The sequence below is a fragment of the Haemaphysalis longicornis genome, unplaced genomic scaffold (assembly GCF_048455015.1).
Source record: "Haemaphysalis longicornis isolate Haplotype H1 unplaced genomic scaffold, Haemaphysalis longicornis Haplotype H1 scaffold_18, whole genome shotgun sequence".
Lineage (NCBI taxonomy): Eukaryota > Metazoa > Arthropoda > Arachnida > Ixodida > Ixodidae > Haemaphysalis > Haemaphysalis longicornis.
This window is the reverse complement of record NW_027526282.1, coordinates 4,392,687-4,536,865: the sequence shown is the minus strand read 5'-3', so window position 1 is coordinate 4,536,865 and position 144,179 is coordinate 4,392,687. Positions and strand designations below refer to the sequence as shown.

The following is a 144,179-nucleotide window of genomic DNA, read 5'->3' as shown; positions in this document are numbered from 1 at the left end:
TAGCCTAAATAGCCTTCCTGAACTTGAAATCAGACCCAGAAATATTTTTATCATTATATACTAATACTGATCCGCATTATAGTCTCAGGCACATTGCCTTTAAAAAAAATTCGGACTCGGACAGGGTACGGCATGCAACTGCTTCAATGGCAGATACCAAATCTTTTAAATGTGTATCCTTCTTTACTTGATGTGATGCAAAGCTGCTCTTCTCTGTTAGCCTTCCGAAAAAAGTTAAACGGCTTCTACTCGAGCAATAATGTCTTGTTGTTCCGTCTGCCCTTTTGTAGTTTGTTTTTCTATTATTGTGTGCGCGTGCTTTGTATAAAAATGCTTTTGTGTTGTAATCACTGGAAAAAAACAGTATTTCTGGGTATGTAACAAGAGTTATTTTATTACGCATATTTATACTTACAAATTTGGATTGCGAACACTGTGCAGACTCCAAAAATGAATACAAACTGTGTATGGTTAGTCTGATGTTGTTCTATAGTTGTATATAGAACTGTATAAGGTTTGAATTACAATTTGTAAGCCGACTGTGTTTCGTAACAAACTGCTGTTTGTGTGTTTGCGCTGCCTGGGGCTAGGGGCCTAGTCAGGGGACTTTAAATGTCGCCTTTTTCCATAGCCCCAGGACAACCTCTTGTTGCCGAAATAAACAATTCAGTTCAATAAAGATCATGAAGTTTTATTTCATAGCATTTATGTTCAGTGTGTTATTTATTACACCATGTCCCTAAATTAGCTGCATCTTTGTTATATTAGGGCTTTAATTTGAAATAACAATCGTTGTGTCATCAGCATAAACTATGACACTAGAATAATTAAGACGAAGAGGGAAATTACTGCAAATTACAAACAATAATAATGGGTGAAGAATTGACCCCTGCGGGACACCAATATTTGTTACCTTAGGCCGAGAGTAACAATTTGACACACAACTTGTTCTCTATCAAGCCGGTAATTTTGGATTAAATTGAGTTCAGTTTGTTAAACAATATTGTATGATTAATAGAATCAAACGCCTTTTAAAAGTCAATAAGCAATGCTCCAGAAAATTCTCCGGTATTTACAGCCGCTTATGTTTTACGGTTAAAGAAATTAGGGTAAGATCCGTTGAGAAACCGACCCCGAAACCGAACTGATGCGGCGACAGGTCCCCCAAGCCGGGATCGCGTAGCTCCCTGCATTTGCACAAAAATGCATAATTGGTACAAGTAAGGCATTTAATCGCTATAACAGCGTAACTGGAGAGAACTGGTCGAACGGAACTTCAACAAACAGAAAAATAAGAAAAATAGAAAAAAAATGACAATTTTAGGAAAATAAACTAACGAAAACAAATATTGCGTTTTAAACATTCTCAAGTAAATTTGAAGGCTAAAATAAAGAAAAGCCTGATAAGGAACGGCATGAATATGAATACAAAATAGCAAAAACAGGCCAACGCTGTACCTCCTGCAGTTCCACAAAAATGCATAATTGGCGAAGTAACGCACTTATTCGCTATAATAGCCAGAATGGAGACAACTAATCGAATTGAACCTAAAAGACCAAAGAATGCCAAATATTGCATAATACTGAGATATTAAAGGTAAACTTGTCAGATCAAAAGAATGGCTGTTGTATACCTTAAAAAGATATACACTGAAATCAAAAGGCCAGCACAGAACTAACGATCGACGAATAAAAAGTCGCGAAAACGAACCAACCATGCACTACGCCTTGCATCTGCGGAAGAATGCATAATTGGTGAAATTAATACATTCAATGGCTGTGATGATTTAAATGTGTGTCATCGGCGGAAGAAAAAAAGGAAACATTTAAAAAGTAGCTAGAATAACCCAACGTATTTGGCTACTCATAGCCAAATCTGGATATAAGGAAAAAACTCGCAATGAAAACAAGCGGGGTGAGAATGTTACATTACTGACAATTCTCTGAATTTCTGCAGATTTTTCTCAGCATGCACTTGGTTGATGGCCTGTTTCCTCATGCCGCTGTCACTCATGAAAGACGATACGAGTTTTGTTGTTGTTGCTTCGCTACGAGGAGGTAAGGGGGCGTGACAAAAATCCAGGGCCATGTCCACTAACGTTTAACCTGGTGAGGGGCGAAGCATGCGGTGTATAAGTGTATTCTTGGCGCCTTGACGTTTTTGCCAACGGAGATGAAACCGTTAAGGGTACAGGTATACAGCTTTGCAGTAAAAGTCTCTTCTCTTTGAAGCACGAAACTCTCTACCGCGAGGCGCAAACGAGTGCCCCGTTGTTTTTTTAGTACGCGTTACGAAGTGCTCCAGCGCGAGGCGTAAACGAGTGTCCCGGTGTCTTTTTAGTACGCGTTACGTTCTAGTACGAAGCGTGAGCGAGTTTCCCGGTGTTTTTGTACCGTGACTACGTGAGACGAACGACGATTACGACGACGACGACAGTAGACGCTAACAGCCCCAGCCCCTAAGGGAATTCACACCTAAAAGTTTTATCATTGTGAACAGCAGGGCCGTAGGCAGAATTTTTTTAGGAAGAGAGAAATTTTGCCAAATTAAGTACCGTAATTACCCGATTCTAACGCGCACTTTTTTTCCGGACAAATAGGCCGAAAAATCGCATGCGCGTTAGAATGGGATACGAAACCGAAGCTGCCGAAACAACGAAAATTTCGTCCCGCCCATCGCCATCGCCATCTCTAGATGGCGCCAAAGGTTTTAGCAACGATTTTTCGGACGCAGGAAGCATAGGCTCCAAGGCTTTTCTATCGGCGTTCACACAAACCGTCAAATCGTTCCACTTGCGTGCTTGATAACAGCAGTGGCAGCAGCGGCTCTCACGCGTTCAAAACGAGCGGTCGGCTGAAGCGTGCGCCTCTGGAGAAGCTCGCAGGATGGGCGTGCGAGGCGTGGGCCACGATCCCATCGACCATGGTTGAACGTCCGTTATGAAGTGTGGCATTGCGAACGCGCTTGACGCCACCAAGGACGAGATGTTGTGGTCAGCGGAGAGCGACGAGGAGTGAGATGAGTGACATAACATCGAGAAACAAATCGCCTGTTTCCCTCGCATTCGTTTTTCTTGCTCACAAAGTTCCGTGCGCGTTACAATCGGAGGTGCAAGTTTTTTCGGTTTTTTTGCCGGGAAAATCGGGTGCGCGTTAGAATCGGGGGCGCGTTAGAATCGGGTAATTACGGTACTAACATTCGCATATAGGTTGCCTGGGGAAAAAAAAAACGTTGGAGGGGGGGAGAGGTTCGAACCCCAACCACCCTACTGGCTACGTTCCTGAAGGGCAGAGTTTTTTTACCTTTAATTATGTACTCAATAAATAATGTGTACAATTTTAGAGCTATACAAAATACGGTCACTAAAACTAACGGCTTCATTCGACTTTAAAATGTTTCCCGTCGTGTGTCCTTGACATAGCGGATTGTTCTAACCGCAGGGCACACGCCCCAAACATATTTAGAAGGACTATGTATGTATTGGTAAACCCCAGCGCTACATGCGTCTTGTGCATTTAAGAAGAAGCGCGCTTTAAAATAGCCCCGTTGTTTACCGCGAACGCTGGCAGCTTCACGCCTGTACGCGATACTTGCGTTGACCGTGGTTGCTGCGTATGACCGGAGTCCTTCAATATAAAAGCATTAAAGGACTCTTGTATGACTCACGCGCGGGGCTTTTTAGTGGTCCTCCGCTAGTGTTCTGGCGACATGCAACGCACCTTCGTGCCCGCCGCGTCTGGGTAGTACAGAAGCAGACGACCCGCACCGTCCTCCATGTGTTTTCAATTACGAGCCAGAGAAAACTTGGTTATACCTAATTTAATCGCGTTTCGGCGCGTTTAAATGACAGCATTCTGAATAAAAAGGTTAAACAAAATAATATCCACTACAGTATGCCATCTGTACTGGAATTGGCCTTTCTACCACTGAGCACAATAGATGCCCTTAGGTTTATTCCGTCTGGCTTTAACAGACGCAAAACTGCAAGTGTCGTTGGCATATCTGTTGATGTGCTTTGCAGGACTTTTGATAGTCTCAATGACGTTATTAGCTTCATAATAGAAACTCAGCTATTTCCAAAAGGTTTTATGGTCTGGTTATCCCCCTACATAAGAATGGAACGAAAAATAGCATAGAGAATTATTGGGGCATTTCTATCCTCCCTGTTATTGCTCTCATCTTGGAAAGGTATATTTCCACCATAACCAAGAGCTTCCTTTAAGTTCGTAGCGTGTTCTCGTCGAACCAGTACGGCTTCATACCAGGTCGTGGTGCCCAGAAAGCTTTGGAGGAACTCTGTGGCGTTCTCAATTCTGCAATTGATCAAAATGAATTTGTCTGTGCCTTATTTTTGGATGTATCAAAAGCGTTTGATTCTGTCAATCATCAAGTACTATTCGACAAACTATTTCATTACGGATTTAGAGGGCCGTTTTTGTCCCTATTAACTAATTATCTATCTAATCGTTTGCAGGTTGTTGTTATCGATAAAGTCAAAAGCAATCCGAGGCATTTAACTACTGGTGTCCCTCAGGGTTTCATTTTGGCTCAAATTCTTTTTAATATTTATGTGAACGATTCGTGTAACGTATCCTTTCACTGTTGCGTATTTCAATACGCAGATGATATGTTGTTACTGGCTCGACACCTTGATTTTAAAAAGGCAGTCGCATACCTATACAGCATGACACTTTAAACAAAATTGCGCCCACCTCCCCGCGAGGCGAACCCTGTGTAGATGCGACGCATCGTGGGGTTCACTTGGTGTTTCCGTTGGATTGATTCTGAAATCGCGTGAAACGTGTCGGAAACGCGTATGATTATTATGTTTTATGATTATTATTATGATTATTATTATTATTATTATTTATGATTATGAATATGATTATTATATTATTATTATTATTATTGATCGCTTCCAGTTGCATTGTCTCCCATCATCACACCCAGCCAGATTCTGAATTATTGTCAAATATTACTGGTGATTCGCAGAATTTTTCCTCTTTGCCTTCAAAGCCCCCTTCTCCCTCCCACCCGATTTGCCGTCCGGCCCTCTGCCGTGTCTGCTTCATGCAACTCGGTCCTGCTAAGCTAAACGTTGTCGACTCTTATTCTAGTCTATTAAGCGCAAACTGGGAATATATGACGCAAGAGCGTAATTAAATAAAGTGAGGGCAAACAAGGTGACACAACGGCCACTCGACCGACTCGTAGAGCCCGACCACTTAGCTCTACGGCACCTACTTTCGGAATCACAGAACAGATTTCACGCTTCTGACGATCGCTGTATTTCGTCACTGAGTCACAATACAATAAACAGGCAAGCCAGCGCTGCACCACGTACTCGTAACGGCCACGCAAACCAGCAGTGTTTGATGACAGTGCACGCATATGTGCATAGGTGCGCGAAAGGGCGGTGCACTGCAGTGGACGCGCCTGCATGCGATGCCGCGTACGCACGATCGCCGCCGAGTGCGTCACTCTTTTTTTTTTTAATTGGTGAAAAGTCCTTTTCACTAAGTGCATTAGTTTAAACCAAAGCTCTCACTTCAGTTTATACGACTATCAGTGAACCTGCGAATGGCAGAGCGGCGTCACTGTACCAGCTGTTTCCCCGACGCGAGTTGTAAACGTATTTGGCGCTGCAAAACTTCTTTCCCTTGTGCCAGGTCGATCGCCGGAAGAGATCGGACGCTCCGGGAATGAGCTGGAGAACATAGCGCAAAACAGTCGGGTTTACCGAGCTTATTATGGTAATGTAAACACGGGATACTATGGCACTCCCCCAGCTTTATACTATCCAGAAGTACTAACCGGAAGTCGGTTTGGCCTCCTGCCTTACAGCGCCGCCTGGGGAAGCACAGAAGCCCTTTTGGCAGCTGAAGCCGCAAGTACAGTGTACTATAATCGATTGATTGTGGGGTTTAACGCGCCGACGCAACGCAGGCGATGAGGCGCGCCGTAATGGAGGGCTCCGGATTAATTTTGACCACCTGTGGATCTCTAACGTTAGTCTCGTACACACGGGCGTTCTTGCTTTTCGCCTCCATCAGAAAAGCGGCAGCTGCGGCCGGGAATCGAACCCGCGACCTCGTGCTCGGCAGAGCAACGCCTTAGCCACTGAGCCGCCGCGGCGGGTCAGTGTACTAGAAGCGATCGTTCGCACCCTGTACGTTCGCTGGCGCCGCCGGGAAGCGAAACGCTGGCAAAATATAGCCGAGGTCGCCCTGAGCGTTGCTGAACGTATGCGAAGAATACATGGGCTAAGTCGCGGAAAGCGTGTTCGCTGCTCGCCAGGAGTAACCATTCCCGTTCATTTCAAGAAAAGCGAGCAGTACCTCACCCGAAATTCAAATTCTCAGGGTGTAACGCACCGAAGCTACACCTGAGGTATGCTATGGTGGATTCTCAGAACGCGCGTCACACGCTCCCTCGGGGCCCGTGCAGTTGGTTGAACCTGTTCCCTGAGCAGCCGATGACTTCATCCCTTTAGCCACGCGCTCAAATCATGCGCCTCTTCGTAAGCCCGTTTTTCCGTCCGTGACGCAGAAATCCTGCTCGCCCTCGTCGCCTCGAAGCGCGCAGAACAAGCGGGGATTAGAGGATTGTTTGTTCGGGAAGCGCTGGAGTGAGGCGTGTGCGGGAATGCGGGTCGGGCCAGTGGGGTGAGAGTTGAATGGGGGCGCGAGCTGACAGGACTCCTGCCGAAGTGACGGGCAATGCTGTCGGTTGAAGAGCGAAGAGACAGCTGGTATCCGCTCAACAGTTGCGGCACAAAAGGCCTCGGCGTCGACTTCATACCTGACTTCTCAAGCCGAGTTTGTCAGGCCTTTTGTTGCACACAGAGTGGACGCGGTTCTCTGATGACGTGTCGGTTAGAAAACGGAAAGTGGGGAGGAGAGATACACAACTAACAATGGGAAGAGTGGGGACTAGCGTTTGAAAAACGAGGGGACGCGTCAAGCCCGCTTATTTTAACGGCATTCCGCCGGGTTGCTCCACTCGCGGAAAAGATGCGCCGAGGAGATGGAGGGAAGAATCGCTAAGCCCGTCTAACGTAAGGATCTAACAAAGCACCCAGGAGTTGAAAAACGCAACATAAGCCGCGGAGGGGGAGGGAGGGGGGGGGGGGTTTGGAGTTTTGTTCTTTTTTTTTTCTCTGCGCTTGCCTTGGATTAGTGGCACCCCGTGACGACATCGGCGGCCGGTTAAGCACTGGACAGCGTTTAGACGCGTATAACCACCGTATCCTAAAAAAAACAGCTCCTACCACGTTTATATGTGTGTCGGTGTCAATTCTCCTGATATCTGCCGATCAATATCAAGAGAGAAGCGTCGATTACGTTTTCTGTTTATACCGAAGAATGAGGAATGAAGGAGTGTTGATTTCAAAAGGGCGCCTCTGACATATGAGTTGGCTCTATATCCGCAGTATAGTTTTCGTTTTGTTGTTTATGTTTCCGTGTTTGCTTCTGGTCGTTTGCACCTATCTTCTTACACTACGTGAATCAATTTGGTTATGACGCACCGTGTACCGCGTACCACTCTTCCGTCCAGTTCGTGTTGTTTTCATACAACGTATATACGCCATAAAAAAGAACCTACACCGACAAGTAGAAGAACAGGGAGAAAACGACGCATATCTTGCGTGGTTATGTCGATAATGCCTCGAGCATTCCTCCATTTTATCGATAAGGCAGTCTACGCACTGCTAAATTTCTGAAATTTTTGTAGCATACACTTAAACCGCTCTCTTAAGTGTATGCTGCAATAAATTCAGGGGTGTAGTAGTGCGCATACTACCATTTTACGGTGGCCGATACATACATGTTTCAAACGGCGTGTTTACGCGTATACCGCGAATCGTCTTCATTCTAACAAACATAGACCTCACTCAGGCTTGAGCAGAATACGGCTGCTTTAGAAATCAAAACGATTATTTTGTGCACAATCAGGAAATGAGAGGAAAAAAACGCCCAGAAATCGCCGAAGCGACAAATGAAAAAAAAAAAAAATGACCGCGTATCCGCTCACTTTGCTGCAAATGTCCTCGAAATACGATCTGGCACTTGTGCCGCGTCAATGCCTCGCTTCTCTTTGCCGCCCACCTCTCACGCCCTCCCTGCCGCCTCGCCACTCCCAGGGGATAAACACCGTGGACGTTTGCTCAAGCATTTTCAATTGTACCGCGCGCCATCTGGTGGAACCTTTCGTTACTCTTGAACTTCTTGGAATCCCGCCACGAGGCTTAGGGTCGGCGCGGGAGTTTTTTGTACTTTAAGGTCAAAACTGTTTTCAACGCGTTTTTTTTTCTTTCCGCTGCCGCAAAAATCCAGCAGGCTCGTATTTTTAATTCAAAGAACACTGCAAAACCATGTATGTTTGATGTTTTGCCTCCAAAATAATGTTGTTTTTTGCTGAACAATGTTGAGAAGTATGAAGTGTTTTTCCAGATTGAGTGGTTTGGAAAAGTTTTGCGTATATAAACTTCCCGCTCAAGAATTACTTAAAACTTTTGACCGGGCGTCTGAATTGACGGACACAAAGACAGGGCAAAATCTTCTCCTTTAAATACCCCAAGAAAGACTATCGTCTCTAAAAAAACATTTACAGTTCAGAGCCAAGTACTGCTGGAAGTGCAACAACCTTGTGCTTAGCATGGGGAGGCGTGCTACACCCAAAGCATACCTTTAAGCACTGTTTTTTTTTTTTTTTCAAACCTCTTTTTCCCCCGGCGAGACCTGTGCCCTCTGTCGAGAGGCAAAAATTCGCCTTGTAAATATTTTCATTTTAATAAACACTTTCTTCTTCTTCTTTCGGCAACGTTGTAGCATGCGTACCAAGGTCAAGCAACGAGCATTGCGTTTTACTCGGGGTTTTCGAATATCCTAAATTTCCAACAAGCATCGATTATTTCTTGTTCTTTACATTATCTTCCATTCCAGACAATGATGTTCGATGTTTGCTACCCAATATTGGGTTCCAGTCGAACGTTCGGATGTCACAAATTCTCTGACGTGCTTCCAGACGTGTAATCGTGCGAAACCCGTAGGTAGCCAGCTGCTAAAAAGATAAAGACCTACACTTCAGCGGGTCGAAATAAATAGTCCCAGGTGTCATGTACTTGCTAACGTGGAAACAATACTTAGCGTTGCAGTTCGTTTATTTTCGTACATATTTATTTATTTATTTATTTATTTATTTATTTATTTCAGTACCCTAAAGGCCCGTCATAACATTACATAGGGGGATGTAATTATATAACCCAATTGCCAGGTATAAAAAAGGAACACATGTGTACATACAAATTTGTACATATAAATATGTGCAAATAAGAGTACAAAAACAGTAAACAAGGCGAACAACATAGTAAGACAAACTTTTTTTGAAAGAACCATCCCAAAAAAAGAAGAAATTATGCAACACTTTCGCGTGAAGGTATCTAAGTAAATCGACCTCAAATAAAGATGGATCTCGTACAGATACAATACTGCCTGGTAACTGGTTTCAATCATTCATTGACAAGACAAGGGGAGATGATGTGAATTTTTCGGTACGGGCAAAAATTGAAGATACCTTGTGCGCATGCTCAGTTCGTAAGGAAATGTGATGCGCTGGAAAAATATGTTCCGAGGAAAACTGCGAGTGGTTATACTATAGTGAATGGAAACGAACAAGGCGAAACAATTTGCGACGGAGATTAAGGTTATGTTGATTAAGGGAATTTTTTAAAAAAGATACGCTTTGGGTTCGGGAGTATGAACGCAAAATAAACCTTGCAGCCTTGTTCTGTACTGCCTCGAGTTAATCGCGGCCGTACAGTATAACTACTCCTCTACACGGCTTTTGGGCATTCCAAACAATGCGATTTTATATCGAGAGCATATCAGGTATTCGATTCACTATTTCAAGCCAATCTTTGTTTCTCCTCTTGTTTTGGAGAGGGGGGGGGGGGCGAGGGAGTTTCACTGCATCACGAATGCGACGCAACCAGGCATCAACTTCGCTTGGGCATGTTTATTTTCTCAAACCTTCTGTCTCGCTATATTTAATCCAGAAAAACATTCCTAAACCCAAGTTTAGGCTAAAAGTCGCTTTCAGGAAACATCAACATACTGAAAATTGCAAACATATCGCCTGTTGTAAATCCGGGATCTGCACAGCGTGACAACAGACTATCTCTACTAAAACACTACACATACTCGCTGTCCAGGCAGGCAGGCAGGCAGGCAGGCAGGCAGGCACTTCCTTTTTATGTGAGCAAAAAGCAAACACGGCTGACATTTCTCTGCTGGGGACTAAGTTATTCCGTGGCCTTGCACTACGGGGCGTCTCACAGCATGCATGCTCGCCTGCTATTTACGTGCTATCCTCAACAGTGACATCAAGGCGACCAAAAAAAGCTGGCTACCATCAAGGTGAAGGCGTTTAAGGAGTGCAAAACAAAAAACAACGTGTACGTGTATACGACACAGCATACGCAGAGCATCCGGCCAAGGAGGAGTCTCCCGTGCAGTCACGTCTTCAAATGTCATCTCCGTTCCCGGAAATTCGTTACCAGCACAGCACCGCCCTTCCATTGAATTTTTCGGTACGGGAAAGAAAATGAAGATACCTTGTGCGCATGGTCAGTCCGTAAGTAAATGTGATGCGCTGGAAAAATATGTTCCGAGGAAAACCGAGTGGTTATAATGTAGTGAATGGAAATGCGCAGTTTGTTACTCAAAGTTGTCTGATGCGGTGCTTCTTCGGTATAGTTCTCGTCTATAGAGCGAGTTGCACAGAAGTGTGCCTGGTACGCTTTCCCGAAGCCGTCGACGCTGCTCCGGCGGCTCCGGAGCTAGCTGTTTACAAAGCTTTTTCAGAGCAGCTTAGCACTTTGAACAGCTGTTTACGACCACCTGGGGTGAGACAAACAACGCCCCACTCGGATTGGGGAAAGTCGCGCCATGAAGATTTTCCCGCGCGCCATTCACGTTGACGAATGGAGCTTTCCGCGCACAAAAACTTTTCTTTTCCTCTTTTTTTATTTTTTTTTCGGCAGTCTGCTGAGCTCTGGAACAAATTTGTGGCGAGCACTGGACAGCCGTGACCTCTAACGCCCGAAAGAAAGTAGTCTGTCATTATGAGCACAAGGGAATTTCTATGATGTGAAAGCTAATGTTCGGCGTGGCTCTCAGACGGGCAAAGGCCGATCTGCCTCAGGCGTTGAAGTTGTGTTGAATGACCCACTGAAAGTGCGCATCAACGAAGCGTTTCTTTAGGTTCACCACGCCCGTACCTGGCGTCCTTTTTAGACTGCCTCGAAGTCACCAGCTCTTGGAAGAAAGACACTGCAGTCGTCATGCGATATTTCACAGAAACTGCAAGGCCAGACATGGGTACCCCTCACTCAGATATTCCGAATGGCTGCTTATATCGGGCAGCCGAAGGTTCCCGGGAGAAAATTCTGCATTTCGTACACCGAATTATCAGTTATATCGTAATATTTCCCCTATCGTAATTTTCACCTTGCATACACGATTAAAGAAATATATGTGAAACGGGCATCATTTTCAATTGACGTTAGAAGTTTTAAAATAGCCAAAATCGCTGAGATATTGTAGACCCGATAGCGAATGAGGATTTTACCTTCGTTTTTCCAATTCCGAAAGCATTACTTCAATGTGGTAGTTAACGCTTCCCCCCCTCTCCCCCCCCCCCCCTACTCTTCCGCTCCGTTCACGACCTGCTCCAAGTTACCCAAGAGTTGGGTAGGCTGGCGAGGCGTCCCCGCGGTTGGAAGCTACTGGAAGTAGAGTTTCTTGTCCAGTGAATGATGAGGGTGGGATGGTAGCGGTGGTAATTAATATCCATAGGAGTTATGATTTTGGCGACGGTGGTAGCGATCTGATTGATAGTGACGGCGGATAATTATGGCGACGACTATCGTCACACATTATGGAGGCGGTTATACGTAGCTGTAGCCCATGGTTTTAATAAACATGCTTGCTTCCTTTAGCATCCGTACATGTTAAACCGATTAACTGGATTGAAAAAAACTAATCGCGATGAACGAATTAATCTATTAATCCGGAAGTTAATCGGTCACTCACCCAGCCATAACTCACTACAAAGCGTGCAAAATAGAGCAGATCTTATAACCCTGCGAGCACACACTCCCCTTATTTCAAACCCCTGGAGCTTCCACTACTTCGTGAAGTGACTCACTGGCAGGTCCGGAGGATGAAGACGAGCGGGAACTATGTGCAGGTCAAACTACTGCCCATGCAAGAGTTGCGGAGTAAGGATGCATCGCCTCAGTCAATCTTCTTTCATTTATTCGAACAGCCAAGTCGTGCTTGTCGGGCAAGTTGCCCGGCAAGTTGCGGGTTACGTCCGGCCATTAACTGGCCTTCGTATTTCACAATCAAGTACAAACTCCTGTGGTGTGACCAAGTAATCTTGTAATTGTTCCTCAGCCCCAAAATTGTTAATCTCATCGTTAATGGAACAGGTCCCCAGCAGCCGTATTAATGTGCATCCAATGCCGCATTCGTAGGCTCGTCTTTTGCCGCATCTTTTGATCGCACGTGTTTCCGCTGCCAGCCTGCCTAAAAAAATCTTCAAGCAGCTGAGAGTTGCATCGCACTGCGTCGTTAGACGCAGAGAGAACAAACCCTATTTAGCCACTCAAGTCCGAGCCGCGACGTTATAATGCGGCCTCGGAGAAAAGGGGAGTTCCACGATCCTCCGACGTATCGGGCTTGGCAGGGTAAACATAGTGTTTCAACGTGGGCGTGGGCCAAGGGCGTTTTCTGGTGCAGGCACGCCTGTTTACGGTAGATCGGGGTCAACTGGGGCATAGCACTGGCGATAGCCACGGGGAAATCGCCGACGACCATTCCTCAAGGACACTCCAGCCTTGAAACACCGTCTTACACGCTGGTCTACCTCAAACAGGCGTGCTTGCAAAAAGCAGAAATCCCCCAGTGAAGGGACCCAAAAACAGCTTGAATCTATGTCACCCGTAGTTTCCCCTGCGTTTACACAACCGCCCCAATCAACACGAAGAGCTCGACACCCTTGCGGCTTCGAATTGCGAGAGGGATGGCGGAAGGGGGGAACCCGCCGTACAGACGACGTCAAACTGCATGCACGGCCACGTGCATTTGTTTACAAGCTCGCCTCACACGAATCACTCCCGCGCCGCGAGTCGCTTAACCACGCGTGTTTCTGCAAAGCCGTTCGACGAGACCTAGGTTTCTATATCGCCGGCGGCGTTGTGGCTATTCCGAGCAGAAATGGAGAGAGGCGCATACAGGTGAGGAGACCCCGTTAGCTCAGACATCCTCTCTCCCGGCAGTAGTGGCGCAAGGTGGCCGCCGAAAGGAAATGCGAGCGCGCTAATAATAGGCGCCCCTCCAATACGTATCGAGACTATCGACGCGCGCTTCGGGCAAAACGAACGGCGGCGTTTCGCCCTCTTCTAAGAATCGACGAGCGCGTTTTATTCGCATTCGGAAGTCAAACTGTCCGCCGGGTCTGGTAAGTACAACACGTGTGAGGTGGTATCGCAGTCAGGGCGAACGGGAGGTTATATTGATACGGCATATGGGGAAATGCAGCACCCTTTCCAAAAGGATACAGCAAATATCTCGACGAACGTTTCGCGCACGTACAACGCTCATACTTTGAAGCACTTAGCTCTAATCGTATGCATTGAAGACGCATGTCTTCTTATTGAACTGTAATTTCTTTAATACCCACTGCGGTGGCTCAGAGGCTAAGGCGTTGTGCTGCCGAGCCCAGAAACGCGAGGGTCGATCCCTCCGCGGTGGCTGCTTTTCAGATGGAAGTGAAAAGCGAAAACGCTCGCGTGCCGACATTTCGACGCACGTGAGGGATCCCGAAGTGGTGGAAATTAATCCAGAGGATCCCTCCACTACGGTGCGCCTCATAGCCCAGGTGTCGCTTCAGCGCGTTAAACCACAAAATTCTTTATTCTCAAGAACGGGAAATTCGCCAGGTGTAGGCACTATCGGTCGATCCATGGCTGTCTCTTCCTCTCGACTATGCATCGACGATCGCGCCGCTTGTCTTCGGATTTTAAGACCAGAGCTGTTTAGGCCGACGCAAATCCGTCCGGCGTAGACAGAAGAATCCCGAGCGCGGGGTAGCGCGTGCCTCGCAGCGACCGCCCGGCGTCGTTCAGGCTTGCGCGTGGGCTTACGCCCCATGAGGAGCTCCCGCGCTCATCGTCGTCCGTCGCGTAGCGACCGGCGCGAAACGGGTTCGCCGCGCCGAAGACGATGACGTCGAATCTGTCAGGCCATCCCTGCGCAATCCACGCGTAGAGATGGCCACCGGACCAGCTGTCGAAGAAGTGGAGGTCTATGGCGCGCTACAAGAGGATTTGCCCTAGGCGGCTGCTGTGCCGTTGGAAGACGGCGACGAAAGGGACGAAGACGATTGCTACCGAATAAAACACTACACATACTTCAATGGTATTTGATATACAGTGCCGTTCAAAACGGCGTTGGACTGCTGGGTCAGGTCTCTCTCCTGGGATCCGCTGTCAGTGTGGGACGAAGGTACGTCGACCCCAGCTTTGCTGTTTCCCAGCCCAGCACCACAAGTGCAAACTGCGCCATTTTTGTGTGTGCTGTCTCAGTTCCGCAGTGGTCCACGGTGTAAGAATTAACGTTTTTATTTTCGACATACTTCACATAGGAAGGAAGAGCGTGCATGGTTTTGAAAATGTCAATAAGTCCGCTTTGAGAATCTTCAGGATCAGTCATCTTGAAAACAGCGTCCTATTTTATTTTATTTTATTTTATTTTATTTGCGGCTCCACGAAAAGCAATAAAGGCCGTATCCACCATCGGTTGACAAAACGTCACAGCGCGAGAATGGGTTTGGGCGGATGTGTTATCCAAATAAAAGAATACGCGAAGGGGTTCCCCAACACAACCCGGCCATACACCAGTCGTAGTGGGGGACCGTGAAACATCTTCAATGGAAACGTTTAAGTATTACCAGAGTCCTTCAATGCTTTACTGGTCATGAAACTGCTCCGTAACTCAATGGGAGAGCTTCATATGCTGCATTTGGCCGCCGCGCGGTGGCGCCACCCTCTCACTGAGGTCACTCCTCGGGCGGCGTTGCGCTGGCTCGAACGGCGGAGCCGCGGCGAGTTGTGTTTGTTTTGTGCGGGAAAAAAATGTAACGTGCATATCGCGCTCTTGTGATGCGACTTAAGTAGTGCAACGACGATGCCGAACATGTGTTGCGTCCCGGGATGTCGTTCCTTGTACAATGATACCACAGAAAATGTTTCCTTGTTCTGTTGACCGAGCGAGGGGCAGCTGTGTGAGAAATGGAGGGGTGCCATTCCAAGGCAAGCAACGGGAGATTTCAGCTTCGATTATAAGTGTGCGACAGTGTGTGGAAATGCACTGTGTGTGAGAATGGAAAAGGCAATGTACCCTTTTGAGAGCATCGTGGGCCTAGAATTGTACAAGGCTAACTTAGAGCCGGATTTTTGTCATATCAGTCAGGTTGTAGCGGTGCTTCATTACCTGTTTGCAAACTTGTATTACCTTGCGCTCAGGCTCGCGTGTAAAAAAGCTTTGGGACATCCTTGTGCTTTTACTTTTCATATTTCCGTGAATTATCCCTTAGGGTTCGTTTTGTTTGTTTTGTAACCGCGCGTGGCCGATTCCGGTTTATCTGGCGGTTCAACCGGAGCGCCCGTTTGCTCTTTTTGTCGTACGTCCCACCGGGCAATATTGTTTGATATGGAAAGGGTGCCAGCTTGTCGCTAACTTGATTGATTGTAGGGTTTAACGCGCCGACGCAACGCAGGCGATGAGGCGCGCCGTAGTGGAGGGCTCCGGATTAATTTTGACCACCTGGGGATCTCGTACACACGGGTGTTTTTACTTTTCGCCTCCATCAGAAAAGCGGCCGCCGCGGCCGGGAATCGAACCCGCGACCTCGTGCTCAGCAGCGCAACGCCTTAGCCACTGAGCCACCGCGGCGGGTACCTTGTCGCTAACTTGATTTTTTGTTTCTTCGACAATGTTCTCGATCCTATTTCCATTGATCTGAAATTAATAACGTTCCAAGAGTAATGCATGCATAGCAAACGCCGCGCAACTCACTTTATCGACGTTCATCTGTTCACATCACACTGCGGACTGCTTCTTAGACGTTTGTGTTTCATTCTAGTCTTTTGTAGTGCAGGAGATCGCTAGCTCGCTGCGTTCAGAAAAGCTTTGCGTCGTTCTTGGCTACGTGGCAATATTCAGTTTCCTCCGTGTGCTGGACATCGCAGCGCGAAAAAATACATTTTTGTACGCTGGACCACGCTCTTTTGTCTCCCTTCGTAACATAAATTTTTTGTTGCGTGTGATCAAATCAGTTTCATTGTTCTTTTTTCGCTTCCTGTTTTTGCAAGGATTGCAAAGCGTGGAAGCAGAAAGACACGTGGAGTAACATATATCTCTTCGTGTTTTGATCCTTCGCGTTTCTGCAGCGTTTTTAGATGTTCTCAAGTATGTACCCACTCATCGAAACGACAATACTATTGGGCTATCTTTTAGCGTTCTGTGCATTACAGAGCAATCAACGGATTCATTAAGCGTAGTCTGAACGACGCGTACTTGGTTTCTTTCAGTTTTTTGTTGTATTATCGATAGGCCCGCAGCAGTCCGTTACTACACAGCTACCGTATGTGTGGTATTTACAACTTTGCTTTAAGAAAAGAAGCAATATAGATTTAAAAATCCGTAAACACGACGGCGCAGCGCTTGTGCCAGAGCACACAGAAGCCGTTGCCATTCGCGGCCGAAGTCTACGGTAACTTACTTCGAAAAATAAAACCCCATTGAAGGCAGGTGATAAACACAATTACTGGACTATTCATCGCTAACTACTACGAAAAAAAAAACACACTTAATCAGCGCGCAGACACCAAAAGCAGCGAGCGTTTGCATGCCAAGAGCTGGCAAATACGCCGCACGCGCGGCGGCTGGATGACCTTCGTGCGGCGGTGGCGCCTGTAGTGGCGCGCGCGGTCCCTATATGAAGCGAGCGCCGAAGTTTCGTGACCAGTAAAGCATTGAAGGACTCTGGTATTACTGAGCTTTTAATGTTGTTGGCCTATATGCAACGTTTTCAAATTGTAAGAATAACGTCGCTGAAGCTTCACACAGGTGGCCGTGTGATTACCAATGTAAATATAGAATATCTCGAATTTATCAGGAAGCTTAATCGCGCCCAGTACCACTGGACAAGAACATAGAGCATCCCAGAATGCCCTGAACTGCAGAGTTTATTGGCCAGACTCGGTATTTAGGTAATGAAACACAATACAAACATTACAACATGGAACTAGTTTGGGCACGTTTCCTTTCGCGCAAATACGCGACACAAGCGCACTAACTCTCAACAGTAGGGTTTATTGAAATCCTCGGTATTTACAAATCCAACAAGAAAACTTAGAAAACATGTATTACGCAAACATAAAACTGATTGGGGCCCGTTCGTTGAAGAGATTTATGATCGCATTGCATAAATAGGACCGTGCCCTATCAGTTTCATGTTTTTGGAATCTGCAAGTACGAAGCTTCAGTAGACCCTACTTTTGAAGGGCGAATGAACACATGAAAGTTGAGCGAAACGTATAAAAAAGGAGTAATCAGAAACTTGTGTTCCTCGGCGATGGGTTTGTTTGCACTGAAGCGTTACGCCTTGAGAAAGGGGAAAAAATTATTCATTTGAGAAATTTGCGAAGGCAACAAAACTAAGTTGAAATTGCTCTAAATTCAATTTCTCTGTGGAATGAGCAGATCAGCAGCCACCACTTAGTTTTATTTTATATTTTCGTTTATGCCGGCTTCAATAAACGTTTCTCTCCCGCCTCCCCGTATCTCCAGTGCTCGTCAGATCCACAGTGGGGTCTGACGTGAAATGTGCCGATAAAACACTTAGGCCTTGAGAAGGGTTCCGAGTTACCGGCATGCTCTGACAAATACAAAAAAAAAACCTGGGGCGGTTTTTTTTTTTTTTTTTTGAGTCGGTCGATACCGAAACACCCCGCTTTAAAGCCGCCCTTGAGTACAGCTGACCCAAGTATCACGGCAAACGTGCGTCTTAATACTGCATAAGTTCAGTGGATAGTTTCATTGGGTTGTTTTTGCCTGCTGTACGCTCTGCAGGCCTCCCGCGTTTGAAAGACGGACCTGTCGAATATTCACATTATAAGGTCCGTTGTAGGGAAATCTGCCTCGGAGAGCTCTGGAAAACGCCCAGTCAACATTGCCTAAAGCGCCCCCTGACTCTTCCTGGATTCCCGATGTCAAGCGCTGGCGTTCATTTTCAGTCAAGTATTATTAGCCACAAGGTCGTATTTGTCTCCCATGCGAGCGATCTATCATACGGCAGACAAATCACTCTCAATGAACACGACAATTTTTTTCGACAATCGACAAGTACTAATGTCACGCTCATGACAGAATCGCGACTTATACCCCTCTCACACGGCAAATCAAAGCCATTCAAAGTGAATGACATTAGCCATTAATGACATTAAGTTTGGCCGTGCGCGTCTACACGGCGAGACAGATGTCATTTTGATAGTGATAACGGTTACGATTATTAGCAAGCTCGCAAAAATTGCAAAATTATAGTTTAAGTTCGTCTGGAATGTTTTCATACATACTGGTTTTTTCAAACGATACAAATGTTTTTTTTTTTTAAAGAAAATCACCGTTCTAGGTATAAGTAGACATCACAAGACGAGACAAGTCCGCAAGAAATCCGTATCAGCGCGCATTGGGGTCGAAATTTTTTTTTAAGTACTTGTTTGCTTTTATTTAGTTGAAAAACAATATGAAAGGGAAAACACAAGTTTACAGACCGTTTTTAGAAATAGTATTCTTTGGTTTATTGCTGGACTTTTTTGTCTAGTGACGCGCCACTACAGTCGAGGCTACTCATTTGGCCGCTGAATGAGCTCCCCAACCTTATTCAGCCGCTAAATGCCATTCGCTACGAATGTCATTTCGGTATTCTCGTGTATCACCAAACTAATGACATTTAGAGCAAATGACTCTAAATGTCATTAGATTTGCCGTCTGCCAGGGGTATTACTTATTTTAAAGCGTAAGCACTCTTTGCCGAGTATCCTACAACACCAACTGTGTAACGCCTTTCATATGCACAAAAAAGTATAACTGGAGAAGGTCACACATATAATCGGTGTAGTAGTGTGGTTGGAATTTAAAAAAAGCAAAAATGCAACTTGAAAAATTGTCAAACTGAATGCTCGAAAACTCAAACTAAGGTAAATATGAAAAATATCTACCTTTATGCACAGTGCCGGATTAGGAAACTTTGGGGCCCGGGGCTACTGCGTCCTTGGGGCCTAATGATGATGATGATGATGAAGATTATGATTATGATAAATATTCCGCTTTATTGTGCGAAAATTTTCGAAACCTACGTTATGCTCTCTGATCAGTGATAAATTATACATAATTTTACGCTTTCCGGAAACTAACGGATTTTATAAGGCGTAAAAGTTAGTATGGGTTGATTGCCGGTTCATCACAGATTCACAATTAATCGAAGCGCCGCGTCGGCCTGCACACGCCATGGTACAGAAGAGTATTTTCTTACAAGAAGCATATTTTATTAGGCCTCTAAGGTTTTACTTTTATTGCAAAGTTCTCCACCTGCAATATGGGAGGGCTCAAAGTCCGCGCAGGCAGCTGTCACTCACAGACATCCGCCAAACAGTTGGCTGCCACGGCTTACGGGCCAAAATCCTGCAGGTTACCCGCACAGGCGAGAAAGCAGGCGGCAGTTAGAACACGCGCCGCCTTTGAAGGAGGTCGGGGGGGAAGGAGGGGGGGGGGGGGGGGGGCTGAGATGTGTCGCGCAACGCAACCTTCCTATCGTAGCACGATTAGCACAAAGACGACAAGCAGAAAAATGTGGCTTTTTGGGCTGGGGAGCGGTCCGCTTCGAGCATGGGTTTGCGCATGGCCGTCGAACTTTCAGCGGCGATGAACTCCTGTTGCGCGGCTGCGATGGTCTTGCTAGTCGGAAAGCCGTTACACATTAATGGGTCCCCTTTGGGTTGGAGAGCGACAGGTGAGCACGAGAGATGGCATCAGACAACAGTTTAATGGGAATAGAACGTCTGCTCACCCCCGCGCTGCTGCTCCCGTCGGTGCCGCATAACAGTTCCAGCAGTCAGTAGTTCGTTGTCTATCGGCCGAGTCGTTGTTTGGTCGTAACTGGCAGTGGAAACACGCTGAAGCTTCTCGTCTAGATGCGGGGTCAACGACGGAGGCGAGTATGGATGGACCTCTCGTTTTCGAGTCCATAACACATCTTCCGCGTCCACTGCTTTTCCCGCGCTTCTTCGGGGGTTCCTCTCCTCCTGCCGCCGCGCCCAAGCGGGACCAGATTGGCGGACCACCGTTTGGTCCGCGCCGTCCGCCGACTCATTCCAAAGCGAAAAGCGCGCACAGAGACAAACAGCTTACCGTCCCCAAGTAGCGGCGGAGGTCTGTTTTCAAAACGCCAACGAAGGGGCCGCACGCAGGATGCGTTTATAAGTGGACACAGCTTTCGTCATCCCGAAAGGAAATGGACGTTGTTGTTACTTTGTTTGGCGTCCACGCCTGAGCTCTTCACACCGCCTAGGCCTGCTGATTCCCCATCTCGAAGGGAGCCGCTGGGGTCGCGCTGGCCCGGCGGCCTCTGCGTCCACACGGAGTGGCGCCTAGAGAATTACGCTACGAATGGAGTTACGCGGACATGCAGCTTCCGCAACGCTTGTTGCTCAGACAGCCTGCAGAGGCTATAGAGCACAGAGACGCGGGCTGAAGTCGAACGACCCCGCGAGTGGCCTACACAACCTTTGAACACTTAAATAACCATATATACGCTGATTATTCAGCGAGAAATATCGAGTCGATATTAATCACGCATATCCGATTCAACAATTTTACTAGCTTTATTGAACGGGTCGTCATCGCAATGAACTTCCTTGTCAAGCGCTATACATTGAAAAATTTCTGGCAGAAACTGTGTATGAGCCCGTGGGGCAGTGCTTAACTTGTCAATAATTACATATAACGTCCCTCAGGCTTAAACAATTTACAATGTTCGTGAGACAGTATTTCATTATTCTCATGGCTGACCCTTTCTTATACCTAAACAGGCGCGCCCCGAAACGTCTGCGTACTCAGATATCCGTGTACCGAAGACTACCAAAACGGCCTGTGCCGAAAAAGACTGGAGCCGAGCTCGGGGACTTTCTATGTGGCTTCTTAGGCCCGGTCAAGCTGTGTACCCACGACTTTTGGTCCAAGACGTCTTCTCATAAATCTGGGGAAATTTAGAGGAGTAGAAATAACTAAATTAAATTGAAATGGACTCGAAGGTTGTCAACCATAACGTGAGGGGCCCCCCACAACTCCCCACCTGTCACGAGTTAGTCAGCTTCGGTGTGAAGGTGAGGTTGAAGCTCCTACCTTCAACTTTCAACGCGGGCAGCGAGCACACTCAAAATATTTTTTTTTCATATGATCGAGCGGGGCCCCTGACAGCTGGGGGCCCGGGGCTGCAGCCCCCGTAGCCCCCACCTTAATCCGGCCCTGTTTATGCACCGCCATCACATGGCTGACATATTTACAAGAATAAATCAGAGAAACCAAACCGAAGACGAAATTAAAAAAAAAATGGTAGGAAAGCGTCAACCGGTAACTCTCTGCACCTGCACAAGAATACATAATTCTGAATGTAACAAATTTGATCGTTATAATAGCCGAAGTGTAAAATCATTGGTTTAAAAAGAACTGAATTGGCAACCAAATGAAACACAGAGCCGCCTAATATATAGCCAAACGTGAAATAGCCCAATTTGGCTACTACTACTAATTTATACAGACCCGTATGTGTGCACTTGTTGTTTTCCAAGTTCTGGGGAAATTGCGATGCGTTGGCGGTACTAAAATTGGACGCGGGAAAAACACCGACACCTAGAGGGAAACAAACGCCAAAGAGGTACCCATGAATTAGAAGCAGTGATGATACCGAGAACCCAGAAGAGGTACTATAAAAGGCGCTCCGAAAAGGGGAGTTCGTAGGGGCGGCTGGAATCATAGTCATACTATAGCTCTACCTTCTTGCGCATTGTCAACAACCTTGAAGAACAATGAGCTGCTAATGTGCAGTGTACGCGTTTATGGTGAGCATTATTACAGCAATTGCGGCAACCAGCAAGCCAAGCATTGTCTAACGGCTGCGCTCTCTATACTCGGACCCAAGCAAACGAAGAAACTTCGCGCTTTAGGTTCATCGCGACAAAAGCATGAATGTATTAAGTTACTTTTCTCTTATTTTTCTGTTAAAATTCGGGGCGGCCTTCGAGTGTTCAGGCCTCTTTGCGAGACAATTCAATAGACGTCAAAACAAAATGCAAGGCCTAATTCCGTCACGTAAACAGTGCCAGGTGTAGACCTTGAAGTGCAGTCCGGTAGCCCGCATACACGGCAATTCTTGCTCACTTGGGAAGAAAAGGCTGAGTCCGGATGTGTGCATGGAGCTGCGTACGTGTGTACTTTCCTCAGTCTTGCGGCGCGCGCCAGCATTTTTTTTTTATGCTTGCTATCCCGGCAGACATTTATTTGCTCTAGCGTGTTTAAACTGCACCTTAACACCGGAAACAGTGCCCTCCCCCCCCCACCCCTGTTTTTGTTCTACCATTATAAGCTCCATGCACAGTAGACACCGCACACTGGAGTTTATTCAAACACACGCTGCTGCTGCTTGAAAATTACAGACACTGTGGCAATACCATCCTCTCCCTCCTCTTCCTTTCGCGCTCTCCGTGGAATTCGCGTTCTTGGACGTATTTATAGCCATTCCTCTCTATGCACGTTATTTTACCGACTGGGTTCTCTGCAACTGTTTTATTTTACCGACTGGGTTCTCTGCAACTGTTTTACTCGAACAATGGCGCCATCGAAAAGGAGATGACGACAGCGTACAAATTCGCTCTGTCGGAAATAATTTCTGGTCAGAATATCACTCGTGGCAGCATTCCCGCCAAGTTGCATAAAATAGGCTTCTAAGTAGGGAAACCAGTTGTGGCGACCCTACTTGTGACAATTCTTACTACTATTTTTCGCGGTTGGCTTACTTTGACAAAATAAATAAAAAATAAATTCGTATTGTGGGTTTGCACTTCCAACTAAGATCTTAGTGCTTGAAATTCGAATTAATGTCCTCTCGCGAGAGTAAGGTGACAAAGCCGCGGTTACAGTGCACAGAAATTAGGGGAAGCCGAAGTTATTTGAAGCGAACCCAGCAAGCGCCGTGCGCACTCACTAGTGACGGATATGGCAACTCCCCTAAGTACGTCACCTACGTCATAGTACGTGATATTAGGGTTGAACAACCGGGCTCGTATTTCACCATTTTAAACTTTGGTTATGCAATGATGTGTGGCCAAATAACGGTCAATCATTGCACTTACTTCCAGACCGTTATGACCACTCCTCCAGGTATACGTTGCGTCAAAGTACGTCATGTTTTGGTTGAAGGAGGGATGAATGTGAAATCCGCCATTACAGATCCGTCCGTTAGTGCACTGATTGACCGTTATGGCTGCATCCCCCCACACGTTACGTCATAAAACGACACATTAGCGCGAAATTTTATGGGCAAACATGGTCACAATAGAAGTCCCCTAGTTTAAACCCTTATTTCACAATCATTGGCTGCCAAAGCGTCCGAATAAATAAATATGCTGTATTACTAAACCAATGCTTCATTATTAAAACTAAATCTATGCTGTATTACCGATAAACTAAGAGTCCTCAGGCGTCCTTGTTTTGACCAAAATAAGCATATGCTTCACCCAAAAGTTTTTAATCACAGGATAAGACAGTCGTTATTTTGCTCGTGCCAGCGGTTTGGGCGGTAAAATTGACATTTTAGTCAAGCATAAATGGCATTCTACTAGCGTCACCGCTTCTTTTTCCGGTGTTAAAACCTTAGCTGTTGGGCTGCAGAACCCACCCTCTGATGTTACGCTACTCGCATTTTATCGTCCGCCTAACCTAAATGCTTGCCATTTCATCGAAGAATTGAAGCAATTCCATTGGCCTGCTAGGCGCATTTGCATGACTGGTGACCTAAACACCAACCTTTAAAAGGACAAAAAATGTATTGAGTAAGAATATCTGAGTACTCTTGGGGACGTTGGTGTCGAATCCGCGATTAATCTTCCAACATTTCCCTGTGTCATGTTTTTAGATGCTTCAAAGGCATTCGATTCTGCCAATCACTCCGTTTTATCAGATGAGCTGTTCCAGTATGGGTTCAGAGGGCCGATCTATCATTAATTAACAACTACCAGTCCAATCGTTCTAAAATTGTTGCGCTGGGCTCAATAAGAAGCAATGCATAGCAATTAACCTGTGGTGTCCCTCAGGGGTCCATTCGTGCTGCTATTTTCTTTAATATATGTTAATGATCTGAGTAGTTCATGCACTCGTAGCCAAGTTTTCGAATATGCGGATGACACGATACTTGTATCCAGACATAATAAATATGAACTAGTGATGGATTACTTGCAGCATAACTGTATGCAAGTAATGCGGTGGTACAGCGATAATTTAATTAACATAAAGAACAAAAAGTCACGACTGCCCTGTTTTCATAATCCAGCTAAACATATTCTTCATTACGTTCGAATTAATTTGCGTACCAGTGATTGCGTCCAGCGTGCATTTACACCTGCTGCTCTTGAGTCTACTGTCAAATACCTAGGTTTATTATTTGTTTTCGATACGTGTTGGAATAGCCACTCGGCTCACGTATGTAACGAACTCAGAAAGGTTTCTTGTCTCATGCTTTCAATTAAAGTCTTATGCCAGTTAAACATACGCAAACAAATAACTTGTCCGCTTGCATGGTATTTGCAGTTTTTTTTTTTTTCTGCACCGCCTTCTGGAAACACAAGACCAACTGCCTATTAAATTCGGTTCTTAGGTTTGTTATGTAACGTTTATCGCATGGGTCCCACGTAGATGTCTTTGAATTGTTACACATGCCCGATTTTTCTGTGTTTTTCCGACAGACAGTGGTATTTAAATATATTTGGACACTCGATCATCGCACATCGTGCACTCCTCAACGTGACCTTCGCTTAAGTGATCGTTTCGTGATACCGAGTTTTCGTGCGAAGTATGGTGAGCGGTTGCGCGCTTTTCGTGGCCCTTCGACTCTAAATTCTCTTCCCTACGAACTGTTCTCGCTCAGCATTACAACCTGGCTCAAATTCGATCCGCTGCATTTGATTTACGTAGTTTACATGCATGCTTCATGTATTTTGTGGTGTTTTTTTCACTCCTATTTGTGTTCATTGTTTCTAACTTTTATGTGTTTTTTTCTTTTTTTTTGTTCTCTTTATTAACGACATATTTGTGTTTCGCTGTGTCCATGATGTGTGGCCAACTGCCAGGCACTGCACCACAAGCCTTTTCTGGCTGGCTCGCAATCTGTAGCCTGTTCGTTGATCAAATCAAGCTTCTTATTATTAATATGCCGAGCTGTCTTCGTTTTTTTTTTTTTTTTCACTCCTATTTGTGTTCATTGTTTCTAACTTTTATGTGTTTTTTTCTTTTTTTTTTGTTCTCTTTATTAACGACATATTTGTGTTTCGCTGTGTCCATGATGTGTGGCCAACTGCCAGGCACTGCGCCACAAGCCTTTTCTGGCTGGCTCGCAATCTGTAGCCTGTTCGTTGATCAAATCAAGCTTCTTATTATTAATATGCCGAGCTGTCCTCGTTTTTTTTTTTTTTTCACTCCTATTTGTGTTCATTGTTTCTAACTTTTATGTGTTTTTTCTTTTTTTTTTTGTTCTCTTTATTAACGACATATTTGTATTTCGCTGTGTCCATGATGTGTGGCCAACTGCCAGGCACTGCGCCACAAGCCTTTTCTGGCTGGCTCGCAATCTGTAGCCTGTTCGTTGATCAAATCAAGCTTCTTATTATTAATATGTCGAGCTGTCCTCGTGGGGGCACCTTGAACTCGTCCCTCGTTGCGTTTCCTTAATTGCGCACGTCGTATGTGGCGCATTCGCATCGTCTGCTACGCCGGAGAGTGGCAGACGATACGATGTCATCGGCTATCCATCAGGGACACGTCTGCAGTCGGCGAGCGCATGCTACGGCCCCAACGCGTCCGTGTGCCTGCTCGCCTCGACAGTGCCCTTGAACTTGCCTCTTTCGTCCCAGCATCGCGAAGCACAGAGGCGATTATTTACGGCCGTCTCGTGTGAGCGTTGCATTCTCCCCAAGGCGCGGTCCGTGAAAAAAGGGGCACCATCGCATTCACCGTCCCGCACCCCTTGACGAGGTAAGCTGTCTCTGCACTTACTCAGAAGCCGGGGCGTAGCCAAGGGGGTGGGGGTTCGGTGTCAGAACACCCCCAAAATTGTCTGAGCGCAGCCTCCCTCCCTCCCCCTTCTTGTCATCCTTTTTGTTTTTTTTTTTTTGCCTATGCTATTTACACTCCTAATCGATATATTATAATGCAAAAACAACAAGAACGAGGATGCCGGTTTATTAAAGCCGAAAAATGACTAAAATTTTGTTGGGGCGCGGTCCTGTCTTTGTTTTGTTTACCGGCGGCGTAACGCCCCCCCCCCCCCTTCCCCCCCGCCCCCTTCACCGAGAAACACTTCTGCTTACCCCAATGCGCAGCAGCGTCACTCGGAAGGACGAATTTATAATTCCCGCCACCCGCTCGTTTCCCGCGCTCGCGTTGCCGCGTGGTTGTGTACAGTTGTATGCAAATTTTGGTAGCGAGCGGTGAGCTATATACGTGTTCCCCGCGAGAAGCTGGAAGGCGCGTAACGGGTCTGATTTATTTTGTCGTAGCAGAGGGTGGCCTTGCACTTGTGTCGGGATTTTCTCGACGCTTCGGGACTCAAGGTCTGCCCTGCCGTGACGTAATGCGCGAGCCCAGGTTGGGCCGTAACAGCGTGGCGCGCTGCCATAACACCGTCGGCATCGCGTAAAATCTTCGTCGGCCCGTTACTGCCTCGTTTATTTCGCCGAGACATGTAACTATCCGTACATTTTAAAGAGGTGATGAAATAATTTCTCTCTCCAAGTTACCTGCATGAGAAGTGGTCGGCGGATTAACTCACGTGCGCGATTTTCGGTTAACCGTTTTTCGCTAAGGTGGCGGCGAAGATCAGGGACACGTCTGGGTGATACATCGCATTGTCCCCTTGTGAGACGACCGATCTCGACACTATTTATAGTCTTACTCCCGCTCCACAACGACAAGGTGAGGAAAATGGTAGTGATGGTGATTCGCGGTGTTGTGCCGTAGACGCACGGGCTTAGAGTTCGGTAGCAGGAAAAGCATTGAAGGACTCTGGTAGCAGTAACGGAAGTCGATCTAGTTGGTACAGTTGCATTCTTCTAACAGCGCTAAAATGACGGGGAGGAAGAAAGACGGACACAGGCGCTGACTATCAACTAAAATTCATTCAGAGGAAAACAACACTTATATACACATACATCTGGGTCATGCGAAATGACTGCGTGCATCGATAAAAACAGCTGCAAGATTTTTCGTTCGCCATTTCGCTCTCACAACCCTGACACCAGCAAACTAACTTTCTTATTTGACAGGGATAAGGATGGATGGCTTATGCAGTACTCTCCCAATCTCTTAATGTGGAAAGCTTCCACCACTTCTCCTGTTGTTTTGATTGCTGTGTTCGTATGGTGTCGTTGTGTCACTGAAGGACGGGGTACCCTTGCATTTTTTGCAACGAAGTGACAAGTGGCCACAGGGCATACTTATTAGCGACGAAAGATGCTCTCTGAGTCTGGTATTTACACGCCTCCCCGACTGCCCCACGTACACCATTTGCCAAAATTTTGTGGGCCAGTCCTAAGCCTCCTCGACGACAAATAATTCGAAGAATCGGCTTTACCTTTAAATGTGACAAAAATATTTTAAGGCAGTAAGAAAGAAATGTGTTTTCTCTAGCTTCCCTGCAAAAAACTTTCAGCCTCGCTCGGGGCGTAAGCTGGTACATTGAATTTTTTGCGGCCTGCGTGTTTCCGGCTTGGCTCACAAAAATTTTGACAAAGACTGTACACGCGATCACAATTCAAGGGTATTGATACACTACCGTTTCTCATTACAATCAACAAATCGGGGAGTATGGTTCATATCAGATTTTCTTGCGGAGATTTCGATTTGGTTTTTCTTTGTGTACATGCGCTCAACAGTGGAGCAAACTCGGCTTAATTTACCTTTTGCGGAAAAAACAACATTTAAATTATACTTTCTGCCTATGTTCTTCATACGATTGGAAAGCCCATGAACGTACGGGATTACAATCATGTTCATCCTGGTGTCCCTAACCTTCTGAGAATGCCACTGACAAGGACGGAAAACCTACTTGCAGTAACCTGGCAACCTGTCCTTCAAGGCTCTGACGCATCATGTGACAGCAGGACTTTAAAAGCGTAGACTTAATGCGGGAGAGGACAATGCTGTTTTTTACAAGCTTTGAGTGCGATGATCTAAAATTTAAAAGAGGTTTATCAGACCGGGGGGCATATTTGTGGCATGTGTGGTCAGAGACAAAAGATAATGTCAAATCTAAAAACTGCAGTTCGTTTTCTACGGGGACTTCGCAAGTGAAGTTTAAACCATCCCCGTGTTTTTTGAAGCATGTCAAGACCACATCTTTGAAGGCGCCAATCTTTTCGTAACTGCCAATAACCAAATAATACTCCACGAAACGGAAGATTTTTTTCCACCTATCCTCTTAATTCCACTTCAAGTTTTTAATCGTCTTTCTTTCTTTGTCCCCGTCATTTTAGCGCTGTTAGACGAATTAGAGTTCGGACCAGTTGGTCATGGTGATAACGAAGTTATCGGGACCATCGTTATAGCGAAACCAGACTTCTGTCCCGATAACTTCGTTATAAGCGACATTTCGTTAAAGGGACACTGAAGTGAATTTGTCAAGCTCCCGTTTTTGCTTGCACTGCGTAGACTGGCTCAAATTAGCACACTTTTCATCGTTTATCCGGTTGACAAATCGGTAATTATTTTACAAAGCGCGAAAGAAGAAAAACTACCATGCGCGGTTTGCGGCGGCCGCACCAACTAAGGCTGTGACGTTGAGAGGAGGGGCGCCGTGATTGGACGATGCCCAAGGTTAGCAATCACACAAGTTTCGGTTTCGGTTTCGGTTCTGTAAAACATAACCAATGGCTTTGTTGGATGGGCATTCTCAATATCTCAGTAATCATCGTACCGCGCTTCTGCCATGTTGTCGGCTGTAAAATGCACAAGATAAGCCTCCCAGGAGGGCTTGTAGTCGTAGCATTCACTAGCCGAGACCTACGCAGTGCATGAACGCCCTCCGCGTACCCGCAGACGCCCAAATGTCATGCGCTTTTCCCCCATATTTGGAGCTTGCCTCCCTCATGCCTGTATCGTAAAAAGCGTGTTCGCACCAGGCCAAGGGTCTGTTCATTCTGGCCTGTGCCCACTGCCTGCAAGCAGTCGGTGCTTATGGCAACAGCACGCCAACGAGAACTCGCTAGCGCGCCAGTGCCAGCCTGCGCGCGTTTTGTGAACTAGTTCGTGTAGCCATGAACGTTGCGGCCCCAAAAAAGGTGAACTCAATATAGAAAACATCGGCGGAAAACAAAAAAGTTAACTTGCAAAAAAAAAAAGCACGTACCCGCGGGGATTCGAACTCGTGACTCGCAAAACATTTGCGGTGAATTCCTAGCGCTCCAGACTGCTAGGCTACGGAGCGGGACCGGAAAGCCTTGCTTGTATAGGGTATATATTGTATAACCGGTTTACACTTTTATTTAGTTTTGGCATTTCAAGCCGCTTAGGTGACTATTTGTTGTACTGCGATCGTGCAGTAAGCGTCGCCCGAGTTTCCACAGTAGCTCACGTCTAGCAATTGCATTTCGTAGACGGAAAAGCGTTCGCAGATGCGTAGTCGTGCTGCTGACCGCTGTGCTTGTTCGCCCAGCGCAAAAAAGTGCTTCCCGCGCCCTAGTTTTACGCTGTACGGTAAAAATATCAGTTGATTTTATTTGCTTAGTCCCTATATTGACTTCGCTGACTCTTCTCCCGCCTTCAAGAGGCCTAATATTTTCCTACTGGCGTACCAGTCAGCGAAGCGTCGCATGTGCAGCGCTTGTGTGAAGCGACCTTGACTTGGAGCTAGATACAGTGTACAAACAAACCAAGTAAAGAAAGGCACATTCTTCCATTCACAAACGTGTCCTGGCTTCGTTTCAACTAAGCGAACGAATTGCGACCAAGCAATTTTTTTTTAACCTCCTTGATTGCGACGACCCGCCGGCGGCTGTCGGCCGAGGAGCCGTGCAGTAGCGCAGCCGTGGCGCAGCCAATTGCCAGCTCATCCCCTCCTGACGTCACACGAAAACGCCACAGAAAATAGGCGAGCGTAAAGAGAGGAGGACAGCGTTTTCGAATTAGTTTTTCTACTAAATAAAATCGCGTAAACGCGCCTAGAGTGGTCGAAACATGACCTGGGGACTCCGGACTACAATTTGCGCTAGTAATCCCGCAATGTTTACATATCACTTCAGTGTCCCTTTAAAAGTGCGCACATTTACTCTCCATGCACGGCGGTGTGGACTGCGAAACAGTTCGAAACTTTGTTGTAACGAGAGTTTACTGAGGCACAATCTTGGATAAAAAGATATCGAAATAACTCACACGAAATGCTGATTTCGGCTACGTGTTCGCGTTCCGCTCCTTTGAATCGAGATGGGAGAATAAAATTGAACAGCACCGAAGCAAACGCGCAGCCTTGTAGTGCAACGAAAAACCTTGCCTTCTAGCGCACCGTTACAGAAAAATTAATGAGTGGAATGTTTTGCGAGAACTTTTTCTCAGAACTATCGGCCAGTGCATTGCGCTGGAGGAGTGTAAAAAAAAAAAACTCTCTCATTAGCTAGCTGGTAGCAGACACGGAAGAAATGCTAGAAATCAGACGGGGAAGTAGAACGGGGTTGCTGATAAAAACGGGAGATGAAAGTATGCAGTTGTTGAAATACTCCATCAGCGTACGCACAATAGTTTTATGGAATTACCGGTGGCTAATTTATTTTAGCTATTACATGCGTGAAAAGATCGCCTGTCCATTTTTTATATTTTATTTCTGCTCGCAGGTTGTTCCGTAAGCATTAAAAAAAAACTTTATTGTCTCTTCCTAAACAAAGTTAAGAGAAGCGTAAGAGCCATATGACATCAGAAATGCGTAAAAGCATAAGCTAAATGTGCGTTCAATCGATCTTCGAACGTTCAAAGACCCAAACTGCAAACGCAGAACAAGCCGCGTGTTTACAAACGCTTCGTTGCACGGAGCAGCCACGTGACATGTGGGATGTCTCTGCGCGCGAAATCCTTTTGAACGCCTGCTAACACGAGCCCATAATTCGGGCTCTGTAGCCTCGATTTAGAGTACTGAACACAGGCGGCGACGGCGTGAGTTCGAGCCCGAGCACGTCTGTTTCTTAGTTTTTTTTTTGTTGTTGTTGTTCATTGCTTAAGTTTTTTTATAATTTTTTTTTTCTAAACTCAAATCTACGCGTTGCTTTTGTTAATAAAGGTGATTTGGTATGTTTTGGGTCACATTAGTTTCGGGGAGCAGCCAATGAACGCGTTTAATTACCGGTCTGCATCGCGCAAACAGGCATGTCACGTGCGTGCTCTGTGCAGCGAAGCGTTGCCCATGCGACGATTTTGCGCGCACTAAGAAAAAACACCTACGAACGATGTAAGTGTACACTGATACGTGGTTTATGAGATGAAGGTCTACTATTATACTCCATCTTCATGATCGATGCGTGTATTGTCACACCTAAAACCGTTCCTTTTTCGCGACTTTCAAGTAACCGTTTGGACACAATGGAAGACCGGTTTCACACACGCGCCCAGTGTGTCTAGAGATCTTATCAGGCGCATTACTTTATCAGATCTTATCAGGCAGCATCGGTCCCACTAAGAAAGGTTTCGTTTCAAGCAGATTTCGAGCCTCCGTTGCCAAAGCAGGCGCCGATGTTTCTTATATCGCTTGCTGTAACACGTTTATGACGATTTCTGCAAGACGCAGGCACACCCCGAACGTTGGGCCTTGTTCCACGACCAGTATATTTTCCGCGGAATCATCGCTTTGGTGATCACGCAAAGCGGGATCATCGCAGAATGTTAGGCCTCTGTGTCGATAGAAAAGATGTATCCGTAGGCACGTGCGTCGAAGTCGCTTGAAAACTAATTCACCTTGCCCAGTATCTACCATGTGATTCATCGGCTGAGCCTGGAAAACGTTAAAGGCCAGTGACGAGGGATGCATCTAAGCACGATTGTACGCCTACAACCCATGGCTGAGTGGGAAAAGTTTACGTCGTCATAGCTGTCAACAGAAGCGTTCTCTCACAAACCGAGCGATCGATACAAAGGCGATGAGGCGCGCCGTAGTGGAGGGCTCCGGATTAATTTTGACCACCTGGGGATCTTTAACGTGCGCCGAAATCTCGAACACACGGCCGTATTCGCTTTTCGCCTTCATCAGAAAAGCGGGCATCGAACCCGCGTCCTTGGACTAAGCAGCACAACGCCTTAGCCATTGAGCCACCGCGGCCGTACAAACCGAGTGATGACCCGAGCTTCCGCAAGGACGCGAAATCCTGAGTGAGTGAGTGAGTGAGTGAGTGAGTGAGTGAGTGAGTGAGGGAGTGAGGGAGGGAGGGAGGGAGGGAGGGAGGGAGGGGGTCTGCGTGGTAATAAATACACCTGCCATCACATTTTGTTTTGGGGGTGGGGTACTGGGAGAAGAGTCAAAATTTTAATCCGATTTGTGGGTAGTCTTAAGATTGATTAATTTATTGGTTAATCGGTGAGTGTTTGTCATGAAATTGATATTAAAATCGAGTACAGCGGCCCTCGGAGAACAAACGGCACGGTTTTCGCGACATTGGCACAAACCAGCGCCCTTCGTGTTTCCACTTTCAGGAGGACCCGGCGCGTGAAGAAAGCCAAGTGAACGGCAGCGTTTCCGCCGTCGGGCGGTACTGGTAACACGCATGAGCGCATTCCAAAGCAGCCGTGGTAACACAAGCTAAGCGAGGAAAGATCCATTGTCGCCTAACCTACCCGTACGTTACAACCTGGTCTCGTCTGGCAAGCTGCCACGCGGGGAAGTTCTCCAGTTCGATGCGCGCCGGTGTAAAAGGGAAATCTGAGGTCAGGAAACAACAGTAAAGCAGGAAGCCTCGTGCCGATCCGTATCGGGGCACAATCGACGCCGTTTCTGTCTTAAATCACACCCTCCTCACCTTCCTGGCTTTGTGATATCCCCGCCTTCGACGACGACCTTCGTCCGAGCGTTGCTCTTCCCCCTGCGAGGAAAAACAGGCGGCTTTTCAAGGGTGGAGCGCGGCGCGCGCCGAGAATCCCCTTTGTGAAGAAGAATAAGCACCGGTGGCCCAATCTCCTTAGCTGCCGTTGACGCCGTCAGCACCGCCGTCACCACAGAAAGTCGGGGGAGAAAAAGCGGCGGACGAACGGGCGACCTTGCGCGTCGCAGCTAACACTTCCGGAAAGAGGGTGGGCGCGACACTGAGCAAGCAGCAAAAAGCGAAAGGAGGTGGGGGCCTTTTTAAAAACGCGCCTCACCGTCGGGCAGGCGCTCATAAGCCCCCAGTGAGGTGCGGAGGAGAAGCGGCAGCCGACCGCCTTCAACCTGTACCGCGAGTCTCTGCAACCCTACACCGGCTCACAGCACACGGCGGAGAGACAGGCTCGCGAGTGAAGCTACGGCACCCACAGCCCGTCCCGCAAGGAAAGGAATCTTCGGGACTGCGTTCAGTCGCGGGCGGCAGCCATGGGGTACCTGGGCCTGGAGCACACGCCGCTCGCCGGCATCCTCGAGAGCCTCGAGCAAGCCCGGGACCCTCGCACCGTGGGCTGGCTGTACGCGTGGAACCCGATCCCCATCCACCTGATCCTGGTGGCGTACGTGTACTTCGTCAAGTACCTCGGCCCCGAGTGGATGAAGGACCGCAAGCCGTTCGCCCTGGTCGGCATCATGCGGCTGTACAACGTGTCCATGGTGGTGCTCAACTTCTGCTTCATGGTGTACTTCTTCAAGCACACCTACCTGACGGGAAACTACAACTGGCTGTGCACGGGCATCGAGTTCAAGCAGACCGCGCAGTCCATGGCCGTGCTGCACGGCTGCTGGTGGTACCTGCACGTGCGCATGGCCGAGTTCCTGGACACGGTGTTCTTCGTGCTGCGCAAGAAGAACTCGCAGGTGTCGCGGCTGCACGTCATCCACCACTGCATCGTCGTCTGGAACGGCTGGGTGGGCCTGACGTTCGGCGCCGAGGGCCAGATCATGATCTGCATCTGCATCAACTGCCTCGTGCACGTGGTCATGTACTCGTACTACTTCCTCTCCTCCTTCGGCCCCGCGCTGCAGCCGTACCTCTGGTGGAAGCGCTACCTGACGCTCGTCCAGATCGTCCAGCTGGCCTTCTTCGTCGTGTACGCCATGGTGCCCATGTTCTACGAGTGCGGATACCCGAGGACGCTGCTCTGGATCGGCTTCACGCAGGCCTTCCTCCTGCTCGCGCTCTTCTGCAACTTCTACTTCCACGCCTACAGGGGACAGCCCGTCAAGCACCGATCCGAGTGACGAAGGACCCGCGCCGCTGTGACTACGGTGATTATCGCGGCCACAAGGGGCTGCCCTATAAGTGCGTTTACCTCCCTTCTCGCCAGCTCGGCGTGCCTCTGGCAAGTGCCAGCCGACAGTGAGTGCCGGTGGTAGCGAACTTCCATTTCTCGCTTTGCGCGTCATTGTCAATTGCGACGGGCCACTGTACCCCACATTTTGAGGCGAATGTATTCGGAGGTAATCGCGGTTGCATGGCGTTCAACATCTTGCCGGAACTTCACTTTGGAACAAAAACGAGCCATTTCACCCATCCGGAGTTAACTTTCGCAGCGTACTCACTGTGTGTGAACAGCGATGGAAATTCCCGCAGAAAATTTTCCTTGAACATAGGTTACGTTTGTTTTCATCTGCTTGCGCCTGTTACCTTTTCTCCTTCGATCACCATCTTTCTGCTTATCTCTACCTGAGTCTTCCTCGACGTTTTCAAAAATTATTGTGGCGCCTACCCAATCAACAACGAGGGCATTGAACTGCAACGTACAAAAGAAGACGTACAAACAAAGACGCTCGTGTTATTTCTTGAGCGCGTCTACGCTGTCAGCATTGCCTCTTTGTGTGAGTGTGTGCGTGTGTGTATGCGTGAATATGTTGGTGCATGTGTGCAACTCCCAATGCAAACCTCGACCTTTTGTTTTTCAACGACGTATTCGTGCAATGGACGAATAAAGCAGGTTTGTTGTATTGACTACTGTCAGATTGGCACAGACCGCTGGACGGATATTTTTGTGTTGATGCTATGGTATGACAGCGATGCTGAGGGCGAAAAGCTGTTGGTCGATATTTGGTGCACAACTGAAATATTATGCGAGAGAAAAAGAATCTATCTTTCCAACTCAAAAAAGTAAAACAAAATAAGGAATGGTCGTTTTGACGAGAAGATAAACCTGTACCAAAATAAAAGCCCACGAATATACATTCCCTTACCTGTTTTACTGAGCAAGCAAGTTTGGTGCTGCATAAAATGGTTGTAAAGGTAATGTTGAGTATCACATACTTCGCTTTCGCGGCGGAAGAATACGTGTCTGTCAGTAATATTTAGGTTTAGAAAAGTCAAAAACACATATAATCATAAACCTTGTTCTCTTATGCTGCGCAGTGTTTTAATTTGACGTTACAGCGCTGTGTTGTGACTGCGCATCTCGTATTGCAACAACGTTCGCCATGCCAAATATATAAAATCTACAGAAATTCAGAGAATTGTCTACTAATGCGTAGCATTCTTATGCTGCTTCTCTGGAGTGTGAGTTCTTTGCAGCCAAATATGGCTCCGAGTAGCGGAAGACGTTGGGTTAGTTTATTATTTTAAGTTTCCTTTTGTGTCTTTTCGCCAAAGATGCAAATTTATACCATTATAGCGATGAAATGCCTGTACTTCGCTGTTTTCTTTTCGAAGATGCAAAGTGTACTGCAAAGATTGTCGGTTTGCGCTATTTTTTATTCGTATTTTGAACTTTTTTGCGGACGTTTTCTGTATATTCTACGGTTTTTTAGGGGGGGGGGGGGGTATACAGTGTAAGATGCATATTTTTTTATTTTGCAAAAAATATTTTATGAAGTTTTATTTTTATATTATTTTTATTTTTTGGTTTTTCAAAATCCTGTCCGAACAATTTACCTTCACTGATGCTATTGTAACGATTGCTGTGTTACTTCAGCCAAATCTGCATTTTTGTGGAAATGCGGGGCGTTACACGGTACTCGGGAAAGAATGCTACGCATTAAAATTCGTGCGTGATGATAATCATTTGAAAAGGAATGTCATTTCGAAAACACGCCCTTTGAGCTTCCAACCTTAGGGTTGTCGATACTTTTATACAACAGCCGCAACTGTATCAAAGTCTTTGTGGAATTATTGTTGGGCGTCAACGTGTGGTATCTCATGCTAATGAACGATGTAGGTTCACAAGTTCCCGCCGCTTTACGGGGCCGGAATAGTATTGCACCCACATTAACGAAACTGAGCACGCATTTGTTCCAATTGCATCCAGCCTGACATTTCAGAAACTTCGCAATGTTCTCACACCTTTGTATGCCCCCCTCACCCTCAATTTTTTTGTAGGATATATTTTCGGCATCTAATGAAAATACTGGAGAGAGAGAGAGAGAAAACATATTTATTGAGCTTCATGTGGCTCAGGGGACGGTTGTGGCCGCTGGCTTGTGCCGGGCGGCGACATCGGCAGCTCTGGTGACCAAGCAGGTTTGCACCTCTAGGTCTGAGCTCCCCAGCGCCTCCTCCCACTGCTCATCAGAGGAAATTAGGGGAAAGGGATCTTTCTGGCACCCCCAGAAGATGTGGGGAAGGGTGGCGAGGGCTCCACATGCAGGGCATTCTGTGGAAGGGTATAATGAAGGGTGGATTCGGTGGAGTATAGCGGGATTGGGGAACGTGTTCGTCTGAAGGAGACGCCACGTGTGTTCTTCGGAATTAGTTAGCTTGACGTGAGCCGGGGGGTACCTACGGCGGTCGAGGCGGTAATGCACGGTTATTTCTGTGTACGTGAGAAGTCTGTCTCTGGCGGATCTGGCCCCGTGATAGGGTTCAAGGCTTGCCCCGGCTCGGATTGTGAGCCCTCGAGCCGTATTGTGGGCAGCCTCATTACCCGCGAGGCCAGCGTGCGCCGGAGTCCAGACAATTTCTACCGGGGAGTCGGGTGGGTGGCGTCTGAGAATTTTGGATGCCTGTGGCGAAACGTGGCCGTTGGCGAAATTTTGAATGGCCGCTTTGGAATCGGAGATTACTATCGAGGGGGTCGGCCTTTGGGAGAGGGCTAAAGCTATTGCCGCCTCCTCCGCCGTGGCGGGATGGGAAGTATTTAAGGTTAGGGAGTCGAGAGGGGGATTGTCAGGGTCGTTAATAACTGCAATGGCGAATGCGGCGCGGTGCCTGTATTCTGCAGCATCCACATAGACCACGTCGGATTGAGCGGAGAGTCGTTTTTGGAGAGCACGTGCTCTCTGATCCCTGCGGCTCGCGTGGTGTATGGGATGCATGTTGCGGGGTATTGGTTTAATTACAAGCTTTGCATGGGTTTCAGAAGAGAGGGGAATTTTAGCCTCAGGGCAGTCAATATGGCCTATACCTAGCCGCCTTAGGATATGATTACCGGTGGGAGTTTTAGACAGACGGACGACCTGATTGGAAAGGTGGGCTTCTATAAGCTCCTGTGCCGTATTGTGCACGCCAAGGCCTTCGAATCTGGCAGTGGGAGTGTTAAGGGGGAGGTGGAGGGCAGATTTGTATGCCTTTCGGATGAGCCGATTAACCTTATCTAATTCAGTTGCAGACGGGTTCAGGTAAGGTAGGGAGTACGTGATCCTACTGATAATGAACGCTTGGATAAGTCGGATTCTCTCCTCCTCCTTGAGACCCCTGCGGCGGTTGGAGATACGTCTTATGAGCCCTATAGTTTGAATAACATGTTGTTCTAATTTCCGGAGAAATTGTGTGTTAGCCCGATTATTTTGTATAAGCATCCCCAGAATTTTAAGGGTAGAGACCTCTGGAATCGGGTTGTTTTCTATATGAACTCTAATGTCGGGTGGTACCTTGGATCTCCTCTTCGGCGATAGCAAAAGGAGTTCGGACTTACTGGGGGAGCAAGTAAGCCCCGCGTTGGCAGCTTCTTTTACTACTATTTGAACGCCCTCTTGTAGGGTCTCCTCTATATGGGAGTCGCTTCCACCATTCACCCACAGTGTGATGTCGTCGGCGTAAAGGCTGAATTTAAGATTAGGAATTAGCTCAAGGCGGCGGGGTATGTTAATTATGGCCAAATTAAATAACAAAGGGGATAATACCGCTCCTTGAGGTGTGCCTTTAGAGGGGAGATCAACCGTGTCGGAGGTAATGCCCCCGATTTGAAGGATGGCACTTCGATTGGACAGGAAGCTGCGAATATAGTTGTACGTACGAAGCCCCGGGTTGGTGGATTCCAGTCCAGTCATTATGGCGTCGTGAGACACGTTATCAAAAGCCTTGGTCAAATCTAAGGCAAGGATAGCCGCAGTATCTAAATTGTTTTGGGGGACTATGACTTGTCTGGAGATTTGGAGGAGGACGTCCTGCGTCGACAGGCCCGTACGGAAACCAATCATGGAGGGAGGGAGCGGGTAGAAATTCTGAATGTGGGAAACCAAGCGTGCATGAATGATATGCTCAAATAGTTTTCCCAGGCACGAGGTGAGGGATATGGGCCGGAGGTGTTCTAATGCAAGGGGTTTTCCTGGTTTTGGAATAAATGTAATTTTAGCATGTTTCCAGGATTGTGGCAGCGTGCCCTGTTGCCAATAATGGTTGAAGTAACCAGTAATCGCTGTGATGGAGTAATCATCAAGATTCTTTAGTATTTTGTTGGTTACCTGATCAGGGCCCGGGGCCGAACCCGATCGCAGCTTGAGTAAGGCTCCTCGTACTTCTGCTTCAGTTATGTCCCTATCCATATACGAATTTGGCAAACCGGTGTATGGAGGGAGAGGGTTGCTAGTGCCTTCGGGCAAATACATGTCCTTTATCTTATTTACTAGGTCTGCATCCGTCCCTGGGAATCCATGGATGATGCTGGTGAGGCGATGGGCTTGATCTGTTTTCGACTGGTTCGGGTTTAGGAGGTGTTTGAGAAGCTGCCATGTCCTTTTCATCCCCAGGTTGCCACGCATTTGGTCGCAGATTTCGCCCCATTGATCCTGAGAGAGTTGTAATGTGTATTTTTGAATTTTCGCATCCAGTTCTGCTAATTTACGGCGCAACCTGTGGTTTTGTTTGTTGCTTCTCCAACGTTTTTGTATGCTCTTATATGCGTTCCATAGGTGTTGCAGGTGGGGATCTATAGTCTCCGAAGGTATGTCTGGGTCAACTGGCTTGGTTACGGCTCGCAAGTCCGCAACCAGTTGCTTTACCCAGCTGTGTAGATCTAATGGGTTATATGTTATCGATGTTTCTTTGTGGGCTTCTCGACAACTCCTGAACTCGTCCCAGTTTGTGAGGTGCTGCTGTCGGGGGTGAGTTCTAATGATGGGGGCAAGGGTGAGATCAGTTTGGATGATGAAATGATCACTTCCATGGGTGCTGTCAGTGATGCTCCATCTGGCGTTTTTGACATGGAGTGTAAAGGTGAGATCTGGGGTGGAGTCTTTTTGAGCGCTGTTGGGATGTTTTATGTCAAGCTTTTGTTCCATAAAAGGGCAATTTGGCTTTGACTGCAACGATTCAGCTTACGTTTTGATGACACCTTCATCGCGTCATCATCTGGCGTAGCAAGTTAGCCCGGCTAACATCACCAGCCTTCATCAAAGATCGTTCTCTCTCTGTCTCTCTCTGGGTGCACCAAGCGATCACAATTATAATGGAGGTTAGCCGCATGATCGGTGATTATAATGAAGCTGCCTTCGAGCGCACAATATGCCCCTTCAACATGACGAAGCGGTGAACAAGATTGACGAAGGCTAAGCCTGTTACTTTCAGCATCCACTTCGTCAGAATAAGCGTCTTGGTGCTCAGTGTTGCATTGTTTTAATTCGGCGCCGATGTGTGTTTGAAGCCAAGCATCCCCCTGGTTTCTTCATCAGAGCTTTGGTTCCGTCGACGTCTGCGTCCGAGACGCTTTCGGTTAAGATGTCGAGTGTTTCCTGCACCTTTCTCATGTCTCTTCATGCGTCGAACATTACTTTTCCGTCTCGTGAGTTATCTGTTCCCATAGAGACTCAAAACAAGCAACTGTTCGAACGACATCCTCGGGGACCGCGCTTTCGTCCATAGGAGCACCCTACGGCAGAACTGTGGGCAACTGTTTGCAATCTCCTTCTGGAGTCACCTTCTACTCCACATGGCGATAAAAAAAACAGCGCTAAACAAGGACCAAGAAAAGAAAATAAGAAGAGCACAAAATAAGAAGAACCGACTAGGCCAAGTTAATTCTTTAGTCGCCTTCTGCGCATTTTTGCCGGGAATGTGTCCAGAGGAAAGGGAAAGAAATATAATTTATTGGAGAGGTTAGCTTTAACCTAGGGAGGAGTTGGCTACTGAAATCGTTGGATTATTTAAACGGTATAATGCTAGACTTAAAGAAACCAGAAGGTAATAAATATTACACTGGAAAAATTTGGCCGCGTATCTGCTGCTTTCGTTGCAAATGTCAACGAACGACGATAATCGGCTGGCGCCCCTGGCAAGTAAATGCCTCCCTTCCCTTTCCTGTTCACCTCTCATGCTATTCCTCTCTCGTGTCGTTCCTCCCAAAATAACAGGGTAGAGGTTTGCCCAAGTCAATATAAATTTACCGCGTTCCACTGCTCCACGTCGGGTGCCTTGATGCCAGCGCTGCCATACAGCGAAGACGCGCGTGAATCGAGGCACCCTACGTTTATAGAACCACGTTGTCCTATACTCCACGAGCGTTCCAAGCGGAACGTGGAACCTATATAGTGGAACCTTTCGTTGCTATTGCCGTTTGATTTTTTTTTTAAATGCCGCCAGGTAGCGCAAGCAACAGCAGGCGACGGTTTTCTGCAGTTGATTCAGTATTTTATTTTCTATCGCAAAAAACAAGCATACGTGAATTTTTTTAATAAAGGAACACTGCACTCATGTATTGATTTGCTACCTCATATTTGTGTAATGTCTTGTTTTTGTTCAACAATTTTGACAAGTATGAACATTGCCACCGGACTTAGACGTTTAGATTTGGCTGTGGGTATATAAGACTATTGCGCAGTGTCTGCTTCACTTTGGCTGGGTGGCTGAATCGAGTCGCAGACAGACGGACAGACATACAGACAGACCAAAATTTCTGCGTTTAAGTAGCCCAAGAAAGACTATCCTCTTTAAAAACAACGCCTGAAAGGTCATATGTTCGCTCAGTAAATTACTTGCTATGCATAGAAATATTTATATGCATCATTAATATGCCAAAAGCGTGTACGCAGCATTATACGTGGAACAAGGCTGATTTTTTCCCGACTTTTATTTCCTTATCCCTTTATCAGACAAAACGAAAGACAATATCACCATAACTCGGTCGCATAAAAATCTCTTTGAGGCAGCCGAATTGCAATGGTAATAGAGACAGCAACCTCATTGCCGATCGACAAATGGTGAACACCTGCACGTGCAGATATTTAAATGCACGCTTCCTTACAACGCAGAACTAGACCGTCTGTCCGGGCAGGTGCACTTTTTCAGTTGTGACCGAAAGAAGGGATTCATTAGTGAATTGGAGTAACGTAAGTAAGCGACCGGAAACAGACAACAACCATCTGTCTGGTGTTCGAGGTATACAGCTCTCCCTGTTGCATATTTTTTGTGCAGTTTCTATAGCAAAGTTATTTCTATTGTGGATATGCCATGTTTCTTGCGATCAACTACCACTGAAATTCCGCCAGATGGCATTTTAACTGCTCTTGGAGAGAGACTGTTAAGGGCATAAATGTTTCGGTAGTTTTCGCGATTGATTGATTGATTGATTGATTGATTGATTGATTGATTGATTGATTGATTGATTGATTGATTGATTGATTGATTGATTGATTGATTGATTGATTGATTGATTGTAGGGTTTAACGCCCCGATGCAACGCGCAGGTGATGAGGCGCGCCGTAGCGGAGGGCTGCGGATTTTTTTGACCACCTGGGATCTTTAACGTGCGCCGAAATCACGTACACACGGGCGTTTTTGCTTTCCACCTCCATCAGAAAAGCGGCTGCCACGGCCGGGAGCTTTCGCAGACGCTTTATATTTGTACAGAAAAACGAAATAATTTTCAGCGCTCGTGTTTTGCACCTTCCGTACGAAGGGGCTACTACAGGACGTACTACTACTGTGACTTTGCCATTTGAAAATCAGTACTTTTAATTATGCGCATAAAGGCGACGTCTGCGCGGCTGCACACGCAAGCTTTCCAGACCCCCGGCCAGTGATCACGCACCGACACAGCTCCCGTTCGCGTTCGATGCAAAACTTTTTTGCGCACTTCGGATACCCGCGCACGCCTGGAGCGTCGTCGCCCGCATAAGTATAGCGGAGGTTCGGCAGTCGTACCTTGCTTTTCCCTGCGCCACACAGCCGCACCCCTACACTGGCGCCGCTAGCAAAAACTTGACCCGTCTTCTCTGGTGAGTTTGAAGACGAAACCCCCCTCGCAGTTAAAAAAGACTCAGTTGTGGTGGCTTCCCGGACTGGAAGTGCTGTTCTCCAGAAGAGATGACCTGCAGCTCTACGTGGTGGCGTTTTTTTTTTAATGCGAAAGCGTCGAATTGGCCATGGAGCGAGAAACGGGGTGTCTTTAAACATTACTGTGAAAAAACGGCTACCTTAATACGACAAAACGTAGTACAAGGCCGCATTTTGTCTTTTATTTTTCCGCAACAGCGTTTCTAAACCATCAGTGTGCCGGGGACCCCCTTTTTTTTCTCTCTCTCTCTTTCTTCCTCTTTCTTCTGCCCCGTAATCTATCGGGCCTTTTTTTTTTTTCCTTCCCCCTTCCCCCGCCGAGTAGCATGTCGGTGTCGAAATTCCGGCAAACATCTCGGCTTTCTCCTCTAATAAAGAGCCTTCTCTCTCTCTCTCTCTCTCTCTCTCTCTCTTGGCAGCTAAAGCCGCCCGTGCACCTATTCAATGCCCGCCTTTTGTGTCAGACATTTAAATTAAGCCAGTACGTATTATATTGTCAAACAATAGGCTGTTGCGCCTAAAAGTCGCCAAATTTGCGTGTCCGACATTTCCGGACAGATAGGATGTTGAGCAAGAATCTTACGTGTCGTTTAACGAGTTGTATTGCAATACCCGGAAAACCCGGTCTCATATATGGGCGCAGACAAAGCCTGTTTCAGATGAATCTGCACAGGAGGAGGGGGCGGAAAAAAACGTTTCCTGGAGCCGATGTTATAGAAAAGAAAAGAGAAGTGAGCGGCATGTTCCCACTTCAGAAGACAGCGGGCTACCGGCGCTGCTGGGGCCCGATTGACCAGGTACAGCTCTCCTGCGCTGACTGGACTGGACTGGACTGGACTGGAAAAACATTCAAACACAACAGTTCTTTTCGGGCTACTCAAACGCGGCAATTTTTTCTTTCGATTCAGCCACCACGCCAAAGTTGAAAGAATTTTTGAGCGACACGTTTATATTGCACAACATTTTCAATCTAATAGAAAATCTAGGTGCTCTATATTTGTCAACATTATTTGCAAAAAGATAATATTAGGCCTATTTGAGCAAGGCCGTCAATACATAACTGGTGTTTGCAGTGTTCTTTTTATGAAACGTATCTGCGCTCGCTTTTTGGGAGAGCAAATAACAAACGCGTTGAAAGCAATGTTTCAAACGCAGAGAGAGAGGGAGAGAGAGGGGAGGAGTAGGAGGAGGAGGAGGAGGAGGAGGGCGGCCGAAACAGGAATGGACAGAGAGAGAGGGAGGGAGAGAGACACACAGAGAAAGAGAGAGTGAGAAAAATGGAGAGAGGGAGACACAAAGAGAGAGGGAGAGAGAGAGGCCGAGATGGGGGACATAAAGAGACAGAGGGAGAGGCACAGAGACAGGGAGAGACAGATAGAGGGAGGGGAAGAGAGACAGAGAGACGGAGGGAGAGAGATACGGAGAGGGAGAACGGAGAGAGAGACGGGGAGAGGAGAGAGACGGACCAACACCACTGGTGTTGGACGGACAGAGAACGAGAGAGAGAGGGAGGGAGGGAGAAAGAGAGACAGAGAGGGAGAGGGAGGGACAGAGAGAGACAAAGAGCGAGAGGGAGGAAGAGAGAGACAAAGGAGACAGATAGAGGGAGAGAAAGACAGTGAAATTTAGAGACAGGGAGAGAGACAGAGAGAGAAAGCGACAGAGAGAGAAGGGCAAATAAAGAGAGAGAGAGACACAGAGAGAGGGAAGATAGCGGGAGGGGAAGAGAGACAGAGAAACGGAGGGAGAGAAATGGGGAGAGAGCGAACGGAGAGAGAGAGACGGGGAGAGGGGAGAGAGACGGACATATGGAGGGACAGAGAACGAGAGAGAGGGAGAGACAGAGAGGGAGGGACAGATACTGAATCCTAGTTCTTTCAAATTAAACCAGGTTGTATTTTCTCTTTATGGCTCCTTTAATTCTATACAACTACTTTAGTTGTATAGAAGGCTCTGGGGGTCAGGACTGCTTGCCACGCAGTAATGCGCTTTTCCAGTCTTATTAAGACACCGAAGACAAAACTGAAGTTAGTTTAAATAGGTAGACTGGCATCGACAGAAAACGAATATACCAGTCTCTGGGTCAGCACCTTGAAAATAATCGCGTAAATAATCAAGGAATGAAGCTCTCAGCCGCCCAGCAGAGAACAGCGAGGGAGTAGATGTGCCAAGAGTCACGTGAGGAATACTAGAACGAGAAGAGAGAGAGAGAGAAAATGACTTTATTGAATGTTCCTGCGGAGGGAGGGGGCTACGGCCACGCAGGGCCGGCCTCTTCTAGACGAGGGTTAGGTCGTCCCCGAAGCAATGCCTCGCGGGCGTCGGGGCGCGTTCGGCGCGCGTTGGGTGTGCGGGTGTTGACCCATCGACCCTCCGACGACGCTTCCCTACGCTTCTGCCCTGCAAGAGCAGCCTCGAGCCGCTGGACAGTCCGTATTTGTATCTCGTGCTCACTCGAGTTCATGGCGAGAGTGGTGTCCTCGGGCATACGCCTTGCGTCGTCTGCCTCTATTAAATGTCTTTCACAGCCCCACATCAGGTGGGCTAGCGTTGCATTTGTTCTCTTGCACATACTGCACAACACGTTTTCGTAGATGTCGGGGCACAGGTGGCGCGCGAGCACCGGGGTGAGCACTGAGTTCGTCTGTAGTTGCCTGTAAAGCACTGCTTCGGCGCGGTTGAGCTTCGGATGAGGGGGCGGTTTGGTCCGCCTCCCAAGCCGGTACAATTGTAGTATCTCCCCATATGATGCAAGGGGTTCTTGTTCGATGTCGTGGGACCCGTCCGCCGGTGAGGAGCGGGGGGGCGTCTCGCGGTTCGAAAGTTCGCGCGCGGCGGCGTCCGCTTCCTCGTTGCGGTTGGGGTGGGCGCCGGCTCCGACGCTTGTGTGCGCCGGGAACCAGCGGAGATGGGTGACTTGTGCGGTTGGTGCTCCTCTGGCTGGGCACTGCACTGAGTTCACAACACTCGCACTCGATAGGTTCACTGCACTTGCACTCACTGTGTTTTTCGCGTAGTTTGCGATAGCCGAGCGCGAATCACTGCGCACTGTAGTACATTGCGGGTGTGACAGCGCGAGCGCGATGGCAACCTCCTCTGCCTGCGTGGCAGAAGGAGCACGAACACTGCACGCACTGTACACTTCCCCAGAACGAGAACCGCGCATACAAGCTCTCAAATAAATACATAAAAGCTTTCTTTGCACGTTAACTTTACTTAGTCCTAAACAATTATAAATGTGCAGGTATAATTTGATTAAAAGGTATATATAAGTTAAATAAAATGTGCTTGTCGAACCGGTTCTTTGGATTCAGGGCGTTGTGTGCTGCTATATATGCTTCCACAACGGTACGTAATTAGGTAAAATGATATTCCTATCATGTTATACACGTTTTTCATTCCTAACTGGCGCCAACGCGTTTGTTAGTAGAGGAATGGGCGCTCGTATAAGCTGTCGTCACACTTCTGGCAGATGGGCTAATGGGCAACTCGCTTCGAAAAACATTCAGCATATGGCGCAACAAGCGTTACCATATCGTGACTGAAGAAAATTTAGCGTTGCACGCTGTGACAGGTTAAACTAACAGATTGCGCCACGTTGTTAAGTCAAGTCCATCGAAGCGACTAAAATCCCACTATCCATAACAAGAATTCAAATCAGAAGAGCGCCCCTGTCGTTCTCTATGCGGTTGCGCTGTCCGCTAGACGTTTTGTAAGTAAGAGACTGCGCGGCACATTCACACTGATTAGCCATCATTTCACGTCCCGTACGACACCAAAATTGGCGCACTGAGTGGCAGGTAACGGAAGTGTGGGGCGGGCAAATTGTTTTGTCGTGCGACCAGTGGCTCTTTTGGCCGCGATGGTTCGCTCGGTAGGTTTTAGTTTTCCCGCTAGACGACACCGCTGTCTCACTCGCTTCCGGCAGCCGTTGACGTCACGCGAAACGTCATGAAATGGCGCAAGAATAAAAAGCGTTTTTTCAATTGCTAATTTCTGCGGCAATTAAAGCACCTTTCGCCACCGAATAAACGCTGAGAGGGCTTCGGTGCAGTTAAACTTCCGTCTGAGCCCTTTTTGCTACTTGAACAGCGTCCCTTTAAGGACGATTGTGTTTCTTGGGCTACTTAAAAACGAAACTTTTCGTCTGTCTGTCTTGTCTGTATGTCTGTATATGTCTGTGTCTGTCCGCCTCGTTCAGCCGCCGGTCAAGTTAAAATGAATTCTTGAACGAGAAGTTTAAGCAAAACTTTTCCAAAGCCCTACATCTGGAAGCACACTTCGTACTTTTCAACTTTGTTGAGCAAAACGAAATCATTAAAAATATTGAGGCAAAGCATAACTGTATAAGTGGTTTTTGCGTTGTTCTCTTAAATACACATGGCTACTTGATTTTTACGATAAGAAATAATGAAATACCGTTGAAAACAATGTTTTCACCCAAATGTACGAAAAGCGCACATATTTCGGCGCACGTTAAAGGTCCCCAGGGGCCAGGCGGTCAAAATTAATCCGGAGCCCCTCACTACAGCGCGTTTCATCTACTGTGCATAGCGCCGGCGCGTTAAACCTCATAAGCAACAACAAAAAGCGCTCGCGCCCTACCCTACACATCGTGGCGGCCGTCCAAGAAGTTCAACAGTAATGAAAGATTGAAGCATATGGCGCGCGAGCAGTGAAACCTGTTAAAATTGAAATGAATTGAACAAACCTCTACCGAGTTTATCGTGGAATGGGCGATACGGGAGGGGAGGAGCGTGAGAGGTGCACGGAGGAAAGAAGATAGGTATTTGCGTGTCAGAGGGGGCAGAAGATTATGTTCTTTCGACGACATTTGCAGCGAAGTCAGCAGATATGCGCGCAATTTTTTTTAACACGAAAGTGTTTTATTCCCGGATACACGAAGATTTCGCTGACGTCACATCCGTCACGGAAGTGACGCCGGTACAACGAAGCAAGCGGCCTGTAAAGGGTGCACCCCTGCACACATGGTCTTCTTGCGGGGGAAGCAACTTTTAGTACTAAAGGGTACGTTACACTTAGTGTTTTATGCCACGATACCACAAAATTTTACTGACGTCATATCCGCGACGGAAATGACGCCAGTTCACCTTTGCCGAAGCGACCCGCCAGCAGGACGCCGCTCGCCAAGCACACCCACAAGACAGCCTCGGACCCGTAAATCATGCTCAGCTGCAGATTTCGCTGCACATTTCACTTTCGTGTATTACCGACTCCTATGACAGAGGAATCAACCACATGTTTTTATTTCTTTTAAACGGCGCAGGCTGTGAGAGGGCGTGTCTGACGTCCTCACAGCCATGAATTCGCACACCCTCTTTTGTGAACACGGTTACAAGCCGCCTTCCTACAAACTACAACGCGCACCACCTTCTTCCCGTACGTGCTGCTGCTAAGGTATTGCAAAAATGTTTTAAGGCAATTAATTAAACGGCGTGGTATGTGAAAGTGGTTAGTGAGAAACCAAGGAACGTAAAATTAAATGAAAGCAAGGTGGGCAGTAATACTTAGTTTGGTGAAGGCGGTGCAATCAAGGTGTGACCAAGAAGACAGAGAGACACAAAAAATGTCTGTTGAAAGGGGAAGAGGCCGGCCTGAGAGGGTAATCTTAGGACTGCTACTTCCCACTGCGGCAAGGGTACGGGGGACGAAGAGAGACAGGAACGAATATGGAGCTAGGGTATGAAAAATGACAGTGAAATCAACCAATGAAACAGAAACAGGCTATCGCAGTCCAATTTGCATTACACAATTATCGCCCATCGTAAAAAAAAACTTAACATGACAAATTAATCCGCAGTCTGTGGAATTTCGCGACCTAGGGTCGAGAATCCAGAAAGTATTCGCTAAGGTATGTTTAATGAAGCCTTAATGAACCGCCAAGGTCTACAGCCTTGCCGCCGGCCACGCTACGCTGCGACAGCGGGTAAGTGTGCATGCGAGGACGAAGAAGCGACAGAAAAGCAGAATCGCACAGAAGCTCTTTTGGAAGGTATCTAAATGATGCGAAGGAAATACTCGCGCACAAACACGAAGGGAGGTTCCTGGCATTCCGCGGGCAGCCACTGCGTCCCGTAACGAGCGTACACAGAGACTACATGACGAGGCACGCGCTAATGGCATGTGTCCCGCTTGTCCGGTCACCTGCTCCTTAATTGGTACTTCGGTTTGAATAAAATACGGACTGTTACCCGTCGTCTTAAGCATTTCGGTGGCATTCTTCGTAGCCATGCGTGGATGAAGGTAAGCCGTTCACCCTCAATCGTAACGTTCAAAGACAGCGCAGGGGAACGTGAGGGCATGTTACAAAAAAAAAACGAAATAGAAATGGTGTACGAAGAGTGCGGTGCCTTTTCAGAAATGAGTTGAATACTTGAACCCAGAAAACTTGCCAAATAATGCGTTCTTTATGATCGTCTGGTCTACACAATGGCCTTTAAAAAATATGGCGTGGGAGACATCACACATGTGTCGTATAATTTTCTCCGGAGACCTAGAGTGTGACGTGGCCTGTACCGCATTTGCTTGTACGTATCTTTACATGAAAAATTGAATAACTTCCTAATGTGTGCATCGATCTTGATCGTTCTGCTTGCATCTATTTCTGCTTGGCACGAGGAGACGTAGTGAGAAAAAGTACCCGAAATAATAGCGTTGCAGTTGTGCTTTCTTATTGGCCAATGACCCGTGCATGGATGTTCATCAGTTTATGTGAGCCATCATCACTGAACGGCTTACTGACGTCGCCATATCCGCATTCGATCAACGTTTCGAACCTGCCTCCCGGTATCCCTTGTTGTACGTCTGGTTCTCCCTGCTGGTGGTAACTGCAGGGCATCCACTGTCTCATCCCGCGGTTTCATCAACTACCAGTAAGAAGTGTAGCACAACCTACCGGAAAAAAAGCATGCGCCGCGCTGGGGTCGTCATGGGAAGACATAGTTATAAGAGGCCCTGCAGGCGTAGTCAAGTGAGTTGCGAGCGGCGGTCCAGTTGACGTGATATTCCAGTCTCGACAGTCTCTTTATGCGTTGTAAGCAGTATAGAAGGCTCTATGCCGAGGGCCAGAATAACTTTCCCACCTCCCCGCGCAACAACCATGTTTACGACGCCTTCTTCGGCATGGCCTGCTTGGTTTGCCAGGACAGCAAAAGGACACTGGCGCTTCGAACATTAGTGAGGGACGTGCACAGGAATCCCGGTGGCATTCCGTTGAGTATTAACGTGCTGTACGTTGACAGCGGCTGGACTGACGTCGTCGGATTGCAATTACGTGTACGCCATGGATGGGGAAGCGGTGGCCCGACCACAGAAGGCGATTGCATGCTGCATCCGCAATGTAAAACCAACAGCTTCTAGCTCCGGTTTTGACTTGGAGCTGCTGTGGAAACGAGCCACGCTCTTCGAAGCTGTCTCCTGTACAGGGTCCCACGCAGGCGTTATGGGGTCGACCTATACGCCAAGCACCACGAAAAGAAATGCGGGCCTTGTCGAGAACGGCTTCACAATGCTCGTGGAATATCTTGCCGACACCCCGGATGTGATTAGAAGCTGTGTCCAAGGCGTTGTTACTGGTTCTCACAACAGTGGTGAATGTTTCCAGAACGGCAGCCTTAAAGAGGCACTGCCCATCCTGGCAACCTGCTCTGATTCGCAGAGAGGCAGCAGGAGTGCCCCGGAGCTAGTTCCAAACATAACCAAGCCACGGGACGCCGTGAGGGAGGACCACAATGGCTTGTTGTGCAGCCACAACATCAACGTGGTAGACCTCACCGTCGTAGCCTTCAACGTTAACGCAAGAACGGGCCGCCGTATTTGCAGATTTTACGCCACCCAGGGCTTGTGCAGACAAAAAGATTGCCGCACGTTTGGTCATGGCATAGGCAGACCGGTTCACCAAATGTGAATCAGTCATAGACCCCGTGAAACCGCTGAGGCCACCTGCAGTAGGGAGTTGTGTACTTGGCTAGTCAGGTGTCCGCAAGTGTCAGACCATGCTGCTTCTGCCTAGTCTTCCCTCACAGCCGGGGTCCATTGAGCGGCTCAGCACGGAGGGCACGGGCAGAAACTCACGAGGCACGTTAGAAACTCTTACGAGGAATTCGCTAGTCACCTGCAACAAAGGAAACCTCCGGGAAAGCCAGCGTGTGTGAAATCCTTAGGCAGGCTGGTTGCTGCCAAGTGCAATGGGATGGAGGCTACCAGGGCTAGTATCGCGCACAGGTTGTGTCCCTAGAAGAGAGAGACGCGGTGAAAGTAGTCTACATGAACCTCGGATTCTATGGGTCCCGGCCTGTTGATAAGGTAAAGTGCCTTGAAGCCTGCTTCACGCATCTTTCCCAGCAGGCACCCCAAGCCTGCCAAATGACCAACAAAGGTAACAACCAGCTTGGCAGCAAGCCAACCTGGCATTACCACTCCTGCGAGGCCTTCGCGAACTGCCTGTCCCAGAGGGACCTCGTGATAAAGATGGGTGTCACGCAGGGGCTGTTGCACGTGCGTCTCTTTTTACAGATAGAGACCAGCGGTGAAGTGTCTGGCGCTGTCTCAGAAAAACCTGAAAAACTGAGTCAAACTGAATGCCGTTCCTTAGAGTCTGACAGTTCTTCTCCCCTAACCGTGTGAAAAGTTGGTGCTTCTCGATAGGTCAGCGAGCTTTTCAAATACCTTAGCCCACGCCTTAATGCATGCCATGTAAAAATGTGCGCGTTTTTGGTTTTTAAGGAGGACGTAGTTAACTCGAAGCGAATGTGGTGAACAAGCAGTTCCAATCAGTGTCCATCAGTAACTGCTGTAGGCTTGGTTTCACAGGCATACTGTAAAATTATTTACTTTTTTGTTCACAACTAACACCCTCGTGCCCTACCGAGAAAAAAAACCTTTACATAGTAATAACTGTTGTGACTTCCTCTTCGTCACCCCTTGCAGCAGACGACGCTAACCATCATCATTTCATTGCTCTTCACGAGCTGCCGCATGCTCTCGTGGCTGCGCCGGCTCGCGTTCTTCTTCTAGTTCCATTAAAAGCCTCATCGGATCACGACGTGTCGCTCCCCTTCCTGAGCATCGCGCCGCAGCTGGAGGACCCAGAGGTCCAACACATGGTGCCGAGAACCCGGGACTTCTAGCCGACGTCAAGCACATCGACGCACGGAGCCGCGAAAGCAGAGGAAACGACGCGGCGCCTGCGATCTTGGCGAGAGTTCCCAGCTGCGTGCGACCGAATGGAGCGGCAACTTCGACGACGCCTCAGACTACGGGCGCAACTGGATGGCCTTCTAGCGGAAGCGGAAGGCCACATAAGAGGACATGAAGAAGCGACACCATCTGCAGTAAGTGTGCTTCTCGAGCAAATCGGCACATTGTACGCACAGATTGAGACAGTGGATGACGCGATTTTTGAGGAGACCGCAGACGACTTGCTAGAGAGTGAAACGTTAGACGCCGGACAGTACCGCGACAAGGTTGTCACCTTGACGACTAGTCTACGTTTCAAGATGCAAGAATGCCGGTCTTCGACGCCACGCCCGGCGACCGTTCATTCAATACCAACGGGCAAGAGCACATCCAAGCAAGCAGGCTCCATCATGCTTCGGCAGACTCCTGAAAACTGCGACCTACTGACAGCGCGACTACCACCAGGCTCTATACGTGTGGGCGATCCCCTCATTGGATTAGAGTTCCCTCCTGAAGAAGCGATGGAGATGCACCAGAATGAGATCTTCCGAGAAGCTTTAACTGGCCCACGTATATTGGCTAGCAACGAACCTGTTGTATCCGCCGCCTCGGAAGAAAGAATAGCTTCACCGGTAAAATCCTCTTGCTCTCTTTCTCGAACCTCAAAAAAGCTACGACTTCAATGCAACAAGCCGTCGGACATCTTTTCGCTCGAGTCCAAGATAATCCTGCACTCCAGCGAGTTGGCGCCACAGCCAGCAGAAAATCTTCGTGAGCGAACGTCTGAATTACGAACCGAGTCCAAGAGACGCAAACGCAAAAAGAAAGAACGAGTCAGAAGACGACATGCCGAGCACAGAGGGAGGCTTCAAGTGAAAGTTTACACGGTCCAGACAAGGAGCACAAAACCCTCGGACGGTCAAACCCTCACAACGGGAACCTGGCTTGCAAACAAACCATGGCGTGACTTGAAGGTGCAGCAACACGCCCGATGGTATAAGCACCGGTGGCGGCGAAAACGATCTCGGCATCAGAGGAGTGATGATACCAAGGAAATCACGCCCAACCAAGCAAAAGAGACGCCCTTGAAGAAAAACTTGGGCTACACTGTGAAAGGCAACATCCAATACAACTCTGTAGTTTGGGACAAATCTCATTGGTGGACATGATGGCATCGTCGGGCCCAGCAGTGTACGTTTTCGTGGGGCACTACAGCCAAGCGTCCCGTACCTCTACTTAACCCTTTGAAAGCCCCTTAGTGCCATCTGTCGGCGGGGGAGACTGTTGTGACTTCCTCTTCGTCACCCCTTGCAGCAGACGACGCTAACCATCATCATTTCATTGCTCTTCACGAGCTGCCGCATGCTCTCGTGGCTGCGCCGGCTCGCGTTCTTCTTCTATTAAAAGCCTCATCGGATCACGACGTGTCGCTCCCCTTCCTGAGCATCGCGCCGCAGCTGGAGGACCCAGAGGTCCAACAATAACTATAAAACGCCATTTAAAAAGGTGTATTCTTGCGTTTTAGTGGGGAAGCTCCTCTTGCTCGGACCCTGTCCGGTCCCTCGTTGCTGCCGTGTACATACCGCTGATGATAATTGTGGCAGTGTGCCCCTAGGGATTGGCCAACCAAAGATTGGACGAAGAGGTCAAAACGTTCAACGCGTTCGTTGCTACCCAACAAGGAGGAGAGAAAGAAGAAAAGGTCGTCGTTCGTCGTCTGCGAGCTCAAGAATTACCTAATTTCTTTCGGTAAGGCGCCCATTTCCTGGCCAATCCCCCTGAGTGGGTACGCGCCATTGAACTGGAACCACCACCACCACCACCACATGTACCGGGGGTACACGACACAAGACGCTCTGCAGAAGGCGACGGCCAAGGTGGCTAAAATGTCACACACTGAATTTACCAACTTGCCCATGGAGATTCTCATCGTCCCAAACAAGCCCTACATGATCACCACAAACATCGACGTCCTCGACGGGCTTGTCAACGGAGCGGTGGGAAGTCTCAAGCTTTGCGAGTGAGGAGTGGTGGTCTTTACGCGGCGGCGCCCGGTTTCGATCCCACGACTCTCTGGCCACGACGGGAGGTACGTGGCGCTCTTCCCGCTGCGCTACAAACCGAGACGCGAGCATGGCTACGAACGCGCCTTATGTCCTTCACTCATTCAGATGGTGTGCGCCGTCAAGAAGACCTATAACAACGTGTCGAGTCTTTGTTTCAGGGTTTTACCGATAAGCATTTTAGCTTCGCCCCTCTCATCACCATTTCCTTCGTGGAGATGGCGGGATTTTTTGGTGGAGTGTACGGGTGTTGGTTATGGACAATGAAAATTCCCCTTGAGGGTGTAAATAATTTTACATTGTATTAGCTTGTGAAAAATCATTAAAGGATGTGATTAGATCTCCAGACCACCATCTAGCAAATCTTGCAGTGGCGTTCAGTGTCTAGCAGAGGAGGCAAAGTTCCAATTGCCATTTTTCTCCAAAATAAAAATTACGCATTCTTCCAGGTACAAAGCAAAGAGAGAATTACTGGGGACACTGAAGTCTGGTTGTTTTATTTGAATGCGATACCATTGTGCAGTGTGAAGTGAAGCGTCGGCCGTGCGCCCACAACGGCTGCTGCCACCTTCGTTGGCAAGCCCCCTGCGTGGGTGTGTTTCAACCTGTGGGTGAATATGTTGACGTCGACTACACTGAGTAAGCCGAACGAGAATTAGTAAGGATTGTGTCTAGAGTACCGTCCGACATACCTTGTTCGTTTTTGCCGGGCCATGTCGATGTCCGGCTCGAGTTTTCCAATTAAAAATCCCGCGCTCTCGCATCGTCTCACAGGCCAAATGTAAACTGCATATAAGTACTCCACTATATCGACTGTCACCTGCGTTTCGCAAAACAAAAAGCCCCATCGCTATCCTTAACGTTCGCTTTCACGCGTGTCGTTGGCGTCTTACTGTCTGCGTAACACAAACCCAAACCGCTCGACCCAAACCCAAAGCACAACGGGCGTGTTATCGGTGAGGGCATGAAGCCTATCTGCACGTGCACGCCCCCCCCCCCCTTCCCTCACCCGAGCCCGCATAAACCGACAGCCGGTGACGTGGGCGCGCTTAGACTTGAAAGCCACCGGCCAAATGCCACTGCGAAAGCTCTTCAAACTGAACAAGTGTTATTGGCTAACGTCGGCGTTCCAAGCGGACAAGTTGCTTTCATTCGGGAGCCTACTAGAGCTGTCTCAGGAAATGAAGGGTAACGTCAACAGACAAGTGCGTACATTGCAAGGAACCAGAATGAAACGAACATGCTCTGATCTAGTTTGCAGTGGCTAGAACCTACTGGATTATAGTGGGCAGCGCGTACAGACCACTCCGCATCAGGGATATCTTGGAGGGAAGGAGGCGCCGGAGAAGCTCTCTAGCAACACTCATCATAACGATTGGCTTCTACGCACGATGGATAAACAGGTATAAGGCCGTCAAACAAGCACGTCCCCCGCGTAATCAGTGGGGCATACTGATTCGCATGAACAGAATGATCTTCTTGGGGAAGGAAGTGTTCCCGAGAAAGTGGTCTTTCCCCTTTATCGAGGTCCAAAATGGGCGAGTGCGCCCAAGCTACACATTAATACATGGCTTGTGGTGCACTGGAACATGAGTTGTCAAAGTAACTTTAATGGTTTGGTCAGTACGTAGTACAAGGTTTTTATAACACAAGGTGATATAAAAAGCCTTTGGTACTAAGATGCTTAAGAGGACTGGCACTTTAGCACCTGGAAATGTCTTTGCTAGGCATGCTTGCCAACGTTCCGGTTCACGTCTAGTGCAGACATCTTTCCGGCTACGTCTAGTAAAGACACCGGCCACCAGGGCCTCTGGAACAAGCGTAACTCTTAGGGCAGCGCCCTTTTCAGGATGATTAAAGAAAAGTCCCGAAACGCTATATACGATCAATTTCTTATCACGCTATTTTGAGGGTGAGATTTACCTGCATGAAAAATGTGGCTTGCATATATTGGTTCCACTAGGTTCCTTAGAGGTTTTAAAGTGTCTGTATCGCGGAGAAGCATCAAGCATTGTGGTAAAGCTACTCCCCTGAACAGGCCACACATGTTCAATCAGTGGGCGCTTTGTCTCGTCATTGTATCAGTCCCAGGTTCCAAATCAGACGCATTTTTAAAGACGACAGTCTCTCTGGGGCTACTGAAACGCGACAATTCTTTCTTTCTGTCTGTCTGTCTGTCCGTCCGTCCGTCCGTCTGTCTGTCTGTCTGTCTGTCTGTACGTTCGTCCGTCCCTCGATTCCGCCGCCCGGCCAAAAGTTAAATTTTTTTCTTTGAGACGTTTATGCAGGAAAACACTTTCAGTCACTAAATCTAGAAAGATGTTCCACACTCGTCAATATTGTTCAACAAAAAGATTCTATTAGGCTTGTTTAAAGAAGAACGTCAATGCATAACTGGTGTTTGCTGTTATCTTATTTAGAAGTAGATGCATGGTCGATTTCGCGAAAGCAAATTAGAAAAAAAATGCGTTGAAAAAAGTTTCAAACACGAAATACAAGTAAGGCTGCAACCCGAACCTCCCGCTCGTGGCTTGAGCGCTAAGTCCAAACAGTCCCAACAGACGGCGCGACCCGCCGCGGTGGCTCAGTGGCTAAGGTGTTGCACTGCTGAGCCCAAGTACGCGGGTTCAATTCCCAGCCGCGGCGGCCGCTTTTCTGATGGAAGTGAATTAAAATCGAAAACGCCCGGGTGTCCACATTTCAGCGCACGTAAAGATCCCCAGGCGGTCAAACTTAATCCGTAGCCCTCCACTACGGCGCGCCTCATCGCCTGTGTAGCGCCGGCGTGCTAAGCCTCACAATAATTAATAATAATAATAAAAACAGACGGCGCAGCAGTCCCAACGCCGCAAAACTGAACTCCGCAAACATCTGATGGGTGGACCGAGACAAGACAGAAACAGCGTGAGAGGTGGGAGGATGAGACGAGAGAGGCAGTTACATTGCAGGAGCAGCAGAAAACTTTCGACGATGCAGCGACAAGATCAGATGAGGGGCCAATTTTTTAACGTGAACGTATTTTATTCCCCGACACATGAAGATTTTGCTGACGTCATATCCGGCCCGGAAGTGACGCCTGTACAACGAAGCAATCGGCCTGTAAAGGGTGCATCTCTGCACACAGGGTCATCTTGCGGGGACGCAACCTTTAGTACTAAAGAGTACGTTATTCTTAGGGTTGTTCGTTTTCGGGTTTTATATTTTAACGCAATGTGTTTAATGCCGCGATACCCCCAGATTTCACGGACGTCATATCCGTGACGGAAATGACGCCAGTACACCTTTGCCGAAGCGACCCGCCAGCAGAACGTCGCTCGCCAAGCACACCCACAAGACAGCCGCCGACCCGCAAATCATGCTCAGCTGCAGATTTTGCTGCACGTTTCACTTTCGCGTTTTACTGATTCCTATGACAGAGGAATAAACCATAGTTATTTTGTGTGTACACGTGCCTTACTGGCGCGTTGAATCATAAATGGTCAAGGTGGGGATAAAGAGAAGTGGCTGTACGTGTTAAGGGTGCGCGGCCATTACCCAGTTTGTTGGCTGCGCTTACTGTCGTCTTATTACGTCTGTATCTGCGGCGACGCCTAGTCCAAACAGGGGCCGGACACTTCGGCTAGTTTCGTTATTGGAAATAAAGTGTCGCCTTGACGCTGGTAGCCAAGCGAAAATTCAGCAACGTTTCATATGTGGATTTATATTTCCAACATACGCAGCAAGAAAGTAAAGTGATGCTGTTATGCGTAGAAAAAAATGTGTTCTTGGCTATTTACTTTTTTCGGCACCCTGTCTATTTATTTGGCCATTTCATTCACTGCGCCGACTGGCGGCGCTTTCGCTCTTATCTCTTCTGCTGCCACCTTGTTCGTCTGCGCCGGCCGCTTTCACTGTGTGCGCGTGTAGAAGTTTTGTAGCATGGCTTGAAGGTGAAACTTTTGGTGTCTGTGAGTGCGAACGGGCTCAAAATGTCAGAGCAACTTGGAAAAGGACACAAGGCGTGGTGCGCTGCTGCGTGGTGCGACAACTCGGGGAGGAATAGCACAGCGAAAATTTTCCGCTTCCCAGGGGACAGCATGTGAGAACACTTTTCATTCAGTCTCAGGCTTCAGTTATGAACAAGCAAGCGCTATCCTTATCAAAAACGCTGCAGGGCGGACCAAAAAATTTTCCGCTGTTGCGTTACAGTGAATTTCTTTTTGTTTGGTACAGCCGATTTTTCAGTAATGTTGCAAGCATGTGAAGCAACTTGTCGACAGTTTCTCATGAGCCGATTAATGCCAGCGGACGCGCGGACGGAAATTTTGCTTCGGTATCGGTTTGGAGAACGGCTGCTCTTCATTTTTTTTCCACGAGAGAAAAGCTTGCAAATGATGTTTGCCGAATGTGCTTACATGCTGCTTCGACAAACTGGTTTTGCTTTAGAGCGTTCCGACGACCAGTTTCTTATAGTGACATTACCACCTCTCAAAGTTTATTAACATGAATAGAGCCCCCAAAATCATTAACGTAGCAGCTAACCGCTTGCATTCCGTGTTACGAGAACTTCGAGTTATTTGCGAGTTATTTGCGCGAAGGTACACATATTTTGTACCTTTTTTGCACTGGAAATAATTGTTTCGCTTTTACGTGTTGTTTATTGATATCCGTAATGGTATTTCTTCCATTTTCCAGGTGTGATGTTTTGTAGAATTACGCACAACATTAGCCACGTAGAAAATGCTCGGCGGGCACCGTTCGTACTTCTCAAGAAAATCGGCTCTGCGACACTCGCTCGGCCAACTTCAGCTTCTCTCGCAAATGATGAGGCACGGATACAGCGTAACAAGAACATTTAGCCTTACTAGCTTACTTTTCCAGCGCTGTTAAGAGTGCGGAAACTTTTCATTCTGCTCGCGACCCCCGAAAAAAGCCGATCCGGGTGTCATCCGCATTGCTTGCACACCGTTCGGCTCGCCTCGCCAGGCGGAGAATCGCCGATACAGTGACGCGGGAAACACTGTCGTTAATTTGACACTACAGCGGTCACAGGTCACCCAAATTTTGGTTACAATTAAAACGTGCAATGTTTACCTTGAACCGGCTCGCAGGCGCGGACCACATTTTTTTTCAACGACCAGCCACTCTCCGCCTGCGGCCACTGCATTTAGGCCTCGCGCTAGTTCGCTATAGCGCGCTCCGTCGGCTCGAAGGTCGTTCACTCAGAGGAGACTTTGCAGTGCGTAGCACATTAATCCAGGTTGGTACCGCAATGTTGCCAACCAGCGTCGGTTGGCGGGAAGCACCTCGCATCTATTCGTGCGGCCGCAAGTTCGCATCGACACAAAAATTTCGGCGACGCTATAGCTCACACGAACGACACCAACTTGCAGCCATTTTGTAAAGAGGCATACAGAAAGAAGGGGTGAAGGAGGAGGGGGAGAAAGAGGAGGCGTGGGATTTTTTAATACTCCCATTACGACAGGCGTAGTATTCACAGCTAGATAATACGTTTTAGGGGAGGTGCAATCGTGGTAAATGCGCCTACTTACGACGGCTCTTGGCCACCGGAATAAACAGGTAGTTTTTCCGCCATAATACTACCGAACCTGGGTGTAAGCCTCCTGCCGTGAGGAGTTGCAAAGATGTATTTCAGCCAAAAAACTCCCATTCAGGTTAATTTGTGTTCTGCGTGGAACCGTGGTTCAAAGCCGACTCCCGCGCTGCGAACCACGAAACCAAAGAAAATGCTGAAAGGGGTGGGTTTGATGCTTGGGTAAAATAGCAATGAAATTCAGCAGATATGCGGGGGCACAGGGACACCGGAGAGCTGACTCATAAGAACCGCGTTCTTTGAAGCTAGTGCTGAAGTTCGCTGCGTTGTGTTCCAAATGAGCTTGAAGCCAGTCTAGGTGTAGCTTTGGCGCCTTAATGAATCCCCTAAAATTTGGCATTTTTACTGTTTATCGCTATCACTTTATCGCGACGATGACTGCGCTCTATTTTTTATGCTAAGGCTCGGAATAAAACAACCTGCACACAAGCCAGCGCAGCCCCGAAAGCTAGCAACGGAGCACTGCAAACAAGCTGCGAACGTGAAGCTTCACCCCGAAAGCAAACAAACATAACACGAGAAAACGCGCAACCGCCGAAGCTTTGTAGAACTGCTCGTATCCGATACAATCTGCGCATCGTATCAAAGCGCAGAATGAGGGTGATTGTTTTACAATTTTACTCTGGAACTGCTTGGAACTGGAACTGCAATCATCCATAGACACACTCCGGGGAAGACACAGGCGATACTTTGAATGTTGCTATGAGGAAGTATGCCTGTTCTTTTATAGATTTGATTGATGACCAAGCAAACAAAAAGATGTTTGCGTTATCACCGGTACATATAGTGTGAATCCACGGCTCATCCCGGAGATAAAAACGCCGAGAAATAACTATTGGGAAAAATCAAGACGGGCCCCAACTTGAAAGCGATAAAAGCTGCGCGTATTCATGTCCAGTTTTCCGTCTCATGGCGAGTAGTGCGGGCTGTGGCCACCACGCGCCGCATGAAAATTATACTTCGACGTCAGCACTTATTAATCAAGCCGAGCAAGAGAGCAGGGAGAAGCCCCGTGCCGCTACATCCCATGACCCACGACCACTGCCAGGAAGACATCCCAGGGGGAGCCCAAGTCCTGGTACACAAAATAAGAGCAGGGGCTGCCCTTACGGAGGACGTGCTCGCAAAGTGGCGGGCATACGTTCCCCGACGCTCAAGACACCTAAAAGAACCCCCCGAGAACTCCAGGGACACTACCATCGTGACCTGCTCCTCGTGTCACGCGCCAACAAGGCCCACAATGCAGCACATCCTGTGGGAGTACTCGGGGCTCGCGGCGAAGAGAAGAGTACATCAAGCCCCTCCAGGAGTGGACATTGCCTCCTCTGGGCCGGCTCACCCAAAAGAGACTGTTATGTCCCTGTGGAGTTTCTCTTGTACCACGGGGATGCACAAGAGAATGTAGACGCTCTCACTTTCTTTACCGCCTTCCCCATCAACTCCCCTTCTGAATAAAGAATTATAAAAATATTAATAATCAAGCAGCAGACCTCACCGGGCAATATTGACAGTATGGCCGTCATCTGCCGCATACGAATGATGACAAGGCAGTTCTAGCGCACAACTGGCAAACAATCGCTGTGACGCTGCGTTTTTATAGCGAGGCGTGAGTAGAGATGAATTTGCAGCCAGGCCAAGAAACGGTGCTTCGGCGGTCACTCCTTGTCCAAGTTTTTCGTCACGCGCTAAGGGCCCTCCGTATATATAATGCAGCCTCTCGCAGATGATACATTAAAATGTTGACTAGCCCTATAATCTAATAATAGAAAGTTTTAGCTGACCGTTTTCGACGGTCCGCTCCGGTATCGGCGGCCCGCTCAGCGCAACCGGCGCCAATGCCGTTCGCGGCCAAGAGCGCCACGCATGCGCAATGACGCTCCCGCTTGCTATTAAATGCAGAGAACTTTAGGCGCTCGCCTTGTTGTCCTAGCTCGCTCGCTGGACCCAAGTATATAGAGCACCAAGGCGGAGTCCCGGGGTAACGCTGTTGTTCGCGGCGTACCCCAGAGGCTTCGAAAGCCAAGCGGTTTATATAGTCATAAGCGCTCGAAACTCGTGAAACGCTGGCGCTTGTCATGCATCTTCCCGTTGTTTAGCGCAAAGAAAAGTATAGGTACATTTGAGGAAAAATATACGTAATTAACCGGCAACGCTCGCGTTCATTTAGTTAAGGACGCCCGTTGGATTGGTTTTTACGATAGTAAACGCAAATGGTGGCAGTGCAACGCCGGCACGTGCGGGGAGCAAAGCACAAAAAGAACAGAACTCCCGCTGGCGCAGTTTCACGCAGGCGGTGCGCAAGCACTGTGGAGGTGGGAAATTTGAAATGCGTTGGGTGGTAGCAGGGAGCGGATAGTGGCGCTACAGCCCATTATGGCGAATCACTGCTCCGCACTTCCGACAGCTTTCACATTGAGTGGAACGGCTTTAATTTTTTTGAGCGGAGCGAACCGTGAAAAACGGTCAGCCAAAACTCGCTATTGGGTTGAGCCTAGTGGGATAGTGGAAAAAGCAGGAATTGTCGCGCAGTTTTCGATTGCAGAACACTTTAGAGGCCCTGCTTGTCTTTGTAGCTCGTTCGCTGTCACGCTAGCCACCGCACTCATGCGGCGTGCGTAACGGACCCAAACAGAGGTTTCAGTTGCCTCATTCCAAAAGCAAAGCGGCGCTGTAACTGCTCCTGCACACATACACAGTCAGATTCAAACATCTACGGGTCCACAACATGGCAGAAGAGCTAGTACGAAGTGTACTTTTCTGCTAAGTAGCCCGTCCAGCGACTACCCCTACAGGATTACACATTCTTGACAGACTTGGCCTTAATATCCCGACAGGATTAGACCGGAAAGGCCCCATTCCGCATGCCACTCATGCTGAACTCGCAGTTCTGCCACTAACCCGCAGTATGGGATCCCACATATCAATCTGGTGATTGAGAAGTGCGCGGAGTATATTGAACCCATACTGAGCCTTCATAGATTATGAGAAAGTATTTGACTCGGTCGAAACCTCAGGAGTCATTCAGGCATTACGGAACCAGGGTGTAGACGAGCATTATGTAAGAATACTAGAGGATACATTTACAATGGGTCCGCAGCTACCATGCTACTCCATAAGGAGAGCAGTAAAGTACCTATAAAGAAGGGCGTCAGACAAGCAGACACAATCTCTACAATGTTATTCACAGCATGGTTACAAGAAGTATTCAGAACGTTGGATTGGGAACAGGTGGGAGTAAGGGTTAATGGAGAACACCTCAGCAGTCTCAGATTTTCTGATGACGTTGTCTTGCTAAGTAACTCTGGGGACGAATTGCAAAGCATGCTTACCGCGCTGGCCAAACAGAGTGAACCGTGGGCCTGAAAATTAATGTGCAGAAAACTTAAGTAATGATCGGGACAGTCCAGCGGTTTGAAATAGGTGGCGAGGCAGTGAAAGTGGTAAGCGAATATATCTACTTAGGCCAAGTTGTAACCCCGGATCCCAATCATGAGGCAGAGATGATTAGAATGATAAGAATGGGGTAGAGTGCATTCGGCAGGCATTCTCAGATAATGAATGGTAGCCTGCCATTGTCCCTGAAGACGAAAGTGTATGACAGCTGCAACTTACCGGTACTCACCTACGGGGCAGAAACTTCGAGGCTCACTAAGAGAGTGCAACTTAAATTGAGGACGACTCAGCGAGCAACGGAACGGAAGATGATAGGTGTAACATTAAGGGAAAAGACGAGAGCGAAGTGGGTCAGGGGACAAACGAGTGTTAAGGACGTATTAGTAGAAATTAAGAAGAAGAAATGGACGTGGGCAGGACACGTAATGCGAAGGCAAGATAACCGTTGGTCATTAGGTAACAGAGTGGATCCCCAGAGAAGGCAAGCGTGGCAGGGGGCAGCAGAAAGTTAGATGGGCAGATGAGATCAAGAAGTTTGCGGGGATAAATTGGTCGCAGTTAGCGAAGGACCGGGGTAACCGGAAAGTAATGGGAGAGGCCTTTGCCCTGCAGTGGGCGTAGATAGGCTGGTGATGATGATGATGATGATGATGATGATGAATTTAGTCGCAACTCCTGCATTTCTTATAAATTTAAGGCTGCTCTAAAGTCTTCGACATTCGTTTGAATAGTTTTTGTTGGGAAATTTCGAGATATTTGAAATTAAATTCAAATGGGATACTCCAGCTAAGCCTCTGGACGACTGTACTGTTTGCTAAGAAGGGAACTGAAATTCATTTATTTCGCAGCTACTCGATGACGTGGAACTTGCAAGGCGGCAACGGCGGTGGCTGCACGTTCTGCAGCAGCGGAATTCCGTAGCTTTCGCAGCCATATCCACTTCATTACGCGCCGAGGCTCCTTCGATTCCCGCTCTTTTTCCTCCGAGCGAACGATACATGCGTACATCCCATAGCGAGTTAAAACTTCGAAGCACTCGAGTTTTATTCTCGTCGACAAACATGGAGCTGTCCGTTTCCCGCCCACGTCGTAGGAATTTTACTGTGTAACACACCAATCCACACCGCTCAACCACGGATGACGACATATAGGCCACATTAGGCCACACGTCCACGTTTAAATCTCCCAGCAGCACGACGGGCATGGCATCGGTGAGACCATGAAGCCTAGCTGCGCGTTCACGCCCCCTTCCCCGCGCCCCTGCTAACGGCGCTAGCGCCGTTATCAGCCGACCGCGCAATTTGTAAAAGAGCCATCGCGGGTGTCGAGTGGTATGGAGCTTGTGAAAGAGGAGTCGCAGGTGGCCAGGAGGAGCGCAGAATCGGTTCCGAGTAAAACGATTACAATGAGAACTTGGAGGTTCGGCATGCACAGTTTAGCTGTACAAATACAAACGCACAACTCCCGGAATTCGAACCCAGTGGTGGCGGTGGTGAAACATTTATTCAAGTAAAAGAGGCTCGCGCTTGAAAGCGGCAGAAGCCCTCAGTCAAGGGCCCCCGCGGCGGCTGTGGTTTTGCGTGCCCGGTCTAAACCCGGCTCGATGAGGTTAGCATGCAAAAGTGTACTATGAATTAAGCGTATACGCTTCAGAGTACGCTTTTGGGTGGTATGTTTCAGTGTACTCTTCCGGATACCAAGGTGCTTTCAGAGTGAACTCCCCTTCGTCAGAGTACTGTACACTGTGATGAAAGAAAGTCCACTTCCTGAAATGATCGTAGACTTCGTTGTCATTGTGTGTCCGCCCCTTTACTAGTTTTATTTTAAGCGCTCTTTGTGAGTTTTATTTGTCCCTCGCATTTGCAGGTGCGTGCTCGTGCGTGTTCGTGTAAGCGCGCGTGCGTTTGTGTGTGTGTGCGTGCGTGCATGCGTGCGTGAGTTCCTGTATGTGTGAGTGTGCGCGCGTGCATGCGTGCGTGTGTGTGTATGCGAGTGTGTGCGCGTGCGTGTGTGCGTGCGCGCGCGCGTGTGTGTGCGTGTGTGTGTGTGCGTGCACATGTGCGCGTGTGCGTGTGTGCGCGTGTGTGTATGTGCGTGCGCGTGTGTGTGCGCGTGCGCTAAAACTCAGCGCGACAAACGCGGTATTTCATTGACAGGACACATAGAAAAGGAGTTTAGGTTTCGCGCCAAAGAGCGACGCCAAGGGCGCGAAATTTATTTCCTGCTGGCAATAAGACATCATAACACTGTACCCCCTGAGTGCGTTAATATCGCTGAGCCCACGCCTAGCACATGCGTCGACCTGCTTTTTTCCCCTCTCTTTTGCCCTCGCTTGAGGAGAGAACAGCAAAACTAACAGGCGGAAAATGAAAAAGACAAGAGAATTCGTAGCACTCAGCGAACAACCGATAGATGCGGCGCCCCCAGAGTCACTTCGCGTTACGCTTCGCACCTTCCAAGACGGCTCTGCGGGCTGCGTGCCGTGGCCGGGAGGAATGATGGATTGCTGGAAGGCGCGATCGATCTCGGCCCACTCTGTCTGGGCCCCGCTTACGAGTGAAGCAGCAACGGGGATGTCTGCGGAAGCTCTCCGTTGTTAAGCACCTGCTCGCGTGTAAAGATGGTAAGAAACATTGGCCGCGTATCTGCTCCCTTCGATGCGAATGTCGTCGAATAGTCTGTTGCCGCCTCTGCCTCGTAAAATGTCTCAGTTTATTCAATAAAAAGCGGTCTAGCACGGTTTGTTTGAGCGAATCCTCCCCCGAACGAACTGGCGAACGTGCACAAACCCTATTGCTTCCAAGAACTGGCCCAGTTATTGAGTCTACTGAGAACGACCAGCATTTGCTTATTTTCTCTTACCCTCCCTCCCCATTCCTTTCGCCCATCGTGACCAGTGGTCATCTTTTTCTATTAAAGGCTCTCTCTCTCTCTCTCTCTCTCTCTCTCTCTCTCTCTCTCTCTCTCTCTCATGCTCTTCCCCTCCCTTCCTACCACGATAAACACGGAGGATGTTTGCTAAAGTTAATTCAATTTTCGCGCGTTCCACTGCACGCGCCATCTACGGGAACCTTTTGTTACTGCTGGACTTGGGCCGTGACCTCCGCGATCGGCTACCGGCGCCGCCGCCGGCAGCAAATCGCGGAGGCCACGCTTGGGCTCGCGCGAGCTACTTTAGGGGCTCGCGCGAGCTACTTTAGGGGCTCGCCTTGTCGTAGCCCACTCGCTGGACCCAAGTAGAGCCGCACGGCGTTCCGTCGTAGCGGCTGTCGTCGCGGTGTCACACAAATGATTCGAAAGCCAAGCGATTTATATAGTCATAAGCGTTCGAAACTTGAGAACCGCTGGCGCTTGCCATACATCTCCCCGTTGTTTAGCGCAAAGAAAACAGCTGTGGGTACATTTGAGGCAAAATATACGTAATTAACTGGCAGAGCCTGCGTCCATTTAGTTGGGAACGATCGTTGGGTTGGTTTTTACGACAGTAAGCGAAAAAAATTAGCAGTTCCTTCGCTCGGCTATGCCAGGATATACGTAGCGTGAGCTAAGGTTTAGCTGGTTATTCTTAGGTTTCCTGGTTGTCTAGGATTAGCTGATTGTCATGCTGTCCAAGTCCAGTCCAGTCACTGCTCCTCGCGCATGCGCAGCATGGCTCTCCAGGAGCCACGCGAAACGGCTATCAAGCGGCTCCGGCGCACCGTCAGACTTGGCTACTGCGCAACGGAGGCGCACAACTGGGCACCCGCCGGCGCCAGTGCGTCTGCCGCGGCTATGACGTCACTCCTCTGGAATGCGCAGACCGGCGAATGTGCAGACCATGGAGGAATCCTCCATGGTGCAGACCCAATTCTCTACACCCCCGTACTCCAATTGGAATCCAATCCAATCCAGCCGCCATGCTACTCTGCGGGGAAAGAAGGAGAGGGAAAAGTAGGTGTAGTGATATAGTGCCTACAATATATTCTAGACACTATAGTAGTGAGGAAGAGTAGAAAACGTATAGGGACCGAGCGCCCGCTGATTGGCATCACCGTCGCCTTAGAGTTCCTGACTATATGCTCCCTCCTGTATATGCTCCCTGTATATGCCCCCGTAGGGAGCATATACAGGAATTACGTCGCCTTAGCGAACAGCGCCGCCCGTGGCGAACCGCTCGTCAGTGGAATGCCGGCGGCGGTCAGCGCAGCGTACGTACTTGTGCATGGCTTTAATTTCTGTCGTTCTTCTGCGGTACGGCTTGCAAAGCTGTGATAACCACAAGGACGTTTTCAGATCGGTAAATCTTGAGAGTGGAGGCGACCTTACGAGGAATGCCATGCGTATGATTTACGCCCATACTCAGTAATTGGAAATAGCACACGACGCTCAATGCACAAAGCTGAAAGTCGAGCTGGAAGTGTAAGTTTATTCCTTCGTGCCAATTTTGCACGCAGCATTCTTGCCTGCGTGCAATTTGGCGCATCGAGGAATGCGCTGCAGCTAAATGCTCCTGGAAAGCTGGCGTGGGCAGCCGATCCAAGTATGCTGCGGCGCTGGCCTTTGGCAGTTGATGACGAAACGGCGTCGCGCATGAGCGAAAGACAAAGTCAAAGGTACCTTCTAAGATTTGCCTCAAAAGAAAAAGGCTGAGGGACGACACTATGTGACTTCGTTACTCACGGTAGAAGCGTGTTAAATTTCGCAGAAATACGTTTACAAGAGCCACCCGGAGTCGTTTCCAAAATAAATACCGCACGCGTAAAACCGGCGTACTCGCTCAACGACGTAAACCGGCGTAAGCGCGTAAGGAACCGGCGTACTCCGGCGTACGCCAAATGCATTGGTACGCGCTTGTTACGTCAGAGCCCGCCAGATATCGACGCAAACTTTCGGGCGCACGGTGTTGACGTACACCTCTGGCGGTGATGTTATCGGCGGTCAGGTCGCATAACAAGACAGGGAATTGATAAATAAGCTAACTTCACTATTAATTATGCGATAAAACGAAGTAATTTGTAAAATACGGGGACCAAACAACCGGATAAAAAAACGCGAAGCAACGAGCAACTATGGGAGCAAGGCAGTTTACGCCATATGTAGCGGAGGGTTTTGTGCCTGCCAAGTATGCATACTAATCCTTAACGTTTTTTATTGTCCCAAGAACTGTTTTAGTTGTTTCTGTATTAAACATACGTATTTTTGTGAGAATAGGCATTATTTGTATTATTTGAGTTAATATGTAGTTGAACTGGTCGCCACAAAGCTGAGTCCGGACGCCCGTGGTTTACGCCATAGTGCGCGTATGCGCCGATATGTGGTTACTCGCCCTCTCCGACGTCGTCGGTCGGCGCAAAGATGTCGCCGCAGGCGTAAGTCGTTGCGCGAGTACGTCGATTTTACGCGTGCATGTGGTTGGGCCTTTTGAACGTTCTTGTCGATGAAAAACATTGCTTTATGCATGTAATAAGACTTGAAATGATTGCTGGCTAGTTGGTTAATGGTGTTTTCTAAAAACAATTACTGCGCGGCTGAAGGACGAATGACAGGAGGGTGCCAAGAATCTGCCCTCAGTTTCGGTCGCATGCTACGGTCGCATTTTACAGAAGCTGCCACCTACGCTTGAAAAAATCACGCACTCCCGTCTAACGACGACGATGGCAAAACTTTCTGGTGCAGGGTTCGTTGGCTTCCGTCTGGGTTTGGACTTTGACTCTCTTTGACTAGTTGACCTTTGAATTTGACTCGCGCGCAGTTCTGTCTTTTGATTGTAGCGGCTTTGAATTTGACCCTTCCCCTCCACCCCTTCTAGTTCGCACATGGAGGAAAGAAAAGGTTCTTTCCTCCATGAGTTCGCACAAAGAAAGCTTCGCAGGCCACCCTGGCCGTCGTTAGACGGAGGGCTGGCTGATTTTTCTGTAATTTTGCACGTCCATGTGCCCAGGCCTCTCCAAATCCAAACTGCTTCCAGCGTGTTTCAGGCGCGTTTGTACTGGAGGACTCGAGATATGACGTACGTCTGTTTGAGGAAGTACAGTCGCGCGTTTTTAGTGTACAGTCGCTAGGGTTACCACCTTTCCCCGAAAAAAAAAAAACGGGCCTTCCGGGGGGGGGGGGGGGGGGGGGAGGGGGATATGTGTTGAAAAAAGACGCCATGTTTTTTAACATGCAGTCCCATTTATTGTAGTGTTTTCTTAGAAAGAAATCAACATAACGTTTGTACTGAAAGTGATTGAGAGCTTGGTTAATCGCTCTGCATACATGTGCTTCAGTGAAAAGTAACCGCAATTGCTGACCGCGGCGGTAGAATTTCGTTATTTTGTTCTTCCCTTAGGTCCCCCTCCATCTGAGGCAGCGCGCTCGCCCGCGTATTTTCTCTGCTCGCGTGTCTTTGCGCAGCTTGTCGACACGTATTTATCGTCTTAGTTGTTGAATTGACGCTTATAAAACGCCAAAACGGACATAACCACGGCACAAAAGCCAAAAAACCGGCTGATGACGGCCGGTTTTAGATATGGACCGGCAACCGGCCCCCAGTTTAAAAAACCGGTCGGGCCGGTCCAAAACCGGGAAGGTGGCAACCCTAACAGTCGCGCGTTTTTAGTTGTGTTTCATGCATGTCTTGCAAGGGCGTCAATGTTTCTTTTATTCTATTGACAGCGAAAAACGGTACAGAAACTTTTTCGCCCTTGCAAAACCGTACATTAACCGCACGAAAAGGAAACGCAGAGCGCGATCACCGGCCCGTCGACGTATGCGGCCGCGTTTGTGCCCCCCGTCAAGCGTCCGCGGAAGTTAGCAGACAATTTATTAACGGGCTAATTTCTTTGTATGGCAGCGGCTAGAAAACCGTAAACCAAGCTTTTTTTGAAAAAAAATCACGCGCAATTTACGATGCCCAAACGAAAGCATTTAGCATCTGCGTAATTAGCTACGCCACAGCTAGATAATCATATGTTAAGCTCGTGCACTCACTGTCTTATTTTTAGCGCTCACGGAGAATAAAGGATCCGATAAAAGCGATTACCAGTCATTAATGAGCTAACTTTCGCGGTGTTTGCCCGGCTAACCAACTAACCCAAGGCCAGGTATAGCCAGGATAGATAATTTTTGGAAGGCCCTTGTAGGGCCTCAGAACGTAATCCAAAGTAAGCTGCGACATCACAGATGTCACGGTGGCTGCAGCATCACACGTACCCGTAACTTATGGCACTTATGGCTTATATATATCTTATCTCGAATCCTACACAACCTCCCCTTTGCGCCGCTTGTGGAAAAGTTGTACGTTGAACATCGCGCAAGTCGCTCCTGCGGCCTGCAACGCCTCGTTCGATACCGGCTGCGTGAACCCGACTCTCTAAAAACGGGGCGTCGTTTTGAAACGACGCGGTAGCGCCATGCATGTGTTCTTGGGCTGGTGCGCCGTTTTGAGGTGTTGGGGGACAAGTATGGCCCAGCAGAAAAGCACTGTAGCAAGGACACAAAGCGACGGGCGAAACGACGGGGGGCAGTGCGTGATCGCTTTGCACCCTTGCCACAGAGCTCCTCTGCAGGGCCATCTGTCCCCCAACACCTCAAAAACGGCGCACTAGCCCAAGTACACATGCATGGCGCTACCGCGTCGTTACAAAACGACGGCCTCTCGTTTTATAGAATTGATCCTCATGTGAGCACGCTCGGCCCCACCGATCCACCGACGTGATTGCCGCCGCCGTGGGGCCCACCACTTTTCTCGTTTCGCCCTCCCCTCGCCTTGGCGTGAGAGGCTCTGAATGCCGCGCTGGGCCGGGAAACGGTCTGTGTTCTGCCTCATTCCTCATAGGTTAACCAGCTCGTTGTCTTTAATGCGCGAACATCACTCACGCATCACATACACAGTTGGCGAAAAATACGCGTCCCCATTACGCTGTCGCAGCCGACCGCAAGCATAATGTCATCAACAATGAGTGACGTACGTCGCTTGGCATGCTGTGAGGCTCAAGGTCACCTAACGTTCACATAGGCTCTCGCAAGAATTGCTGCCGTGAGAAGCTCATGGCCTCCCATTGGGCTCGAGATGCGGTATATTGTCCGACCATGCAGTGTGAATTGGAGCAGACACTGCCGTCAACCACTGCTGGGTTAGCGACGTCGCGCACGAAGAGTGACTCGTTAGCTGTCACCTTTATGCTTTCTGCGTATTTGCTGTGCCATCGTTTGTTTTGCATATTTCGCCTTGCTTTATTTTTGATGTTTTGGTAGGCAATTAATTGAGATCGAATTAATTGTAATTAATTATCTAACTCCATAATTATTGTCTCAAATCTTTTAAGTGTCAATGAGGCACTTAAATAGGTTCTCGCGAGAGAAATCTAACCGGTATTTTCAGCTATGAACTAATTGCCTACTCATTTATTCTGCCTGATAAAGAAACTCCGCGAAATATGAACAATACCACGTGACCACGCTCCCACCCGCATCATAAACCAGCGCCCTCAGATAAGCTGATTGAAAAAAACCTAAATCGTGGCGAACTGTTCACATGGCGACGCAGTGAAACATCCCCCTCGCGAGGGGCACGATCAAATGTAGAGCATTTCCGGGGGCGCACGACGTTAAGTAGTTTGCGTTACGTTAATGTTGTTGCACTTGTGGCAACTGCTGACGAGAGAGCGCGGCGATGAGTGCGTTCCAGCCTCGCCGACACCCGCCTTTATCACGCCACGCGCGCACGATGCTGACGTCACGATCACGCCACAGATGTTGTTGATCCCGCGAGGCGCGCGCCCCCACCTGTTGGGCGCTAATCGACCGCGGAGAGAGCGCGCGATGCGAGCGGAGAGTAGGCGAGAAGGAGCGGGGGAGAGGGCGCACCTGCGAGCGATGCGGACTACTACGGACGCCTAGAACGGGTGACATCGTGAGTTACAAGAAATGCTCTGCATTTAAAACAAGTGCTTTTCCTGTGACACACGTACGCCCGAAGAGACGTGACCTTGATATGGAGCAGCTATAGCAATAAGTTTCGCGAGCGCGTGCGGCAGATAATGCACAAACTCGGTCGCGATTTAGTTCTTCTTTCTTTTCTTTATTTCATTCTGGCTAACTCAGAGGCAGCCTGTTCGAGGGCACTGCTTTACGATGCGGGCGGGAGCGCCGCGTCACGTGGTATTTTTCCTATTTCGCGGGGTTTCTTTATCACTCAGAATAAATCAGCAGGAAATTAGTTCGTCGCTGAAAATACCGCAATTAGATTCCTCCTGGGTACCTACAAGTGCCCCATAGACACTTTAATGATTGAGACGATAATTATCGAGTTTGATAATTAATCATAATTAATTAATTAAAAAACAGCCACATATGCATGCTTAAGCTACGTGCTAAGATGCATATGCGGCTATGTTGCAATGATGATGAACCATTTCTCGATTTCACTGAGAAAAAAAAGTAACAGAACAATCGGTAACTTATAGAGCACAATCATCCTAATATTTCCTATTATTTCATTTTCGGTTTATGCTTTTTATATTTTTGTTTTGTGGCTGTTTATTTTCCTTCTTCCTCCTTTCATGCTTTCCTTTTCCTCCTCGCCATGAAATTGTGCGTGCGCCCGCCCCTGTCTTTGGGCAGGGCCGTACCCAGAGGGGGGGTTTGGGGGTTCGAAACCCTCCCGAAATCTTTTCCAGGCATCACGTAAGCAATACTTACTGTTGCTTTCAGCAAAACTACCCCCTTCCCAAAATTCATGCCCCCCCCCTTAAAAAAATTTCTGGCTACGGCCCTGTCTCTGAGTGATGCAAGGTTAACAAGGGGACCAAAAACAGGAAGCGTACACGCTACCTGAGGCACCACTCGGCGTAAGCGGACCCCGAAAACAAAAATGAATGAGCCAGCTTTTTTTCCTTGATAAGCAGCAGACACAATGCACCCACAAAATATTCTTGGAACGCGTTGCTGCCGTTGCAATTCAGCACCAACCTTCACAATGACTCCTTTTAGCTGTTCTGTCGCGCACTTGATTAATTATCTGAAAGTCTAAATGCCCCAGCCGTCAGTTGACCGCACGGTACACTGTTGTGTTGAAACGGTTTTAGGTACACGCAGAAAGCCACATGGAGATGCGATGGCCTCAGCTAGGCTAGCTGGACCTCACACCTTGTAATGCAAGCGCCCAGTGATGGTCCAAACCAATGAATGGCACATCGCTTCTTTTGGGCGCTGCGCTGCTGGGTCGGGCCATCGGCGCAGGCGCGTTTTGCCGACCACCGCCGCACTTTGTGGCCGCCAGTAGGCACCCCCTGTCGCGAAACAACTTTAAGATTACTTTAACAAAAACAACTTTAAGCAGCAACTGCAAGAAATATGCCACATTAAATATCATCCTTAAAGAAACATGGCCAAATAATTGTACGATTGACGCTCTGTCTCTAAAAGTTTTTTCACCTTGAGGTGATCAGCTAAAAATTTTTTGTTCGGCTGGAATTGTGCATCGCTTACAGCCGATCATCGTGTGTAACAGGGCAGGCTGCCTAGACCACCACTGGAGAGAGTACACGTCTTTGTAGTGAAAAGGAAACGTTATGTCATAGTTCTGGAAAACGCCTGTCCGGCAGTTGCGCATGCTCTTGCACGACTGGTACTTTACTGTGGATGAGAACCAATGATTGATAGAGCACTGTGTCACCATGAAGGTGAGTGTGATGTAATCGTGCTAGAGTGCGATGCATTATCGGAGGTCAATTGTGGCAGTAGTAAGTGCTCTATGCAACCTTGAAGCAGTTTGACCAAAGATAGTGGCTTGCAAAGGCAAAATAGTATCTGCAGGCCCTCTGGTGAATGTTAGTGCTCGTATAATAGGCCTGTGGTTGTGTATGTGAGACGCAGCCTCAGAGACCATGCCACCAAGCCATACATACGGTTGGCACATGTTACATATGTCTCTAATATAGATTGTTCCTGAAGTCACCACAACTACCACTTCAACTTCATTTGCAAACTATGCAGTGAGTGTGCTAATTTTCTTACTTGGAACAAATAAATGTATCGACACATGTAACGGCCCCCACATGTGAGGCGATTGCTAGGCGCAACACTATTTTTAGCAAATTATACATCCTTACAATCGGGTGTCAAAAAGACCAACAAGTACAATATATACTTTTTTCATTGCTTTCATTTTGTTCTCGGTTCATTTGACATAACAAGAAGAAATGCGGCACTACAACACATCTCTTAATAGCGAGCAAGCGAGACACAACAGCCCGTAAATGACATGTCAACAGCCCATATACCTATATCATCACAATAACACACAGCAACAAAGATTTCACCTTCAGGAGGTTGCACAAGCACAGCGCAATCGGTCTCGCCCAAATTAAAAAGAAAGAATCTCTCAGTTGTAGAGATACTGCAGCCAACAAGCAGTTATTGACGTGAGCGGACATCATTGGGATTTACAATAGACTGCGACAAGCTTGTGTATCAAGGACGCATTGAAGTCATTCTCTTCACTATAACATGCAATAAAAGATTGCTAGACCATTTAAAATGCACATATTCTTTGCTTGCCTGTCTGAAAACAGCGCATCGAATGGTCTGAACCAAAACTGAAAACAGCACAATTTGGCTGCTTTACTGCTTTTACTGCACCATATGGTGACAAGGCCTGTTGAATATTAACGCGTCGTAGTAAGGAGTGGCTTTAGCACTGCACCACAGCTTACCTTTTTCTGGCAGTTTAGGCATAAAGTTACGCAATCCGCAACGAAAAAAAGAAGTTTCTCTTGAAATACCAAATGTACATTGTTGTGTGTCGTCGTATGACTCTGTTATTTTACAAGTGCCAATTTAAATTTAATTCATAGACTTCGGTTACTCCATGAGCGAGATGCAGCTTCAATCTTGACGTGCAATTTATCCACACCAATAAATACGACATGTGACAACAACCGGCCGTTTTTGATATACTACATGTACTACACATTTAGAAACCCTACGGACTGAACAGTTATGCACTGCCGTTCATTGAGAAAGGGACTATTAAGACAACTTCTTGTGCGTGACGCAGCTAGCATTTGTTGATGCAACATACGGATGTACTAGGTTTGAGCTCAGGCGTAGGCAAGATACCGTGCCCTGCGTGTCTTGGTAGTGTAAAACTACTTCACATCCCAACAGCCACTAGGTCACCTCGTCACGTGCTTTAAAAGCTTGTGCTTGGATGTCGGCAACTATGCAATTCGTTAGCTACCCACACACTAGGCGCACTGCAATACTTTATCAGTGAGCGAAAAAAAATGCAGTTACCGTAAAGTTCCGAAAGAACGCCCATCCAAAGTACAGTGATATCAAGTGAAAAATACGGGATGGTTGAACTTCCAGGTCAGCAGGGAAAAACTACAAAACAGTGGCCGCACCACTAACCAAAACTGCAGAGATATTAAGAAAAAATCCGAGATGGCTAAACTTTCGGGTCAATCGCGGAAAGGGCAAATAAGTGACCGCATCAACACACGAATTGATGATTTGCATTTATTTTGTTCACTCATCGCCGCTAAAGCCATCGATTTTAGGGGGTGAGCGACCATTGGGGTCTTTCAGTAAATCGAATATTTCACCCGTAAAGGGTGGTGGGCGATATTTTGAGGGAGGGCGTTCTTTCGTAAGTTTACAGTAATGTGCTTCGCATTGCATGCTGATCTGTGCTTCTGTTTACTTTATACACTACACTAAAAATGTACTGAGCTTTGCATAGTGAACTGAAAATTCTGTCGCTTCATTTATCCAGCAAGCAATAATTATAACCGAGGGCCTCATGAAAGTCCTGTATCATGAGACATTTTGTCTTCCACGAGTTATGCAGACAACGCTATCGGCCTGTGATTCTGAAAGTTTGTGATTATTAGTCCGTGACCAAAAAAATATATTCCCCAAAAGCAATAACAAGCAAAACAACAAAGCCCATGCCTTGCAAAGCACATGCAGGTATTGTCAAGTTTCAAGCTTTTGGTTGAGAAAGTATGACCTTGCCACATTTAAAAAGAAAAATGGCGCCCCTGACGTAGTAAATAGAATCTCGCATTAAATAGAGTACAATTTGTGATCTTCGCTAGATTCTCTCCAAAGAAGCTGATAGGAGGCAGGGAAATAAGTAGGGCTGTTATAAAAGATTAACTATTGCAAGGTTCAACATGTACCTCAACATATAGAACTCCAAGTAAAGGTTGAAAAGCAGGCAAGCATCTCATAGTATTATGCACCCTTGGTAACTAATAGAGAGCTGAAGGATACACGAACTGTGGCTTACTCACAAGATTACAAGCACTTCATGCCTGAAAATTTAATGCCTGCATCAATTTTGCCGAATATTATTTTCAGGGATATTTTCACGCAGGCGCAAATACGAACATTCTCATATTGATGGATTGTTCGCGGAGTTAGCGAGTTGAAGCTAGGCATGAGCTATGAGGTGTGCCGTAGTGGAGGGCTCCGGATTAACTCTGACCACCTGGGTATCTTTACGTGCGCTGAAGTCTGGACACACAACAGTTTCACGTTTCGCTTCCATCTGAAAAGCAGCCATTAGCTGCAGGGTCAAACCCACGTCCTTGGGCTCAGCAGCACAATAGCCACTGAGCCACCGCGGCGGATAACATTGCCATATCCAACTCGAATATATGAGATTTCTCCATGTATTGATAGATCACAAAGCTTGGGTGTATAAGAGTATAACAAGAACTCCGGCCAAATAGGAGAAAAAGTACTAGGCAGTCTTAAAACATTTGATCGGTGTGCCCCAGCAAACTCTCCTAGGAGTTAGCTTTTCTTCCAATCTACCTCCAATCAAGAACTTTCTTCTTTCCCTTCGTTTGATGCAGCTTACAATGATGGACCTCTTTTACCATTGCAATAATGATGCCCAAGTAATATGCCCTGCTAAGACTTTTCTTCTTTTGAGCAGTGCAGGCAACCGATATTACTTCCACTGCCAGGCAGGCTATTTTCATTACAACTTTTGTTGCTGTGTTCAAAGATAAGCAGTGCTGTTACAGGTGCTATCACTCCACAGATTGGTTGCTTCTGTGAAGTGACGCCTGTTAATTTGCAGCCTGCACTTTGGCTCTACTGCGTGTCGTGTGCGGTAGCAGGTTCAGCTGCAGGCCTGTTCTGTGTATGCAAAGATAGAGGAGAAAACTATGCAACCACCTCTCATATGCCTACTGCTTGGAAGCCGCTAGAATTGTTAGCCGTCATCTATCGCATGGTGTAGAGCGTCGTTTTCATGGCGTGTTCGTCTCCTCCCTACCTTTGTCTGTGTGTTAATGTTCACTGGTACGATGAATTTCTTAGTCATTTTTATAGTTACACACTTTTTTTGTTGTTATTTTGACTACAGCCACTATAAACTCGAGAGCCATTGCACCTTCCCAACACTGCAGTTAAGTAGGTTGATGAAAAGCAGCACTGCAGTAAACAAATAAAAGGAAGGTCACTTGCTACCTGGTTTCCTTTCTCGTTCTTCAAGAGAAGCAGGTTTATTTATTCCAACGGTCTTGCAAACTTATCTCCTTTTGATCTCATGATATAATGAAAATAAGTTGTACCAAATTTACGTGTACATTAGAATGATCGCAGCTGTTGTAACAGTTCAAGACCCATAAAGTTTTGCTATAGTGTTTGTCGAAAGTAAAATGCAACTGGTTTCAATGCAAATGGCACTATATATACCAGTCATAAAACTTCTTGTGTTTAACACACATCTTGCTGCATTTTTACGGTTCTTATATTTCATCACTAGAATTTTGAAGAAGCTGCTTCTCTGAAATCCTGACCTTGTTGAGGTTATGTTTCCGATATTTCCCAAGTTTCAGTGCCCTAGAGCTGGTTAATTTAATGCCGCGACGTGGTAGTGGCCTTTGAGACTACTCTGTGGGCTTTTCAGTTCCTGCTAATGATCTACCCCAACCAGGTTGGACTGAGAATAGGTGACAGACGGCGACTTTGGGGCCTATCAAGAAGTGTCTTTCAATTTACTCGTACTTCTTCTTGCTGTTAAAAGAAACGAAGTAAAACGTATGACATCAGTAAAATGCATAGCAGGAGCCCTCCTGCAAGACTTCCAAAGAGGCCCAAAGGTAGTTGAGCGTTTGGTGCGCGCAGACAGACGATTCCACTGTCGTAAGACATGCTGTGATGACTGCGACATGGTCATTTGTAGCGAGTGTGCATATGTTACAACCATCACTATTATCAGCAGAATTCAGAGCAGATCGATTGCACAAAATTATCAGGTATTTGAACAGGCTTATTTGAGGGTATTTCTTCCCACTTTGTAAACTTAAAAAAAAAAAAAAAAAATGCACGTGAACAGAGTGTTATGAACTTTATCATAAAGCACAATACGAAACGAAATCACCAGAATGTATACACACATAACAAAAGAAAAAAGATAGAAACACAAGAAGACAATAAGAAAAATATGGCCCCGTGTAGTAGCAAATTGCAAAATAAACGTGGATATGTATAAGTAACAACTAATTGCAAAATAAACAGTCTGATGTGCGGCTTGTAGAAAATGTAAATACTATGGTAAAAACGGAGGAAAAAGAGCATTCTCACATGATTGCCATGGCAAGATTGGTCGTTAAGCAATTGTGCTTTGTACAGAAAACACTGCAGTACGGCAAGAAGCGTGTCTGAAAATATTTCCAACTCTGCAAGAAGGTGGCAGAAGGTTCGAAAGCCTCACACACGAGACGTCGCTTTGTCTCAACTTGGAATGAAGAGTGAGATGTGCACAACAAAACTGCGACGCACATCATCGCAGAAAACCCCTCTCTCACAACAGCGCATGTTAAAAGCCGTTTTCCGGCGAAGAATACACAACGCAGCACTCGACCTGCCTTCCCCATCTCTGCAGCGTTAAAATTCACAATGAACTGTGAGTTGTTTCTTATAGTCTAACACCTATATATTGTATATACACATACATACATATATTATAAGCAAAATTACCATATTTTCGCATGTATAACCCACACCAATAATTGACAGATCTCAACAGCAAAGTTGGGGTGCGAGAAATGCGCAAATTTCGCCCTAAAACGCAGCTTCACCGTAAGGCGCGCATCGCCCTATATGTCATTGCAATCTTCTGCTATACTCAGGTACAACTTAGGAAGGACAACGAAAGTTGCACCTGTGACTCATCTCTGCAGATGGCTGTTCCTCTGCGCAACGTAAAGAGTGCGTTACGGCGAGTATTTTGAACATGACAGAAGCTGTCTCCATGATTTTTTGGGGGGTTAGTTTGCTTACAAACTCCCGCAGTGATGACAAACAAGGAGCACAAAGCATAAAATGATATTTTTATGGCTATTTTTCAGTCACAGTGCTGCAATTTATTCTCGTAATGGGCCATATAGAGATTCCGCCTTGATAAAGAGAAGTTTTGCTGTTCAGCTTTGAGCCCACGCAATCCTTATTGCGAGCATGCTTGCTGTCTGGTGCCATGCATCAAAGAGGACGAGATAACAGGCGCAGCACTTAGCACGATTGAGAGGGGAGCTTCTGATAACCTATACCAACTATCTGCAAGTAACTAGCTTGATAGATGGGCCTTCTGGCACAGCAATGTTCATTTTGGCCATATGGCACCAGCATCTTTCACCCCCGTAATGAGGTTTTGCGTCAAGTTGAGACATTCTTTATCTGATTAAACACGACGTAACTGCATGGTAGTCCCTTTCACGAAGAATGAAAGATTCCATTGTGCGGTCAGTGGTAAGGGAAATATGCGGGGATACTTATTGTTTTGTTTCGTTTTTCGCTCAATGCAGCATAGGGATGCAGCAGGTCATATCCAGTGGGTGGGTTATACATGCAAAAATACGGTAACCGGCTCACTTAGGCCTGGTCAGAATAGAATAAAAACGCGGTGTAAAATACCTCTGACTGTATTTTTGTAAAAAACTTAAAGGGGCACTGACACAAAAATTTAGCATCTTGTTTTTTTCGTTGCGATAAGTAGCTAGTGACCTACTTATAACCTGTAGAAACCTCATTTGCTTCAGCGTGCGACGGTTGTTTAATTAGAGGGATTTTAAATGCGGCCAGTCGCAGTTTCGGTTTCAGCGAGTGCCGCGAAACGATGGATTTTGTGGATTTTGTGTGAACAAAGCTGACCACGTGACCGTCGGAGGGATATCACAGAGCAGAGCCGCCGTAGCACTGTCGAATCCGCATCGACGGCAGTTTCTGCGAATGCCCCCACGTACTGATCTCGTGAGGCGCTTAATTAAAAAGCGACCGTGGATGTGACGCAGGCGCTGCGCGAGTGCAAATGCTACCGCGGCTAAAGAACGCCGCGCGACGCTCGAGACGGTGGGTGGCAAGACGCGCGCTGGACGCAGCCGGCCGGTCTGCCTACAGGTCCGCCTACAGATGTGCTCGGCTCAGCACTGCGGCGGATATTCGAGTGCCGCTCTCGTAAGCGGTGCAGATGACAATTTTTAATGCAACCCGCCATCGCATCATTAACTCCTTTCTCATGTAAGCCACTATGGTCGGGACTTGGGGATAATTTCGTGCAGCGGTAACAAGCTGTCACTCGAGCTACCTGCGCCGGCCTGGGCCACTTCGCGGCCGTGGCCGCCGCCTGCACAGCGACAGTGCGGCTAGCTCAGTGAGCTTTTCGTGCCTCCGGCGCGTTTTCGCATCCAATGGTAATAAACAGTAATAGAAACAGAGTGCCTGGAATCGCTGCAGAACTTTGGTCGCGGCCAGCTGTCCGATTAGCTGACGAAATCACGGCGCCTCCGCCGCCAACGATCGGGTCGTTCGTTCTCGAGAGCAGAAGCTCCGCCCTCCGGCCCTCCGATTGGAGCGGCGAGCCGGGCGAGCCCGCGTAAAACGCCGGTAGTGCGGAAGCGGCAAACACAAACTCGTGACGTGTTTGGATGTTGTTTATTTTCAATTGCGCGTGGTCCTCTGCTGGCTGCTCGGTTGCGTTTCGCACACTTCAAAATTGATTTTAAATATGTTCTAGGCTGTATTCGCCGCTGATATTTTGCAGATGATGTATATGTGTTCCCACCAATCTATCGCCGACGTTATCTCGCCTTCAAAATTTTGTGTCAGTGCCCCTTTAAGTTGTCTAAGTCACTAAAATCAAAACTCTCCTGATATCAACATTCACCATACATTTCTGCTACAATATCATATGTATAAACTACCTTCCTGTATTAGTGCGTGCTATAATACATGAAACGGTCGTGCACAGCAAAAACTCAATAGGAAAATCGAAAGTTCATTTGCACTCAGACTTTGAAGAATCATTATTCCAACCACAAAAATGCTTCTAGGCAAAATGAGGTGCTAAGGCGAACTCAAGAGGTGGTGGTTTTATGCATGCACTGACTGCACTCAGCCTTCGATGCCGCAGGTGCTCAATTCCAACAAGGACAGTCTTGTAGCTGCCAGCACACCTCTTTCTGACCCAGAGGAAGTAATATGCCGTCAATGAAAAAAAAGAAAAAGAAAAAGAAAGAAAAACCCAAGCAGTAGAGTCACCCACGAAGACGGAACACCGTAAGTTGCCCTGTATATAACCGCAACACTATTCAGGTTCACTTGTAAAGGCCCGTTCACACTTACGACAAGAGCAACCAAAAGCGACAGAAGCGATGTGATTTCTGTCGCTCTTGTCACCTGGCATCGCTTTCGTTGCACGACAAGAGCGATTGGTCTCAACCAATTTTTGTTTCCGCTGTCACGGTGTTGCTCTTGACGTGGAAAGAAGAGGCAAGAGTTCGTGATGTCCCATCCTGCCATAGCACCTGGATGTTGTGCTATGTCAAAACTGAAACTCCTGTGAAGTCACGTTCCGAGCAAAAGACAACGACAAAAAAAGCAAAAATACGTCGTTGCCGTTGCTCGTGCCACATGCTAATGTGAACACAGAGTGTGGCGGTCGTTCTAGTCGCATTGCTCACTTTTGTCGCTTCTGTCGCAAGTGTGAACGGGCTTTAAGCAAAGCAGTCGCAGTATGTCATGGTCTATACACACGTAGGTTAACTGGCACGTGGAAGGTGGAGGCTGGCTATGGAATTAACTTTGGCCACCTGGACTTCCGTAACACACACCGGGACCTTGTACACATTGCCATTTGTGACCTTCAGCATTCATAGCCAAAAACTGAACCTATGGACATCTACACCAATACACTACAACGGTGGGTCGTAGCAGTTCACCGCTAAAGGCCGTAAATAACACTCAACATCTATATAGTATCTCCCATGTGCCTGAGTATGTGCTCAACTCGTTGCTATGCGACTTGTATTGGTAGCTTGACATCTACTGTACAAGGTTACTTAAAATCGTACAGCTATAACCGGGCAACAAAAAACAGCACAGCTTACAGTTCATAACATCCACACCGTGGTGCTATTAGGAGCACGCATGCTTCACGGCACAAGCGCTCGAACTGCCAACAAGTGCGACATGCTCTACTCTAGCTGTTTCACCAACTTCAGGCAGTGCTGGCATGAAACAGGGTGAATAGATGACGGAATGGCATCAGCAAAAGCGCAGATTAACCAAAATATATTAGGTGTGTACAGTAGAACCTCATTACAAGAGGCACTGCTACAGCAGACAATTGTTTATAAGAGACTTTGAATGAAAACAGTTTCGTTGGTCTTCCAATGATCGCCATGCTAGCAACTTTGCTACAGGAGACCTCGGTTACAAGAGACAAGTTTTCCGGTCCCTTGAGCGTCTCTTGTAACCAGTTTCACTGTATCTGTTTCCACATGAGCATCTGCTGTTAACGAGCAGGAAGAAGATTGTACACTTTGTAATTAGTCTATTTTTGCTTGTATTACCTGCACCAATAAATGGCAAATCTTAAGGGTAAAAAGGGGGGTGCAGGTAATGAACAAGTTTTGCCCCTAAATGCCACTTCACTACAACGTGCGCTGCGCCAAGATGCATATCCCATCGCCAGCCATCAGAGCAATCTTCTTTCTGCTCTATTCTAGCTGGCTTATTTATTGTCAAAAGTAAAAGTGAGCTCAAGTTTTACTTTTCAGTTTGGACTGATGTTGTCCTATCGTTATCATGACTGCGCTTCACTTCTGGCACACTTCTGGCACTTCTGGCACAGGACAGAGGGTATCTCCTGGCGACTTAGCAGTTATCTGCATGTAATCGGATTGGTACATGTGCCTTGCTGTATGGCAGTATGTTTTCTTTGGCTGCATTTTTTCCCCTGCCTAATTGTGTTTTTAACGCGTAGGTAAAAAAAAGATTACTGTGATCAGCACTGATACCTTTGTAATCTGAATGACTGCAACATAATTGCACTGCACTTCTTTTTTTTGTATAAAAATTGAAAGGTTGCATTACGTTGCCAACAATGCGGGTAATATGCGGGGATAATATATTTTTTTGTTTTTCTCTGGCTGCAACATTGGGGTATGGGTTATATGCAGGGACAGGTTATACGTGTGAAAATACAGCATTTCCTTCTGGAGATTTTGTTAATGCCTCTGCACACCTCGATGCTCTCACAGCACTGCCCAAAGTTGGGAAACAGAGCACAATACACAGGACAGAGAATAAAACAATGCGCAATTTCCATCAGGTTGCTGAAAACTGTCACAATAATACTTTGAAGAAGCTGTTGGATGAAAACACAATGAAAACAGGTGCTCGAGCCATTTTGGTCACCATCATCACCGAGTGCTGCAAAATCTCTGTAAACCTAGTAAACGGCTCAAGGAGACAAAGTACAAAAAATATTACCTCGAGACGCCCGCTTAGGTTAAAATATTAAGCTTCCGCTAAAACAGCAAACTCAGGAGCTAAGACTTACAAACATATGTGAAAACCTTTAAAAATAAGCTAGAGTAAAAACTGTACAATTGCAAGTGGTAAATATAATATAGTTGCGTTTTGGGCCCACACCGAAAAGTCACTTTTGTTAATGAAATTCATGTCCCAAAAAGAAGGCAGCTCCGAACAGTGATGAATTCCTTAATAAAGTGGCAACTTAATTAAGACTGCTGCTGGAATTGCGCAATATCTACACAAAAAACATCGCTCCACCGAAATGGCAGTGGCTGATAGTAGGAACTGGGTATTAGTGACATTGCTGCTGCTTCACTAAGCTGAGTATAGCAGTGGGGCCCCTCAAAATAATCTCACGGAACAAGACACGGTCCTTGCTAAACTGGACTAGATAACAATTTCCAAAGGAAAAAGAAAATCACTGCTCACTTTCAGGTAATTATCACCATGCACAAGAAACAAAAACGCTCTTTCAAAAAGCTTGCAGCTTTTCTATAGTCACTATGTGTTAAATATTTTGATAGCAAACAGGGACAGAAGCATTAAAATCTATTTACAGCAAAACTTTTGTAGTTGACTTTTTCCAACAGCAACAATTCCACAGTGTCATATAGCACAACACAAGCCACAGCCACTGCAATACGAGAAGACAATATACTTGCGGCGTGCATTTACGAGTTTCAGCTTTTTAAAAGTTGGCTACCATAGTAAGACAAAGCTCTTCGGACAAAACTGGACATTCATTACATTTTACAACATCAAAGTTCGTTTGAACCTGCTGTATAATCTCTCAAACTACGTGTAACATGAACAATTTGAACAAAAATTTCCCAGAGCTACACGCTAGTTTGTTTAGAAGTGCAAGTCCCTAAAGTAAAACGTAGCCCCACAAAAATAAAAAAGCACACCTGGCCATCAACAGCATGTCATTTGCAGTCTAGTAGTTACTCACCAAAATGTCTGGCATCCTAAACCCCTTTTTCTATGGGTGATTGACACACTGTGTGATTACAGCTGTTTTTTTTCATACAAGTCACAGCTTAACACCTCAACACTTGTGAAACAGTTCATTTAAAAGGCTTTCCCTAGCCTAGGTGATTCTTGGTCGCGTTTCAAAAAAAAAAGCGCTCAGGGAAAGGAGGGACCAGTATCCTGGTGTGCAGTTGAGTAGAACTACAACTTAACACATTCACTTTCCTTTCAACCTGTCAGTGATTTTTTTGGGGGTAAATTTCACTGTTTCTCAAAATAAATAGTGAGTGGATGCAACACGCTCCTTTCCACACTGGCACTACCACCTGAACTGTACAGAACAACTTTCTTCTACACAAGAAACATTGACAACGAGAGCCTGCTAGTTCTTAATGTCCAATGTTTGTTATAAAACTCAATGCCGAAATGGTGCCTAAAGTGCAAAATTCGACTGACCTCACCAAGAGTGCTTCACCAATATAAAAAAAACCCGTTGCAGTGAAACTTAAGTCCTACCATTGGCATTCACTCGCACTTCACTAAAAAAAAAAAACAAGAGTGAGAATGCAGCAAATTCACCTGCACTAAAGCAAAAAGCCTGGGACCTTTGGCCTGAAGTAGCATAATATTAAGGGGGCACACTGGTCTTAATTTACAGTTATGACAATGAAAATTGGGGAACATGTGTAGTTTTTCATTCTGGCTGTAGATATATATTTTGCTTTTGTGTAAAACTACTATATTCAAATTTATTCGGATTTTTACATCCAATTTTTTGACAGCCTTTGTAAAAACACTGCTGGAGGGATGCAGCTGAACAAGGTACCTGTGAACTGTGCACAAACCAACGAGTGCAATAAAACTAACATCACCGTTCTATCTGGTCTGCAGCAGAAGTTACGACCATTTGAAGTTTGGTCCTGTAAGGCAAAACCCGATTTTCTGGTTCCCACCTTTCAAGCCCAAACTTCAAGCGGTCGCAACTTCTGCTACAGACCAGAGGCGGTATTCTCGTAACTGTCCCTTTTGAAAACGTCCCTTTTGCGTCCCTTTCATCGTGACGTAACTTCCGGTTAAGAGGTGGACGTTGGCAGCATGGAGGAAGATTGGCAGTAGGTTTGCCGCGCTTGCGTTACGTCACTTCCGGTTGTTGGCTTTTAGCCAATCAGGACTCTCCAAAAGGGACACTTTTGAAAGGGACGCAAAAGGGACAAAACTCGAGAATACTGCCCCAGATAGAATGATGATGCTAGCGCCAAATCTACACATACAGGCGTTTTCGCTTTTCGCATCCCCCTGAAAATCAGCCACTATGGCCGGGAATGATTCCGTGTACTTGGGCTCAGCAGCACACCTTAATTACCTAACCACTGAGCCACCATGATAGGCAAGACAGCTTCACTAAGCTCCCCCGACAACTGTTAGTTCACGATTCAGTGGCTTAATATTTCACTCACTACTACTCCTATAGAGATCGTTTGCACATCACTGGTACTTACAGCTTAAAGTTAGTGCAAGTGTAACAGCTCATCTGTATGCTAAAAAAACATTCCCTAGAAGCGCACGACGAGAAAATTAACTAAAATGACCTCATCAGAATCAATTGTAGAGTTTAGGGTTTAAAAAACTGTTCACAGGAAAAAAATACGATCTTCACTGCGTTTGTTTCCGGGTGTTTATGTGGCTGAGAACTGTATGACACGAGCATGCAGCAAAAAATGTAAAAAAGAAAAAAGGAACTGTGATAATTTATGCCACAATAGGGGCTGTTCTTCCTTGTTCACCAGAACTTTGTTGGACAAGGAAGGAAGTCGCACCGAGACCCCTTTCAAATACAGCCAACAGGATTTGCACAAGTCCTCGTTTAGGCCTCTGCAAAAAGTTGGGAGTTTTTACACTTCAATGTCATTTAAATGTAGTGTGCTGATACTAGCACAAATATGAAATGACCCCGAGGTCAAACATACATGATGAAGTTAAGTCACCAGCCCACAGCGGCATTAGGTACCAACAACTGCTCATTTTACAGTAACCGAGTAACTGTAACAGCTGTGGAGCTCCATGAAAAAAAAAGAAAAGAAAAAAAGAGGAAGAAAGAGGCAGAAAGAGTGCCCCCCACTGAGGGCCCATTACCTCACTTCTAAGAGACAGTGGTGACAACTCACTGCTGCGTCCTAACAGAGCCAAATCAAAATCACAATTTGAGTTTGTGATCCAACAAACCCTAGTGGGTGGCTTCGATGAACCATGGCCACCACTGTGAACAAAATTTTGGGGTGTTTAACATGCTAAAGCAACACCTTGGCTGTAGGGTACGCCACAGTGGAGGGTTGCGGATTAACTCTCACCACCTGAGAATCTTTGCACCAAAATCTCGACACTTGGGTGTTTTTGCTTTTCGCCCCCGACTGAAAAGCGGCTGTTGCAACCGAAAATCGAACCCGCGTCCTTAACCACTGATCCACCGTGGTGGGTGGCCACCATTTTGAGTTTGTCTGATGTGCAACAAGCATGGCGCATGCTAGAATTTTTCTGGTGCTCAACTTTGTTCGAGACACACATCACCGGTAATTCTAATTCTCCTTTTACACCTACAGAACAGTGTCATAAATTCGGTTTACATTCAGGGAGTCGTGCAGCGGAGGGTTTCTAATATACTTTGGCTCCTTAAGGTTTCTTTTTCATGTTCCTCTAATGTTGAACACATGGGCATGACCCGTTTTTTTTTTTCCTTCTCCATCAGAAAAACAGCCACCTGGGCCCAGTTCTGACCTGGCAACTCTGTGAATAGCAGGCCAGCGCTTTTGCCACGACGCTACCTCAAAAAAGGATCGCACCGGGGGTGGAATTCCGAGTTAAGCCCGTTTCAAGAATGTCCATTTTGCGTCCGTTTCATACACGGCTTAGGACCAATGGCATGCAAAGAAACCAAAGCCCTGCTTTGTTTGCGCTGTGTCACGTCTGGGTTGTCTTCTTTCAGCCAGTCAGGGCTCACTCAAAACGGACACTTTGAAACAGACATTAAATGGACAGAACTGAGAATTCCATCCCAGATATTTTTGCGCCTTGCTGCTACCAGAACCTTTAGAAGCAAAAAAATGCCGGATAGCAAAGCCAGGACACCTCCCGCCAAAGGGTCTCACAACAGCAAAGGTCGGAGGGCAAAGGTCGGAGAACCCTGGAAGCAGCAGCAGTAGCAGCGGTGACGGGCGATCAATAGGCCTCGGTGGGGAAAGCGTCGTCGGACTTTGGACTCTCGGGCGTGCCATCGTCCTGCGCGGCTTGGTAGGGGGCACCGGCCGCGAGGTTCCCTGTACCAAGGGTGCCCAGGGGGCCCGCAAAGTTGCCGCCGCACGTCTGCGCGTACAAGCCCCAGGGCTGCAGCTCAGCCGACCCGAAGAGCACGAAGATGATGCCCGTCAGGATGTACACGCCGGCCGCTATGTAGAACACGATGCTCCACTGGGCGATTGTCTCCTGCAGGAGAGGTAGGGGGACAACGCAGGAAATCGCAGGGTGCACAGCATCGTCACATTGGCAAGAGTGATGTCACTGTTGCTGCTTTTCAGTATACGTGCAGGGGAACCTCAATTGCATGACTTCCTCAAGATAGTGGGGTGACATTACGTCATCAGGGAAATGTAATTACAGCTGAACCCCGTTATAGCGAACATTGATATAGCGAACTAAATACGAAGCTTCTTTGGTCACACTTTTTTTCAATGACACCTATTCTTTTTAAAACTAAACCAAAACCTCCAGAACCGCGTGATATCGGGAATAACAAAGAAATATTTGCCTTCCGTGAGGCTCAAAACTCGTCAGCTAGCATATTAAAAGCAAAAGTAAAAAAAAAAAAAGTGGGACAAAACAACCATTTTTTAGTAGCTTAAAAAACTGCGCAAGCAGAAAAGGCCCTTTATAGCGTGGACACTGTGAAAAACTTCACTCCGCTCAGACTGTGAAAAGCCACCAGGCGAAGGCCACACCCTCGTTCAAGTACATAAGAAGGCCGTCCTGTTTGGCCAAACGAACTTTGTTCTGTTGTAATTTTACGATCTCACATTGTGGTCTGTAAAGTTTGAAATGCCACAAAGAGACAGATAAGGACTACCTCGTTTATAGTGGGTTCAAAGCCTAGAACAATGAGTTTTTGAGTTTTTTTATCTTGGATTGTTGCAAGAGCCACATTGACGATTTATTAGAGCCAGTTTTTTTACCTCTACGGTTATAACAAATATCGGATATAACGAACTAATTTACTGCCCCGATACTATTTCGTTATAATGAGGTTCGACTGTATGTGTAATTACGTGTGACAGTCCTATGCAGCTGACTAGTTGGGAACTTCCATTTAGAGCGCAGGTTTTTACTCACATTATTGAAAGGCAAAATTGGCAAAAAAAAAAGGCCAGGAGGTAAGCACATGGCCTCCGCTGTTATGTGACGTGCACTGCTTTCGCACTCTTCCGCCTTGTCAGGAGGCACCGCGTGCGTATCGTTTCTTGGTATTTTTTGTTACTTTGCCATCGGATCAAGCTCAAAACAGCTCTGCTATTAAAAGGGGAAAAAAAAAAAAAAACATGACAAGATGTGAACAACAAAAAAAAAAATGCAGGCACCAGTTGTGCTTCATTCTCATATTCCACCTGTATCATTGCATTTCCAAAAGAAATGTCTCATCATTCCGTCAGTGAGTGAGGGAAAGGCAAGCAAAAATGGCCATCATGGCTTCTCTAATTCTGTTCTTTTCTCTTTTTGTTGCCACCTGGACAATCTTCATCTCATATCCAGGCTTCAGTGGCATTAGCTTTCACAACATAATGCAGTTCCCTCCCCAGACAGTTGCCAGTATGGAAGAACACAACCCTTGTGCTCCAACCACACCTGACAAACAGCACGTAGCAGAACATGCAACAGTGCTGGTGGCAGTGTCAAAAAAAGACGAGCTGAGAGAGAGAAAAAAAAAAGGGTTAGACAAGAATATTGCGACATGCAAACAGTAATGCAAAAATTTCTCATGCAAATGATTGATTGATTGATTGATTGATTGATTGATTGATTGATTGTAGGGCTTAACGCACTGACGCAACGCACGCGATGAGGCGCGCCGTAGCGGAGGGCTCCGGATGAATTTTGACCACCTGGGCATCTTTAACGTGCGCCGAAATCTTGTACACATGGGCGTTTTTGCTTTTCGCCTCCATCATAAAAGCGGCTGCTGTGGCCGGGAATCAATCCCGCGACCTCGTGCTCAGTAGCGCAACGCCTTAGCCACTGAACCACCGCGGCGGGTTCTCATGCAAATGTCCAATCAGTGCAAATTGCCAGTGCCTTATTAAAATTGATTTGATTGATTGATTGTGGGGGTTTAACGCGCCGACGCAACGCAGGCGATGAGGCGCGCCGTAGTGGAGGGCTCCGGATTAATTTTGACCACCTGGGGATCTTTATCGTGCGCCGAAATCTCGTACACACGGGCGTTTTTGCTTTTCGCCTCCATCAGAAAAGCGGCCGCCGCGGCCGGGAATCGAACCTGCGACCTCGTGCTCAGTAGCGCAACGCCTTAGCCACTGAGCCACCGCGGCGGGTGCCTTATTAAAATGAGCAACGTCTTAGGATCACGTCAATGGGTAACTGTGGTGGACTTGACATTGGTATGCAACATGCTTTTTGGCCTGCCACAGCAGTCAAGAAATAGACCAAGGTGAGCACAGTAAGAAGGGAGGACGTCATCCGATTGACTCACGTTGTTGTTGGTCAGGCTCCCAACAGCCAGGGGTGCCAGGAAACCAGCCAGGTTGGCAAATGCATTAGTCATGCCCATCAGGGTGCCTGAAAGAGCGCCACAGGGATTTTTTTTTTTTTTTCAAAGGGACACTGAAGTGAATTTGTCAAGCTCCCGTTTTTACTTGCACTGCGTAGACTGGCTCAAATTAACACAATTTTCATCGTTTATCTGGTTGACAACTCGGTAATTATTTTATAAAGCTCGAAAGAAAAACTACCATGCACGGTCTGCGGCTGCTGCACCAACTGAAGGCTGTGACGACGGGAGGAGATGCACTGTGATTGGACGATGCCCACGATTAGCACTCAAACAAGTTTCGGTTTCGGTTCTGCAAAACAACATGCTTGACATCCGACTTTATCTGATGGGCATTCTCGATATCTCAGTAATCGTCGTACCGCGCTTCTGCCATGTTGTCGGCTGTAAAATGCCCAAGATAAGCCTCCCAGGACGGCTTGGAATCGTAGCAATCACTAGCCGAGGCCTACGCAGTGGATGAATGCCCTCCGCGTCGCTGCAGACACTCAAATGCCATACCCTTTTCCCGCATATTTGGAGCTTGCCTCACTCATGCCTGTATCGTAAAAAGCGTGTTCGCACCAGGCCAAGGGTGTGCTGATTCTGGCCTGTGCCCGCTAGCCGCAAGCAGTCGGTGCTTGTGGCAACAGCACGCCAACGAGAACTCGCTAGCGCGTCAGTGTCAGTATGAGCGCGTTCTGCGAACTCGTTCGTGGAGCAGTGAACGTTACGGCCAAGAAATGGTGAACTCAGCGTAGAAAAATCGGCCGAAAATGGAAAAAATCAGCTTACAAAAAAAAAAAAAAGTGCCCTTGGAGATTCAAATTTGCAACTTGTAAAATATCATTCCTAGCGCGCGAGACCACTCGGCCACGAGCCAGCGCTGGCAACAGGGGAAATATAAGGTATATAATTTATCACCAGTTTACACTTTTATTTAGTTTTAGCGTTTTATTAAGCAGCTTAGGTGATTCTTTGTTGTATAGCGCTCGTGCAGTAAGCGTCCCCCAAATTTTCACAATATCTCACGTCTAGCAATTGCATTTCTTAGACGGAAAAGCGTTCGCAGATGTGTGGTCGTGCTGCTGACCGCTGTGCTTCTTCACCCAGCGCAAAAAAGTGCTTCCTGCTCCCTAGTTTTATGTTGTACGGTAAAAGTTTCAATTGATTTTATTTCCGTAGTATTTATATTGGTTTCACTGACTTCTCCCGCCTTCAAGTGGTCTTAGATTTTCCTACCAGCGTACCAGTCAGCGAAGCGTCGCATGTGCGCTTGTGTGGAGCGACCTGGACTTGGAGCGAGATGCTGTGTACAATCTAACAAACTAAAGAAACGCACATTCTTCCATTCACAAACGTGTCCTGGCTTCGTTTCAACTGAGCGAACGAATTGCTACGGCCCGTCGGCAACCGGCGGACTAAACATAAACGCTGGGCCGACTGACTCTGTCGGAAGGTTGGCGAGCCGTGCAGTAGCGCAGTCAAGCCAAGTCACCTCCTCCTAACGTCACACGAAAACGACACAGAAAATGGACGAGCATGCAGAGAGGAGGGCAGCATTTTCGAATAGATTTTTCTACTAAATAAATTTGCGTAAACACACTCAGAGTGGTTGAAACATGGACTGTGGACTCCGAACTACAATTTGTGCTAGTAATCCCGCAATGTTTAGAAATCTCTTCGGTGTCCCTTTAACTCTTTCGGGACCGCTCCATAGGCCATTGATCACATATGATCGATGGTTTCGCGAGCCTGCAGAATACAAATTTTTGCTCGATGGAACACTTAGCGACATCTAGGAGATAGTTTGAAAACTGGAGTTTTCTCTTTTGTGAAGTTTCTTTTTTTATCGCCAGGCGGCAACGCGTCAGATATTTTATTCTGACGGGCAGTGGTTTCGAATGTAAACAAACATGGCGTCATACTCGTGCGAGCGCGATAAGAATTCTGCCTCGTCTCGGCTCGCATATCTTCGCCTTCTACTGTGGATTTTAACGATGAGAGTGGCAGTGAAAAGTCGAAATGCGGCTTTAGAGATCGGATTTCAGCTCGAGTGAGGATTCGGGTGTCGATCAGCCTGGAACATCAAATCGCGCTCAAAGGTGGGTGTTGGTTTCGGTTTCAATTGGCTCTGGAGTAGGTATGTGCGCTCGAACTATGTTCTGGCTGGTTTATATTTATTCGCTAGGGTGTTAACTACCTATGGTGGTGATCTCCTGCCACCAGCGAAGAAACGGATCAAGTTTTCGCCGAGACAAGAGCCCGGCGTGTACCTGGGCGACGACGTAGCCATGGCCCTAGTGCCAAAGAGATCACACACAAAACAAAAAACCAGTTACACCTAGCCGCATCAAACTTTTTCAATGAAGAAACAAAGCATTGTGTTAGATTTTGTATATCCTGAAATAATTTTATTTTTTTTTAATATTTTTATATTTATGCTTTTTTCTATCTTTTTCTGTAGTTTTTTTACGAAGTTCTTAGTTTCCGATTTTTTCATGGTTCTATCGTCAGTGTTGAAGTAAAACTTGGTATTCTATGTAAAAGAACATATAATTAGCTGCATTTTGGTATATGCTAAGGCAGGATGGTGCCTTTGCTTTATGTAAAAAAAAATGTGTACCGAGACCTCCCTTTTTCATCACTTTTTCCGGCGGTCCCGAAAGAGTTAAGGCGTGAGCACTGCTCAGTGGAATCAACGAGAAAACCCGTCTGTCCATCTGTAACACCCGATGCGACACACCTTCATCGCATAAGGGAACGCCATTACTAAGAGCCCCAAAGCCTTCTTATTCTGATATAAGGCTGTTATATTGCCCCTACGAAAACATCTTTCTCCTCCACATTTGTGTATGATAGCAAAGCCAACTTCAAAGGGGCTTGGTAAATAGCAGAGTGATGTACGAATTTTTTTCCAAATTTTTTTCTGTATGGATGCGCCTAAAGTTGAGCATGCAGTATTAAGCCACCAATGAGACTGTTTTAGCTGCTTGGTCATGATAACAAGCCCAAGAAGACAACCGATCACCAATGCCTTGCCCAGTGACAAGGCTCGAAACAGCATGTGAAGCAGGCACACAATAAGTTCTGTGATAAAATGCAATAGTTGGTAGTTTGTGTGTACCACAGTCCTGCCTCATGCCGGCACAATTTAGTAGGCAGGCAGGAATAAGAGTGGGGGAAAGGGGCATGTGTAGGTACAGTACCTGCGAAGTCGGGAGACATGTCCACGTGGGTGACCATGTACCCGGAGAAGGCAAATGCGTTCAGCCCCATTGCCACCGTGAGCAGGGCCACATTGAGGATCTTGTCGCAGCCAGCAAAGGTCACCGCAAACATGCACACCGCCGTCCCAAAGAATGCTGCGATTAAAGGATGAGGAGGAAGCGAGAGAGATAAGTGATGGCTACGCGGCTACCACTAACGCAACAGCAGCAGCTACAATGAACAGCCTGAACGTGGCATTCACTTGGCTGTCAACAATAATAGAGGCCAATGCCTACCCAATTTAACCTTCCAATTTAAGAATCGAGAAAGAAAAGTGAGAGGTTGCGATGCAAATTATTTTAAATGTAACTAAACAACTTGAATTCCAGTGGAACTGCATTCTGGAACTGCAGTGGAACTGCAAGGGTGTTCAAGTTACCCCTGACACAGAAAGACACAGGCAAATATACGCAGCATCAGTGTCTTTTTACATCTGGTTGCACCTTTTTTCTTTAAGTTTTCACATACGTTGTACCAGCATGCCCAAGCTTCCGCTTCAGTGGACCTATAGATACGTTTCTTGTTATACAGTAAAACCTTGTTATAATGAAGTTGGGTAGCCATAATTACTTCGTTATAGCCAATGTCCATTTCAACCGACAATTTACATGAAAGAGAAGATGTACTCCCCACCCAAGCTCCCAGCAGCCTATGAAAACAAGAAAAACAAGCAAAAAAAAAAACGGCAAAAAATTGTTACTACCGTATTTACTCGCGTAATCCTCGCACTCGCGTAATCCTCGCACCCCTAATGTGAGCCACCAAAACTTGAATTTTTTGGTTCCTCGCATAATCCTCGCACCCCCAACTTTGCAGCGGCGAAAGTTGCCTGCTCGCGAAACCCGCATGGTGCACGCGCTCTCCAACGCGTGCCCTCCCCTGCCGCCTCTCCGCCGAACGGAGAGGCGGCAGGGGAGGCGGCATGGCTACTCCCTAACAGGCGCCCTAACACGCTACTCACACTGTCCTTGAGCCGGTTTCGCGCATGTTTCGCGTGCGCGCAACTAGACGGTGTTCGCGCAGCCCGCTGTCGTGTCGTCGTGTCGCCGTCGTGGTCCCGCCGTTGAGCGGCAGCAGTCAATGAGTCATTCGCGTCAGTGGTGGATAGCTCGCTGCCGTTTTGAGAACTTTTTGATCTAATTGCTTTGTGCTTAGCGCCGCTTCGCCATGGGGAGGAACGCCAGCTACACTGCCGCTTTCAAATTGAAAGTGAAAGAGTACGCGATCGAACACGGCAACTGTGCCGCAGGCAGGCACTTCGGCGTCACCGACTTCAACGTGCGTTACTGGAGCAGGGCACGCACATACGACGACGAGATAGGGCGCGCGCCAGAAAGCAAAGGCGGCAATTTCATGATCGCTGATCGACGGGAGACTGTTTACGTTGTAAATAATAAAATAAAAAGAAATAGCTGCTGTTGGCAACACTGAGCTTACCTAGACAAAAAACGACCACTACATTTAGCGGGACTGGCATAAGGCAAATTGGCAACACTGTGCACCTTTTTTTTTTCCCGCATAATTCTCGCACCTCTAACTTTGCATTGACTTTTCCGAAAAAAAAGTGCGAGGATTATGCGAGTAAATACGGTATATTCACGCCAAACGATTCGACAGCACATGAGCTGGCGGCTCACTTCACAGAGGAAAAGTCCTTGATAGATTTTTGCTGCGTCAGCTTCAGGCCAATTAGGGCTTTTGTAGCTGCAGCCACAATTTCGAGTCTGTCCTCACCGTCATCGTGAGCACCAAAGAAGTGGCGCAGCAGGTCTGCCACATCCCGGCAGGGTGACTGGAGGAAGATTCGGGCACCCTACGGGTAGCCAGGAAGACCCACACCCTCCCGCATGTTGCCAGGCACTTGCAGCCATTTTAGCGCGCTGGAGTTGGCAGCCCCTAGCTAGCACTAGTTTTGAATTACCACATCCGTGATACGAAGTAAGCCGTCATGCACTATAAGACATTGACCTGCCGGGTACCAAAACGGTCCGTAAATGCTGCTTGTGAAAAAAAAAAAAGGCCCGTTGTACATATCGAGAGGAAATTTAAGCTTTGTTGAAATGAGGTCTTAAATGCATGGCCGTCTATGTGAATTTCAAGGGGAATAAGGAGTGCTTCATTATATCCATTAGGTTGTTATATCCCATTTCGTTATAATGAGGTTTTACTATAAAGCTTTCCAGGGAGTTCAGGCTCACTGCAAATCTTGCGGTTCAATATGTATCCAAATCACATGGTTTTTTTTATCGTCCTTTTTTTCTTGTGGAGCCCAGAATAATGTATCAACAACAACAAGCTCCTACTGTGACATCTCCTGTCCGCAAGTCATAGCTCTGTATAATATTAAGTACTCAATATTACACTTAGCAAAGTTTGTAATCAAACACGGACACAGAAAGACGACGGCACGAGCGCTGACTTCCAACTAAATTTAATACGATGAACCTAGCTTGCACCTTTTATACACATTCTTCATGTTAACATAACTACAGAAAAGTTTCTAATCACTAGTTATGTTAACATGAAGAATGTGTAAAAAAAAGGTGCAAGGTTCATCGTATTAAATTTAGTTGGAAGTCAGCGCTCATGCCGTCGTCTTTCTGTGTCCGTGTTTGATTTCGCGCTGCAGCATCTTTTACAATGAACTACCAACTCGTCCAACAGTACACTTTGTTGTAATCAAACATTGCTTTTATGCACTGTGCCAAGGCATTCCTTCCCAAAATGTTAACTGCAATCGATTGAGAATAAACACGGTGGCAAAAGACTCCTCTTCAATGGTGACATCAGGTTTGGCCAGCAAGCTCAGTATTATTTTTTTTATACTGGTTTTGGGACTACAGCTTAGGCTGTTGCTATCAGCAAACCAACAATCAGGCGGCAGGAGTCAAGGCACACACAGCATAAATGCTAAACCTCTACTCTACGTTATCTAAGCAGAAACCAAGCCAGCAGGCATTGGAAATGGTGCCCAAACTCGCTATTCTAACCAAACCGCACACCGTGCAAGAACCTTTTTTACTCAAGCGTGTTTCCAGTACAACCATTTAATTTGCGCGGCCCTTTTATCTGAACACTTCGAGAAGCCACGCTTCTGAACAGATTCATGAAAGTACCTTCCTAAGCAAGCTGCAGTTGGATTCTGCGGTTAGAACCAAGAAAAAATGTGAAATCCATCCCTTGCAGGAAATGTGGACTCACAGACGGAGTTGAAGAACTTCCTAATAATGCTGGTCGAGAAGAGGTCCTTCCGACGCACGTGGTCCGCCAGAAATCCAGCACCCCAGCTGGAGAACGTTCCGATAAGGTAGGGCAGTGCCGAAGCAAAACCATTCTGCACGAAGCAGTGGCAAAGGATGCACACAACTTTTAAAGGGGCCATTATCACAAAGTACAAGTTTGGTTCAACCAAAAAGACTGCTTTGTACCGGTGACAGTGATACCAATTCTATCGCAAACTTCAAACAAACAACCGAGATATTTAGGAAAACAGAGGAAGCAGTGGGGACTCCCCCCCAACCTTCCGGCAATTTCTCTTATGATGTCACACAATGCTGCGACAGGCGGCCACCTACCAAATCCACCGTCAAGAAACATGACTGAGCGTTTGTAGAGAGACTTCTAGTTCCGTTTGGTCGTATCACTTGAACGCTAACGTGTAATTATCACAATGATAACTATGTTTATAGTGCCGGCCCTTATTACATCACACCTGCCAATATTCCATCATTGCAGTGGTAAACTTTACTGTTTTTTATTTTTCTTGCGTTTTTTTTTTAGTAAAAAATTTTTTTGTGGCTGTAATGTAGCAGAGGGAGTTACCAAAGGCTAGTTCTTTCTAATTAAAGCTGTATTTGTTCTTCATGGCCTCTTCCTTTAACCATTACACGATCCTTGTCGGGTGGACATACACAGACGGGTAAGCACGTCGCATACCTTCTTGATGTCGAAGTGCAGGATGTTCTTGAGGTAGCTGGGCAGCTCGGTGAGCAGGGTGTAGAAGCCCCAGTTCTGGCCAAAGTGGGTCACCATCAGCGCCCAGAAGGGCACCGACGTCAGCACCGCCCGCCACGGGATGGGCAGCTTCTGCACAGGCCCCACCATATATTATAACCCCGGGTACAACTAGGTTTCAGGGATAACTATGGGTGACTTTTGGGAGGTATACACGCACAGTGATTTTTCAAGGAATACAGAATGTTCAACACTACACACACACCACGCAAATGCGAATACAATGGAAGGCATTATCCTTTTGAAACCTCAAAAGATTAAAAGTAATTGCTACAGTTATAACACACCTCATGAAACATGCTCGCTCAAAAAAACTATTTTTCAACATTCACTTGCACTCATGCTCTCTATTTAGAGGCTTGTTCGCTTGTTTCACTCAGTGACAGTTGGGGCCTCTCTCCCCTATGCCACCACTCACGCTCACCAGCACAAAACAGTGGTGAGGCTCACTCAGCGCTCATTTATGAGTGGTGAGTGAGTGCACTTGTGAGTGAGCTTGTTGCACCATAAGAAACCCATGAGACACAATTCCGAGAAGAAGAGGTTCAGTTTTATGCTTTACAAAATTACCTGCACAACAAAGAAGTATTGCCCATACAAAAAGTAATTTTAAACCTCAGATGACTTTGAAAATATAGATGCGAACACACTCTTTTTAAGAGGCCTACTAAAACAAAACTTTCATATCGTATTTTTTAAAATCCAGGCCAGTCCTATTTCTTTTAAAAAAAAAATCGTTTACGAAAGTTGGGGGTTGGCTTAGATTCGAGAATGCGGCTTGCCAGCATCCGCTAGGCACTTAAAATGCACCTAATGGCCACACGCTTGTAGCTTGCGCATTAGCAGGCTCCATTTTGCTTGTTTAAACAGTGTGCATACAGCTTTCATCGCTTCACGTGTGACCTTGAGAAGCAGTAGCTGTTTTTGCACATAGTAGCTGCCACCAAGCAGTGCTACCAGTACACTGCAGTTTTTAAATGGAAGGTAGCCTTGGGGATAGAGGCAACTTCAAACCTCGAAGCACAACATTACTTTGGCGTGGATGCCAAACATACGCCGAAGGCACATGAGTGTAAAAAGCTTTTCAACTGCGCTGCCAAGCAAATGGCTTTCGCAGGACCCACGAGCGGTCAACACCCCAAATTGGAGATGGATGTTATCGACTTTACACGGAAGCAAATACGACGCAATAGAATGCCTATGGTGACGAAGATATTACAGGCGAAAGTGAGGGAGGCTGAAAGCATTCAAGGCGTTGCACGAAAGAGAACAAAAAGTGGGGAAAAAAAAAAAAAAAAAAAGCAGCCAGAGCATGGTGCATAAAATCATACACTGGTGTCGTTCAGTACCAACCGACTCGCACCCACCTCCCGGGTCTGCTCCTCGCCCTGGTTGGTCTCGATGTAGATGCGCTCCTCATCGCTGATGCGCGGGTGCTCCTGGGGGGTGTTGTACACCAGCAGGGCCCAGAACACAAACCACACCACCCCAATCAGGCCTGTCAGGAGGAGAAGAAGGGAAGGCAGCACAGGGGAAGGGAAGTGAAAGTCAATGAACATGTAACCCGCCGCGGTGGCTCAGTGGCTAACTGATTGATTGATTGTAGGGTTTAACGCGCCGACGCAACGCAGGCGATGAGGCGCGCCGTAGTGGAGGGCTCCGGGTTAATTTTGGCCACCTGGGGATCTTTAACGTGCGCCGAAATCTCGTACACACGGGCGCTTTTGCTTTTCGCCTCCATCAGAAAAGCGGCCGCCGCGGCCGGGATGGCTCAGTGGCTAAGGCGTTGCACTACTGAGCACAAGGACGCGGGTTCAATTCCTGGCCGCGGCTGCCGCTTTTTTAATGGAGGCGAAAATGTTCGTGTGTTTGAGATTTCGGCGCATGTTAAAGATCCCCAGGTGGTCAAAATTAATCCATAGGAGCCCTCTACTATGGCGCGCCTCATCGCCTGTGTTGCGTCGGCGCATTAAACCTTACAATCAATCCATCAATAAATCAATCAATGAACATGTAAAGACTAGAGATAAGAAAAAGCGCTCGTTGCACGCCAGTAGAGCACTTGTTACACCTCCTCAGGACTGCGGGTTTCTCTTACAAGCTTACAAGTACCAGCTAGTGTGTCATGCTTCACAAAGATCAACCCAAATCATGCCATAACTAGGCTTCCCTTGGCAGATACCAAGACCTCTGCATGCCGAGAGTCTTGTACCTTATGCTTGCATCTATGCTCACCAGCTGCTGCATTCAAGAGCAACCTTACAACTTGGTGACAAACGAGTGAACAGTCCACATTTGTGCACGTTAAAAGTTGGTGTTGCATCATTTGGGGAAAAAGACCCTGCCAACAAGTATTCCTGCGTTACTGTGAGGCCTGCCTGTTCCCTTTGTAGACCTTGTAGACATTACCTATGTGCCGCATCGCTTAGAATATCAGGACTGGCCATTCCTCGACTCAGTTACAGCACCTTGAAGACAGCCTAGCAAAACCTTTTGCTGGAAATGCAATGCACTATCATTGTTGGTAGCAACCACATCGTCATAATTATCATCCAATAACACATACTAAAATGCTTACAGCGACCGTTGCTAATGACATATATGTCAGGGTTTTACAATGTGTATGCCAAAAAGGCCTGTAAAGGGTGCTTCATTGCAAGCTTGGGAGTAATGAGGGAAAGCCAACTACGAGAAAACTCGTGTAGGGGCTGAATGCGAACCTACAGCAAGTTTTAAAAAGCAAAAGCTTCCTTGTGGGACCAATGGCGTGCTTTAAAAAAACTAACGCATTTCCCCATAGATCGGTTGGTCGAGCAAAAAGCTCAGATAAAATCTCTGACACGCGGCACATGCGTGAAACTGGGCTTCCATTATGGCAAAACTGTTACTCGTAAATTGCAAGAAAGGGACGATTCTGAATAAGACAATATACGCATTGATCATGAATAAGGAGTACAATCTTTCTCTCATAACCCACGTATTGTTATACATTTAGATCGTTCGTAGATGCGTTTATGTAGTGTGCGAAAAATCGTCGCAGAGGTTCGTTCTTTGCGATTTGGGTCTTTGAAGGTTTCACAATCGATTGAACGCACAGTCAGTGAAGGCTGGGCACACTTTTAGCAAAGGTTTTGATGCACTTTTGATGCAGTTTTGATGTTTAGAAATTTTCGCGCTTCTCTCAATTTTTTTTTTTAGGAATAGACGGTAGAGCTTTTTTCGAGAGGATTTCAACCAAGAAATTCACCAGTGCTGCAGTATAAAAGACTTTTATAAGAGTGAGTCCTACCAGTGGGTTTGTGCACCAGGGAACTTCAGATGTTGACGAAGCCATAACAGTACAACATAAAAACATACAGAAGCTTGCTTTGTGTGACAACCAATCGCGGCTTTGCCAGGTCTTAGCAGAACCCCTGCTTTGCAAGGTGCTCGGTAGAGGCCAAGGCCAAGGTCCACAAAGACAAAGAACACCCAGCATAAGTGCGAGTTCATTTGCTACCATTTCAACTTTTCATATCATGAATTCCACTTCTCTTCTAATTCAAGCTGCTGAGAAAACTTTAATTTGAATGCGGTGCCCTTCTTTATTTACAAAAAAAGATATACGAAAACATTTCACATGAGAAAAAGTCAACAGCTGAATCTTGCTCGTGCATAGATAGCAAAATGCTTGGTTTTCTGTCTTGCTTGCGACCCGATGGGCGGGAGACAGTGAACTATGATTGCCTCAAAACTGCAATCTAGAGTAATTTGAAATTTGCATACCAGCAGCGGTGACATTACAGGGCAAGGCAAGCTGTCCGGTTAACTATGGCCACCTGCTTTGCAATGTCGTTAACACTGGTTTGTAACCACAGTTTCCAACTGACGATTCGACCAAGATTCACTGTGCACGCACACATGCATGCAGTAGTATATCTACCTATTAGGGCAGGGAGCCTAGACCAAGGGGTGATGATGACCCAGTAGCAAGCAACGGAGCGTAGGCTTGATCACCAGTATACTGGCAGGCGTGTTTTCATTTTGGGTGTTGAATGAGCCGCTGGTCTTATTTACAGACAGCTAACAGTGACACCACTGTTTTATCACTGCGAAATTAGAAAAACAAGGATAAAATGTCACGACCTTTTCCAATGGCAACGAATGTCTTACGAAATGCTGGATCATAGCGCGGGCAATGGCATCCCTCTTCTCTTTGTTGACTGACAGAGAGGTGGTGAGCACTCAAGTGTAGATTTGCGTTAACCCTTTGGAAGCACTTGAGATGTGCGAAATTGGGTTTGGTCATGCATGGATGTCCCAACAGTGCCATCACATACACTGAAGGCATTACTACTATTTGAGATGCCAGTATATAGCCATTCTTGCACAAATATGCGAAAAGACTAACCAGCTGTTCCATGAAAATGCTAGAATGCACACACATGCAAGGAAAATAATGCATCCTGATCCATCGCACACATTTCTGAGATGTCCCGGGAATGTCTGAAATCGGTAATCCCAGACAGTTCGGAAACTTCTCTATTCCCCATCAAGTAGTTTAATTGCGAGCCTTTACGCGATGGTGTGCACTTATTATGCATATTGTCATGAAGCCAAGGACGACGCAGTTGTCTTGAAGAAGAAACAAGTTTATTGGAGCGAATTTGTGCTCCCCTAACAACTCAAAAGAATACAGAGGCGGCGAAGCAGCGGTCAACAAAGTGACTAGCACAGGCGAGTGTCGTCGAATGAATGCCGTGGCGTCTGCTCTGCAGGCCTTTATCTTTCAGCGCAAGTGTTTCTGGAAACGTCGATTCCCACCCAGAACATTGTAGATCACAGAAGATTATTCTGGGCTAGTGACGTTAGCGCGAAACAGTCTGCTTATCTGAATGTGATAGCCCGTGCAGCATGAAAGTAAAGAATGGAAGACGCGCTTCGTTTGGAACGCAGATAACACAGCCAGGCGTGGCCCAGCAGTAAAAACAAACAATAAATAAACAAACCCATACACGGTTCACGGCAATATTTATGTGGTTAAAAAAAAAAAAAAAAGAGGCCACCACTACTGGGTACTTTAGCGACAAAAACCTGATTGCACTGTGCATTGTTGCGGCTTAGACCTGCCAGAACAGGCAGTGTTCCAGCGCAAGGTACTGGGAACATGCAATCGTGTCACAGCCAGGGCAGCTGCTTAATTAATGTTATTACAGGGGATGGGCAATGTTAATGTTCTCCATTGGCTTGCTGAATGTCACTTGCAAGCTACAATCGGTCAGACTCCCCCTCCCCTTACCCACTGCACACAATGGCTCCCCCTCAAAGCATTTGTATCTAAGCTGTGGTGGCAACTAAGGAGGCAATTATGGAGTAACTATGCTGGCAACTATGGCACGCTGCTGGTGATCATAGTTGAAATCATTGTTGTACGATGAATGTGACCCCCAGCTCCCAAAACTTCCCTTTCAACCCACGCCAACTCCTTTTTTGAGGCTTGGTAGACACGGCCGGAGCTTATGGAGCTTGTTGGACAAGACTGCAAGAAGGCCAACTCTTCACACTACCCGAATTCTTTGGTGAAACCCGACCTGAGGAAACCCTCCCCTGGCATGCAAGGATAAAGCCCCTACCGAAGACATAGAAGGCGGCGGGCCAGCCTCCCAGGAAGGTGGAGTCGCAGAGCATGCCCGAGACGGGCATGGCCACCACGGTGCCGATCTGGCCGCCCGAGTAGATGATGGTGGACAGCAGGCTGCGCTCGTCCTTCGGCAGCCACCGAGCTATCATGGCGTGCATGGCCGGGAAGGTCACCCCCTGTTCTCGGTGGAGAAGGGGCGGATATGTACATATATGGATGTTGCATTGACAACTATCAGACAGGGATGATTAGCTGGCTTCTACATCATCCACCGTGCATGCTGAAGGCAATTACGGGCAAATCTCCAAAGATTGCTTCACTGTACAGCCCACCCATAGTGAAGGAAAGCAGACTTCACAAAGGGCGACACGACGTTGGTGGATTCTGAACCGAGAGCAAACTGAATTAGAGCATTTAAGGGGGGAGGGACACTGGTCTTATTAAAACAACTTCTTTTAATTTTCAAGTAAACTTTGTGGAACTTGACAGTCTTGCTGCTTTTTTCCCGCTGATGTAAATATGCCGTTATTTTTTCACTTGGTCAATTAGTTCCCAAGACAGTTGGAGATAATTGGTCACTTTTGGTCAAACAATACACAAAACAGTGTTGGTCATGAAACTGCCAAGTTCATATTTTCCAATACTATGATCCCTGGTGAATGCAATAATCAAAATAGTTTTTTTGATGCATCGCTTGAAACTACTTTTAAAGCTCATTAAACTCTGGTGTTTGAAACAGGCATTTGAAATGTTTCCTTGCCACTGGTGCCACCGAAGTTTAATGAGCTGCAAAATTAGTTTCAAGCGATGCATCAAAAAACCGCTTCGATTATTGCATTCACCAGGGTTCATAGTATTGGAAAATATAAAGATGACAGTTTTACGACCAACACTGTTTTGTCTATTGTTTGACCAAAAATTGTCAATTATCTCTAATTATCTTTCCAACTAATTGACCAGCTGAAAAAATAATGGCATATTTCAAATCAGTGGGAAAAATGTAGCAAGTCTGGCAAGTTTTGCAGAGCTTAATTGAAAATTAAAAGCTGTTTTAAGACCAGTGTCCCCCCTTAAAGGAGCCATGAAGAGAAAATACAGCTTCGTTTAATTTGAAAGAACTAGGATTCAGTCTCTCACTCAGCTCCATTAGAGCCACAAAAGATGTTTTTTAACAAAAAAAAAGCAAGAAGTATTTAAAAACTTCCAAATTTTGCGCCACAGTGATGTGTTATGAGCAAGAATGACATCATACGGGCAAAAATAAAACATAACTTTCAGTGCGTTAACTGCACGTTAGCATTGAAGTGGTGCGGTCAAATGGAACTAGAGGCCCCATTACAGACGTCCAGTCATGTGTCGTCGCGACAGGTCAGTTAGGCGGCCGCCAATCGCACAAACAAGGCTCCGCGACGTCATAGAAAAGTTGCAGGAAATTGGCGAGGGGGTCGCGACTGCTTCACACGTTTTCTTCAATATCTCCGTTATTTGTTCGAAGATTGCGATGATGTTGGTGTCATTGTTATCGGGACTAAGCAGTCTTTCTAATAAACCCAGCTTGTATTTCGTCTTCATGGCTCCTTTAGCACAACTCATCGGTGTTGTTTTGCATCTTTTTTTGTTTTGAAAATCTGAAAGCAAATGCACTGAAGAGGGTAGTAGGTAAAAAACAACAAAAGACTTACAAATGTGCAGCGCGAAAGTGTAATGTAAATGTTTATCACCCCAGAAAAAGACAGCCAAAAAGACGCAAATGCAACGTTAATCTTACAGTTGCAAGGTAAGAAGCGCTGCCAGATGATTTTGAATTTGGACAATATTTCAATTTCTTGATTCTTTTTTTAGCATGCAGTGCAAAAAGTAATCCAATGAGCGAACAACATACACTAAATAAATAGAATTTGCAAACGGCAATGTATGATACACACTACAAAAATACCTAATAAACTATATTACACAAACAAGTGAAACTGATTTGGGCTGCTAGTCATGGCAAAATCAGAGTAAAATGGCTACAGTCCTGAGAGGTACATTGGACAAATGAGCGAAATGTTACATGATAAGACGCAAGCTTCATGAAGGTGCTTTAATGTGAAGGCACGCAGAGAGGTGGAGAGAGCCTTTCATCACAAGGCATGTTGTGCGAATAAATTCTACCTAATAATTAGCACAAATGCACGATTTTGGAATGTGATATGGAAGGTGTTGCACTGATTAGTCTCCATACCGAAAATGCTGGCTGCTCGCTGGTAGTTCTACTGGCTGGCCTGCTCCAAAAGAACTTTGCGAGAAAAAAAACATTGCCTTCATAACCCTTTTGTAAATTCTCCTCATTGAAAAGCCTTCAGAAAACAGTCAAGGAGATGCATACGCTTATCACACAGAGCAAATTTATGCAATTCCAGTTGCCTGGGTGCCACAAAAACCGGACTTTGCAACGGGACACAAAAGGAGTGCAACATGAGTACACTGCAGTGTTCATGGAGTTCACAAGCTATCCCCACTACAAGTGCCATACAACTCATGGTCATGCAGGCTGTGTAGCAAGAAAGGCAGTTAAAGCAGAAACTTGAGCTAGTCGGGTTTTGGAGGCTGAGTGGCTAAGGTGTTGCGCTGCCAAGCCCAAGGATGCAAGTTCAGTCCCAGCCTCGGTTGCTGCTTCTCCGACTGAGACGCATGTGAAAGATCCCCAGGCGGTGGAGATTAATCCGAGCCCTCCACTATGGTACACCTCATAGCCCAGGTTTAGCTTTGGTGCATGAAGCCCTGAAAAATCTCTGAGTATAGTCACGTCCTATTACGTAGTAGAAGGCCTTGAGAAGCAGGCAGGCGACACCCACCTCCCCAAGCCCCATCATGACTCGGAGGACGATGAAGGCATAGATGCTCCACGAGGCGGCAGCCGGGGTGAGCAGGGTGAGTAGGGCGGTGAACAGGACGCCCACGCCGTAGAGCCACTTGGCCCCAAAGCGCTCGGCCAGGCGGCCACCCGGGATCTGGGTGACCACGTAGCCGTAGAAGAAGGCGCCCAGGATGATGCCCTGCTCGTACTCGTTCCACACAAACGTGCCGTCCTGGGAAGAAGAAAAAGATTCCAGGGGCCCGATATCATGTAAAAGAAGACAAATGTTCTTCTGGTGCGTGAATTTGTGTCAAGTGCATACAGGAAGCTCGTGAGAAGTGAAATATCCAGGACAGTTCCAAAGTTCCACTAGAGGGGACGCTGACGAGAGTGGTAAGCATGGAGTAAGTGATTTACAAGACAAAAGTCTGGAATGCATAGGCCAAGCTCTGAGTTGCTGGTTTATGCGGGTTTTCTTGAGAAAAACTTGGGCTTGAAAGTGCCCTTTCTCTCGCCTAATCCTTGCATAAACAATCTGTGACACGTGTAACATATGGTCTCTTTTATTTGCCAGTACTGAGCAGCTCTGAGCAGTTACTCGGCAGTTCAAAACTGCTCTTGCCATAAAAATTCCATGGGACAAATGATAGAGGCAAATAAAATGACAAACAAAGAGGCCTATATTTTAATTTGATCTCGTTGACCGTGCCGACAGAATAGTTCGAGGAGCAGTGCGCATCAGAGACATCAGCGTGACGTCCCCCTGTGGTAGGGAAAACTAGCTGGCATGGCTGAGATTCTCCAACATTCGGCAGAGACACATGACGCCATTTCACACGTCTGGCTTGGCAAACAGCTGGCAAGGAGCTAGCAGCAATCACAAAGCAATGCATGCAACCACTGCTACAGGTGTCACCACTTGCCAGAATGGCACTCATCGCGAAAAGAAAAGTTCCACATGTGGGAAAGAGGCAGATAATAGAACTGCGAGTTGCAACAGAAGTTACCATCTGCGCCTTTATTGAAAGCATTCATCAAGAGCTGACTCCCTAACTGAAAGCCTAACGCCTTCAAGCATAGCATCTTTGGCGGCCGGGTTGTCAAACCAATGCCTCCACTGGCCTCTGCAGTGTTTTGATGTTTGCACAAAATGGTGAGAAGGCTGAGATGGCATGAAACCATGCTAAAAACTAGCATGATGTAATAACAGTAGCTGGTGTGGTTGGTGGCCACTATGGCACACTGCATTTTCTGTCCTGCCTTGGGATCAACTCCACAATGCAGCCAGAGATAAAAAATAAACAAATTCACAGTAGCGTCCCTTTAAAATTGCTGTGACAAAAAAAATCCCTCAGAAGTTTGGATGCACCACATGGAATGCAGCAGAACCAAATACACAGAGATCATTGTCGAAGGCACAAGAAAAAATAATGATTGTTTGCACAAAATTACTGCATTCATATATTACGCCACCAAACAAAACCATAATTGTGCTGTTCTTGAACAAAACAGCAAGGATAGAAAGTTTACTTGCATGATTCTTTGTGTTGCGGAAATAGAATGCTACAGAACAAACGTACCAGAGAAGTATCTAGACACCTTTGCTGCAGTCATAGCTCTCATCTCGCTGGTCTACATTATCATGAAAGTAAACTGTGTACTCTATATGTTCTTTGACCAACGCCATGCAGCACTGATGAGGCTACAGTTAAAACCAGCCAATAAGATGAGAGCAGGTGCTCGCAGCGACCAACTCATACACCATATTCCTGTACACTCCTGTATTGCCTGCATTCTACTCAGTGGGATGTTAAAACTTTACTCCCTAGAGGACAAAGAAGCGAGTGCAGATTTTGCTGGCAGGGAATAATGAGCAACGATGGCACCTGTCAGATGTGTTTGTCTGTGATGTGATGTAAACAGAGTTCGTTTCCTTAATGAAGGCGTTGTATTCACAACATAGGATGCAGGGTGTAGGAGTAGGATGTGGGAAGCAGCGTGCCTCACAGCTTCGACAGTGTAAGGCAGAATCGCTGAAGCAGAACACGGCTGTCACACTAGCAACGCAACCCCTTCACACCCACCTGCACCTTCTCCCTTGTGCCGTTGCCGAAGTCGGCCCTGCACTCCTCCCCCGACGTGGGCGTGTTGTTGGAGAGGATGGCGGTGTGGTTCACCATGGCCACCAGGGCCACGCTCAGGTTCACCCGCAGGGCATACACGTTGACAAAGCCCAGGAACCCCATGAGGGCCAGCACGTGCCGCGTCCGCACGCCATCGTAGATCCCTGCGGGTTCGCACCACCACCACAACTGTCACCACCCGCCACTGCGAGTTCAGTTTGAGCCCCCATCATCCCTATCATCATCATCTAGATCCCTGCGAGTTTGTGCCATCATCAAAACTGTCAATGCCTGCCACAAGTTCAGTTTGCCCCATCATCACCACAACCAATACCACTGTCATTGTCGCCATCATCATCCAGATTCCTGCAAGTCAGTGTCGCCACCCACTGTAAGTTGTTTGCCACAGCAGCGTCATCATCATCACCCCACCCACCCCATCATCATCATCATCTCCAAGTCCACAGACATAGACAAAGGCCTCTCCCATTGACCTCCAACCACTCCTGTCCTGTACCGCTCAACTCTGTTCTTTGCCTCCAAATTTTTTAAGTGCGAATGCACTTCTTAAGCGACCCTGAATCACGCGTCCACCGCCGTCCGTCCGTCCGCACCACATACCCACTTAGGGCGATTGGCCAAGAAGAGTTCCTTCGCTACCCATTCGGCATATCTTCGTGATACTAACCACTTCCTACAGGAAATTAACAACATAAAAATCCCTGATGGCGCCTTCCTTGTAACTATAGATGTAACTTCTCTGTACACAAATATACCTCACCGAGATGGGATTGAAGCCCTGGTTGAATCCTATAGCATACATCGGGATCACGAGGAGCCAAGCCCACAAGTCATTGAAACTTTGACCAGGCTAGTGTGGAATTAAATAGCTTTTAATTCCACAATCAGTATTACCTACAAAATAACGGCACTGCGATGGCTACTCGAATGGCACCCAACTACGCTAATATATTCATGAACGATCTCGAAACAAAATTCCTATCAACCCGTGAAATTAAGCCACGGTTGATATCACCCGTGCATTCGCACTTCCCCATGCACCCCTTCGGGGAAATGCGGGTGAATTTTTTAGTTCAACCCTCCCCTGAGTCAACAGCTTTTCCCTTCTTCTAGGCCTGTCTCTCGGTAGCCACTCTGTCACTCAGGGGCCGAATTCTCTAAAAGAGGGGCGTCGTTTAAAAGGAGTACGGACAGGAAATTTCAAAGCTCAGATAATTATGTAAAAAGCTTCCCTTGTATATGGAGATGCAATGCATGCATTCTTGGATTGGGGCATCGCTTGGAGGGGTGGAAAAAGGGTGAAAATCAGGGTGGACGTCCAAGCAGGAGCACTGGCTCAAGGGTGCGAAGCGATACGCACTGCCCCCTGCCTATTTGAGTGCCGCTTCGTGCCCATGCACTAGTGCTCCTCCTAGGACACCCACTCTGATTTCCAGCTTCCCTTAAGATAAGCCCTGTTGAGCATAGCTTTTAGTGCTTCAACCATGTTTTTGTTTTTCTCATTTTTAAAAAATGCTGCGGTGAAATTACTTAGTTTCAAAAGGAATGCATCATCCGACATTTCAACACTGCCGTTGCCCAATTTCGGAGGCTTTACTAGACTGTATATATGCACGCCATCTTATAGAATTTGAGAAATGTAAACAAGGAAGGACATCATTTTGATCACCTACTAGCCGAACGAGGCAGAGAAATCTATCCAAGATGTCCTCATTTAAACTTGCCATCAAAACATACTTAAAACAACAAACGTTTAACAAACACCTCGAGAGTTCCAGCTGTGACAGTAGGGTCACTCAGAGGCCTTCCGCTTTTGGTCGTGTTCAGAAGCTTCCCTGCCCGATTCGGCCTGATCTTACGGTCCTCCAGGTGTTCAACCAGTGGAGGCATGATGGGTGATTACATGCCAAGGGAGACCAAACCGTTTTACTGGGTGATTACATGCCAAGAGAGACCAAACCGTTTTACAACCTTACGGATATGCTCCAAAAATTTATTTCAGCAAACGTGAGTAGAGAAGCACCAATTTCAAAAGTACTTTTCAGCTGGGAAAGTTTTTTTGCCTTTACAGCGGCCTCCCAAGATCTGTGAAAGACCTCAAAAGTGATGCTTTCTAAATTTATTGATAAGAAGCCGTTGCCTGTCATGATAATTAGGGTAAGCAGGTAGATAGACGTAATTACAAGCTACATAATAAAAAAAATTGGCAAAGCTTGCACTAAGTTGCAAAAGGCTTGAACCACAGCAAAGCTGGAGGATTTCTTTCTATGTGGGAATTGAAGAACATACCACAACACATTGCACATTGCATTAAGTTAGGAATTGTTTATTTGCATGTTCCGCCGTCACTTTTCACTGCGGTAGAAGAGTCACTGCCATATCCACCTATATTGTCATCTTCCTCCTGCATGACTGGCGGGACTGGATCGTTATGTCCACAGGCTTTCACATTTCTCCCAAAGTGGAACGCGTCAGCATGGGCTAGAACCGGCGACACCTGGCTTTGTGGACTGGGAGTCTGTAGCGCAAGCTGTCTTGTGCTCCACCCTTGAAGCGCAGATGCACGCAAACTGTTCTCTTTGTATTCTTTTGTGGCCGTCACGTGGAAGCCTGGACAATGCCAGGAGCTCCTCGTAAAGCGGGATTCACACGACGGAGAAACCCTCTCGTTTTGGCCCGCGGGTCCCTCTCACGTGACCGGTTTTAGGCTCCGCCCCTCGGTGGGGATAGCCCGCGGTGGCTCCGCGAAAGAAAATGCCTCCGCAGGTTTCCGCATGTTTTCGCTCGACGGCGGTGGCCCTCGGCGGGGAATAGAACCTGTTCCTCGGCGCTGTCGTCTGCTAGTCACTCCGCGTAGCTCCGCACGTGTGGATGCGCTGCCAGGCCGGATAATTCGGTGACGTGCTGTTGACGTCACATATTCGTCCGCCTCCGTGAGAGGGTTTCTCCGTCGTGTGAATCCCGCTTAAGGTGCGTGCTCACGTGCACAGTAAATGGCAAGAGTAACTATGACCCAGGGGTTTCTGATGCAGCTGCACACATTACGGCAGCAACAACAGCGGAGCTCCGCTGTTAAGAACAAACGCTGAGCTAACCAATTTTTCACCTGAATCAACGGCACGAATTTCAGAAAAACTGTTGAAGTTTGACCATTTTTTAGTCAACTTTGGAGCAAATCACTGCAACAAAACGTCTTTGATTTTTTCTGTAGGACAGTGGAATATATTTGCAGTTATTTAAATAGCAAAGCCTCCCAGCATCATTTTATTATTAAATGGTCAATATCGAAATTTTACGATAATTTCCGTTAATGGAGGCAAAACAAAATTGATACGGGCATTGGTGTCCAGTTTTTTAAAAATAATATGTTATTTTTGAAGGATATAAAAAAAAATTGGGAAAGTTCTTTCGTTGCTGCAGAGCAAAATTTTTGAAACGGAGCCATCACAGCGAGCTGCACGGCATGCGTTTTCACAGCAACACTTTCCGTCCTCTCCAATTACATGTGTCTGTGATTTTTAATGTGAATGGCCTCTCCCTGCTGGGGCATGTGCCACAGATGAAGGGGTCAAGGTGGGGTCAAGAGCAGAGGAAGTTGAGGACTGACTGTGTGGGTGATGCACTCTTTTAGTGTGCCAACTTCTTTTTCTACTGTGCAGCGTAGCGCAGCTTCTGCGCTTCAAAGCCTCGTTTTTTTGTAACTCTATTTGCAACACTACACAACACTGACATTTACCTGTACAGAAGAAAAAATATCTCTCAAATGCAAAAAAAAAAAAAAATTAATGCGGCTTTTTTTATTTTACCCATTAACCTCTGCTGAAACACACTACTGCACAAATTAACTACAGGTATAATATCATGCAGTGGTATGGAGTGCAGTGAAGCTTGAAGGCTGGTGGGTTCGTTACTACAGTAGAACCTTGTTGATACGTTTTAAAAAACACGCGACAAAGAAAGGTACAATCCTGGAAAACGTACTATCCGATAAGAAATGTACTACGGGGAATTTATAGAGTTCACGGTTGAGAGTGGGAAATCGTATGAACCGAGACCGTATCAACGGGGTTCTACGTACAGGCTTACTGTGGGTGCACCCTGGGCAGGTTTCAATGCTTCACTGCGTACTCTTGTACAGCGCTGAAATTCAACATGATCTTTAATGCAACACATCTTCTCTTTTTCACATTAAATAATGATATTTGTGTGTCTTTGGAATTGATCTAGCTGTCTCAGAAGCGCTGCTGAGACTGCCTCTCCACTGTGACAGCACTGTTGTTGGGGACCCAAAGTACGTTCCCTGTTTTCATCGATCGGCTCGCCCAGTCATAAGTTCCATCTGGTATCAATATCTGGTTGCCAAGCGGTCTCTGCAGACTAGTTCTGCTAGCCTACCTAAGTCCATATAAGAACTCTTGCCATTAGACATGGTAACAAAAATTTAGTTTCCCCAAGTTTGACGCCTTCTTTGTGAAAGCCAAGATTTACAAAGTTCTTCCTATTTATTTTTATACTGAGATACTGCACCAGCTGTAAAATAACGAGTTCTTAATAGTTTTTTTTTTTGCCAGAGCTGCAGGAAATGCGGTTGAAAAGCATGAACGGCAGCATTGTCAAGCTTCTGTGCAGCGAATATGATCACATAAGGAAAACGAGATCACTGCAAGAAATGAGTCAAGCCAATGTTTCAGAAAATTTCGAGACAGCTGCGAGAGTATTAAATATCATATTGGCTCTGTGTTGTCGAGTAGCATATAGCTAACTGCATAATGTATAATGCCCACAGAAATTTTTTATCAACATATGTCTCCGATTACACACCTCCACAGCTGTGCCTCTGGGGACTTGTGCAATCAAAAATTTCTCCGAGTTGCAATGCAAACTACAAAAACACACCACCAAGTGTACAAATGATGTTATCAAACAAATGTTAAATGTAGAGCTAAACAGAACAACACGAGATCCCCACGTAATAAAACGCCACAATTTCACAGACGCCAGGCAGGTGCAACAAGCCTGTGCAGCATAGAACATTATAAGTTTGCACAGGCGTTGATTGACATTGGCGTATCTTTTCATCTTGCTACATTATCAAGCCATGGATTTGTTACTCAACCATTCATAAAAGCAGAAGCTGTTGTTGCCGGTTGACATGATGACCAAGCAATTTCGCCTTGGCAGTTTTATGCTGCAGTGTACAATAAACATAAACTGCTGCTGCGCAGATGATGTAGGCTTCCTCGGTCTGCACACATAAACTCACATAGCAGACGATTTCTGCTTTCAAACCACTAAGAACCGGTCAGGCATGGGTTGATGTTCTAGAGGCGAGTTGAAACTGGGTCTTGTCGATGCACGATGGTTGTAATGCAAACAACAGTGAATCAGAGCGGACAGAGAAAAAAGGAGGCAAACGCTTGCGCTGCAACAGCGTAATGTTCATCTCCTTTTTTCTCTGTCCCACTTGACGGGCTGCTGTTGTTATTCAGCCAGCTTCTCAGCCCATGGGGAAACCAGCAAACAAGTTTCACACTTTCTAATTGACAGGTCCTTTCTCTCCAACAGCTGCTGTTGTCAAATTGTCATCGTGTGCCACAAGCTGTGACACTTCCAGCACGTGATGAAGTTTATGCAATTTATAATATATAAGGTCATGCCGAATGCATGTAGCCACGGAAGACGTAAATGGGCAATGCCGGAAGCTCGATTGAAGTGGCAATTCTTAATTTCCACAGCTGGCTACAAAGCAGTGTTTTATAGACAATGAAGGGTCGGCTTGCACAATGGCCAACAATACTGAGATAAATTCCGAAACACGGTGAGGTGCGTATATGAATGTGGACAGCAGGGAAACACTGACCCACAATGCAGCAGTCTCCCTTAAGTAGTTGGCTTTACAAATGAACACCCGGTATGCCACTTTACGGCAAAGCTTCAAGCATTGGCTCAATCATCTATACTATCTTTCACTAATTCAGCACTCTAGAAGAGGCTTCAACAGTGCATTAAGGAAAGAAGTGCAAAGGCATGTCGCCTGCTTTTAGGTGACGTGGTTGCAGACAACACAGACCTGTCAGTTCGACCAGCTTGCAACCTGAAGTTTAAGAATGTTTGATCTTGGGGGTCCAAGCAGCGGCGGCTTTCTGAACCGAGTAAAAGCCACTCGCCTTTCTGTTTCTTTTTCCATTTATTTTTACTCGGCTCCAGTAAACGTTTTACTCACACGCTCACTTGAGCTTTGTACAGCAATCCCCAGCAAATTGATGTAAACTTTAGCTCACATAGCAATTCAGTTACATATGTGAGTAGTTATTTTCACCCCGTTTCACAATGAGTGCATCAAATAATAACTACGAGTTTTTTTTTTAGGACAGTTTCAAAGTTATGGCCTTGCATTTTAACAGGTGCTTACTTTTGATGCATTCTTTAGTGAATTTACTTCTGCAGATACGATGTCATGTACAATGTCATTTTCATGTTGCAGATACGATGCCATTTTCATGTTATTTGCTTTTTGCGCTTTTTTATCGCGCTTTACTTCTATATACCCTGAAGCTTTCCCGCAATCACCTGATGGCATTTGAAAACCGCGCGCTTCCTACGTGCTTGATAACGATTTTACGGATTCGTGTATTGTTCGGGGATAATGCCACAGTAACCTCAGTCACAATACCAGCCGTTGTATCCAACTGTGCGCTAATGAGCACCGGTTAATAAGCTACCATCTGTTCGAAGCTGGAGTGAACAGAGAACAAAACAACTCCGTAATCCCGCACTTCAGAAGAGGCTAGCTGCTTCCCATCATCAATGATGCACACACCTGACAAGTCCCAGACTGTTCGATCGTAAAAATCGAACGGCAGCCGGTGACAATATGGAACATCGCGCGCTGCCGGTCGAGCCATTTACCAGCCCGCGAGCTCGATCTCGACGAACCACGCGCGTCAGCTGATCGCGGCTCGCTTCTCGCGCGCGCCAGACGCGATCCGTACAGACCGCTCGACAAGCCGTCGAAAACCACGATCGTGAGATTACCTCTCAGAGTGCGCCGTTTCTTGGACAGCAGTGACTCGCTCGTCGCATCCTCGTCTTTGGTTAGCAGCGACATCGTCGAAGACGATTTTCCGCCGTCCCGATGGTGTCGTACACGTTCAGGCCGCGCTCTCGTTCAGATAAGGATCCGTGCAGCCGCGACGCAGAGCCGACGCCAGCAGAACGAGTCACGAAGAAGCGGCGCGCTCGATCAGAACTCGTCCATATGTTCGCTCACGGCGCCAGCGAAAACGGCGCCCCCCGCAGCCCCTCCGACGATCAACTGGTGAATGGGAGGCGGTCACTGGCACGCAGCGGCGTCGGCGGCGAGATCGAGACGCGCGCAGGCGCTGTAGAACGTCGGGCACTCGTAACAACGCCTGTGGGTCTTCGCCGTATCGACCGGCGAAGGCGGGCCTCAAGGCGATAGCCCTTTGTTTGACGCATGCGGGCCCCAGATAAATGTCGCCACCTGTCTGGAGACGTACCGGCATTTTGATTGGCATTATATTCCACGTATCCCGTTGCGTAATGCACGTGGCTTATCATCGGTACGTGAATGTGGTATTCCCGATCGATTTTCGACTGATCAGATCATCAGAGAACCAAGACAACCTCGTGACCCGCCGTGATATCCTAGCTGACATAGAGATAATATACTGACTCTAGCTGAACGCGACCGGCTTCGCTTTCGTGTGGCTTCGCACGCTCATGGTTTCCACACGTGGCCTGCTTTCGGTTTTGGATTCGCTCCATCTGCTGCAGCAGATGCCAGAAGTAACATGTTTTCTTGTCGCCGATTCAAGAACTATAAAGGCACTAAAATGTCCCGCTCGTTCGCGCGTTATGGTGTGTTTGTCCTGCGCACTGTATTACACCGCGAAAGCGACGTGCGCAAGAACTATTTTAATTCAGGTTGGAATCGGCGGTGATGTGTAACGCAGTCAGGTAGGGCGTCACGCTCGCTTGCGTGCGTGATTGCGCGTGTGTGTGTGTGTGTGTGTGTGTGTGTGTGTGTGTGTGTGCGTGCGTGCGTGGCTGGGGGAGGCGCCCGGCGGGAACCTTAGGACATTCCACATACCTCAGCAAAACGTACTGGACGCCACTCACTCAAACCCAGAAAAATATATTTTAGGGTCGCAGCCTCGAAGGGGCTCGGGCTGTTGGCGTCTCATGTCAGCATCGTAACCGTCGTCTCATGTAGTCACGGTACTAAAACACCGGAACACAATTATGCCTGGCGCTAGAACGTAATGCATACTAAAAAAAAATTCACCCCACCTCCCCGAAGGGAATCGTGAGGAAATGCGAATGCATTTCTTTTGCGCGAGAGTGCGCGGAATTTATAATTAATGAGGAGACGGTGATTTGTAGCGTAACCATTTATTTAACACCTGTTTGTGTTGTCGTTGTACTTGACGGCCACGATCACTGCCTTGTGGTCGGTAAAGTGCACAGTCAAAGGGTCTTTGAGAAGCATGCGGGCGTGGGAGAGTGGGGCGAGCGTCGAGAGGAGAAGCAACGAAGCACCGCGCCTACCCTCGCCTACACTCTCCCACACACGCGGGAGCTCCGGCGAGCTCCCGCGATGCGAGCGCCCTCACACGCCCGAGCGCGCTCCTCCTCTCCACTCACTCGCCTCCTCTCCACTCACTCGCCGCTGATCCGCCCGCACCACCTGCTCCGGTTGCTAGGGGAGAGGAGGAGCGCGTGCGCTCGCAGCTGTTGCTATGGGAGAGGGGGTGAGAGCGGAGAGATAACACCTGCGGGCGCGTGGACGCCGCACGGCGCCTGACATGGCTCGACTAAGAAATGCATTCGCATTTAAAACACCGGGACACTCGTTCATGCATTGTACTTCGTGCTTTAAAGACACAAGACTTTTACAGCAAAGCTGTATACGCGTACTACCCAATGGTTTCATCTCCGTTGGCAAAAACGCCAAGGCACCAAGGATGCATACACTGCATGCTTCACCCCTCCCCAGGTTTCACGTTAGTGGAGATGGCCGGTATTCTTTTCCTCTTACCGTGACCACTTCTCACTCACACTCATATGAGGCCTCTCGCCATGACCACTCGCACTCACCACTCGCTCTCACTACTCGCATGGGAGTGGGCTAGCAGTCCCTCCATGAGACATGACACGGAAGAGTATCGATGCATTACGGCGTCAGAAGACCAACCAAATCATATGCCCAAATCAACACACCACCGGAGAGTTCATTCCACAGTTCCCCATAGCAGAAGTGGAGTGACGACATTCGCGAAGCTAAACGCACTTAACAACCATCACAGCGAGCAGATCCTGTGACGAACATGTAGCAAGTAGTACTAGCGCAAGGATGGCTCTCACCGCAGTAAGCCCCGTAAATCGTGCAAGTGCATTTGCCACTCGTGAGAGCTGACTTTCAGCGCTCAGTACTCGCGAGTGGCGAGCACACCCGCACTCGCGAGTTGTGAATGAGACTCCCCATGAGTGGAGCTTGAACTTGCGAGTGGTGAGGGAGCTCACTGCGAGTGGTGCTCGCACTCACTCGCACCCGCCCATCCCAAGCTATGCCACGGCTCACTCACCACTCATGAGTGAGCCTGCCAAGCTATACATGGAAGGATGGGACGCTTGTAAAAAATATTTTCGTCTGTCTGCCTACATGTCCCTCGATGTGGAATTGCTATGTGGAACCGCACTTCAACTTGTCAACATTGTTCAGTAAAAAGAAAACATTACGAACATTTGAACAAATAAGTGATGTTCAGAGTTCTGCTGATGAAATAAACATAGGTACTTGATTATTGTGGCAGCAAATAAAAAAAAGTACGCCGCGAAAAAACAATGCTTTGACCCAAAATACAAAAAGCGCTTGCGCCCGAACTAAGATGTTATGGAGGCAAGCTTCCAGTAGATGGTGCATGAGCAGTGACACGCAGGAAAAATTGAAATGACGAGAACAAACCTTACCGTCTATGTCATGGGAAAAGCGAGCATGACAGGTGGGGGGAGGAGAGAAGTGAGCCATTTACGTGGTAGGGGCGGCAGCAGACTATCAATTTTCAACGACATTTGCAGCAAAGTGAGCAGATACGCGGCCAACTTGTCATGCATAAGCGTTTCAGTCTTGTGTGTACGGCAAAGACGATACCATTTACTTTGAGTCACAATGCGCTACCAGCACACTTTTTCGCAGCACAGCACCACCATTGACCTGCGCACACTGCAGCCTTACCTGGGCATGCATTGTCTCATGAAGAACATCATGCACATATTTGCTGTGCTGCGCATCATGGCTCTGCTTGTTAATTATCTCGCATCTTCCCTAGACTAACACAGCCAGAACATTCTTTAAGGATAGACCAAGCATAAATTTACAAATTTAAGTTATAAAGTTATCAATTTTTACAAAATTTTTTACAAAGTGATCTAATATATGAAGTACTGTATGCGTTTTAATGATGAGTCATATACAAGCAAGAACTTTCTTGCTAGCCAAAAAAAAAACTTAAAGCCGTTCCACTCGGAGTGAAAGCTGACAAAGTGCAGAGCAGTGATTCACCATAACGCGCACCATTATCAGCTCACTGCTACCCATTACACTCGTCGCTACCCCATCTCACCCCTCTCCTGATGAAGTGAACGGAGGTTTGTCCAACGCATTTCAAATTTCAAGGAGCTCAAATCCACTGCTGAAAGCAAACTAACAAAAAATGGAACACTCGGCACTCGACTCAACGGTACTTTTGAAAATAGACCGGTGCTTTTGAGAGTGTGAAACCAAAGGTACTCTTGAGCTGCCCACCAAATCAGCCACTTGCAGCTTTGTGACATTGATTTGTGGAACCTTGCAGATACAGTGTCACCTCACTTACACCTGTCCTCCATGAAGTGAACTGGTAAATGTGGCGCTATGGAAGGCTGGAATTATCAGATGCGTGCTTCTGTCAAACACGCCTTGCTCTGCAGATTTACTGCAAACACGAAAGGGGGCTTGTACTGCATGCCAAACTGTCGGGAATGCATTCTTCTTTCATCCCGTGCCCAAATACTTACGTGATGCATTATTTGTGCTAAAGATGCTAAGGGGAGCAGTTGGACATGCGTGTGACTATGGTGTACGTATTTGCGTGCACACTGCAAAGTGGTTCAAGTGACAAGCACACTTGATTGCCTCTGAAAATGGAACAGTGCCTTTCTGCCAGATGCTGCCAGCATATATTATAGTGCCTCCAAGAGCCTGTAAACCTTATCTGGTCACTGACGACTTCCTCTGCTGAATGCTCTTGCTCTGTGATTGAAAAGTATTGGCCAGAAGTGGTCGAGTTGTTATTGCGAACAAGACAGCGCAGGCCGCACCGAATGGTGTCGGTGGCATGCCACGAGAATGAGTATATTGTTTGAGAGCAAGCTACTCTAAGGGGCTGGAGGACGCTAAGCGCTGTGCCTCTGAGGAATCAGATTGTGCGCGCCATATCACGTTTTTTTACAGTGCATTTACACAAGTGCTGCAATATTCTTTTGTTTTCCCCCAAGCAAACTTTTTTTTACGCATAGGCTGCTGCAAGGATGCAAGTGTGGCAAACTGATAGATAGTTGCGTGAGTTGCGGAAAGTGTAGTTTCGATTTCACGCACCGACGCGATTTCACGCACTGACCTAGTGGGCTGTATACAGTACAGGAAAAATATTTTTAGATGCGACTGCATCTCATTGACTCGCCTTGTCCCTCCATATGGCGTTGTTGTTGTCCGTCCACACCCCTCCCCATTCTCCTCGCCGCGTGAGCTGCGCTTACCCCCTCTCCTCTCCAAGCGAACACTCTCTCGCGAGGGGCATTGGATTGGATTCGATTCGATTTGGATTGGATTAAAGTGGATTGTGTTGGACTGTGTTGCACTGTAGCCGCGCCATGTTGCGTCATAGCCGCGGCAGGGGGTTCACGGCACGTTTCATGCGATGGGATAATCAACCTAACGGAAACAACAACGGAACCCCCTATGCGTCACATCTACACAGGGGTTCCCGCGAGGGGAGAGGGGAGTAATTTTTAAAATCTAATTTTAGACAGTATAGTGAATGTCTTAACCCAGACATGATCGACCTGCAAAGCTGAGCATGTCGCATGATAATAAGTGACAAGTGTGTGACATTTACAAAACTTATCTAGGTACTCGTTTCAGTCTCCCTTCTGCCACAAAATCAGTGGCAATAGTTTTACAACACAGAACTTAACCACCGTTTTGGGATGACATCACTGAAAGTGGATGTTAACTGGAAGTCGTATCACTTCGAACCTTGATGTCACAGATTACGTCACCTCTGGTTACCTTCCAAGTGAAAATATTTTTTTCTTGCTGGATTATTGAACCAGAAATTTCTTCCAGCTAGAAATATTTCTATTGAAATAGGCAGGATTTCTAGCTAGAAATTCAGTTTCTAGCTCATTTCTAGCTGGACTGAGATTTTGTTCTGGCTGGAAGTTATTACTTCCAGCTAGTGTTTGTCAGTCCAGCTGGAAAAAAAAAACCCTGCAAGCTGGAAATAATCGTCTCTAGCTAGACTAGGAATTTTTCTAGTTAAAGGCTCTCAATTCCAGCTAGAATCTATAAATCTAGTCAGAAATGAGCCTGGAAATTATGGTTTCTTGCTAGAAATGCGCTTTCCATTTTCTGCCGTTATTTGCATTGGCACCCTCACCGGTGAAAGATTCTCTTCGAGCCACGACTGTACAACATTTTGGAGCAAAGCTTTGATGGCTCAAATACGGGATTTTATGGCGTAAGCCCGCACAGAAAAACGCAATGTGGAAAAGCCAGCATACAAAAATCAAGCTTATCTCCAAAGCAAATGCATATCGCTGCTTATGTTATAGTGCGCGCCTAATAAGGCAACCAAGCTTGCGGCGTTAGTGTTAGTTCTGTTATAACGCGTCACCACCAATCTTCACACACCTTCGAAAAAATGATCTGGTCCTCAAGTTAATACGTCTCGTCACTTGGAATTGATTGGTTATCATTATAAGGGGTCAATAGAGACGAAAGATCGATCAAGATCAAGATCAAGAGAGACAAAACAAAACTGTGTGTGTTTATGTATTTGTAATTCTTAGGGATGACAGTCATCAAAGCTCAAGAGCAGTAAAATTTGCTCGTATCTTTCACCTAGATTCAATGTCACCTCTACTTGTGTGCTAAAAATCTTCGCTGGTCATCTACCTTCGCAGGACCTAGTGCGAGTTTTTTTTTTTTCTTCAGTGACTTTTGTTGTCTGCGCAACTCGATGGCGCACACGACAGACAAACTACCACAAACACCTTATTCGTGCATGAATGTGATTGTTTATTGCAATAAATACAGAAAAAATATATGCATATATATAAAGTCACACCATTTTCTTTTTTTTTTTTTTATATTAACACACAACACTCAGATTGGCTGTCTGTGCAGGACAATTAAAAACGCTCTCACCGGTGTTCACCGCAAGCCCTCGCTTGCGCCTACGTCTGTTTTGAGCACGGAAATCTTCAACCGGCTTCCGCTACAAGTGCACACTCGAAGAATGATTAGTTCAACCTCGGCAGTTCCCTCTGGGGATTGTGAGGGGAAATAATTTTCGGCTGATTTAAGTTTGAAGCCGTGGCATCAATCAAAGCTTACGGCGTCACACCATTCCACATCGTTACAAGTGCACGCGCAAAGGAGTACGGATGAACTCGGAATTGAAATGGATAAACGACGACACCATTTGCCAGAGTCCACTCTGTGACGAGGGTTACACATATCACACGATAAGTACTGCTTGAACATGAACAACAACACCCGAGTGCTTCTCTAACGCGAAGCACACTTTACTACCTACAAGTAATGTGCAGAGTAAAAAAAAGACTCAAACAAAGACGAAAACGACACACATCGTGCGAGATTGCCAAAATCGTGGTGCATTCCACCACTCCACACATAGCCGAAAAACGATTGCACGCGTGTTTGGAAGCAGGCATGTGCAAAGGCCTTCAAAATATTACTCATTATATTATCTCTCTGCCCTATATGTACATATACAACATGCTGTGCTGTTGTGCACCCGACTTAAGTAAAAAATAATGACAAAATAAGCAGACACTCTGCATGACGGCAGTTTAACAGGTACGCTGATAACCTTTGGCAAGTGGGGCTTGTAATGCTCACAGTACTGACATAGCAGACACAGATACGTTCATCTGTTTTTTTTTTTTACAACATATAAGAGAGCAACGAAAAACCTAGCAAGTACGAAAAACACAGCCAAAACTGCCATTTATGGCAGGTGCACTAAATGCTTGTCTGTACTGAGGGGAGATCATCATCTTTGAGCTATCTGTATCACTTGATTGACCCAGACAGTCGAAATTTTAACGCACTCTCATTTGGCATGCTGAGAACAGATACGCCTGTTTTTGCCTATGCAGCGTACAACTGAAGTTCCATATGCTTTCTGCCCAAATACCATTCTGCCCAAATTTCGAATTACGTACGCACCAATCACTATAGCTTCGTTTAAAAGTCTGCATTCTATAAGGACCAGAGAATGCTATTACAGTAGAACCTCGTTAATATGTATAAAAAAAAAACACGAGGGAAAAATGCACTATCCAGGAAAATGTAATATCCGGTAAGAAACGTACTACAAGGAATTTTTATTGTTCACAATAGAGAGCGCACTAACCGGGAAATCGTATTAACCGAGAACGTATCAACGGGGTTCTACGGTTTATACCACAGTTGTACTTTTGCTTTCTCGGAGCAAAATTGATGACTGGATGAAATTTCACGTTATAAAGTACAAATATTTTCCTTAAATCAACTGAATGCTCTGTACCTGTGCCCACAAGTGTTACATCTCCGTATTTTTATCGCACTATCCCATTGAGCAGGTTTTGAACGCAGCAAGAAAGGTGCAAATCTGGCCCTTTCATGTTCAGATACTGTGGGCAAATGGTCTTACCGCAAGTTACGGTAGCTTTCAGAAAACAAGGAAAGAGGTTTAGAGGAGTAGGCAAGAACAGTCATTGAGAGGGGCTTTGTAGTGCAAGAGCTGGTTAAATAACCATGACAATACGTACCAAAATATTTTGCAAGCATTTCCGCTAAAGCTTGCAGGTTTAAATAAGAGTACATAGAACATAAAGTTGAATAGCTGGAAATTTTTTATGTTGAAGACTTGAGTCTACCCTCATTTATAACTTCACTGAAATTTTAGGGGGGCCATGCAGACATAACACGTTTGGTTCATTCAAAAGACTGCCGCGGTAGAATCATACTGACACCACATTTAATGTAAACTTTGCTCAAATAAGCTATATAATTAGGAAGACAGGGAATGGCCATGCGACCCACTAGCGAATTTACCGCAACAGTACCTATGATGTCATAAGTGGCAGCTCTGCGATTGGCTTGCGAATGAGCTATTTGCGCTTAAATTTAGGGCACATTCTTTTTATAGCTGTAAGAATGGTGGGGTAAACAGTGGGAGTTATGAAAGTACACGTAAACATGAAAAAATCGACGTGTACAGCTGTTGGTACTGCATGCACTACGCTTGTTTTAGCTGCACAGCAGGCCGCCGCTTTGGTGTTGTCTTACACGACACTGGCCAAATGGCGTAAGCGACGGTGTCTTACGTGCCCCTATTTGTGGAGGGAACACCACGTTTCAGGAAACGATTATTTCTACCTCTAACAAAAACAAGCCAGATACAGATATGGTCAAAACCAAAGCAAAGGCAGAAAACGGCCCTTCACGGTACGGTGGTGCCATCTAGGTTGACTAATGGTAAACAAGGCTCCGCAATCGGCTGCACAGCGGTTCCTATGATGTCACTGCAAACGTCCCGAAAACACACGATTTGGCGGGAGAATCAAAATTTTAACTTAAGTTGATTGATTTCTCAGTTAATAAAGCATCGTTTGCTTCCGGACAAGTGCTGGGGGCACTGTAAAACATAGAATCTTTCGAATAAAACAAACTCGTGTTTTGTCTGCATGGCCCCAAACACCAAAATTTGGTGTTTAACACCAAATTTTGCCAGGGTTTCCACAGGCACTCAAATTCTCCGACATTGTATGCTATTGCACGGTGCTTGTTGGAGCTTATGGTGGACTAGAAAAACTGCGCAAAATCTAGAATATCTCTGCAAAGCAATAACGAGTGATATAAAGCTTTGTATAATTGGCAAAGCAAGCAGCAGCCAAAATATTCTCCGTCCGCCTGTGACAGCTACAATGTTTGCACTTGCCAAAAAAAAGTTCGCGACTGCTATTTGTACATACACATCACGTCTCAGATTACAATGTGTCATTGCAGCTTTTTGCGAACACACACAAAACAAAAGCTAGAAAATAAAGGTGCAAAATACATGTAAAGCAAGCATCATCTCAAAGTCCTGCATTTCAGTCAAACACGAACTGAAACTCAAAATAAAAAGTACGCTGGTCAACGACGGTAGTTACGATGAAAGCAAGTGCAAAATAAACTGAACCGGCAGAATGGACAAGGGGGGCCTTCATGCCACATTTTCAACAGCTTGCACAATGGTTACGACAAATGCTTCCACAGATACGCTCAAAAATGCGCAAACGTTACACATAGGTCCCCCCCCCCCCCCCCCCAGGTTCCGTGCGGGTTCCCCCATTGAACAAGGATGGCACACTGGTACTACACTAGTACATTAAGGCTGAAAAACACAGGTTGAGCAGCTTTCACTCAAACATCCACCGACTCCGTTCCAAGTGGACAGACTTCAAATGGGCGGTATGCTTCAGAAGGTGCGAAACCAAACCTCTGGAAAGCCCAAGTGCGGGCAGCTGTAAGCATTCTCATATGCTGACGGTTGCTGCCTATCTACGCCTCTCAGAGGCTCTGCTGAAAATTTTCTCGCCAGCCACTAAATACACAAAATGCCCAAGACAAATTTTTCGCTTCGCAGCCGAAAAGCGGCATAAACAGCTGCTTTTATAGCAAACAACCAGATTTAGTGCCCAGTCAAATGCTTGCGTGCACTAAGCCTAGTTTGTCCTTCCTAAATCACACGAAAAATTGCTTTTTTTTTTCTTTGTTTCAGTTTGATGTATTCTTGCATCCCCATGTGCAGAAGTAGCAACAGTGCTTTGTAGCATCTCAAGATGGCCAGAATGTGCGCCTTTAAATTACTCTCAATCTTTCAAATCAAGCATAGTTATAACCGCAGCAAAGCTGCTTCGGCATATTTGTGGAGTCACATCATGAGTGATGCAAATTTCAATTAACATAATTAAGAAAAAAGATAAAATTCGTAGACAAAGATAAAAAATTAAAGCCGCTCCACTTAATGTTAAAGCTGTCGGAAGTGCAGAGCAGTGATTCGCCATAATGGGCTGTAGCGCCGCTATCAGCTCACTGCTACCACTCATGACGCTCTTCGCCACCCTGTCTCACTCTGCTCTTGATGAATGGAACGGAGGTTTGTCTAATGCAATTCAAATTTCCCGCCTACGCAGTGCCCGCACACCCCCTGCCTCAAATTGCACCAGCGGGAGTTCTATTCTTTCTGTGCTTGCTTTTTCGCTTAGTAAAAACCAACCCAACAAGCGTTCCTAACTAAATGAACGCGGGCGCTGCCGGTTAATTACGTATATTTTGCTTCAAATGTACCTATACTTTTCTTTGCACTAAACAACGAGGAGATGTATGACAAGTGCCGGCGGTCCACGAGTTTCGAATAGTTATGACTACATAAACCGCTTGGCTTTCGAAGCCACTGGGTTACGCCGCGACGACAGCCGCTACGACGGAACGCCGTGTGACTCTACTTGGGCCCAGCGAGCGAGCTACGGCGACAAGGCGAGCCCCTAAAGTGCTCTGCACTTAAAATTCACTTTTACTAAGGAAGTGACCATTCAGGAAACACGCACACTAAACTACCACTTGCTTTCTGAAAGCAACTGCTGATTAGTATGGTGGATCTGTTTTGAGGGCCTCCACGCATTTGGGCTTTCCAGTGTCTATGGTCCACAAAACTTGAAGCAAGTTTCAGACATATCCATTCTTTCAGTTGAACACTCATCAGAATAGACCGACGTGGAACAGTGAACACACGACTGTACAGAGGACGCGCATGCTTGGTTTCACTTTTTTTCTTCTTCCGTCAACGACCAAACAGAGTTGTGTGCGATCAGATGTGATGTACATCTGACCGCAGGCAAATAGACATTCGCCCATAGACATGCCCTGGCCATTTTACTACAAGTCCCAAAGACGTCCCACAGACGTCCGACCACATCAACGTCATGCCTTTGATAGATCCTGGCTATCGTACACGATTACAGCAACAATGCTTCGCTGGTGTCGCATCAGAGAAATCTCTCGGGTAAATACTCTCACAGCCTGTTAGGCATTGATCTGGGCTTTGGCATGCGATGACAAGAATATTCTCAAACAATCGAAACAAGGGCAACGTGATACGGCCAACGTCCAGGTTACACAATGCCTTCAAATTGAGGCAAACTCTGCAAGGCTGAAAAGAGCAAACCTTCCTACGAAGAGCAGTCCTGGATTGCTTAAACATTACACATATATACATTAACTGAACGGGAACAACACATACAGTGCAAAGTAGAGCACCCCCGCAATATCATTTTCTGTTAGCGGAAAAGGACATGTCAAGTGTCTTCAAGGAGGAAAGACTCGCATAGGCTGAAACACATCCATTGAGTTCGCACTGCGTATTGCCTAGAATAAATTCCCCCTCACCAGCTTCAACATGGAGAGAATCTTTCAAAACGGGCTTACATTGCAACCGAACTGACTAGCGGCAAGCAAAAGAAACGCCGTGCATTCTTGACAGCGTGCGAGCGCATGTTCTTTCTTTGAGCTCTCTGATCCCTTTAGCTGGTGAGCTCAGAATGTGGTGGAAGCAAGGCAGACGGAACCGGTTCAATGAAATGTCTCACATCAACCTGCTCCACACGAGCATGGCATGAGAAGTGTGGCAAGCGTTAGCACCGTTAATTGTTGTACTGGCGGAACTTTTCGCCGCGGGAGGGTTCTGTCCCCAAGTTGAGCGTAAACACTGCAAGTTTGGTTTGTATCCACAGCGCAGCAACTAGCAGACGGGATTGTCAGATTTGGTGCCACCGAAACACAGCTTCCTCGGTTATCATTCAACAGATGCCGGTGGGGCTTTGTGGTATCTGCACAAGTTTAACAAGAGACTGAATGAAAAAAAAAAAAAAAGTTTGAAGTTCAAGGGTGGGAAATAAAGTTTTGAATCTCAATTTGAGAACACCGACCTACCCTTGTCATTCCGGCACAAAGAATGTACAAAAATAATTCGAAATTTTTGTACTCTTGATTGAGAGGGAATTAGCTGATAAGTAGACTTCCAAAGCTTTCTTTTCAACACATCTCCAAAAAGCAATTTAGTTGGAGAATAGTGTTGGATAACTGTTGGCCTGAGACGTATGCATGGCCTGCTGTTTGTTGTGCTGGATTGATTGTTTTGTATTTTGCACGCAAGGTCCACTACGCAACAATAAATAAATATGGCACACACAAAAACTAAGAAAAAGCAACGCGGGATTCTGCAAGTCACAACAAAATGTGGGGTCTATACACAACAAAGTGATTCCGCATAACACTCGCATCAAAACATGACTACATAGTTGTCACAACCCCAAAAGTAAACACACAGGGATCGCTTATTAAGCACAATAAAACAAAAAAAGTTTATAGATATGCATAATACAACCAACCACTATGGTGCAAAATATCAACAAATGAAAAGCGAACATTTAAGGTCTTCGAAAACTTCCATTTTCAGGACTACTCACAACGATTGTACAAGAAAAGAAAACTGCAAATTACAAACAACAAAAGTAAAAACACTCACGTACTGGGGTGTGTTTGTGGTACCTGCATCGAAACAGGCATACACAGAAAGGGAAAAAAAAAAAAAATTAAAGCCGTTCCACTCAACATGAAAGCTGTCGGAAGTGCAGAGCATTGATTCGCCATAATGGGCTGTAGCGCCGTTATGCGCTCACTGCTACCACCCAATGCAATTCAAATTTCCCGCCTTCAAAGTGCTCGTGCGCCCCCTGCCTGAAACTGCACCAGCGGAAGTTCTGTTCTTTTTTTCTGCTTGCTTTTCCGCCCACACATGACAGCGTTGCACTGCCACTTTTTTTTGCTAACTATCGTAAAAACCAATTCAACAAGCGTTCCTAACTAAATGAACGCAAGCGCTGCCGGTTAATCGTGTATATTTTGCCTCAAATGTACCGGCAATTTTCTTTGCACTAAAACAACGGGGAGATGTATGACAAGCGCCAGCAGTTCACGAGTTTCGAATGCTTGCGAATATATAAACCGCTTGGCTTTTGAAGCCTCTGGGTTACGCCATGATGACAGCCACTACGACAGAACGCCGTGTGGCTCTACTGGGGTCCAGCGAGCGAGCTACGACGACAAGGCGAGCCCCTAAAGTGCTCTGCACTTAAAAAAAAAAAAAAAAAGGATCCAGATAAAACTGGCAACCTCCCAGTCTAACCGGTCGCAAGAACACAACTCGCAGAGAAACACCTCTCATAAGATTGAAATTGCCCGTTAAACGTCGGCCATTATTCAACAAGATTGTCACACAAGTGAAGGATTGTACGTTCTCGACTGAGGTCAGTATCCACAGCAACATGGCGACACAGAATCCTTCCCAACAACAAAATGCAGAGAAAGATGATTTTGGAAGATCGTTATTTGTCATAAACTGTCCACACAAATCAAGTGGCAACCGTTTACGTTCTCGACGTCGTTAACAATTTACGATTGTTCCAGCAGCGAATCACTTTTCTCTCCCATCTGTTTCATGTAGGCTCTCAAATACAAGGAGACTCCTACAAAACTGGGCCACAGCCGCCTTTTTTAACATTGAAGCCGGTACAAAAGTTTGGCTCCAAGGAGTAGCCTGCGTCTTTCATTGCTCTCAAAAGATTGTCAGCAATTTCTTTTTGCCTCACCCTTAGTGATTACAAGCATCAGGAAAGCCATTAAAAGAAGGATTGTACGTGCATGATTAAGTCATTCCTGGGGCTATTCAATCTGGTCGCACCGCTGAGACTTAACCCCAGGAACAACACGGCTTAAGCTGTCAGGGAAAGGCTGCTTTTTTTCTGCCTGTACATTAAATTACAAGCAGTATTGCAACGATAAATCCACAAAACAAACAAGCTGTAGCCACTGTATCATGACATCCCCACAACTGCCAACACATAACCGCACTTTTAGAGAGAGACTAAGCTGACCAGAACAACAACAACAACCAAAAAAACATCTCGGATATCTTCTTGTCGGAAAATGCAATCATGAAACTGTGCTGCATTTCTGAAAAAAAAAAAAAAGAAAAACGCTCCAAAAAACCAAATGAAAGATCGCACAGGGACACGGTGATCAAAACGAGCAGCGATCAATTAACGCGAGCAGTTTGCCAAAAACAGTTTCCATACTGCGCATATTCCAGTTTTGCTTTAAAATACCTTCTGCATTTTTGTCTCAAGTCAGCACTGCTCTCGGCAAAATCCCTTGGTGGTGCTCTTTCGTCGAAAATGAAAAGGAAAAAAAAAAAACAAGTACACAGTTGACTAGCACGATTGCACTAAAAAATACAGTAACAGTGACGAATACACATTCGGTCAACGTAGCAATTGCTCAAGGTGCTTCCATTCACAGTGCTGTCCCACTAAATGGCAGGGTCGTGTCACGCAAACCACGCAAGAGTGTGCAGGGTAGCTGTGCAAAGGTTACGGTCACATTCTCCGTTACGTTACGTGAGCAACCGATTATGTTGCGATGCGTTTTGGGGCAGTAAACAACAAAGAAATGTACAATATACACAGTCTTACACAGACGGAGGCTGGGATCGACAACAGCACCAGTTTGTAAGTCCTCTCTTTGCTGTAGCACCCACGCCGCTCACTAACTTCATTTTCAGCACTGCTTACCCCTCGCGCCCCCTTCCTTCTTTCACAGATGTCGATCAGCCCGAAAGATGACCGTGTTGAGAGTGGAATCGTGCACCAAACCTCTCTTCCTGCTGTTCCGATTCACAGCGCACTGCGACTGATATAGACGAATGACAGCTGTATTTGCGTATTTGTTGCTCCAACCTTTCTGTAGTTAGCACTGAAGTGACTGTTCTTTTCTTTCAATGATAACAACACGAAGTAGCCGGTGCCAAACTATAAAAAGCAAAAACGAAGTGAGAACTCGCGTACACCTAGTACGACGCAGGCTGTGTGTGTAAGCTGGAACAAAAGGTGCAAACTGAATCATTTAAAACTCACATGTGTAAGAAAAAAAACAGTGATCCTGTCAACAGTCATGATCAATCAAATGGCCTTTCGAGCAATTGCAACCCACTGCGATTGGGTGAAGAGAAGTTCACACATGCGCTTGTATGGGAGGTTGCAGGCCAGTGTTGTTTCCAGAGATTAATTTAAGCTGATTTGCAACTCAATCGTCCACAGACTCTGAAGCTGTACACAATCTACAACCAATTAAAATAACACTGAATATCCAAAGTGGACCCATATAGCCGATTCAGATGGAGCGGTGAAGTCGCGGTACAAATCCTACCCAAACCACGTCCTGGAACTCGCCTCTTATGCTGCAAACCCCACCGACACAGGGGACAAGAATGCTGACAGTTGTTACTCGGGGAACATAGCGAGGCAAACAGTTCTGCCACAACTCTCGCACAACCAAACAAGTAGCTTGTGTGAAGAGGGGAAAAGGTTTGGCAATGTTGGTACACAATGAACACAGTGAAGGGATGAAGGACAAGGCAGAGGTGGGATGAGCACTAACCTTCAACAAAATGGTACGTTTCGGCAAGAAGACTTGCCTTCGTCAAGCCTGGCGAAGGCAAGTCTTCTTGCCGAAACGTACCATTTTGTTAAACGTTAGCACTTATCCTGTGTCTGCCTCGTCCTTCGTCCCGTCAGCGCTTGATTCTATTGTGTCCACAGAGTGAAAAGACTCCACCCAGCCTAACTCTCTCCCCACCGCACTAGGCCTAGTAGTCGACGAAGTGGTCATCGTGGGTCTTGGCGTGCCGCTCGTAGTGGTGCTTCTGGATGAACCCTCGGCCACAGAGCTTGCACCGGTACGGGTGTTGGCTGGTGATGGTCAGCAGGTTGCCCAGGAAGGAGGAGGGGGAGGAAGAGGAGGAGTAGTGGTCGTTGCCCCCTCCTCCTCCGTTGTCCTTGTGGTGGTGGATGGTGGCCCCCCTGCCCCCTTCGTGGGTGGGCATGTGCTTCTGCAGGTGGTCTTTGCGGGTGAACGCCCGGCCGCACACTTCGCACTGATACGGCCGCTCACCCGTGTGCAGACGCATGTGCCGGTTCAGCTTGGCCCTGCGCACCATTGGGGGAGGGGGAAGATGGAGTGCATTTACATACTTTTCAAGAACTCATTACATCCGCAACAATTGCCTGATATATTAGAAGTTGAAGGCATATTTTGCAAAGTCTATATAGGTAAAGTTCGTTATGTTATAGGTGCGGTTTATCGTCCCCCGAACTCTTCTGACAGTGTTCTGGATAAGCTTAGAACCTACTTGCGGCAAAATATAAAGCCACATGACAAACTCATCTTGTCAGGAGATTTTAACTTGCCTAATATTGACTGGGATAATTTTTCTTCTCATTCTACTAGCAATGCTAATCACGAAATGCTAGATATTGTTTTTTCGTTCGATTTACTGCAGGTTGTTAAAGAATACACTAGAGAACTAAATGGCTCAAAATCTATCTTGGACTTATTCTTTTTGAGTGGCTCAATCCAAAACACGGCAATATGTGAAGTTACCAGCGGTATTTCGGATCACAGGGCAGTTTTGCTAACTTTTTTAGATATGTGTGTTGATCGCTGCAGTACAAAAACTTCCTTTCCGAATTTTTCCCGAGCTGACGATGAATCCATTCTGGATATCCTTGACTTTCATTACGATGATTTTAAACACTCGGGTAGCAGTGTGAATGACCTGTGGCTTACTTTTAAAGATATTGTCTTTGAATGCGTGGAGCGTTTCATACCGAAAATCGTTAAAAAAACTGAATGCCGGAACCCCTGGATTACAAGAGAAACGCTACATTTACAGCGAAAACTTAAGCGAATAAAAAGCAAAAGAGCGAAATCTCATGATAAAGCTGCTTATACACCGCTGATAGCTAACCTGTCGGGCGAACTAAAACTGCAAATTGCGCGCGACAAGGAAAGATACCACGAAACATCGCTTCCAACTTTTATCAAAACATCACCCGAGAAATTTTGGAGGCTGATCACGCCAACATCTCGCTCGATTGACGCATTCACGATAAGCGGCCAAAGAACATGCAATGAAGAAACAGTTTGTTCCGCCTTCAACAACCACTTCAAGTCTGTTTTTACTTGTGATAACGGCATCCTTCCAGATTTTTCAATATCGCTCCCACCTATTCCGGACTTAGTCATTTCCGAGAATGGCATTTTAAACTTACTGCTGAATCTGGATGTTAAAAAATCAACCGGGCCAGATGGCATTCCAAATGCCTTCTTGAAGCGCTACGCAGAATGGTGTTCTCGCTATTTGTTTATTTTGTATACCCGTTCGTTGAATGAGGGCCAACTGCCAGATGACTGGAGGATCGCCAAAATTAAGCCTTTACACAAAGCGGGAGACAAGTCATCTATTCCGAATTACCGACCGATTTCCCTTATATCAACATCATGTAAAATTCTAGAACACATTATTCATAAACATATAATTAGCTTCCTTAATTCTCATAAAGTATTAACAAATGTTCAACATGGGTTCAGGCGGGGCTTTTCAACGAATACTCAATTAGTGTTAATTACGCATGACTTTGCTCAAGCAATTAACGAAGGGAAGCAGACGGATGCCATATTTATGGATTTTCAAAAAGCCTTCGATAAAGTTTCGCATGCTAAATTACTTCACAAATTAACTTGTATTCTACAAAATAAAAAGATCCTTGACTGGATAACAGCATACCTAACAAATAGGCGTCAATTCGTTACGGTAAACAATACATCTTCTAAACACGCTCCTGTAAACTCAGGCGTTCCTCAGGGATCCGTCCTTGGGCCTCTTTTTTTTCTGTTATATATAAATGATATCGTCACTGACCTTTCTGTTCACATTAGGTTGTATGCCGATGACTGTGTCTTATATGAAAAGATCACCTCAGTTGACGATCAAATTAAACTAAATCGGAACTTTCTAAAAGTAATTTCGTGGTGTGACAAATGGCAGATGCCTGTTAATTTTGCTAAAACAGTCTTTATGAGAATTACCCTTAAAAAAGACCCTCTTTTGATCCAGTACTCCACCAACAATACAATTCTGTCAGAAGTAACTCAATACAAGTACCTTGGTCTCTGGATTACAAAAAATCTATCCTGGTCAAAACACATAGATTTTGTAGTAGCTAAATCTCTCCGTAAACTTTTTTTCCTAAGGCGTTCTTTAAGATCAACCACACCAACTATTCGTCTCCTCGCTTACAATGCCATTATCCGTCCTATACTGGAGTATGCTGTGGTCATATGGGACCCGTTCACTCAGACTGATATCCAAAAACTTGAAAGGGTGCAAAAAAAGGTTGTTAGGTTCATTTATAACTCGTACTCTCCTACTTCGATTACAAACCTTCTCTTGAAAAGCAAATTGCCAAACATTCCGGACCAAAATCGAATATTGCGCTTAAAATTTCTCTTCCAGTTGATAAAAGGTCACTATGCAGTTGACACATCACATATCGTTCACTTTTCATCGGGTTACGCGACAAGACAGAGACACAATCTTACTATCTCTCCATTGATGCAACGAACCAATTGTTTCAAATATTCTTTTTTTCCTAGGACAATCGTGGATTGGAATAATCTACATAACGATGTTGTTACCCTAAGTACACTGTCTGCTTTTGAAGATTCACTGCAGAAATGATTGTTATCTATGTTTGTACCTTGCTTTTTGTTGATTCTCTTGTCTCGAAGAATCACTGCAGCTATCAGTTACATAAGTTTGTACTTCATTTGTTTTTGATTGTTTGTTTGCCTGTTACCACTGATGTTCATGTTTTGTACCACCCCTGCTATGATCTTGTAAAAGATCGCAGTATCAATAAATAAAAAATAAATAAATAAATAAAAATTTACGCGATACATTCTCACAAACATACCACAATGGCTTATGCAGAGTATCGTTCCTCTGAAGCAACAGACTCGTGACGTCCATGCGCGCGCACATTTTGAAAGGAGATTGCAATAATGCTTGATGCCATCTGGTTTTTCTCACCTAGTTTGCAGTCACTGCAGTAGTTTGTAAGCAGCACCTAGCACTGACTATTCTGTGCACCGAGCAGAGAAGGAGCTGCTGCAGTGAAGAGGTGCAGGGGTAACTTCCATTGCCATTCTTGACCTTTTTACCGCCAATCATGTACCGGTACGTTTTTGTATTTCCCCTCCGCAGTGTCACTGACGTACTGGTACGTTCTCCACTGTGCATTCGAAAATTCACGCCATAGCGCAAAGCAGGCTCGCCTGGACTGTTTGCGCCATCTGTTGGATCTTTCTAGTAGCTTGCATTTTCACTCGCTACTCCTTGCGACGCTATATTGAAGAGTACGGGGCGACTGCGCCCACCTTTCGTTGCTGGGGGGCTTGGTCGCTCCGCGCGCTGTACTATGTTGGGATGAGTGACCATGTGGCACGCATGCGATTACGGGTGCAAGGGTTGTTGTGCCATCCGCAACGGATTTCTAGGTTCGTTTTTTTTTCTATTCTGTTCCAGTGTCTGCTATGGCGCACCAGGTTAGCTGAGCACGCCGTTGCCTCTCCAATAGACCGAAACATGACTCAATCGCGGCTTTCGCTCGCTCATTTCTGTGCGTTGTGCAGGCTGCCGAAAGTGCTCCCTCCATGTGCGTGGTTACTTTCGGATGGTTACCGCGCAGGGCCTTCGACTGCAGACAGGAGCGATAGTTCTTTGATTCCAATCCAAATATGAGCCGAGCTTAAGATTTGCATTCTGAGAGTTTCTCATCCGAGGAAGGGGTGCAAATTCCACAGCATCAGATTCTGATGTTCAAACGGTTGGGGTCGTCGTCCAGGGGAGCGTGCACGGCAAACTTAGAATATCTGGAAGAAAGGCGATTTCTCACCCACGCTCTTTCCTTTTGACGCGTTCCGGATGCTATCATAGTCAAATGAATCACCATGTTCCTTCCCTCATATTTCGGAAACCAAGCCGACACTTGGGGTGCGTCATGGCCAGAAACACCTGATAGTGAAAGGGTCAAGCTGCACCCAGGTACAGATGGTCTGGTTCATTTGCCAGTCCAGAGTTGCTCAAGAATGCACCCTATTTATTCAAATAACGAAGGCATTTTTATGGGAGTGAAATGTTGCAATAACACGGTTAGGCGGGCTAGTTGGTATTCTGAATTCATGGCTGTAACTTTTGCACAACTTTGGATGGAGACAGATACAAAAAGGAACACGAAGACCAACGCAGACTGCGCATTTGTATCTGTCTCCGTCTAAAGTTGCGCAAAAGTTACAGCCATGAAGTGAAATGTTGACTAATTTTTTTTTTCAGTGCTCCAGACTGCAGTCACATTTCTCCCTGCCACTGGAATGCCAACAGGTCCGCCAGCACTCCTACTTCAACACAAGTTGACACCACCATGAGCAATGTTTGCACTTTTAAAACCACTGCCATTTTAAGAGTAGCCACTACAGACACCACTGACACCACATTGCTGTGACCTCATGCGGCGGAGTACATCTTCGCTATACATACATACGTATTACCTGTACAGCCTATTATAGCTGTGACATGCACCTCTGAAAGGCCCCTTACAGAGCTCTGCCGCAGGTATAAGACAGAACCACATTTCTGTGCTGAGTGTTGGGGCACCCTCTTTTCTGCACCCCCCCGAGGCAGAGAGAAAAAAAAAAAGACAGCACTTAGACAAGAGATCTACAACCTAATAGAAATTTGCCGCAGACTCATGAACTTAGGGTTGCCACCTTTCCCCGAAAAAAAAAACCGGCCCTTCGGGGAAAGGGGGGGGGGGGGGGGGGGGGTGGTATTTAGAAGATTGAATTTGTGGTGAAAAAAATCCTTGTTTTATGACATGCAATACCATATGCATTGCATCGTTTTCCTAGAGAGGAATCAACATAATGTTTGTACTGAAAGTTACTGAAATTTTAGTTATTGCTCTGAATGTGCTGCACTGAAAAGTAACTGCACATACTTCGTCCATTAAGAGCTCTTTGCATCTCGCCCGCATATTTTCTCCGCTTACGTGTCTTTGCGCAGCTTGCCAACACCTATTTTATCGTCGTAGTTTCTGAATTAAGATTTATAAAATGCAAAACAAAAAAGTAATCGTGGTACGATGGGCAAAACACCTGCCAATGACCCCGGTTTTATGTACGAACCGGCAACCGGCCCACTGTCTACAAAACCGGTTGGGCCAGTCAAAAACCGGGCAGGTGGCAACCCTACATGAACTTGCCATACGGAGTAAACCATTTATAACGTACCCGATTACAGTGCAGGACGTGATATAACATAAGTTGGTTCCCTTTACACTAACTGTGCAACGTTTCCTTTTCATTTCAGCATATAATAGTCTTTTTTGACTAAACAAAATCCTCGACCAACTGTGAAAAAGTGGCAATCAACTTCATTAGACTGATTCATACCTGGTCTACACGACCCTTTCAAAGGCCTTCTGAAGGCCTTCGAATCAATTATTTATTGAGTGGCGCACTGACTATCTATTTGCCACACTTGTAACCACCCATCTGTCAACTGAAAACAGCTGTGCAGCACAGACATTAAACGCAGCACAGACACTCCCCAAAAAGAACATTATGCTAAGAGACAACTTTGAACCAACTGCTGCCTTTAGTGATCTCCAGAATTCACCCACACCTAGATAGAGCTTCAAGGAGCCATGAAGACAAAATACAAGTTGGGTTTATTAGAAAGACTGCTTAGTCCCGACAACAGATACCAATATCATCGCAATCTTCGAACAAATAACGGAGATATTACAATGTGTGAAGCAGTCGTGACCCCCTAGCCAATTTCCCGCAACTTTTCTATGACGTCACGGAACCTTGTTTGTGCGACTGGTGGCCGCCTAACTGACCTGCCACGACGACACATGACTGGACGTCTCTGTAAAGGGGCCTCTAGTTCCATTTTACCGCATCACTTGAATGCTAACGCACTGAAAATTATGTTTTATTGTCTGCCCGTATGACGTCATTCTTGCTCATAACACGTCACTGTGGCGCAAAATTTGAAAGTTCTTAAATACTTCTTGCTTTTTTTTTCGTTAAAAAAACATCTCTTGCGGCTGTAATGGAGCTGAGTGAGATACTGAATCCTAGTTCTTTCAAATTACACGAAGTTGTATTTTCTCTTCATGGCTCATTTCACATCAAGCCGAGTGATGTGAACTATACTCGGTTACAACTCAAGAACGGCACCACCTCAAGTAGTGTGTCACTCCGCCAAAGCATCGGACCCGTGACGTCAGTGCGCGCGCGTTTTGAAAGGGGTTTGCTATGAATGCGTGATATCGTTTGCCTTGTCTCACGCAGTTTGTTTGTCATCACTGGAGTCGTTTATAAGCATATGAAGTCCAAAAAATCACGGGAACGGCTCACGCCATGTTCAAAATATTCCCAGTAACGCCCTACTTGCGCCGCGTGGAGAAACATCCGGCTACGGTGATAAGGCACAGCGGCAACTTCCGGTGCCGTTCTTAAGTTGTCACCGAGTATAGTGGCGCAAGAGAACATCACCTTCTTTTCGCAACACAACACGCACACTCACCGATAGTCACTCGTGTAGGGGCAGTACTCGCAGGTGAACTTCCGCTGCTTGCAGGTGAAGCTCAGGTTCCTGTGGTGGCCGTCACACGCTGGCTGGATGTGCCGCAGGGTCAGGTCCTTGGGGAGCCTCGCACCGTCTGTGTTTTTTTTTTTTTTTTTTTTAAAAAGAAACAAATGCAACGGGCGTTGCTTTATTAGAACCACATTGCACCTACCGTTCCCCCCCCCCACCCCCTACAACAACAACAGTATGTACAAGCTATTCTTTTTTGCACGACAGAAAATATGTGCACGTGTAGCAAAATTGTATCCATCCCAGCAACACAACTTTGGGTACACAACAACAGATAGTAATACAAAGGTGTTTCAACATTACCCATTACACATTTTAAAGGATTTCCTGGGTAAACCTTGTTTGAGCTAAAACTAAGCCCAAAGGTCGAATTTCGTGGTTCATTTTGCTCAGAAATGAGGTGACAGTGACAGCGATCACCTGGTTTTGAGACCAAAATAAAAACAAATTTTAGTCCACGAGCACTCTCCCAAAGTGCTTTTTTCTTTTAAATGGCTGTCGCTGTCTTTGCAGTCATGGGCGAGAACTGGCAAAATAGCAAGGTTGTTAATGCAGCTGATCTCATTTCTAAACAAAATGCACCACGAAATGCGACTTTCGTGCGAAGTTTGAACGCAAGCAAGCAAGTAGTTTGTCTGACCAAGAAAAAGTTTTAAAGTGGCTCAGATAACATTTTCAACACCCAAACTGGCTGAACACAGTACACTAACTAAATTCAGCTCTGGTTTTCAGTAAAAAGTCATAGAGGCTTTTATATTACAGGATTGACTACTCTTCCCATAGCACCTATATATTAAACATTAAACCCATTATCCTGTCATCTCTCTTACATACAGTATCACAGTTGGTGAAAAAGAAGAATGCTGAAAGTACCTAAACCATCACATAAATATATAAAAATTTGACATATTATTTGGGAATTTGTCACTAATGCAACACACACACACACAAAATAAATGCTGCTGCATTAACGGAGCTTAAGTTGAGTCATACTCAGCTCCTAACACTGGTTTCTTGTGGCATAATGTGTCAGAAAGTAAGCTATCAAGGAACTAGAAAAACAAGAGTTGCAAAATCTTAGCCAACAAATTAGTGCGTTATACTCCCTTTCATGCTTCGTGTAGGTCTTTGGAGCAATCATGCGCGATCTCATTGGTCGATTGCTTCACGTCAGTTAGGCTTTGCTATTGGTGAACTCAGACTTTAGTTTTTAGTACTACTGCTCCCCTGTAATCTCACAAACATGTGGCCATCTGTACACATCCTAAACTCTGGCCAGCCAGACAGTTTACTGCAGTTGCTTAATTAAGAGGCAGCAAAGTGAAAGCGCCTTTAAGGGAAAAAAATAATACTACACCCAAGCGACACAGATTGATTATCTTTCATGACAATCGGCCCATTCCAGACACAAATACGGGGTGCGGCAAATTCAAATTGCAAGACTTAAATTTTAGGCAACGAGTCAAGTTTGTACGCAAGTCACAGCTGCAACAACACAACGGCGAATCTGTCATATGCAAATAACTTGGAAGAATCTCACAATAATGAAAATCTTTTTTTTAGCAAGAGTACGACCTAAATAAAAACAAATGCTTGCTAAAACTCTCACTGCAATTAGCTGAGCACAAGACCAGTATGCGAATGATCTGGGCACTACACAATTCAGATGCTATCAAAACAATTGAAGTTGTCACTGCGAAACAGCTTAGACACTGATTTGGTTTCTGGTAATCTGGTAAAGTAGATAATCTCGAGGAAAACGGAAACACTTTAAGCTGGGCTGTAACTTGTAGCTTTTTGTTTGTTCCAAGCTCAATATCATTTGTTTTAAGCTCCACTTTTTTCCTGTTTCCTGTTTGAGAAGGAACACGCGCCATAAGAAATGGCTCAGTCATTACTATACTGCACCCTGTAAGTCAAAAGTGAAGGTCGTGCATTCATGAGTAAAAACAGAGAGCAGACAAAAAAGACAAAAAAGAGGAAAAATTCAACAGAAAAACACTGCCTCTCCCACTTGAGTTAGTGAAAGATCACAAAAAACAGCACCAACACCAACATCCGCACACTGCCTTCCACCAAGAAAACACAGTGAGTCAATTCCACAGAGACAGGATTTTAGCACCACAGGAGAACACATTAGTACATTCACAGCTGTAGAAAGACAGTGCAAGTCAATCCCCAAAGAACATGTTTTCAAGCACCACAAAAGTAAAAGCAGTACAATCAAGCTTACCCTGTGAGAATGTTTCAAAGGCAAGTAGTTAACAAGAGCAGCACCCCAACCTTTAGCACCAAATTCTAACAAAATGATATTCTTGAACAGGTAGAAACATCCAACTGCGCACCACAAAGCTGCCAAACCTAATTTCAAGCAGCCGCTCTAAAAAGGGTCCCCTAAAGATCAAGCAAACAAAAAAGAAGCACAGACAGACTAGCAAGCTACCAATGTTCACTAAAAGCGGATAAATCTCCAACATCAATTCGAACTCTTTGCACTGACGAAAGAAACGAGCCTAACAGGTGCTACTGCACTTGACAGCTCAGTGGATCACTATTTCTGAAAGAACGTGGTTGACAACAAACACAAGGGTTTTTCCCTTTGTGCCGTGACACCCTTCGTGGAAATTCGCGCAGCAATACGAGTGGCCCACACTGCGGATACAGTTTGAACTGGAATGCATCAACCGTGTACCAACGGAGGGGGCACAGTCAACGCCGGTACTGGTCCTGGTACTTGAGGCAGTGGCCCTCGCGGTGCCGTTTCAGGTGGTCCTTGCGGCTGAAGGCCTTGGCACACGAGGAGCACCGGTACGGCCGGTCACCGGTATGCCGCCGCTCATGGTGCAGCCGGTTGGTTGAGTACTCGCTGCTGTAGCTGCAGAACCGGCACTGGTAACGTTTTGGTCCCCCGAGTGCAAAGCTCGGCTGCTGGGAGGACGCACAGCTCGGCGCACGGTGTCGCAATGCGACTCGCTCCCCTAGGGACAGATGCAGAAAGAACATTAAGTCAGACACACACCAGGTTCACCCAAAGGAAGAAAGAAGCACTCGGTGGATTCTGACGGAGCTTAAAAAGCCACACACACACACAGCACATTGCATTCTCTCTAGACTGGGTCATCTGGCTTACGTGGAAAGGCATCTTCTTTTTTTGGACAACTGACTCGCAGGTTGAAAAGAAGGAATGCTATACCTCGGCAACTTGTGTTTCAAGGTGTGAATTCTCGTGAGAGTGGCCCCAATGCGAGTCAGAAGTTCAACGAGTTATCTTCTAGCTTTAAAACCTGGCTTTTCCATATTAGGCAGAGAGTAGAACATGTTCTGGCACAGGTAATGCAAGTGTGGTTTTGGTAACAAGAAAACTAGGCCTGATTTTAGAAGACTAAAAAAAGCGCCACTGAGTCTCCCACTCTCGCCGTAAAGGATGTTTCGACACTTTCGAGAGGAAACCACTCTGACAGAAAGCTTACTCAGTGCTAAAATGTTTCTGATGGCTGATAAAAAAAATAAAACAGTAGCGAAACTGCAGTTTTTTGCAGACACAATTAACTAGTGAGAAAAAGGAGCGTGAAAGTTCGCTGTACCTTTGAGGGTGTTTTTTTCAAGAAGTTGCACCCCAATGTTTTTGTTTTTTAGGTACAAACAGACGCAACACTTTATAAAATGCAAATAATTAAGTACAAAAAATTTAACCCTGCGTTTTGCTTATTAAACAAATTTAGCACACACATCTTTAGTCTGTGACACAAACTATGGGCTTATTGTAGGAGAGGGTGGGGACAAAATGCAGATGAACCAGACTTGCATGTCACTCGGGTCAAATGCCCGTACGCATAGGCTTCTTCAAATACATATGTTATTTTTAGCAATGACTACACTCTAAATTAAAACGAGAGAAATTTTATCTTTAAAGCCCTAAGAAGGTTAAAATATTCCGTTTTTGTGGGCCTTACGAAGATTGCCGCATGCCACCTCTAGAAAAGCGCTGGGGGCGGTGGCTTTTGTACGCAAAGACAAAATGCCACCCAAAGTTGGTGCTTTGCTTAAACTCAGCTTAGCCAATACATTTTGGCCCAAAGCTTTTTTTCGGGATATCTACGTTAGCGCTGGTGGTAAGTGATTTTATAATTACACTGCACGCCAAGACGAAAAAATGTTTCCGCATCATCCCTGTGCTGATAAAAAAGAAATTGCTACCAGCCCAGCAAACATGTGCACAACAGCTCCCAACAAACGATTCAGAATGCTAAGAGTATAAGGGCTAAGTTGAGACAACTATTCGCACTAAGCTGGGCTGCACCTCAAAGCGCAGACATGGTTCCTGAAGAACCTCAATTTTTCAGTTTATAAACCACTGCAGATACAAACTGCCACTGGATAAGGAAAGTTTATCTCCTCTCAAAGCCAAAGGCAGTGAGGAGCAAGTGTTTGCACTCGGCAAGTGCTATAACAATTCATTTAAAGTTCTAGGAACGTCGGCAGGCCTATAAGATATTCCAGGTTAGGTAGTAAAGCGTACGCCTGATTCCTTGAAAAAACTGATACAATGTTATTTCAAGGCTAGGCAAAAAAATGTGTAGTCCCTCCATCAAAAAAAAATAACTCTAATGGCGAAAAAAAGTACCATACCTGCATGCAAGAATCTCGAGTGCAAGATAAGCCTGTATGTGTTTCAGATCTCTGTGCTCTAAAACCGTCCCCGCAATCATGTTTGGTATCATAAAATGCGACTTTTTTACTTTCCCTTGTTCAGTGGCCCATAAAAAATGCAGCAGAAAAGTGCACATTTAAAATGCAGTTTGTAAAGTCGACTGGGCCACTGAAAATATGAATTGGTCATTTGCCACTGCTGACAACTACCACACTTAAAGGAGCACACTGGTCTTAAACCAAAAATGTTTATTTTTACAGTTATGATGATAAAAATTGGAGGACATATGTAGTTTTTTATCCTTACTGTAGGTATAAAGTTTTTTTTGTTTACAACAACTACATTCAAATTTATTTGCATTTTTATATTTGATTTTTTGACAGCCTTTGTAAAAAAAACTACTGGAGTGATGCAGCTGAACAAGGTACCAGTGAACTGTGCACAAATCAAGGAGGGCAATCATATAATCATTTTATCTGGTCTGTAGCAGAAGTTACGAACGTTTGAAGTTTGGGCCTGAAAGGTAGAAACCAGAAAAACCAGTTTTCCCTTCAGGCCGAAACTTCAAGCGGTTGAAACTTCTGCTACAGACCAGTTAAAATGATTATATGATTGCACTCCTTTATTTGTGCACAGTTCACTGGCACCTTGTTCAGGTGCATCACTCCAGCAGTTTTTTTTACAAAGGCTGTCAAAAAATCAGATGTAAAAATCTGAATAAATTTGAGTATAGTCGTTTTACACAAAAACCAATTTTATATGATAAAAT

At 46.5% G+C, this 144,179-nt stretch overlaps 2 protein-coding genes, 1 long non-coding RNA gene and 1 pseudogene across 3 annotated transcripts; 2 read left to right on the top strand and 2 right to left on the bottom strand.

Annotated features, from left to right (window-relative positions):
* The first annotated feature begins 33,293 nt into the window (after positions 1-33,293).
* LOC144166584 (very long chain fatty acid elongase 4 pseudogene) lies at positions 33,294-35,537 on the top strand (annotated as a pseudogene).
* A 22,616-nt stretch (positions 35,538-58,153) lies between these two features.
* Positions 58,154-103,737, top strand: LOC144166583 (uncharacterized). The gene is made up of 3 exons (XR_013321710.1): positions 58,154-58,358; positions 97,306-97,426; positions 103,608-103,737. It is a non-coding gene; the product is annotated as an uncharacterized LOC144166583 (long non-coding RNA).
* Positions 86,489-116,375, bottom strand: LOC144166581 (sialin-like). Its single transcript, XM_077696079.1, has 10 exons — positions 115,772-116,375; positions 108,677-108,879; positions 106,591-106,824; positions 103,746-103,929; positions 99,501-99,631; positions 98,056-98,205; positions 97,321-97,453; positions 94,059-94,214; positions 90,793-90,878; positions 86,489-88,520 (listed from the first exon to the last, which is right to left on the bottom strand). Exons 1-10 carry the CDS (start codon positions 115,842-115,844, stop codon positions 88,257-88,259), a joined length of 1,614 nt encoding a protein of 537 aa, XP_077552205.1. The 5' UTR covers positions 115,845-116,375; the 3' UTR covers positions 86,489-88,256.
* Positions 116,376-125,394: 9,019 nt separating this feature from the next.
* Positions 125,395-138,853, bottom strand: LOC144166582 (zinc finger protein 711-like). The gene is made up of 2 exons (XM_077696080.1): positions 138,688-138,853; positions 125,395-132,178 (listed from the first exon to the last, which is right to left on the bottom strand). Exon 2 carries the CDS (start codon positions 132,157-132,159, stop codon positions 131,839-131,841), a length of 321 nt encoding a protein of 106 aa, XP_077552206.1. The 5' UTR covers positions 132,160-132,178; positions 138,688-138,853; the 3' UTR covers positions 125,395-131,838.
* Positions 138,854-144,179: the final 5,326 nt, after the last annotated feature.

Coding starts and splice junctions, on each gene's coding strand:
- LOC144166581 (XM_077696079.1), bottom strand. CDS start 115,844: ATGTCGCTGCTAACCAAAGACGAGGATGCGACGAGCGAGTCACTGCTG. Junction 108,880..115,771: donor GAAACGGCGCACTCTGAGAG/GTAATCTCACGA, acceptor GCGAACCCGCAG/GGATCTACGATGGCGTGCGG. Junction 106,825..108,676: donor GCACAAGGGAGAAGGTGCAG/GTGGGTGTGAAG, acceptor TCTTCTTCCCAG/GACGGCACGTTTGTGTGGAA.
- LOC144166582 (XM_077696080.1), bottom strand. CDS start 132,159: ATGCGTCTGCACACGGGTGAGCGGCCGTATCAGTGCGAAGTGTGCGGC.